The sequence below is a fragment of the Nelumbo lutea genome, chromosome 2 (genome assembly GCF_056320005.1).
Source record: "Nelumbo lutea isolate HS-2025 chromosome 2, American lotus-T2T, whole genome shotgun sequence".
Classification (NCBI taxonomy): domain Eukaryota; kingdom Viridiplantae; phylum Streptophyta; class Magnoliopsida; order Proteales; family Nelumbonaceae; genus Nelumbo; species Nelumbo lutea.
In genome coordinates, this window is record NC_142685.1 from 100,341,700 (window position 1) to 100,485,878 (window position 144,179).

General features: G+C 39.6%; 2 protein-coding genes and 2 long non-coding RNA genes across 10 annotated transcripts; 2 read left to right on the top strand and 2 right to left on the bottom strand.

Moving 5' to 3' along the window:
- Positions 1-24,985: 24,985 nt before the first annotated feature.
- Positions 24,986-98,016, top strand: PAS1 (FKBP-type peptidyl-prolyl cis-trans isomerase family protein). Of its 7 annotated transcripts, none has more exons than XM_088968926.1 (22): positions 24,996-25,476; positions 25,601-25,709; positions 25,858-25,942; positions 26,478-26,547; positions 33,078-33,175; positions 33,776-33,898; positions 34,831-34,863; positions 45,376-45,393; positions 56,939-56,997; positions 57,136-57,220; positions 57,615-57,773; positions 64,972-65,029; positions 72,500-72,648; positions 74,482-74,579; positions 74,661-74,730; positions 86,777-86,836; positions 86,926-86,982; positions 89,169-89,237; positions 89,397-89,474; positions 97,043-97,144; positions 97,242-97,313; positions 97,401-98,016. In XM_088968926.1, exons 2-22 carry the CDS (start codon positions 25,636-25,638, stop codon positions 97,671-97,673), a joined length of 1,890 nt encoding a protein of 629 aa, XP_088825052.1. In that variant the 5' UTR covers positions 24,996-25,476; positions 25,601-25,635; the 3' UTR covers positions 97,674-98,016. The 7 variants fall into 7 exon arrangements, with proteins under 7 accessions (XP_088825054.1, XP_088825057.1, XP_088825052.1 ...); XM_088968927.1 differs by having other exon boundaries at positions 25,025-25,476; positions 25,606-25,709; XM_088968928.1 differs by lacking the exon at positions 45,376-45,393 and having other exon boundaries at positions 24,986-25,476.
- Positions 98,017-100,928: 2,912 nt separating this feature from the next.
- LOC148872318 (uncharacterized) lies at positions 100,929-101,905 on the bottom strand. The gene is made up of 3 exons (XR_016106697.1): positions 101,807-101,905; positions 101,155-101,338; positions 100,929-101,064 (listed from the first exon to the last, which is right to left on the bottom strand). It is a non-coding gene; the product is annotated as an uncharacterized LOC148872318 (long non-coding RNA).
- A 22,040-nt stretch (positions 101,906-123,945) lies between these two features.
- LOC148872319 (putative disease resistance RPP13-like protein 1) lies at positions 123,946-128,898 on the bottom strand. The gene is made up of 2 exons (XM_088967888.1): positions 124,376-128,898; positions 123,946-124,268 (listed from the first exon to the last, which is right to left on the bottom strand). Exon 1 carries the CDS (start codon positions 128,529-128,531, stop codon positions 124,434-124,436), a length of 4,098 nt encoding a protein of 1,365 aa, XP_088824014.1. The 5' UTR covers positions 128,532-128,898; the 3' UTR covers positions 123,946-124,268; positions 124,376-124,433.
- Positions 128,731-129,456, top strand: LOC148872320 (uncharacterized). Its single transcript, XR_016106698.1, has 2 exons — positions 128,731-129,006; positions 129,155-129,456. It is a non-coding gene; the product is annotated as an uncharacterized LOC148872320 (long non-coding RNA).
- The last annotated feature ends 14,723 nt before the right edge of the window (positions 129,457-144,179 follow it).

Genomic DNA, 144,179 nt, shown 5'->3' on the forward strand with positions numbered 1-144,179 from the left:
ATAGTTAAAAAAAAATTCTTCTTCCACCGTCTCTTTCTTCTTTTGTCACATCCTCATTTCTCCACCACCTCATCGTTTATATTCCTGTGCTTGCTCTTTCCCCCTCCACAACCTCCTTCCTCTTTCTCTCTGTTCCATCTTTCACTAATAACATTTTTTCGATTTGTGCAAGTGTAGATACACCCATTGACAATTGGCTTCCTCATGGCTATGATTGATTGCGGGTTTGTGCCTGGTGGAGATATAGCTACATTACACTGTCTGGCTTGTTGGGGTTTGATTGCGATTCAGTGATGTGATTCATTCCATTTGATAATATGTTTTGTTAGGGTTTATTTGTGATTCCTTCACCATCTTACATGTGAATGATCGTTCCATTTTCACCATATGTTTTGTTAGGCTCTATTTGATTTATGAGAAAAATAGAATATTCCCCATGTTTGTTTTATGAGAAGCACGGAAGTGGAATGGGAAAATAGTTTGATCTACTTTCTCAGGTCGTACAAAAATAATGCGACCCTAGTGAGAAAAAAAGGGAAAACAATATTGGGATTGCCTATCAAAGTCTGCTGTCTTCTCCAATTCCTCAACCCACAATAGCAACATTCAAGCTTCTAGTGACTTTTTGGAGAAATGATTGTCTCTTTTAACATTTTTCAATTGTTTTTAGTTCCTTTTTATTTTTTGAGTTCCTAACCCAAATAGACATCTGATGCAACCACTGGTGGTCAATCTATGTACATTTTAACATCTCTCTCTCGTCAGGGTTAATTTGATTTCTATTTTTGGACATTGTTTGATTTCATGTTACCAATTTACTTTGATTAATAGATATTACCCGTTTTCCTAAAAAAAAATAGAGCTCCTTTCTTGTCTTTATCTTTCTATCTCTTACTCTTTGTTCTAACTAGTGAATGACCCCGTATTAAGTACAGGGAAGTTAATCATATATATGAAGAAACATTAATGATTTTTATTACCATTTTTTATTACTGTTTATAAACTGTCATTTTTGAGACATTCATATAATTTACGGGTCCACATAAATTGACCCTTATATGTCAAACCCGTAAAATTATACGGGTCATTAAATTCAACTTGAAATGTTTATTACTTTAATTTAACCATTATTGTTATTATTATTAATTTATTTTAGTATTTAATTTAAAATTTGTGTTATTTAGTAATAATATTAAATAAATTTGTAATTATTTAATATTTACTTAAAATATTTTTTCCAACCGAGTATAATTATTATATAATAGATTTGTTAATTCATATTTTCCATTTAAGAATAAACATTAATGATTTGGCTTAACAATTTTAATGACTATTAATAAATATTGATTCTTATTTAAGGTTTAATTACTGTATTTGGTAATTATTATGGGGCATGCTTTGAATAAACATTAATGATAATTGATGATTGTTATTTTATTTTTTATTATTTACTTAAATAAGTATGATGTAGCGTGATCCGGTCACTCCTAGCTGGCACTCACGTAGCTCCTGGAAGGTACCTGAGATGAAGAAGAAAAAGAAGAATCTCTGGGGAGTTTACCCGGTGGGGATACTTCGATGCTTAAGTTAGTACTCTGTAGGAGAGGCAAAAGGAAGACGAAGGCTAAGAGTGCAGATAACGCGTTCTCACTATACTCAAAAGATTAGAGGTTTTTTTTTTTAGAAGAAGTTTCTCTTCTGCCCTGAGGGCTTTTATAGGGACACTCACGTCAGGTCGGGCATAACCGCCACTGGGCTCTTGCCACAACCGTTACCTGATAAGGCTGCGCAGGTGGCCGTTGTGGCATACGTCTCGCCTGGGTGAGTGACACGTCTCCAAAGTGGCAGGCACACCTTTGCCTGCTGAGAGACGTGGACGTAGACTGCCGAAAGGATTGGGATTGTGCCGTTAGTAAGGCATATGGCACAGTCTGATCGGTACAACCTGTCAGTTGGAAGCTTCCTGAGGAGCACTCATGCAGCTCGTCCACAAGCTATTTCGTAGTGAGCTTGGAACACTCCAGGATTATCCTTAGTAGAATTGGTCCTTGTGATGACTTGTCTGCTTGGGAGCTCGGATGAGCTAACAACTTTAACTCGCGAGCTAAAGTTGTCTCGGAGTATCTCTTCAAAGGTAGCTCGGGGAACCCGGAGCTCGCGTTGCAGCGAGCTTCTCCTTTTGTGAGCTACAATGTAGCGAGCTGCTTTATGGGCCCGTCGCTTGGTCTCACCAGGCTACAACGCTGAGCTGTCGCTCGTGCTGAGTCAGTGTCCACATGTCATCGTTTCATAGGTTGGGTCAAATCGTCCTCCATCAATTGCCCCCCAATCCTCGGGCTAAGAGCACTGTCTTAGCACGGGGAGTTTATGAAGTGCGATGGACCGATTTGACCAAAATTCAAACTTGATTGACTACCCACATTAAATGCATTCATGGGAATCAAGAGATTTTCTGACTTTCCTAACTTTTCGAATTCCAAAAATGTGTTGAATTGGCTTTTAACTTTGAACGCCGTGCGACGCAATTACCTTAATTATGGAAGACATGCCGCCAATCACCTTTGGTTTCCAGAAGGCATGTGGTCAGGGCGCCTATGGGCCGTTGGATCTGCTTTGATCCGGACCGTCAATTTGGAAGGGTGGAGAATATAAATAGGGGAGCCTCCTGGGCCACACTTTCTCCCACGCCATCTTGTTGTCTTTGGATTCTGAGGTCGCGCACTTCATCTAGTCTACCTGAATTCCTCAGTTTGCTTCGTTCCGTCTCTTCTGGTGAGTCCCAACTGTTGTCAGCCATGTCTGGGTACCCATACCACACCTACCACCGGGGTGATGGCCAGGACGACGATGCTCCCTCGAGCTCGAGGGGAGCCTGGGAGCAGATCCCAGAGGCTCAGGAGGCCTCTTGTGATGTAGCATCTACTTCTAGGGGAGGGAGCCTGACACCTTTGGCCCTTCCTTGATGACAGCGGAGAGATTCAGGTCTCCAATCCGCTACTTTCGCCTCCCTGGGACCTGGTCTACTGCCTCCCTACTAGCAACTTCCCTTGGGAGCACGGTCCCAATGGCATAGTAATCTTCCAGGAACAGCTCGAGGCTGGCTTGCGTCTCCCCCTACACCCCCTGATAGTGGAGGTGCTAAATCACTTTAACGTCACCATTGACCAGCTTCATCCCAATGCCATCCAAACCATGGTTGGGACTATATCTTTGTGTTATGAGTATTGTCTTCCCTTGGACCTTGACATTTTTGCCTCTATTCTTTGTATAAAAATGTTGCTCCTAGGGTCCCTCCGGAGAGGCATTTTTACTACCTCTCTCCCTGCCGCGGCTATAAGCTCTTGCACGAGCTGCCGAATAAGATTCTCGCCTGGAAGCGGGATTACTTTGTGGTCCGCAACCCCGTGGGGTGGCCCTTCCCAACTTCTTGGAGGGGCACCATCTAGGACCCCGGGGTCGAGCTGGACCCCAAAACTCAAAAAATGATGTTGTCCTAGGCATCGGTAAGCCTCCTCTGCTCAGACTACCTGGCTGAGGAGAAGCTCGTGCAAGCCAGCCTGAGCCCGAGTAGGTTGTCCTTTTAGGTCGCGTGGTTTCTGTAACGACATCGTACTCACATTCGCATGCATATATTTCATTCTTACTGAACTAACACTGGTGTTCTTCTTGGCAGCCATCATGTCTAGTTCTGATTCGTGTCGCCTTCTCTTGTGCAACCAGAGGCGCCAAGCGAAGAGGACGTCCCCCGACTAGACTCCCCCCTCAGGAGGCACTGAGTTTGGGTCGGCCAAGCCGGTTTTATCCTCCCTTCTGCCTGAGATTCCGGCACCCCCGCCCGAGGGAACTAGTGGGGTTGGTTTCAGAAGGGACGAGCTCCCTCAGTAGGGGGAGGCTCCCTATAACCCCCTCCAGCCACGCCCTTAACCCCGGTTCCCGGTGGCAAACTAGGAAGGGGTGAACGATTACCTCGTGGCTCGCCGGAGGAGCCGGAAGGCGATTAGTAACGATGAGGTCGCTCACTAGGGGAATATGGAGCCCGGGGACCTCACCGCGTTCGCCTCCACCCACTACATGGTGGTAAGTGATTCTTTTCCTTTTTCTTCTCTCATTTCGCCCCCTCCCACTGTCCTCTGATCTTATCTTCTGTTGGTAGGTGAATTCTGTCATCCATGCCATGGCTCTCCAGACGCACGTCCACCACGGTGACGGCCTCGACCATTGACCTACTAATAAGAAGCACCAGGGTGAGCTCAACCGGATCTGAGGTGAGCTCCATCACACTCGCAAGGGGAGCGAGTCTCAAGAGTTGCTCGTCCATGACCAAGAGGCTCAAATTGTGACTTTTTTAAGAGAGCGTGCACTACAGGGAGGAGTCGTCGAGGAAGGTGGCGGAGAGGGAGCTCCTCTGGCAGCAGGTGCGAAACGTTGAGTCCACTCTTCTAGATCGGACTCGAAACGTTGATCAGATGGTGGAGGCTGAATGAGAGAAAGTGGTATGGGATTTTAAAGACTCCAAGGAATACCACGACCTCCTGGTGGAATATGGTTCGAGTTCGTACTGCTCTGGGTTTAAGCTCTGCCGATGGCTGGTTCGGAAAAAGTTCTTCGGGCTCAACCTCGACGGCATCACTACGAAGGGTATGTCTCCTAAGACGGCGGACCAAGCGGAGGAAGAGGAGCCTGACTCCCCAGAGGATGAGGATGAGGAGGCGGATCTCTGAGGCGGTGTTTCTCTGGACTTCTGGTGGCTTCCGGGTGTCATAAACCCGATCTTTCAAAGGTCTTCGGTAGGGTGGTTGTGCCTTGTGATAGTCAAACTTTCCCGAGCTGTTTATCTCGGTTATTGCATTGTCATTTCTCTTTTTTCTATTGTTTTTTTTTTTGAAATGATAATGAAAGTTCTCCATTTTTTCTTCCAATTATGATGTGCTCTCTTTATCTTTGCTAAGGAAATCTCAACATCCAAGGCATTAGAGCAACATACCCAAAGTAGGACTCCTCGATAATCGTTATCTCGAACTGTTCCTTAGATCATTTAGGGCATCTTTATGGTGCACGTTAGAGTGATTACCACGTGTGCCTGATCTATATGCTCGTCGGTTATTCTCTAGTTTGATCATCATACTAGAATAAGCTATGCTTGGTGGGGTTTAAGCCCAAGCTGCTTACACTCCTCACTTGAAGTTCGCCCATGTCATGGAGACGGCTGGGTCTAATTGTGCCGAGATCGTGTTGGCTCGGCATTTTGGCACTTATGCTCTGGAAGTGACTTATAGTCTACTTTTGAAGTTCGCCCGTGCCTCAAAGGCGACTGGGTCTTATTGCGCTGAGATCGTTTAGCTCGGCATTTCGGCTCTTAGGCTTTCGGCCTCAAAGGCGACCGGGTCTTCTAGTATACTTGTTTCCCTCCGAGGGTCTCGAGCTCGTACTTCCTTCCTTGAGTACTCATTTCACTTGGTAAGGTCCTTCCCAGTTAGACCCAAGCTTGCCAGCATCAGGCTCAGGTACCGTAACCTTTCGAAGAACCAAGTCGTCGATGCGGAGGTTCTGCTTCTTGACCCTGGCGTTGTAGTACCAAGCTGCTCTCTGCTGGTAGGCTACAGTCCTGATATATGCAAGGTCCCTTACTTTGTCGAGTAGATCGAGGTTGGTACGGAACTCATCTTCATTTATCTGATCACTGTATGCTTCTAGTCGTAGCATAGAGACTTCGATCTCTGCGGGGATAACTGCTTCGGTACCATAGGTGAGGTTGAAGGGTGTTTCTCTCGTAGCGGTCTTCTCTGTGGTCCGGTAGGCCCATAAGACGCTAGGTAACTCATCTGCCCACAACCCTTTAGCCCGTTTGCTTGAGGGTGTGTGACTGAAGTAAAATTCTATCAGATTCCCATATCATGGGACCATCCTTGAAATTTGATGTCCTCGAACTGCTTATCGTTGTCAGAAATCAATACCCGAGATAACCTGAATTGGCACACGATGTTCTTCCAAAAGAAGTTTTGAACGTTTCGGGCTGTGATTGTTACAAGGGGTTAGGCTTCTACCCACTTGGTGAAGTAGTCCACTGCTACTACTAAGAATTTCCTCCCACCCATTGCTGGCGGGAATGGCCTGAGTAGATCGATGCCCCATTGTGCGAAGGGCCACGGGCTGGTGAGATACTTGAGATCGGCGGCAAGTTGGTGGTGAATATTGGCGTGCTTCTGGCATTTGTCTCATTTTTTAACAAGCTCAATAGTATCTGCCTTCATTGTTGGCCAATAATACCCCTGTCGAAGTGCCTTCTGGGCAAGGGCTCTGTCCCCCAAGTGTCCGCCGCACAATCCCTCATGAGTGTCACGGAGTACGAGCTCGGCTTCGGTAGGTCGCAAGCAACACAGGTAAGGAAGTGTGTAAGATCTCTGGTATAGCCGTTCGTCTATCATGACATATTTGCTTGCCTGGCGCTGCACCCTTCAGGTTGCATTGCGATCTGAAGGGAGGGTCTCGTGTAGCAAGAAGCTCACGAGTGGGTCAATCCATCTCGGCTCTACATGAATGACGGAAGCGACCTCCTTTGCCCCCCCGATAATGCTAAGCCAAGGAAAGTTTTCTATGTACACGGTTCTCATGGTGATGTCGCTGGCACTGGCTAATCTGGACAGGTCATCAGCCTTAGCGTTCTTCGACCTTGGGATTTGCCTGATAAAGTGTGATTGGAAGTTGAGCAGGACCTCTTTGACTTTGGCTAAGTAGGCGATCATGGTCGGCTCGGGAGCTTCATACTCGTCGGTGACCTAGTTGACCATGAGCTAAGAGTCACTACAGATAACGATGTGCTTGGCTTTTACTTCTCTGGCTAGGGCTAGTCTACCTATCAACGCCTCGTACTCTGCTTCATTGTTAGATGCCGCGAACTCGAAGCGTAGCGTGTACTCCAGTTTCATGCCACTTGGGCCATGTAAAACTATCCCGGCTCCGCTGCCCTGTTGGTTCGAGGAGCCATCTACGTGAAGGATCCATGGCTCCTCATCCCAGCTCGTGCTTGGCCGAACTAGAAGAGATGCCACACTGGGTGCTACCTCGCGGGGTTCAGACTTGACCGGCCTGGGAGCTTCGGGCTCACCCGAGCTGGGAGCCTCGTGCTCAACTGGCCTGGGGGATTCGGAGCTGAATGTGCATTCGGCTATGAAATCTGCTAAGGCTTGGGCCTTAATAGCAGTTCGCGGCTTGTACTGGAAGTCGTACTCGTTGAGCTCGATGGCCCACTTCGTCAACTGGCCAGAGACCTCGGGCTTAAGTAAAACTTGCCTCAGAGGCTTGTCCATGAGAACGATAATAGTGTGAGCCTGGAAGTACAAGCGGAGCTTCTGAGCTGCAATTACCAGTGCGTACGGTAGCTTTTATATCTCTGGGTATCTCGTCTCTGCTCCCTACAATACTTTACTAACATAATAGATGGGTCACTGAACCTGATCTACTTCATTTATTAATATCGAACTAACCACTTCGTCGCTTGCCGAGAGGTACAGTTCTAAAATATTGCCCTCCCAGGGCCGGATTAAGATCGGCACACTAGCGAGGTATTTTTTGAGCTCGTCAAATGCGACCTGATAGTCTTGGGTCCATTCGAACCCTTTGCTCTTGATTGCCTTAAAGAACGGCAGACAACGGTCCACCGATTTGGACATGAAGCGGCTCAGGGCGGCTATGCGGCCATTCAACCTCTGAACCTCCTTCAACTTCTAGGGTGGTCTCATATCTAAGATGGCCTTAATTTTGTCTGGGTTGGCCTCAATGCCATGCTGGTTAACGATGTACCCTAGGAACTTGCCCGATGTCACACCGAATACACACTTGTTTGGGTTCAATCTCATATTAAACTTACGCAAAATTTCAGAAACAGACTTCAAGTCTTGTATTGATTCATGTGAAAATTGAGTTTTGACGACCATGTCGTCTACATAGCATTCTACTTTTTTGCCAATTGATGGCGCAAACAACTTATTTACAAGTCTTTGAAAGGTCGCCCCTGCGTTTTTCAACCCGAAGGGCATAACCGTGTAACAGTATAGACCGAACTCCATGATGAAGGCAGTCTTTTCTTCGTTCGCCGGGTCCATCTTGATTTGGTTATAGCCCAAATAGGCGTCCAAGAAACTTAGCAACTTGTGCCCTGAGGTCGCGTCCACCAAGCGGTCAATTCTGGGGAGTGGGAAGCAATCTTTTGGGCAAGCCCGGTATAGGTCGGTGTAGTCGATACACATGTGCAACTTGCCGTTGGCCTTTTTTACCAGGACGGGGTTGGCTACCCAACTAGGGTAATGGACTTCTCTTATGAAGTTAGCTGCGAGGAGCTTCTAGACCTCCTCGTCGACCACTTTCCACCGCTCCGGAGCTAGGTTGCGTTTCTTCTATCTAACTGGCCTAACTATAGGATCAGTATTCAGCTTGTGAGTCATAAGGTTGGGGTCTATACTGGGCATCTATGCCGCGGACCATGAAAAAATATGTAAATTTTGAAGTAAGAAGCTTACCAGTTCGGATTCTAGAGGTTTCTGGACGGAAGCACCGATCTGAAGCATTCGAGTTGGATCGGCTTCTAAGGTCGGGACTGTGACTATTTCTTCCATGGGCGCAGCTCGTTCTTAACCTTGCTCCGTAGGCCGCTCCAGTTCGAGGTCGTCGGCCACCTTGGTCTTTCTCTTCAGGGCGGCAACATAGCACTTGCAGGACTCAAGTTGGTCGCCCCGCACTACCCCCACACCAAAGTCTGTTGGGAACTTCATAGCCAAATGATAGGTGGAAACCACTGCCCGTAGGACATGGGTGATTGGCCAGCCTATTATGGCATTGTATGGAGAGGGGGTCGCAACCACCAGGAAGTTGTGTTTGAATCTAACTACGGAAGGCCATGTGTCGACTTCCACAGGTACTGTTATTTTCCTAAGGGGCCGGACTTCTTCTCCGCTGAATCCCCCCAAAGAAGTGTCTGCATACTTTAAGTCGCTTCTCTGCCCAAGTTAATGAGTACGCGCCTAACCTCGAAGTTCTTGATTCTCAGCTTTATTACGAGTGCGTCATCGTGGGGGTAGTGGACCCCTCGAGCATCATCTTCTATTAAAAAAATTGGCTCTTCTGTCCTCAACTGCTTTGGAGGGTTCTGCTCTTCCCGAGCGGCCTCACGAACTGACTTCCAAGCTGCTGCTGATGTACAACCCGCGACGATCAAACCTCCCACTATCATGTGGATGGTCCCCTGAACCGGCCTCTCTTCCAGAGGCTGCCTCTGTAGTTGTTTGGCCGGCCTGCTACTGGACTTGGGAACATCCTTACCATGCTCCCTTTGCCGACCTGCTTTATTATTACTATTATTATTTTGTACGAAGTTCCTCAAATATCCGCGACGGACAAGCTCCTTTATCTCGTCGCGGAGGTTTTTACAACTCTCGGTACTGTGACTGTGATCTCTGTGAAAACTACAGTATAGATTCCTATTTCTCTCATTGGGATTTCCCCTCAAACAGGGTGGCCACTTCACATACGGGGCGTCCTTGATCGCCATACAGATTTTGGCCCACTTCGCGTTTAGTGGGGTGTAATCAGTTCGGTCCGCTACAGGAGCTCGGGATGACTGACCCGACTTTGCCCCCCGAGCTGCATCCTTTTTCTTTCGTCTATCCCCTTGACTGGAAGGCTCTCCTTCTCTCTTCCGCTTTTCGGGCACGCCCTCGCCCTTCGGGTTCATTTCCTCTTTGGTGGCTACGAATTTGTTCGCGAGCTTAAGAAATTCGGTTATGGTCGTCGGTTGGTTGATGACCTTGTGCCATTTGAACTCTTTATGTGTCACGCCTTTCTTGGCTACTGTGAGGCACATGGTGGTGTCCAGGCACGGTATCTGCATGCACGCATCGTTGAACTGTTTGATATAACTTCGGATGGGTTTTCCCTCTCTTTGCACTATGTTGAGGAGGCTCTCTTCAGTTCGCGAACACCGCTTGCTGGGGACGAAAGGGGACGTGAAGGTTTGGGCAAACTGTGCCCAACTTTTTACCGATCCAAGTGCTAGGTTCTGGTACCATGTACGGACTGCTCTTCTAAAAGTGGTGGAGAAGGCCAAGCACATGCACGACTCACTGGCTCTTGCCAGGTGCATCTGCGATTGGAAGGCATCTATGTGATCATTTGGGTTGAACAACCCATCGTACTTGTCAAGAGGGGGGAGCTTAAAGTCTTTAGGCATTGGGACTGATAGGAGCTCGGGAGATAGAGGGATTGAACTGAAAGGATGCGAGCCTTGACTTCGCCCGAGCCTACTTCTTCTTTGCCTCCGAGCTCGGACGGGTCATGAGTAGCAGACCGGCGAGTTCGGCGGTGGCGTCTCTGCTTCTTGGCGGGCTTGGCATTTGTACTGCTCACCTCTGTGCTGTCTGGGATGGTGTGTGCAGGAAATAGCTCGAGTCGCTGGTGATGACTGTGGACAGAGGGATCCTACTTAGAGCCTGCGGCCAGAATCTCGAACAGGTTTTCTAAGAACAGGGCATCAGGCTTGGAGGGCTGAGACAATGTGGATTTGGCGAGATGGGGTCCTTCCGACCTGACCTCCCGTGGCGAGGCCGGAGTGGCTGGCCTTTCCTGTCTGCTGCGGGAGGAGGCCTGGCTCCTTTGAAGGTTCTAGGGGGCCCTTCCTTGGCGAGGAAGGTGCTCCTATTGACGATGGGACCTAGCCCGCTGTGAGGTTGGGTGCCGAGGAGGGGGCGACAGCATTAGACATGCAACCAACACATTCTTGTCTTCAGAGCTGAGATCATAAGAAGAGAGAATTCTACACCCTACGAATACTCTCTTGCCGCCTCCTTCCTGCAGCCGCCGCCTCCAGCAGTTTGATCTCCTATTCTCTACAGGAGTAATCAAGATTTGATCTTGATACCAATCTTTTGGAGAAAATATTGATTGGAGTTGTATTCACAAGCCATCCTATTGATTCTTGTGAAAGGTCAAGTTCTTTTGGAAGAACACTGTTGATTCTACTCCATCCTGCACTACACCATCTTCAACGAGAGATACTGTTTCTCCGTATCAGGTATAATCCCTTCCTACTCCTTTTGGTTCAGATCTAGTTCAGTTCATGGTTCAAGAATGATCCTTGAAAATATGATTTTCTAAATAGGGAATGTGATTCCCAGTTGAAGGGAGAGAAAAATTTTTGAAATTTGCCCCCTTATTCTGCATTCTTTGGGCATCCATGTGATGGATATCCTATCCCTTCAGTGGTATCAAAGCCAGGTTCAAATCTTGAACCTATATTTTTCAAATCTGAACCTGCGCAAATGGGCAGAAGGCGTTCTACCCGAACCTACGCAAACTGCCGAAAGTCCACTTCAAAGGTTAAAGCTATACGGGCCGAACTAGGTAACCCTAATTCAGCCCATATACCTAGATAATATTAATAGTTAATATTATGGATTTAAAACGGGCTTCCAATGGGCCTTACAGATGATTAATTAATTGGATCAATTTATCCCTGCATGAGATGTATGGATGTGTGATGTGCTGCGTACATGGGTCATAAGTGTTTGGCCCATGCTCAATCGGCAGTGGCTCTTGCACACACCATGGCTGAATGCACATCATTGCCATAGTGTTCCTTTTGGTCATTGGATGACCTCCCTCAGTGGTGGGCCCCACACCTCATCAAGAGGTTATGTGCGGAGCCCTATCTAATTTAGGCCCACCAAAATCTGACTTTATAAAAGTCAGTGGGAGCCACTTTGGTTTGACCTAAATCAAACTAGGGCGTAATTTTGTTTCCTCCAGCTAATATGAGTGCATGTGATAGGGAGATTCATATGATGAACTCTCTAAAGGCCTTCCATCATTAGCATGAGGATGGGTCCTTCAGTAATGAGGAAACACACCAAAAAATGGGCTATCCATTTGCTGTTGGACTTGTATGAGTGTTTCATAAGATGATAGGGGCGTCATAGACCGATTGGGAGGGGCTTCAACAGAAAATGGGAACTCTCTCACGGTACCTTGGCGTTCACGAATATGATGGGTAAGCACTCACTTGACAGAAAGGTTTACCTGAAAACGGCTCTGAACCTTGTTTGACAGAGGCCAAAGGGAAAACTCATATGATGAGTGGATATGATCCTTCACAAAAAGGTGGTGGGGTTATGCAGCTGAAACAGTTGGCTCCATGCACCCTATGTGATTTTCCACATTTCCAGAGACAACATGTAGTCTACGTCACTGAGAAATGAGGGAAATCTCAAAGATGAATAAATGGAAATGGATCATAGATTAAAATCCATATCTATGTAATGAACATGAATCAAATTAGGTTGTGGACTGATGTTTGCTCTTTTATCAGAAAATGGCAAACAGATCATTTGCAAAACTTCTTGACAACAACAAGCTTAAGGGCCCAAACTATGCCGACTGGTACAGGAATCTTATGTTGGTCCTAGCTTCTGAAAAGATAGACAAAGTGGCAAAGAATCCTACCCTGGAGCGTCTGGGCGACAGGGCTTCTGAGGCTCGAAGGAGAGACTATCAAGAATGGGAGGAGAAGAACTCCCTTGCCCGGTGTTACATCATTGCCTCCTTGGACAACCCAATACAGAGGCAGTTCGATCAGATCAAACTTGCCAAGGACATATTGGACAATCTTAGGATGATGTATGAAGAGCAGAATCGTTCTACTCGACAAAAGGTCTTGAAACAGTTCATGACCGCACAAATGACCAAGGGCCAACGAGTTCACGACCATTGTCTTCAAAAGATGGGATATATCAACGAACTGGAGGCTTTTGGATACGGGCTGGACCTTGCGACCCAGTTATGTGCTATCCCTAATTCTTTGCCTCCTTCCTTTAATCCGTTCATCATGAACTATAATATGAACAAGCTGAATGTTAGCTTGCAAGAGCTCGTCAATATATTGCAAAGAGCTAAAGAACTGATTAGAAAGGATGAGGTTGTAGCTATGCTTGTTGAAGCTAGCAAAATAGGCAAGAGAAAGAGAAGACAAAGAAGCCTTAGAAAAAAGCCACTAAGGGTAAGAAGCAAAAGAAAGATAAAGCATCGAATGCCTGTCACTTCTGCAAAAAGACCGGCCACTAGAAAATGAAGTGTCCTACCTACCTAGAATCCAAAAAAGGTAATTTCGAAACTTGTGTTATAGAAACCAATCTGTTGGTGGCTTCTGCATCCTGGTGTATTGACTCCGGGGCTTCAACTCATACGTGTAACTCACTGTAGGGGTTCAAAGTAAGGATAAGGTTGAGTGAAAGAGAAGTCACACTCTACTTGGGGACTACTACAACTGTTGCAGCCGCGGCCATAGGAACCGTGGAACTACTGTTTAGAGAAGGAACAATTATATTGAAAGATTGTCTTTATGTACAAAATTTAAGGAGAAATTTGATTTCTGTCTCAAAATGGTGTGCAGATGATTATTCTGGCTTCTTTAGTAATACAATTACTATTAAAAGAAATAACAGATTCATCGCATACGGGGAACTGGAGAACGGTCTCTATGTTCTACATCCTTCTCTAGAAACTAATATAACCGAAACTACGTCAGCTGAAATCCCCAAGAAGAGAGCCCGTGATACAGTTAATCCCACATTCTTGTGGCATTACTGACTTGGCCACATCAGTGTCGACCAAATCACAAGGTTGGTAAAGGATGGTCATTTGGATTTTCTAACTGTAGAAGATCTTCCCACTTGTGAGCCTTGCCTACAAGGCAAAATGACAAAACGGCCATTTAACGGTAAGTCTGAAAGATGTACAGGCACATTTGACCTAATACATACTGATGTATGTAGTCCCTTGAGTGTTAGGACACGAAATCAACACGTGTATTTCATCACCTTCACAGATGATTTTTCACAATATGGTTATGTGTACCTAATGTGACACAAGTCTGAATCCTTTGAAAAGTTCAAAGAGTTTAGACAAGAGGTCGAGAAACAGTTAGGGAGAGAAATTAAAGTTCTTTGATCAGATCAAGGTGGCGAGTATTTCTCTGACAAATTCAGGGCTACTTAAAGGACAATGGGATAGCATTACAATTAGCTCCTCCTGCTACACCACAACTTAACGGTGTTTCAGAGATGAGGAATAGGACCTTATTGGATATGGTCTGATCGCTTCTCATACATTCAGAGTTACCCACATCCTTTGGGGGTTATACATTAGAGACAGCGGCTTACGTGTTGAATCGGGTTCCAACCAAATTGGTTCCGAATACTCCATATAAACTTTGGACCGGAAAGAAACCAAGTGTCAGACACTTGAAAATTTGGGGTTGTCCAGCACACGTTAAAAGAAAGAGTGTAGACAAGTTGGAATCGAAGACCAGTCGTTGCCTATTTGTAGGCTACCCAAAAGGCCCTGTAGGTTACCTATTCTATTACCCAAGTGAGCAGAAAGTGTTCTGCAATTGAAATGCACAATTCTTGGAAATCGATTACATCCTGGACACCCACCGTCAGGAAGTTGTTCTTGATGAGGAGAGATCAAGAGCAGTGGGAGATGTCCCACAAGTTCCAGGTAGTGACCAACCTAGAAGATCCACTCGGGTATCCAGGCCACCGGTCCGTTATGGTTATGACCAGGATAGTTACTTGGTGGAAACCTTGACTAGTGATGAGGATCCCATGACTTACGTGAAAGCTATGTTGGACATAGATTCCTAGAATTGGGTGGAGGCCATGAGAGCAAAAATGGACTCAATGGAAACCAATGGACTCTAGACCCTAGTAGATCCACCCTCCGGGGTAAAAGCAATAGGTTGCAAATGGATTTACAAGAGGAAAAAGGGCCCCGATGGTAGGGTTGAGACCTTCAAAGCTCATCTGGTGGCGAAAGGATACACTCAGAAAGAGGGCATCGATTATGAGAAAACCTTTTCGCCTGTGGCCATGCTTAAATCCATTAAGATCCTCCTAGCTGTAGCAGCATACCATGATTATGAGATTTGGCAGATGGATGTCAAAACTACATTCCTGAATGGAGATCTTACTGGAAATATATTTATATGCAGCAGCCGCAAGGCTTTATTGCTGCAGGTCAGAAAAACATGGTATATAAACTTAATAGATCCATTTATGGACTTAAGCAAGCTTCTAAAAGTTGGAACATCCGTTTTGACTCTGCTGTCAAATCGTTTGGCTTCGAACAGAATCCAAATGAACCCTGTGTTTACAAGAAGTACAATGGAGATAAGGTTGTCTTATTGGTTCTGTATGTAGATAATATTCTACTCATTGGGAATGATGTAGGAATGTTGACTACGGTGAAAGTATGGCTTTCATAGCAATTCTCCATGAAAGATCTTGGAGAAGACTCCTATATGCTGGGTCTTCAACTCTATAGAGATAGATCAAAGCGGATAATGGGATTATCTCAATCTGCTTACATTAACAAAATAGTCAAAAGATACAACATGGAGAACTCCAAGAAAGGAAATGTTCCTTTCAGGCACGGAGTCACTCTCCCCAAGAAGACGTCTCCCAAGACCTCTGAGGAGATTGATGGCATGAAAGACATTCCCTATGCCTCTGTCGTAGGAAGCATCATGTATGCCATGCTGTGCACTCGTCTTGACATTGCTCAGGTAGTGAGTGTAGTAAGCAGATTTCAGGCCAACTCAGGGCAGGAGCACTGGACTGTTGTGAAAAACATACTTAAGTACCTTCGAATGAAAAAAGAGTTTTGTCTAGTATTCGATGGTAGTTCACTACAGATCCAAGAGTATACAGATGCTGATTTCCAGTCGGATCCAGATGATAGAAAGTCTACATCTGGATATGTTTTCACGATAAGATTGTGTGTTGTTTCCTGAATGTCAGCAAACAGGGGTCCTAAGTAGCAAATTAATAGTCCAAAACCCAAGCCGAACACATTGTTGTAAGTGAGGCTGCCATATGAATGAAGGTGTTCATTCCTGAATTTGGAATTCAGCACATCACCCATTCCACTATTGTATGACAACGCTGGACCTTCGGAAGGATGATGTTAAGAGGTAGCATCAGTGGAGAATGTGGTAAACCCATTGACAAAGCCACTATCACGAAAAGTGTTTGAGAAACAAGTGGAAAGCATGGGACTCCGACTTGTACCTGATTGAACCTAAGTGCAAGTGGGAGTTGTTTGATAGTTTTGTATGCCCTTAGCTTCAATCAAGATGATGTACTTTATGAGTTTATTATAAATGAATAAAAGTGCATATTTGATTCATGTTCCCTTGGTATGTTTCTGTGTAATACCCTTAAACTGGACATTTAATGAGACTCGTGTTAGTTTAGAATGTTCACAGCCAGTGGGTTGGTCTGGGGAGACTTACCTTGGCAAGGCTGACACTGTGGTGCCACCAAGTCGGTTGGGGTGGCCTGTCTCAGCTGCTAGGGTGAGACCCTAGGCATATACAGTGTAGGATTAATTGAATCTATGAACTGGACCAGATTTCTAGTATTGCCCTGGACCTTGGAGATTGATGGACTGTCTTTGATATACCATTTAGTGAGATCCTTAGCGAGGGTCAAAACCTGGGTATGTTGGGACAGTTTGAGAATTCATCTGAGTGGGTGATCATAGTGATAGGACCAGCCCCTTTGTCGGACAAAGGTAATGATCGGGGATGCACTGTCACTGATGGAAACCAAGATTGCCGGCAACCAATTTCAATCATTGAGATTTGTTTTGCAAAATATATTTTTTATGAGATATAAAAGTATATATATTATGGTTCCGAAATGATTTGCAAAAGGTTTTAATTCTCGGGATCCATATAAGCAGAGAGTGCAACATTGTTCCTTGCAGCCGAGGGAGAGGTCCTCTTTTGTCAGGCAGTATATGATCATTATGGGTTGAGAGGTTAAGTGTAAGGCCATTGAGGATAATACCTGATGGGCTAAACCCATGAGATGGGTTTCGGGGGTGCACTGTCAATAGTAGTGTATTCGGCCAGGCCTTGTAATAAAGGCTGGGCTGAACCCATGTGGCTGATGTGTAGATCACTGTTTGGGTCCCTCGCCATACAAGGAAGCCCAACTGGGCGGCAATTTGGAAGGCTAAGTGAGTACATAACCTTAAATGGGCTTTAAGCCCATTCGAACTGGGTTGATTTGATCAGTCAATTAAAAATGGTCGAATTCTGAGATGGATCAGCTGATAGGATTGGGCCCAGACCCTATCCACTTTAAGAGTCCAAGATCTAAATAAGATTTAGATCTGGAAGCCTCCTAATTAGATTAGGAGATGGTTGATCTGATCTGTAGATAAGATAAGGGTTATCCCGTATCACTTAAAGGGACTTCTAACCCAAATATTATTTGGATTAACAACTCCTAATGGGATTAGGAGCTGATCCCTTTGAGATTATAAAAGAAGGAGGGGGTGGCAGCCTTAGACATGCAACTAACACATTCTTGTCTTCAGAGCTGAGATCACAGAAAAGAGAATTTTGCACCTTGCGAATACTCTCTTGCCGCCTCCTTTTTGTAGTTGTTGCCTCCAACAGTTCGATCTCCTATTCTCTACAGGAGTAATCAAGATTTGATCTTGATACCAATCTTTTGTAGAAAAGATTGATTGGAGCTGTATTCACAAGCAATCCTATTGATTCTTGCGAAGGGTCAAGTTTTTTGGAAGAACACTGTTGATTCTACTCCATCTTGCACTGTGCCATCTTTAGTGGGAGCAGATTTTGGATCATTCCTTGGGCGTGAACACTTCCATTGGGAGATATTGTTTCTCCGTATCAGGTATAATCCCTTCCTACTCTTTTGGTTCAAGAATGATCATTGAAAATATGATTTTCTAAATAGGGAATGCGATTCCCAGTTGAAGGGAGAGAAAAATTTTTGAAATTCGCCCCCTTATTCCGCATTCTTTGGGCGTCCATGTGATGGATATCCTATCCCTTCATCAATAACTTTGAAATCATTAATCTATTTATAAAATAGTAAACTTAGATGGATGTTTACAACAATATCACCACTATTGCTTAATATTTAGGGACAGGTGAATGGATAAAAAGCATTTATGATATCATTTCAAAGAGACAAAGGAGGAAGAAAATCATTCAAAGAGCTGCTAAGAAAAATAATCCATGCCAAACAACATTTGCATATGCATCCATCCTCTAAAGTAAGAAATGATAAATATATGGCTACAATTAAATCATCATTATGTATGGCTACAAACTGATAATATAATTAGGACTCTGAAGCCCATCCAATAGAGGAAACATGAAAGAAAGGAGAATAATGGGACCATCCTAAGTATGGAAGTCACCTCCAAGTTACATGGCAACGCTTCTTTTGGTCGATCATGGTTATAGATTTTAAGTCTAAACTCCCTACAATGCACATAGACTGACTAGAATTTATCTTTAGGAAAATATAAGGAAACTTGTACATAACCTAATGGTATGTTTGAATTATGGGAATTGAGAGATAGAAATAGAAAATGTATGTTAAAATTATAATTTTGGGCATGTTGATGTGTCAAATTCAAATCAGTTAGAATACTCATAGATTTTTAGTTCATTCGTTTAGTGATAATTTGAATATTTTTTATTCCATGTCTTTATCGAGTAATATAGATTAACAATATATTAATAATTATGAAATCAGTAATAATAATATTATTACTACTATTATTTACTAATAATATATTCTTATTATGTGTGTATTGATTTTGAAATCAGCAATATTAAATTATTATTATTATTATTATTATTATTATTATTATTATGAAGTAATTAATTTGTTATAGTTATAATTTTTAGTTAATTCCTGAAATAATAATTGCTTTTATAATTTTTTTAGTTTAACAATAATGAATAATTGAAAGTTTATAATTTAACTTTCACTAAATGAAATATTTATTGGAGAATAGTAATAGTATTAATTATAATTACTTATAATAATAATAATGTAAATAATTAACACTAATTATATATTTATAAAAAAAATAATATGAATTAATATAAATATAAAATTATTATTTCCCAATTAATAATTAACATTATTAAAATACTTATTAATTATCATAATTAATTAACATTCCAAAGTAATAATTATCATTATTATAATTAAGGAATTAATTATTAGTAAGTAATTATAATCAGTAATTAATTTTTATCAGGAATCATTATTATTAGTAATAATTAATTATGATTATTGATGATAATAATAATATGATTAGATTAATTAATATAAGTATTAATTATAATTACTGATAATAATAATAATATAATTAATTATTTCATATAAATGTATGAATTATAATTTCTGATAATAATTCTAATATAAATAATTAACATTCAATATTTATTTTCAAAATAATTAATATGAGTTAATATAAATATAAAATTATTATTTCTGAATTATTAATTACCATTATGAAAACTGTTATTAATTATCATTCTCAATTAATAATGAGAAATATTATTAGTAATTAGTTAATATCAGTAGTTAAGTATTAGCAGTAATTATTATAAGAAATTATTATCAGTAATGAATTATTATTAGTAATTAATAGCTGAAATTAATTAATTAAAAGTCATTAATTATTATTAGTACCCCTCTCTTTCAAAAGGTTGACTCATCATCATTGTCATCATCAATGACAACAACTTGTTAAATACATTATTTGATAAAAATAGGTAAATGTCATTAATTTATTTTTTTATCTTTTAGAAAACTGAATAATGGAAAAATAAAATGGTTAGCATTGCAAATGAAAATTTATTTGGATTTTTGCAAAAAAAAAAATATTGAACATAAAAAACCAATCACTCAAAAATAAGGTCGCCAATGAAAGAGTAATTAAAATTATTCTGTAAATAATAATTTTAAGAAATTAATAATTAATAATTGTCTGAATTAAAATCGGTAATTTCAACAAATAATCAATATTATTAATAAATTAATAATATATTAATAATTATGAAATCAATAATAATAAAAATAATAATATAATAATAATATATTCTTATTATGTGTGTATTGATTTTGAAATCAGTAATATTAAAGTATTATTATTACTACTACTATTATTATTTTATTTTTATTTTTATTAAGTAATTAATTTGTTATAATTATGATTTTTAGTTAATTCATAAAATAATATTTTCTTTTATAATTCTTTAAATTTAACAATATTGAATAATTGAAAGTTTTATAATTTAACTTTCACTAAATGAAATGTTTATTGGAGAATAATAATAGTATTAATTATAATTACTTGTAATAATAATAATGTAAATAACTAACAGTAACTATATATTTATAAAATAATTAATATGAAATAATATTAATATAAAATGATTATATCCCAATTAATAATTAATATTATTAAAATACTTATTAATTATTATTAATTAATTAACATTCTGAAGTAATAATTATAATCATTAGTATTAGTAATAATTAATTATAATTATTGATAATAATAATAATATAATTATATTCATTAATATAATATTATTAATTATAATTACTTATAATAATATAATTAATTATTTCATATAATTGTATGAATTATAATTTCTGATAATAATTATAATATAAATAATTACCATTAAATATTTATTTTTAAAATAATTAATTTGATTTAATATAAATATAAAATTATTATTTCCTAATTATTAATTACCATTATGAAAATATTTATTAATTATCATTTTGAATTAATAATGAGCAATAGTCATTAATAAATTACCAGTAATTAAGTATTAGCAGTAATTATTATAAGAAATTATTTTTCCGAATTAATAATGAGCAATATTATCACTAATTAATTATTATCAGCAATTAAGTAATAGCAGTAATTATTATAAGAAATTGTTTTCAGTAATTAATTATTATTAGCGAGTAATTATTATTAGTAATTAATAGCTGGAATTAATTAATTAGTTTAGTAGTTAACGGTAATTAATAGCACAACTTCCTTTTTTTAGGAAATAATTGAAAGTGGGAACTTCCCACTTTTCACAACTCTGCATGGTGGTGGGCTCCACTCTGCATGTTAGTGGGTTGTTTTTCTTGAACTACCACTAATTAGAATTTGACACATGTATAGTGGGCTCTATTCTTAAACTACCACTATTCAGATTTTGACATGTGTCCATTTTGTTTAAATCTTTGAAATGACATGTGTCTGAATGTAAGTGAGGCACATATCTGACTGAGAGACTTTGGCCTGATTTCATTACTTTAATATATATGATGATTTTTGATGATTTCATTACTTTAATAGATATGATGGTTTTCATAATTACCATTAAATATCAGTCTTTGTAATAGAATGGCGATTTTTAGAATTAAAACCATTCACTATAAGTTCGACAAAATTCCCCTATCAAATACCTTTGGTTGTAACAATCCAAACCCACCTCACGAGTAGTGATCCTCTCGTCTAATATGGAGCTTGTTGGCACTTGAGACCACTGCAGAAAGGAAAATGGATTCATGAATCATGATATTATATGAAAAAAGTGGGTTAAATGCCATCTCACGGACAATAACGATTTTATTTTAATCTTAGATTTATGTGACATGTTTCAACATGTTTCCTTTCAATAATCTTCCCACAAACCAAACGGTGAAAATTGAAAATTTCACACTATCTCATCCCATCCCAACTTTTTCCATCCTATTTAAATCTTCTCACAAACCAAACAGAGCATTAGGGTTTTAGTGATGGGTTTTGTCAATTTTCGTATTGTTTAATTCTTATTGATCATTTGGTTGGGAAGTTCTTCTTACATAATCTTGATCGCAAGTTCTTCCTATGGTTTAATTCCTATTGTTCTCATTGTACTTGCTATTGATTTCTCATTAGATGCTTTAACTTGCATTGAAATATTTACTTTGGCTTTCTTATAGAACCTTAACCTTCATTGTATTGAACTCCAATAGAATGAAGTCTACCATGTGAAATTATCTTTCCTTTTGCCATGTGAAGAGACGGTTTGGCATTTTGGCTATATCCAGAGTCAAGAATATCAATCTGACCCCATGTAAATCATGACTGGTTTATCAGTTCCTTACTTTCTAAATTGATCTATTTCTTTCATGGTTCTCATCAAGACTGGTTTGTTGATCTGCATGACTGGTTTGTGGTGATGCATGCTGCAAGTTTTGTAGTTGGACACATCAAACTTACGTCAAGGTTCTACAACTTGTGAAATTCTGATTGCAAACTGGAATTTTACTATGTATACTTGTAGTTAATGATGCCCTGTAGATTGGTCTTGAATTGGCATATTTGTGACTTAACCTTATTCTGAACTGGAACAGGAGATGATGAGGAGTTTTAAAACTGTTTCTTTTAATTGGGGCCAATTAACAGAAAGGAATGTCTATTGAAAGGTTTAGAGATGAGAAGCCGAATATTATTAAGGTAGAATGGATAATCTCAAAGGTATTTTATTGTGAACATGCTGATTGATGTGGAGAGGTGCAGGGTGGAGTTATGGTTTGGTATTGACTTAATGTTGAATAAATGACTTTTCCCATGTATTTGGTGACTGTTAATTTTTGAATGGAGAAAACCCCATATGGGAACTGTATGGTGTTATTTATAATTAGGGCAGGATAATGGTAAATAAGATAAGGGAATTATTTTCTATCTAGTTTCCTTATTGGTTTAATGGACACTAGCGGAGGGGTCCGTGCTTCACAGGGGTTGGAATGGAATTGCAACATTGCTATTTGCTACATTAAAAAAGATAATGGTTTCTTAATAAGAAACTTGCAATTATAAGTACTCAAGTATTGAAATTCATATAAAGACTTAAAAGATATCATTATGTGTTCATTTTTTAAATATTGCTTCAGTAAAGCATTTCATATAAAAGAATACGATCATATAGTGATAGTTTTGAGCTCTACTTCATAGCTCTTCTTTGTTTTACATCGAGAACTCCTAGTTGACCCGGACAGTAGGACCATTTGGCCCAAGAACTGTCCAGGCAACTGATTCCATTTTTACTCCAAACCCGGTCCCTAGCAAAAAATCGTTGAATTAGTCAACGACTCGTTGACCCATTCAACAATTTTTGTCCATTTTTTATTTTTTAATTTTTGTTGTCATAATGAGCCATCCATTTGAACTAGAAGGTCAAACCGTCAACCTGGAAACCGGTGGCTAGAACAGTTCCATTTCCGGGTCATTTTTCTAGATGTCAATAATCAGACGAAATAACTTTGTAGTCTTAGTCATGGGAAGGGTGGGCATTACAAGGGATTCCAAAACCTTGAAAAAGATAAATCCAAAGTAAACTTAAACACAGAAAAAATTGGCGATAAATCCACCAAACTGGAAAAGCCAAGGAAAAAAAAAATAGAAAATCAAGTCCAAAGTTCTGCTTTGAGACGGAGCTAAACATACATGCAATTAAAGAAAGAGACAAAGTAGACCATCTTGTAAGAAAAAAAAAATTGCACAAGAAAACCCAAAGAAAAAACAAAAGGGACGAAGTAAAATGGTGGTAAACCTTAGACCGTACACACTTGAATAAAGCCAATAGTAGAAGAAACATTTGAATAGTGAAAATCCAAAAGCATAAAAAGCTATCATTTTTGAACCGCCATTGACTCGGACAGACGGACATTTTAACCTAGGAACCTTCCAAGCAATTGGTTTCGTTTTACCCCAATCCCGGTCCTTGACAAAAACCGTTGAATCGATCAACGACCCATTGACTCGAGTAGTCAAACTGTTGACCCATTGACCCATTCAATGGATTTGACCATTTTTTATTTTTTTTATTGGGAACCGTCTAGGCAACCGGTTTCGTTTTATCCAAATCTCGGTCATTGACCAATTCAGTGGTTTTTGGCCATTTTTTTGGTCATTGGCCAAAAACCACTGAATTGGTCAATGACCCATTCACCTGAGTGGTTGAACCATTGATTCATTGACCCATTCAATGGTTTTTTGGCCATTATTTATTTATTTTTTTATTTTTTGTTGTCAGAACGGGCTGTCTATTCAAATCGGATGATCAAACCATCGACCTGAAAACCGGTGGCCAAAATGGTTCCATTTTTGGACTATATGAGTCACACACTCGAATGACATAACACATTGATATTACTTAATGGATCTCACACACTTAATTTTTTGCTTGTAATTTTTGTTGTCATAATGGGCTGTCCATTCAAACCAAACGATCGAACCACCATTTTTTTTTATTTTATTTTTAATTGGGAACCATCTAGGCAACCGGTTCTGTTTTACCCCAATCCCAGTCCTTGGCCAAAAACCGTTGAATCGGTCAATGACCCATTGACTCTAGTGGTTGAACCATCAACCCGTTGACTCGTTCAATGGTTTTTGGCTATTTTTTTTTTATTTCTTTTAATTTTTGTTGTCAGAGCGGGTTGCTCGTTCAAACTGGTCAATCGAACCATTGACCCAAAAATCGATAGCCAGAACGATTCCGTTTTTTGGGTTGTATGAGTTATGCACTCGAATGACATAATACGTATGATACTGCTTAATAGACTTCACACACTCAATTTTTTCCCTGTAGTTTATGTTGTTAGAACGGGCCGTCCGTTTTAACCAGACGATCGAACCGTCAATCCAAAAATCGGTGGCTAGAATGATTCTGTAATTTTTTGCTTGTAATTTTTGTTGTCAGAATGGACCATTCATTCAAATCAGATGGTCGAACTATCGACGTAAAATTGATAGCATATATATATTAAAGGGCTGCCATTTGGCAAAAGGGGAGACCACCCCTATCCCTATCCCTTCAAAATAAAAAAAAAAACAAAAAAAAAACAGAAAATTAAGAAAAGGGTTTGAAGGAAAGAGAGGCCCTCTCGTGTGAACCACTTTGCTTTATATATATAATATAATATAATAAATAAAATATATTAAACCTGACATTGATCTCAACTGTCCTTTTACACCGTGCTAAATTTGATTTGATCTCAACTGTTTGAGTTACCAAATAAGCACATTTGGCAAAAGGAAGTAGAAAAGTTGGATCAATCCTGATCCCAACCCAAAACCTTCTAATTGAGTTAGGGTTAGGGTTGATTTTAGCCCCACCTAACCGGCCCCCATTTGCACCTCTGTATGAGACGGAGTGGAACTTGTGGTCGTGGAGCATATATTCCTGTGTACTGTTTATAACCTGTTCGGTCCCACTTGGCCCCAAGGCGGAGAAGACGAGGAGGCTGCTGTTGACCGTGTTCGCTAACAGCTGAAGTTGCCAAACTGAATTGACTGAACAAGCTCTTAACAATGGAGGCTCCGAGTCAGTGATCTTCGTAGTTGAAGCTAGGTTGACCACTATACCCTCGCTTATTTCATTATTTCGATTATTTGATCCACTAAAAGACACGAAGCAATAGTCATTCACTATAGCCACTTTAGCCGTTATCAAACGGCCAACAAAATCAAGTTCATTAGGATCGGTTCCATGTCCGAACGCCGTAGACGAACAAGATCCAGGTACTGATCAGCTCCATCGTTGATTTTCTAGGGTTTTATGTGGTTGACACGTATATCCTTTTTTTTTTTTTTTTTTTTCTTTAGTGGATTCTCTTCGCAGTCTTAACATCGGTTCTTCATTCAGTTCAGGCTCTGAGGTGTAAATCGGTTGCTGGTGAAATGACGGTTGGTTATGATGCAGAACAGGACTATGTACCCCCAAAGAAGAAACCTCCTAGCGAGGATGAAAAGAGGTGATTATATTTGAATTTTGCAATTTTTATCGGAAATTTGAATGTGGACATGATTGATTCGATTTTTTTTTTTATTTGACTTAAGAAACAAAGATATGGGTTCTTTTTTCTGGAATTTTGTTTATTTATTTTTGTTTCTAATAATCAGGAGAAAGAAAATTGTACCCGGAAGTCTTATGAAGGCTGAAATGAGGCCTGGAGGGGGTACTGCGATGCCTGCAGATGGTGATCAGGTCTATTCTTCAATCATTTCCAGTTGAATTATCACTTGTGTCTATCAGGTGTATGTGGATGCTCCCATCAAAGAGCATGGACAATTAAGACAGCAAAACCAATGGTGTTTTCCTTGATTCAATCAGAGATTTTCCTTAATGACAGTAAATGTAGCATGATTGCAATTCACTGACTTCCTGTAATTGTTAGAACTATAATAGCACTCTAATACAAAACCGTGAATTTTAATTAGTCTTGCATTAACATGGTGAAATTGCTGTAAGAAAACCTGAATGTTACACTCTGAGACAATGGTTGCCCATTCAAAAAGCAAAATGTGATTCTTAGGGATGACCTAAGTGTAGTAACTTATTTGGCAGTTTGAGTACTACCACATTTTTGGCTCAAACTCCTTAGTTAAAAAGCTAATAAAGAGAGCCTTCCTGTTAAAATGTGTTATATTTAAGTGTCCATCCACATCCCATGATTCTTTATATTCCAGAGGGAGGGAGAACACAGATTAGCAATTCTGAATTTGGAAATTGCTTTTTGCAGGTTATATTTCATTGCACAATACGGACACTAGATGGAGTTATTGTTGAATCCACAAAATCAGAATATGGAGGTAAGTTGACTCTTTTCTTTAAAGTTTGGGCTGAATACCCTTAAAAAACAAATTCATCAGACTATGGTTTTTCGCATTATTTTCTTGAAGATCTTGGATTCCAGTTATTGAGAGAATGGAGGGAAAATTGGCTTTTTGGAAAGCTAAACATCTCTCTTTTGGGGGCAGAGTGACACTGATTAAGAGCACTCTTTCTAATCTTCCTACCTATTTCCTCTCTCTATTCCCCATTCCAATCAAAATAGCAAATAGATTGGAGCAAATCCAGAGGAACTTCTTATGGAGGGGATGGGAGAAGGAAAAGAAGATCCACACTGTAAATTGGGAGCAAGTTTGTCTCCCAAAGGAAGTTGGTGGGCTGGGAATAAGGAATTTGAAGAAATTTAATTCTGCCCTTCTTAGTAAATGATTATGGAGGTTTGCTATTGAAAGAAATGCATGGTGGAGAAATCTTATTGTGGAAAAATATGGGGTGGAATGGGGTGATTGGAGATCCAAGTGCTCTCATTCAAGAGGGGTAAGGTCTATTTGGGTAGGCATTTTGAAGATCCTTCCTATTTTTTGTGGAAGGGATCAAATTTAAGGTGGGAAATGGGGAAAGAATTAAATTTTGGAAGGACTCTTGGTGCTCAGAGATGTGTTTGAAAGAAGCTTTCCCTCTTCTGTACCAAATCTCTGTAAATCAGGATTCTTCTATAGCTGAGAATTTTAATGTATCAGGTGATTCCATTATTTGGAATCCGCTTTGTAGGAGAAGTCTCTTTGATTGGGAGGTAGAAGAGTATGCGGCTCTGTTGGGTTTGCTTCAAAATCAGATGATTGATTTAAATCTGGAGGTTGAATGGAGCTGGAAATGGAAAGCAGATGGCTATTTCTCTGTTAAAATTATGTTTCTTAAGTTGGTCAGTCCCGCCAGGCATATTTGGAATTCAACTAGTCCCTCTAAGGTAAATTTTCTGGTTTGGACAATGGTTCTAGACAAGTGTCTGACCAGAGTTAATCTGGAGAGACGTGGCATTCAGATTCAGGATACTTCGTGTGGCTTGTGTGGTACTCCTGCAGAACCTACTGGGCACTTGTGTATCCATTGCCCAATTTCTTCTTATGTCTGGCGGCATTTCTTTAAGGCCTCGGAAATTAGTTGGGTAATGCCAAATTCAGTAAAGGAGCTGCTGAACTGTTGGAGAATTGAGGGTCTCAGCAAGAAAGGAAAATTGGTTTGGAACACCATTCCGGCAGCTGTACTTTGGGCTATTTGGACTGAGAGAAATAACAGAATTTTCCATGGTAAAACTAAAAGTCCAAATGAAATAGTGCAGAAAGCTGTGGGCAAGTTATTGTCTTGGGTGCCGGTGAAGGAGGAATTTAAACATCAGATTTTGTGTCTGTTGTTTTGTTCTCAGTCTTGGATGAGTCTGAGGTGGTCCTAGGCATCTTTTAATGGCCTGGGCTCTAGTGTAATGTTTCTTTGAATGAATAAATTACCTTACCTTTTACAAAAAAAAAAAAAAGATTTGTTTTATTTATTAATTCTTCTGCTGTTGATTTTCTTGAAGAATAAGAAAATGAGTCAAATGACAAATATGAATTAAGCAGAGAACACATGATACTTCATGGGTTTCCTTTACAGATTTTGGAGCTTTTGATGTAACCATCTGCATCATTTAAAATATCTTTTAACGATATAGGACAAACCAGAGAGTGTATGATCCTTCAATACCGAAAAGCTAAAAGAACTAGAGTTATCTAAATAGGAAGAAACTAAGGTAGAGGGTACATGCAGAAGAAAAGTTAAGGGATCAACTAATTAAAGGAGTAAAGAGGGAATGGAGAATTAGAAAAGAAATAGGGTTATCTAAACTTCTTGACCCTAGTTGTCTAGGCAACGACCTTGTAATCTAAATTATGTATTATATTATATTATGTAATAAGTTAATTGTATTTTTTTGGTAGAACTGGAAAGTTTACTACACAGCTTGAGGGGTAGATCTCCTCCAATAAGTTAATTGTATTGAATTGTTATAAATACACATTAAGATGTGATCCATATGCATGAGGGTTTGGCAAAAGTTTTAGTGCTGGCTGCCAAGCTGACACAACCCTCCTTTTTATCTGGGTTTGGGACTGGCAGTGTAAGATAAGCCACTGACAGAGTTAAAAAGGAAATGAAGAAATGCAAAGATTAGATGGGCTAATGTGGCTCTCTCCCCAACTATAAAAGCAATAGCCTTCACTCTGATGGTTGCTGCATTGGGAATCCAGGAAAATTAGTGGGATGGATCTTTAGAAATCATGTTGGAGTATTGATGGTTTTGTTTATTCAGGCCTAATAAGAGATGGAGATTCCATCAAAGCTTAACTGATGCCACTTGTTCAAGAGTTGCAGTTGAGTTCTTGTTAGGCTACTAATTTGGAGGTGGAAGGGGTTTTTCAAGTGATACTTGAGTGGATGTAGGGTGAAAAAGGACAGGTCTGGGATATTCTGCGGTTTAATTAGGGACTGATACCTCTATTCTCACGATCTAACACCCTGGTTAGATTGGTTACAAGATGACCTACCGATCTAGTAAACTTTCTTGCAAGGGAAGGGGTAAATTGGGTTACCTTGTATTGAGGGTCTGCCCTTGTTCAATAATGCACACTTTATGTGATTTTGGTGGTCGAAATCTTAGTTTTAACTCTTCTTCCTTGAGGGAATGTATTGAGATATTGTACCTTATTTTCTTTCACTTTTAGTATATGTTTTTTTTTTTTTTCTGATCTATTATTGACTAATAAAGAAAAGACAGAAAGAGAACAAATAGGATTTTTAAAGAAGAAAGATGGACTAGAAGGCGATCTGTGATGGAAAAGCATTCTCAAAGATGATCAAACCATGGGCCAAATAGAACACATGTAATGTATGAAAAAGTTCATATCTCTTAGGACTAGGTAGTGTGTAGGAGCAATGAGTTGGGAGGGTTAGGACTAGGTAATGTCGGGAAGAGGAAAACAGATTTATTGATTAAAAAAAACAGCTTTGTAAGGAAGTGGTTGTGGAGACGGCCAGTATTCATGGATCGATGGCTAATGGTTAGGATGTAGGGCTTTCTCCTTGGACAACTATGGCGTCACCACAGAAATAAATTCATGGTATCCTTCCTCTTTTTCTCAATTTTGTCAGGTATGATGTTTGTTTAGACTGTTCTATTTTGGGAGGATATTTGGGTGGGAGCTTCTCCTTTCAAGGATCTCTTTCTGGCTTTATACTCACTTTCCATATATAATAAGAAACTTATCTTAAATTTTCTCACCTCTCCATTGCTTCCTTTGGACTTGAATTGGGATTTCGGTTTTAGAAGAGGGGTAAGGGAAGATGAGTTTGATTTTGTTATTGAGCTTTTGCAAATCCTTGATAATGTTTGTCTCGACCCCTCTAGGCCTGATAGGCTTTGTGGACTCCTTTCTCCAAAGGTCATTTCTCTTGTGCTTCTTTTTTCAAGTCCCTTTATTCCTCTGGTAGCCCCTTGTCTTTTCCTTATAACGAAATTTAGTATCAGTTGTTGGGAAGCTGATCATGGAAGGTTAATAGTATGACTAATTTGCAAAACAGGCCTTTTCTTTGTATTCCCCAAAATTGGTTCATCCTGTATAAGGCTAATGGTGAGAGTTGATACACCTACTAATCTCTTGTTCATATGTTGCTGGTATTTTGGAATAATTTTTGTCCTTGTTTGGGTGCAGGTGTATTTTGCCTTTGGAGGTGGAGAAATTATTTGACCATTAACGTTCTCCAGGCCCAAGAAGAGGGGAAGAATTTTGTGCAAGTGCACAAGGGTGGCTTTATTGTGGACCATGTGGGAAGAAAGAAATGCAAGAATTTTTCTTGAGAAGGAAAGAAGTTGGGAGGCAATGAGGGAGTGTGTTATGAATAGAACAATACATCGGATAAGAACAATGGATACCTCTGCACATGTTTCTTGTGAGGATATTTGGAGAAATTGGGGTGAGGTAGCAATAAGCTCTTCTGAAAAGAAGGTGGTAAATATTACTTGGTCATCCCCTACTAAGATTTTGATTTGAGGGGTATTCTTAAATGTTTTCAATTGCTTTCAGGCTCGAAAACTAATCTCAGCAAAAGTGTGATGATAGGTGCTGGGGATATTCAGCAATCAGTTTTGGAGGAGTGTGCTGGTGCTTTGGTTTCTCTAATAGGAGATTTCCCTTTCTCCTACCTTGTTCTGCCCAATGGGGCTAGGGCAGTGTCTCCCTCCACTTGGCAACCTTTCTTATACCGAACTGAGCAGAGATAGGCAAGTATTTGTCTTTTGGTGGAGAAATCGCCCTGACAAAAAGTGTTCTCTCAAATCTGCTGACTTATTGTCTCTCCTAAAGGCTCCAGCTTTGGTCTTGGAAGGTATAGAATAATTACAAAGGGATATCTTATGGAATGTAAAAGTAGAAAAAAAAAAGAAAATTTATTTGGTTAAATGGGGTTTGGTATGTAGATCTAAAAAAATGTGGCGGTTTGGGAGTGAGAAGAGTGGGAATTTTCAATAAAGCCTTGTTGGGGAAATGGGTTTGGAAGTTTGGGAGGAAGAGGGAAGCACTTTGGAGAAAGGGTGGTAGCTTCTAAGTATGGGGTGCTAAATTTTGGGTAGGATGTGAGGGAGGTAAGATCATCCTATGGGGTAGTGTGTGGAAGGGGATTATGAGTTTTAACTCTTTGATGCAACCTTTTTTTTCTTGGAGAGTGGGGAATGGTTCTGGAATGCAATTTTGGGAAGATGAATGGCATGGAGTTGGAAATTATGTGAACTCTGCCCAAGGCTTTACAATTTAAGCAAGAAAGGGGTGACAACATCCCAATGCTACAAAGATAGAAATGGCTCAGTGGTTTGGGATTGGGAGGTGGAGTGTGTGGGGATGCTGTCGAAATTGCAAGAGGTGGTGGTTGATCCCTTGGTGTTAGATTTGAAATGATGGAAGGAATGCAAGAATGGAAGGGTCACAGTCAAATCTCTTTATATGCTTTGCTTAGGAATTAGGTTGAGCTTGATGCAATAAAGGTGTTTAGGGGAAACCGGTTTCTCCAAGAATGGGGGCATTTACTTGGATGGTTTCAATGGGCAGCATTCTCACTCAAGATAAGTTGAAAAAATAGGCCTTCATTCAGTTCCCAAACAGGTGTGTTATGTATGGCTGAGGAGGAGAATATTCTACACTTGTTATTCCAATGCAGTGTTCTTCTAATGCCACTTTGTAAGAGGAATTTGGGTTTACTTCAACTTTTCAACATGACTGGGTGGTCATCCAAAGGTTTTGCTGAGATCTTTGGAAGCCAACCAAGAGTGCTTGGGAATACCAAGGCAAAAATTATTTGGAGTTGCATCTCCTTTGCGTGCTGGAAGGTTCTAAAGGAAAGAAATAGACAAAGTTTTGAGGGGAAATTGAAAACCAATGAAGAATTAGGGGCATTAATCAGTTCGAAGATAATTGGACGGGTTCTAATACTTCTAGAATTAAAGGCCTCAGCAAAAACGACTTTGGAGCGGAATTATGAACTTGGAAATGTTTGAGATTTTTTTTTCCTGGAGTAAAGGTAATGTAACTTTCTTAAACTTTAGAAAGAGCAGAAATGCAACTCCCCTCCCCCCCAGAGAACCCATTGGGTAGGAATCAGTGGGCTAAGAGGTTAAGGCAAAAGACCATTACAGGGCTGGAATACCTGATGGGCTTAATCTCAAAGAAATAGACAAATTTTTGAGGGGAAATTGAAAACCAATGAAGAATTAGGGGCATTAATCAGTTCGAAGATAATTGGATGGGTTCTAATACTTCTAGAATTAAAGGCCTCAGCAAAAGCGACTTTGGAGTGGAATTATGAACTTGGAAATGTTTGGGATTTTTTTTTTCCTGAAGTAAAGGTAATGTAACTTTCTTAAACTTTAGAAAGAGCAGAAATGCAACTCCCCTCCCCCCAGAGAACCCATTGGGTAGGAATCAATGGGCTAAGAGGTTAAGGCAAAATACCATTACAGGGCTGGAATACCTGATGGGCTTAATCTCACATGAGTTCATCATCTTTGGGCTTCATAGGGTGGCTAAACCCAAGGATTACTTAAACATAAGTATTGGGCCCAAACTGAGCTCAATGTGTTTGGCTCAGGGGTTCACTACCCTTGTGTAGTGAATTCAACCTATCTCTTAAAAGAGAGGGGATGAACCCATGTATGGTTGTGTGAGACCTTTGTGGGTCCCACACCATACAATGATCAGGCCAATGTGGTCTTGCAATGCCTAAGTTAGTGAACATTAAAGAAAATGGGCCTCAAGGCTCAATTTAAGGCTTATGCCTGGAAGTACAAGACATATTCCTTACAACATGTGGTATATTATATGTGTCTATATGCATATCTATGCGTATTTAGTTGTGCATGTATTTATTCAACATATTTGAACATTGTTGTCTTTACATAACTTAAGTAACTCAAGGATTGTTCAATGCTTACCAAAAAGAGGATTGTTTGAATGATTAACTTATGTGGCAGGCAAGGGTATTCCAACAAGGCATGTTCTTGGGAAAAGCAAGATGATTCTGGGGTTGTTAGAAGGAATTCCCACCATGTTGAAGGGTGAAGTAGCAATGGTACTGTTTCCGAAGTTTCCTGACCGATTACATATTAGTTGGAAGTTGTACAATCAAAGTATATGTATCCATCTGTATACAATAGGATGAATATCTTTTGGTTGATATCTTGTCACCTTCTTCGTATTCCTTCTTTTTCTTTTAGTATATTTTATCTTACTTACAAAAAATAATATTATATTATAATTATATAGTTTCATAAAATCTCTTACATTTCATGGTGAATCAGTACCATACAGACTGAACAGTTTGGGGGGGGTGTTTGGTACTTTAGTGTGTTTTCATTTGGTTTCAGAACACACCATGGTAGTTTTGAATGTCTTGTCGGGGTGTTACAAGTAATGGTACCAGCAATTCATTGTTCTAAAACACAAAATCTCACATAAATTTGAATAGACTATTTTCTCATGTTCTGGAACACACCAAACCTTTGGGAGCCACAGTACTGAACTTTCTGTTGGTGTGCAAAGAAGATTTAGTTAATCTAGTCAAGTTTTACCTAGAAAGTTAAGATGTTTTATGAATTTGTTCTGATTAGTTTGATATATTACTAGGTTATTTCTTATAACCTTTTGTTTATTTTTTGATGCTTGTTTTTAGTTCAAGATGAAACCTGAACTACACTATGGCGAGGTTGATTGTCCAGTTGCAGTTCAAGAGAGCTTTCCCAAGCTTGAGGAACTTCATTTCCAGATTGAGTTGATAGACTTCTTTAAAGTGAAGGCAAGGATTTTTTTTTTCTTTTTTTTTTGTTACTCTACTATGATTTTCTCTATCTACATCTTTTTAACCACACAAATTTGATCTGCTAGAATTTTATCCTTTAACAAGTTTTTATTTACTGTGAATATTTCCTATGTTTAACCCTTACAGTTCTATTTGTGGTTCTTTCTCCTAGTTGTAGATCTGTAAGTTCTAGTGCTTGGTTCATGGGTGCTACTTATAGAAGTTATCTGGGTACTCTGTCTCATCATAAAGGATTTCTCTACTTTATGTTATCTTTCAACCTTGCTGGATTTTATTTTATGATTAAGACTCTAATAAGTCATAAAAAAAAGAGGAAGAAGAGTTCTAATGCAAAAAACTAGATATGTTGGAGTTCAGAACAGTGCAAAACATCCTAAAGACAATTGACCCAATATACAAAACTGACTTGTTCTCTGATGTATTCAGCAGGATAAACTTCACAGGAACTGAGAAGAAATTGTGAAAAATTAATGGATTTTTTTCTTTTAATATTCTACGTTATAGCTTTATGTCAATATGCAATGAAATTTCTCATTATTAATTAACCAGAAAAGGGAAAAGAAGCTAGCCACAAGACAAACTTGTGCAATTGGTGCATATGCTCCATCCCAACCTCAGCTTGGGTGTACTTATGTATAGGCATTTAGATTTTACACTTGAAACAGTTAATGCTTTATGAGCTTTAGGTAAGTGTTGTGATTGAGAGATACTTAATAATGGAAATGAATGGTGTAAGGATAAGCCAGACCATCACTTACAGCATTTTTGACATAACTTTTCTCAAGTTATCTTGAAATTGTTCATGACCAATGGCACCTTACATTTATGTTAAGATTCAGTTATTAGTCCAGCATTTCTATTATTATTATTATTATTTATTTTCATTTCTTTATGTGGTACTTTTCCAGGTCATCAGTGAGGATTTGGGAGTTCTTAAGAAGGTATTGCTGATCATGATCATTCATTATGTTCAAATTGTTTCTTTTCCACGAGGAAATGTATAATCTATTTGTTGATACTTTTCGGTTGTTCAGAATGCTTGTAATTTAGATTGGCATTTGTATGTGAAGAACATTCTGAATGGTTAGCTTTTTCTTTGCTATTAGATTTCATTGTTTATATTGTTTACTTGTATTTGTGAAGAAACTCCCTGATGTACCATTTTATTGTAGTCCTTATTGTATTGTTTCTCTTATTTTATTATTATTTTCCCTTCAACCTTGTAAGGGCCTCTTTGTAAATTCTCTAATTTCTGTTGCCCTACAAGGGCCTCTCTGTAATTTCTTTAATTTCGTTTTCTATATAAAGGACCCTTGGGGTAGGGTCGAATCATCCATTCTTCATCCCCAGAATTCTATATTCTGCTCTGGGTTTGTTGACATAGTATCAGAGCAGACTGCTCTATAATCTCTGCTTTTTCTTTGCTCATTCGTTGGGCATATTAGGGGTTTTTGTTCTCAGGGTGTTTTGACTGGTGTTAGGGCTGTTCTCTTCAATCCTAACTCTAGTTCCTCTTGGAGGCTTCTATCTGGAAGGATTTCTGATTGGCTGTGTTGCCCAAATCCTTTTTTTTTTTTTCACTCAGAATATCAATGGGAACTGACAAGTCTTGGAGGAGTTTTGGTTTTCTCTCCTGGGTGGTAGCAAACTTTTTCCTCTTTCTATGTACTGATTTCTCCAGGGCGGCAACAGCCTGGCTCCTTATGGTTCAGTTTTGAACAGCTACAAATTAAGGAATCTCAATAATCTAGCTTCTTCCTCCCTCAATAACAACAGTTTTGAACCTTTTTTTTTGGGTTGCTTCGACAGAGGAACTTCAATAGGCATCAAGTCCTCTCTTCAAGCTGATCTGGAAAACTTCTCATTTCAGGTTGGCGCATCTCACTATTGTCTTAATCGACTATTATCAGTCCTTGGAACCCTAGTTTTGTGCTGCCCTAGGGTATTTTTTGCTTTTGGTTATCAGTCCTTGGAACCTTAGTTTGATCTGCCCTAATTTTGTGTTGTTCTGGGTTGTTTATTGGAGGATTTTGATTCCTCTATAAAGTTTCTTGCTAAAGTTATAATGTCTCTTGTTGCTCATTATTCATGGCCTATATCAGATGGATATGAAGAATGCCTTCCTAAATGGAGATCTGCAGGAGGAGGTATACATGGATTTACCACCAGGGGTAATCTTACTTAATAGTGAGGGGAAGGTTTGTCATTTAAGAAAATCTCTTTATGGGCTTAAACAGTCCCCTAGAGATTGGTTTGATAGATTCAGGAAGGCTTTTCTTAGAATTGGGTTTACACAATCACAAGCGGACCATACTTTGTTTATAAGAAGGATTAATGGCCTACTCACCTTGTTGGTAGTGTAGGTGGATGATATTGTTGTCACTGGAGATGATCACTCTGGGATAAACCAACTAAAGTCATTTCTTGCTTCTAAATTTGAAATCAAAGATCTTGGGAATCTCAGATACTTTTTTGGAATCAAAGCGGCAAGTTAAAGGGAGGGGTATTCATTTCACAGAGGAAGCATGTCTTTGATCTCCTTCATAAACTGAGTGTTGATGATGGAGATATTCTTCCAGACAAGGGTGTCTACTAGAGGTTTGTTGGTCTGCTTCTTTACCTGTGCTTGACTCGACTTGATATATCCTATGTTGTTAGCATGGTGAGTCAGTATATGCAGTCCTATAACTTCACATATGCACGCTGTCAACTGGATTTTTGCCTACCTAAAGGGGTGTCCAGGTAAAGGAATGTTATACTCTAACCAAGGACATCTCAAGGTCGAGGCTTATGCTGATGCTGATTGGGCAAGTTCTATAGATGATAGAAGATCCACCTCTGGTTACTTCACATTGGGAGGAGGTAATGTTGTGTCTTGGAAAAGCAAAAAACAATTTGTTGTTGCTCGATCTGGTGTTGAAGCTGAACATAGAGCTATGGCTCATGGTGTATCAACGGGTGTCAATGGACTGGTTTTGGGTTGGACTCCGTCCAAATAAAAACCTATTTGGACGGATTGGACGGACCAATAAGGCATATTGAATTTGGACGGACTAGACGGACCAATACGCCATATTGGATTGGACCTGGTCCGTCCATAATGAATTTATATTGGATTGAGCCAATATCTGGTCCATTGATAGAAGATAAGAACATAGGTATCAATGGACCAGATTTGAGTTGAAACAAATCTAAATTAACAAGGATTTGAACAGATTGGACAGTTTTTGGACCAGTCCAAAATGGTCCAAAATATTCATTGGACAGGATTGGACCAAGTCCAATTGTAATGGACTCACATTGGACTGGACTGGATTGGACCAAATCTAGTCCAATTGACACCCCTAGGTGTATCAGAGTTGCTATGGTTGAAGTCTTTGTTATTAGAGATTGGGATCCAAGCCGAAACCCCAATGATTCTACACAGTGACAATCAAGCTACCATAAACATTACTCATAACCCTGTTTAACATGGTCGCACAAAGCATATTGAAGTTGACAAATACTTAATTATAGAAAAGATAGCTAATGGAGAAATATGTGTGCCTTTTGTTAAGTTAGAGAACCAACTTGCTGGTTACCTCACTAAGGGTCTGAACAAGCCAAAGCTTGATAGAAGCTTAAGCGAGCTGGGCATGATAGATATCTATGCTCGGCTTGAGGAGGAGTGTTGAGAATGCGCATTTGGTTAGGTAAGAGAACCAACTTGCTGATTGCCTCACTAAGGGTCTCAACAAGCCAAAACTTGATAGAAGCTTGAGCAAGTTGGGCATGATAGATATCTATGCTCAGCTTGAGGGGGAGTGTTGAGAATGTGCATTTGGCTTAGGCATGTTGTCTTTTCCTATTATTTGTATTTTGGGTGCCCTTATGGGGACATGATTGTAATTTTTGACTTAGTATATGTAGAGAACACTGATGTGGTCCCCACTATGTTTGTATGGTAGCATTATTTTAGTTAGTTATGACAGTGTTAGTTTGTAGTTATTTCAGTTAGTTGTTTCAGTTTTATTATTAGTTTTCTTTTATTTTTTTTGCCATGTAGGCATTAAGGGCAATTAAGCTCTTTTACAATTAGTCAACATTTATATAAATCTTAAGATTGGGTCGGTAGATGTTATGACCCTCCCCCCCTCTCTTTTTTTTGAAATTCTCTTCGTCTACCTCTTCTCTTCTTCTCCTCTTCAAATTTTGCATCTATTTCTTTTTAAATTCAAGACTTATTGTAGTCTTGATCGACTACTTGGTATCAGAGCCAACCTAGGAGCTCTTATTCTAGTCTAATTAGGCCGACTGCATGAAAACCTCCTAGGTTTGGAAGTTTTTCAATAGAGAAGGTGGATTGGCTGATTCTTGGAGGTTACTGGTAGTGTACGACTGCTAGAATCAAAAGAAGCTTCGAATCCTCAAGATTAGGGTTTTGCATCAGCTAGAAGCTGGCAGCCAGATATTTTTTCATAAAGCAAGCCTTTTTCTTGATATTGACTTTAGAAAAGATCATCTTGGTTTATTCTGAGAGGTGCGACTGGGAAATATTTGCTTTTTGCCTGTGTTTTCTTTAGGGTTTTGAGAGAAAACCCTAAAATTCAGAACTGTTGTTGGTTTCAGATAAGAATTTTTGAACTTGTTTCATTCAGAACTGTGTTTTTTGTTCTTTATAAGACCTAGGCCGACTGCTATCAGTTGTTTGGGTGCTGTTTCTCTTATTACAGTAGTTAAAAAAGGGTCTTTTTTTTTTATCAAGAATGGAGCTCAAGAATCAAGGGGAAGGTGTTTTGGGGACTAGCAATTCTAGTAACATGTCTGAGAATACCTTTCAGATTACAACTGTTAAGTTTGATGGATCAAACTACTTAGAATGGATTCAATTGGCCATGGTGACCATTGGGGGTAGAGGAAAACTGAGCTGCTTGTTGGGAGATGTGAAAGAACCAACTAAAGAAGACCAAACTTATACCAAATGGGTTCGGGAGAACTATTTGATTATGACATGGCTGTGCAACTCTATGTAGTCACATATCAATCATAACTATTTGTGGGCAAAAACAGATCAGGAAATCTGGGATGTCATGAAAGAGACCTACTCCCAACCCCTTTATGTGAGGTTAACAACCTAGAAAAACACTTGAGTGGGAAAGTCAGAAAGATGTACAAACTCATAGAAAGCAAGTTAAAACTAATAAGGTTTTGGAGTTCCTAGTTTGTTTGAGTCCTGAGTATGATATTGTGAGACAACAATTACTGACAAGAGACAGTGTGACCCTATCACAAGCCTACTACTTAGTGCATAGTAAAGAGACTAGGAGAAAGGTTATGATGTAGCATCAGTCTTTCCCACCAGCCTTGGTAGTAGTTAAACCCAAGTCTGGGAGTGATACAGAGAGGGATATAAAGAAGGAAGACAAGTGGGATCTAGTATGTGAACATTGCAAGAAACCTAAGCATACTAAAGACACCTATTGGAAGCTGCACCCTCATCTAGTTCTAGCAAAACTCAGGAATAAAAGGGGTAATGCTAATATGGCTGTTAATACTGATTGTGCACCCTCATCGGGCACAAAAGGCACACCTCTAGACACCCTAGTTGCTCTTCGGGCTGCCTTGACTCAGTTGGAAAAGGAAGTTGGTAATTCAGCTCAGTCATCTCAGGCGCCATCAGCTCCTCCCACGTCAACTTTTCTTGCTCATTCAGATACTCGGGCCTCAACTGATCATGCTTCAGCTCCAAGTAACACTGAACATTGTTGGTGTTTCAAATGTTGCTATAGTAACCCGAACTAGGAAGTGAAGGAAGAAGAAGAGGAAGAAGGAAATAAGGGTCTGTCGAAATCTGATGGACACCCCATCCAGTCGACTCCCTTAATCTTTATTAGAATCTAATAATCTTTTACAAAGACTAAATTGCCCATACTTAAGTGTGGGGCAGAGTACTCTAATAAAACTGCCACATAAGCAAACTACTTAACACACATAAGATGACTAAACTACCCCTATTCGGCTCACTTTAACACTCCCCCTCAAGCTGGAGAATATATGTCATATAATCCCAGCTTGTTACATAGGTAGTTCACTTTCCCTGAGCTTAGAGCTTTTGTAAACAAATTTGCCCACTGATCATTCGAGCCCACATGTTCTGTACTTATCTCTCCAACAAGAACCTTTTCCCTCACAAAGTGGCAATCAACCTCTATGTGCTTCGTTCTCTCATAAAAGACAGGGTTGGAAGAGATATGGAGTGCAGCTTGATTGTCACAGTACAATCTCATAGGTTTATCCATGTGAAACCCAATTTCTTTTAGGAGATTCCTCAACCACACTAATTCACAAGTAGTGTGAGCCATGGCCCTATACTCGGCTTCAACACTGCTTCTGGCCACAACCGTCTGCTTTTTACTCTTCCATGTCACAAGATTTCCTCCAAGAAATGTGCAATAGCTTGTAGTAGATCTTCTGTCATTCACTGAGCCTGCCCAGTCTGCATCTGTATACCCAACTACTTCAAGTTTTCCTCCTGGTTTATACAATAGCCCACGGCCTGGAGCTCCTTTCAAATACCTTACAATTCTAAGAACTGCATCCCAGTGAGGTATACGAGGGTTCTGCATGAATTGGCTCACCACACTGACTGCAAAGGAGATGTCGGGTTTCGTAATAGTCAGATAGTTCAGCTTTCCCACTAGTCGTTTATATCTTCCAAGATCTTCAAATACTTCTCCTGTATCACTGCTCAACTTAACATTTGGTTCCATAGGGTTCTTAGCCGGTTTTGCACCTAACAGTCCCGTTTCTTCCAATAGATCAAGAACATATTTCCTTTGGCACAGATTTACTCCTTGTTTTGACCTGGAAACTTCTATTCCCAAGAAATATTTTAATGTTCCAAGGTCTTTTGTTTGAAAATGATTTTGCAGAAATACCTTTAGTTTGTCAATCCCCAATTTATCACTGCCAGTGATGACAATATCATCCACATATACCACCAATAAGATGTTCCCAGCTTTTGAGTCATAGCTGAACACAGAGTGATCAACCTGGCATTGCTTCATTCCAAAACTCTTCACCACTTTGCTGAACTTCCCGAACCAAGCACGTGGTGATTGCTTCAACCCATAAATTGCCTTCTTCAGTCTGCATATCTTACCATCCTCCCCCTGAGCAATAAACCCAGGTGGTTGCTCCATATATACCTCCTCCACCAGATCACCATGGAGGAAGGCATTTTTTATGTCAAGTTGAAACAGAGGCCAATCATACATAATTGTCAGGGAAATTAGTACACAAACAGAACCAATCTTAGCCACCGGCGAGAATGTCTCCATGTAGTCCACTCCATACAACTGTGAGTAACCTTTAGCAACAAGTCTGGCCTTCAGACGCTCTACACTACCATTTGGCAAGTTTTTTATAGTATACACCCATTTACAGCCCACAACATGCTTACCGGGTGGGAGAGTTGTAAGTTTCCACGTTTGAGTATGTTGAAGAGCAGAAAGTTCCTCCTCCATTGCCCGCTGCCACCCAGGTGAACTAAGAGCTTCTTGAACATTATTAGGTATGAAAATAGAGGACAAAAATGAAACAAAGTGGCGATGTGAGGTAGAAAGACGAGATAAAGAATCAAAATTGGAAATGGGATGGAGGGTAGAACTGCGTTTACCTTTCCGTAAGGCAATGGGTAGGTTAAGGTCTGAAGGTTCAGCAATAGGAGCCATGAGAGGATCCACAGATGAGGTAGAAGCTAGAGGAGGGGCCGGTGTCGTTTGACGTGTATACACTTGTCGGATTGGTGGTCGTCCGGTGGTGATCGGCACTAGATGAGGTGATGAGTCGGCTCCAACAACAGCATCTGGAACAGGATCACTGACAGGAAGAGGAATAGGAAGTAAGGGTGGAGACAAGGGAGCTTCAGAACTCGAGAAGAAGGGTAGAAACTCAAAAAAGGTGACATCAGGGCAGACATAGCATTTTCGGGTAATGGGATTATAACATTTGTACCCTTTTTGAGTCCGAGAGTAGCCAAGGAAGACACATTTAATTGAGCGTGCATCTAGCTTGTCTATTCCAGGACTTAGATTGTGGACAAAGCACACACAACCAAAGACACAAGGAGTTAATGGAAATGGAGATAAAGTGGGAAACAAGATAGAGAAGGGGGATCGACCATGAAGAATGAAAGGGGGCATCCGATTAATGAGAAAACATGCAGTGAGTACAACATCACTCCAAAACCGTTTAGGAACAGTCATGTGGTGAAGAATAGACCGAGCAGTTTCAAGGAGCTGACGATTCTTCCGTTCAGCTACCCCATTTTGTTGAGGGGTGAATGCACATGAGGTCTGATGAATAATGCCACGCTATTTTAAATTGTTGAAATGAAGTAAGAAAGTATTCCCGACCATTATCTGAACGAAGAACTTTGATTGGAACACCAAGTTTTGTGCGTATTTCAGCATGGAATTTTTGAAAAATGGCAAAGAATTCACTTCTTTTTTTCATTAAGTAAATCCATATCATTCTTGAACAATCATCAATAAAGGAGACAAAATACTTGTACCCATTATAAGACTCTATTTTGATTGGACCCCAAACATCTAAAACCAAAGAAAAATGACTCAACATACGACTCTCAACTCTTGGATTGAAGGACACACGACGATGTTTCCCAAACTAACACGACTCACATTGCAAAATTGACAAATGACTCAATGACGGAACCAATATTTTGAGGGCCTTGAGAGATGGATGTCCTAGTCGGCAATGCCATTGTAGAGGAGTAAGTGAAGTCTGAAGAGCAATTGAAGATCCACCACCATCAAGATAATACAATCCACCAGCTTCATGCCCCCCACCAATCTTCTTCCCCGTCTTGAGATCCTGAAAAACACAAGTGCAAGGAAAGAAGGTAACAGAACAGTTAAGAGCTTTGGTTATTTTACTAACAAACATAAGATTGAATGGAAACTTAGGTACATATAAAACAGATGATAAGGGCATAGAAGCCATGTCAACATTACCAACACCACAGATGGGAGATGAGGACCCATTGGCAAGAGTAACATTTTGTGATGTGGAGGTTTCAGAAAGAGAAGAGAACACACTTGGAGTCCCGGTCATATGAACTGAGGCTCCAGAGTCAATAATCCAGGGAGAGGTTTTAGATGACATGCAAGCAATACCTGAGTGGGCAAGTGTGGTAGTGGTATGCTGTGAAGTAGTTTGAAGGAACCGTTCATACTCATCACCTGGTACACTCACCATCTCCCTCCCAAAAGTAGATGTAAATGTGAAAGGAGTTCGGTCTACTTGTTTACTGTCATTGATGTCAACTTCACCTGCTATAGCATGATTAGCCCATTTGGAGGGAGGGCCATGTAGGTCATAACAGAAATTCACTGTGTGTCATTCCCTACCACAATGAATACACTTCCTTGCAGAGTTATTCTTCCCTCTGTCACGACCTCCCCCAGAGTCACGACCACCCCGACCAATCATGGAACTGCCATGGCCACCCCGGGAGGCATGTCCTCCCCCTCTTGTACTGTGTCCACCTCCTCTAGCTGTCACAAGTGCTGATCTATCAGATTGTGTAGGATTCTCTGCCTGTCCCAAAGAGATTCTGCGAAGTCGTGAGAATACTTCCTCAAGTGTAGGAAGGGTGGAAATCCCTAATATTTGGGCTCTAACTGGTTCATACTCCGGTTTCAGCCCAACAAAAAATCTTGTAACATCTAGTTGTTCCCTTTGTTGTTGCTGAACTTTAATATCTGGAGTGAGGGGATGATAGACATTGAGTTCATTCCTTATATTCTTCATGCTGGCATAGTACTCTTCTAGTGTTTTGTTTCTTTGTTGCAAATCAAAGTACTCCTGATAAAGTTAATATACTCTCGTTGTATTATCTTGTCCAGAATACAACTTCTTAGCATGTTCCCATATGTCCTTAGCCGTATCAAGAAACATGAAGTTGGCACTAATTTTTGGTTCCATACTGTTCCATAGCCAAGTCATGATTTGAGCATCTTCTTGTTCCCAATCATCAAACCCTGGGGAGTCAGCCGCTGGTTTCTCATCTTTTATGTGCTTCACTTTCCTCTTTGCCTTGAGGAAAACTTCCACAGAATTAGCCCATGGAACATAGTTCTCCCCATTCAGTTTAATTGAGGTCATCTGTACAGCTAGGTAGTCAGGGGAAACCACCACACTACGTTTCTAATCATTACACCCATCTCCTATTGCTGCCATGGTACCTTTCACAGTTGCCTCTAACCTGAATTCTCAGCAACAAGCTGACTACTGTTATCCAGAAATTGATGTTCCAGCACTTATAGCAACCCCTAAACACAACAATGGATACACACGCCTTGTTCTTACTCACACTACTACTGATTTCACAACACCACGAACCACATAAGAATCGGTTTAACACTTTAGTAATCACATGTAAGCCCTCTTACAACCACTCAATAAGGATTGTGCCACACCACCACCACAACATAGTCAAACCTGTTATACCCAGTTCAGACTAGTTTAACACTTTTAAGAGGGCACAACACAGCCACAAAAGTTCGGCTAGGTCACAACATTACACCTTACACCACTCGGCCACTTACAACAGCCCTAACACCACTAAACAACTTACAGTAGCCCCTACACCATTCTACTACTGTACACACAACCCGTTCTAGGGCAACAGTGAACTAGTTCTCTAGGTTATGACCAGTACTAACAGCCTCTTGAAGGGTTTCTACCCAGAAATACCAGCAACACAAGAAGAAGAGATAACCGACCTTCCTTTGAGAGTCTCAACCAACCATTCACTGTTGAAGTCACTTTTCTTGATGAAGAGGAATATGCGCAGCAAAGAGAGACAAGCTGTGAGATTTTAGACCTAGGGCGAACTAGTTTTCTCCATTGATTGACCAGAAACGCAGGGAAGGAGAGCCACGAACACTATTGAGGTGCTTTACCAACTGAAGTAGGTCAGGAACATGGCTCTGATACCATGTTTCAAATGCTGCTACAGTAACCCGAACCAGGAAGTGAAGGAAGAAGAAGAGGAAGAAGAAGAAGGAAATAAGGGTCTGTCGAAATCTGATGGACACCCCATCCAGTCGACTCCCTTAATCTTTATTAGAATCTAATAATCTTTTACAAAGACTAAATTGCCCATACTTAAGTGTGGGCCAGAGTACTATAATAAAACTGCCACATAAGCAAACTACTTAACACACATAAGATGACTAAACTACCCCTATTCGGCTCACTTTAACAGTTGGGTAATAGACTTAGGTGCATCTGACCATATGATTGGCTTGTCATCACTATTCACTGCCTATCACTTATCTTCAGTTTTGCATGTTCCTAAGCTTAATACTAACTTGCTTTCAGTCAGTAGTATTACAAAATACCAGAATTGTTTAGTAACTTTTTTTCCTGACCGATGTGTTTTTCAGAACTTGGAGACAATGAAGGTGATTGGGACTGGTCGTGAAACGAATGAGATCTATCTACTTGGAGAGAGTTCTCATTTGGAAGATAGTGAAGATAAGAAGTCTTTTGTTTCTTAGTCTGTTAGTCAGGTTATGCTTTGGCATAATCGGTTGGGTCATTTATCTTTTCGGTCTTTGAAGAGTTTGTTTCATAATTTATTTGAGTCTGTTCAAATGTCCAGTTTGAGATGTGAGAGTTGTGAGCTTGCAAAGCATTGTAGAACATCTTTTTCATTAAGTAATAAAAGAAATCCTTTTGATATTGTGCATACCAATGCTTGGGGTCCTTATCACATCACTACTATGGGGGGATACAAATATTTCTTGTTATTTGTTGATGACTATACCTGTTTTTCTTGGGTTTATCTTATGCGTTCTTGAGATGAGGTTCCTTCTTTGACCTAGATCTTTCATCAAATGATTTTAACCCAATTTGGGGTCAAAATCAAAATCTTCAGGTTTGATAATACGAAAGAATACTTTGCCAACCCATTAACCTCTTATTTGCTTGATCATGGGATTATCCACTAGAGTACTTGTCCTCATACATCACGGCAGAATGGGGTTGCTAAGAGGAAGAATATGCACATATTGGAGGTGGGCAGAAGCATCATGTTTAACTCTAATGTGCCTTTTCGTTTCTGGGGAGATGCTATTCTTGCAGTAGTGTATGTCATCAATCGAGTTCCTTCACGGGTTCTTGACATGAAACCACCATTTACCCTTCTATATCCTGATAAAGAATTGTTTACTGCTCCCCTTAAAACCTTTGGTTGTACTTGCTTTGTTCAGATTCTTGGACCTCATTGTTCCAAATTTGATTATAAGGCCTCCAAATGTATTTTTCTTGGTTATGCACAAACTCAAAATGGATATTGCTACTATGAACCCACTTCTGGGAGGAGATTTGTCTCTATGGATGTTACCTTCTTTGAGGATGTACCCTATTATCCTAGGGTTTCTCCTCAGGGGGAGAGTAGTGAGTGTGGGGTTAACTCATCAGAAGTTCCTTTATCTGTTCCATTGAGTGATGGTGTATGTAATGGGGAGGGTTGTTAGAGGTGCCGGGATTTGAGAGTATCACAGGCGGTGAAGGTAGGTTGATTTCGATCATCAGCAGTCCAGGCCAGCCCTAGTTCCTTCTACTGATCCAGATCTAGGTTCCATTGAGATACCTTCCACTGTTGAGCCCTTACCTCCTTTGGATGACCTTGACCTCCCCATTGCAGTCCGTAAAGGCAAACGACGTTGCACCACATCCACAACCCACTGCATTTCTCAGTTCTTGTCCTATGATCACCTGCCCCCCTCTTACAGGTTCTTTCTCACATCCATTGCTGATATTCCTATCCCCAGAACAGTGTAGGAAGCCTTGTCAGTTCCTAAGTGGAAAGATGCAATGAAGGTTGAAATGGATGCTCTTTTGAGGAATAATATTTGGGAGCTAGTTGACTAGCCTAAAGGGAAGAAACCAGTTGGATGTAGATGGGTGTTTACTATGAAACATAATGCTGATGGTTCAATTGAAAGGTATAAGGCCCGGTTAGTTGTAAAAGGGTTTATTCAGACTTAAGGTATAGGCTACTTGGAGACTTTTGCTCCAGTAGCAAAGATGACCACTATTAGAGTTTTATTATCCCTTGCTGCCAGTTACTCTTGGCTCTTATTCTAGATGGATGTTAAAAATGCCTTCCTCAATGGAGACTTGTAGGAAGAAGTCTACATGCAGTTGCCTCCTGGATTTTATGATGCAGAAACAGGAAAGTAGGTTTGCCGGTTGAATAAAGCCTTGTATGGATTAAAACAGTCCCCTAGAGCTTGGTTTGATAGATTCAAATAAGCCATTGAAAAATTCGGCTATATTACAGGCCTAGTTAGACCATACATTGTTCATTAAGAGAGTGGACTCTTCCTTGACCTTGCTTGCTATATATGTGGATGATATTGTAGTGATAGGGAATGATAACAATGAGATTGCGTCTCTTAAACAATTCCTTCATCAAGAGTTTGAGGTGAAAGATATGGGAGAGCTACGATACTTCTTGGGTATTGAGGTAACTAGATCTAAACATGGGATTTTTGTTTCTCAAAGAAGGTATGTTCTAGATCTATTGGAAGAAACTAGAAAGTTGGGTGTTAAGCCCGTAGACACACCTATTGAATAAAATCACAAGATTAGTGTAGAGGGTGGAGAGCCACTTGAAGATAAAGCTATGTTCCAACGGTTAGTTGAAAAACTCCTCTATCTTTGTCTCATATGACCGGACATCAGTTATATAGTCAGTGTTGTCAGTTAGTATATGCACTCTCCTAGAACTACTCACCTACTTGCAGTTGAGAGGATATTAGCATATTTGAAGAGGTGTCCAGGTAGAGGTATATTATTCAAGAATAATGATCACATGAAGATAGAGGTTTACACAGATGTTGATTGGGTTGTGAGTGTTGATGATAGAAGGTCTACCTGAAGGGATGGGAGATCCATCATATGGATGGATGAACCATGCAGGGTGGCTGGGAGAATTACTCTTATTAAGGCCACGCTTGCTAATTTACCTATCTTTTTCCTGTCGGTGTTTAAAATCCTAGTGAAGGTTGCTAATAGATTGGAGAAGTTAATGAGAGATTTCCTGTGGGAACCGGGAGAGGAAAAGAGGGATCATAGAGTTAGTTGGGAGATAGTTTGTAGGAGTAAGACTTGTGGTGGTTTGGGGCTTGGGAATATTAGGAGAAGAAATATGACTCTGTTGGGAAAGTGGTTGTGGAGATTCCCCTTGGAGAAGGAGAAGCTATGGGCTAGAATAGTGGCAAGTATTCATGAGCTGGAGCATAATGGATGGGACGCTGGAATCAGAGTTAGGACCACAAGCAATTCTCCTTGGAAAGCCATTCATGACCTGCTACCAGTTTTCTCTCCTAATATCAGGTATGATTTGAATTCCGGTAACTCCATAAAATTCTGGGAATAAACCTAGGTGGGGAGTGCCCCTCTAAAGGATCGGTTTCCTTCTTTGTTTGCTCTTTCTGATATGAAAAATGAACCAATCTCGTCTTTTACCACCCTGTCCTCTTCCACTTCTGGGATTGGGTGAAACTTGGGTCTAACAAGGGATTTGAGGGACTTAGACTTTGACAATATTTTGAGCCTTATTGCAATTCTTGATAACGTTGTCTTAGACCCCACTAGGGCGGATTCTAGAATTTGGACACCTCCCGACGGCATTTTTTCTTGTGCTTCTTTCTTCAAAGTCTTAAGTCAGTCCACCAGTCCTACCTTCCCTCATTTTCTTGTTGATGAGGTTTGGTGCAGAGCAATACCTCCTAGGGTTGGTAGTTTTTGTTGGGAAGCCTATCTGGAAAGAATCAACACTGGTGATCTACTCCAAAAGAAGAGACCCAATACTTGTTTGTCACCTCAGTGGTGTGTTTTTTGTAAAGCGGATGGGGAGACTGGTTTTCACCTACTGGTCTTGCCATTTTGCGAGGTCAATTTGGGAATGGGCTTTGTCCCTATTTGGATGTAGTTGGAATACCCCATCAGACTTGCAAGGCCTTTTTGCCCCTTCTTTTTTCAGGTGGTGGATAAAAAGGGGAAGGACAATGTGGAGAGGACTAAGGGCTGCAGTATGTTGGACACTTTGGGAAGAAAGAAACTCCAGGATATTCTCAGAAGCTCAGAGAGGAGTAGCAGATTTGAGGGCTATCATTCATATTAGGGCGGTACAGTGGCTGAAATCTTTGGAGCTTTTCACAGATTACACTGTGGATGACATGTTGAGGAAGTGGGATGAAATTGCAAATTGCACACAAACTAAGTCAGTAATGAGTGTGGCTTGGACCCTCCACCTAGTGGATTCATGAAACTAAACTTTGATGGGTGTAGTAGGGGAAATCCGGGACAATTGGGGATTGGGGGTGTTTTTAGGGATGAAAATGGGGTTATTTCTGCTATGTTCTCAGGCCCAATTGGAATGGGTGAGTCCCTTAGAGTTGAGATCTTTGCAGTTACGGAAGGAGTACAGAAAGCTAAGGAGTTGAACATCAGGAAACTCTTAATTGAAGGGGATTTAGAGGTGGTGATAGGGTGGCTGATTAAAGATCACAATGACTTATGGAAGTACAATAATGGGAGGAGGAAATTCAAGTGGCTGGTGCGGGAGATGGAAGTTAAGATACTTTGGGTTAAAAGATCGGCTAATTCCCTAGCTGATGGTTTAGCTAAACAAGGGGCAGAAAGGGATTCACTTTTTTGGGCTAAGCTGTAACTATAGTGTGCTTTCTTTCTTTTCTTTTCTTTTCTTGAGGTTCTTTGTTGCTCTTGGAAGATTAGCGTGTTTGCCTTTCTATTGTAAATCTTCTTTTGCTGAGTTAATGAAAGTGTTATTGATAAAAAAAAATGCAGGGTGGTTGGGCGAAATTTCAAAAATTTCTTTCTCCCATCTAGGAATCCTATTCCCTAATTTAGAAAAATTGCATTTTTCAAGGTTCGTTCTTGAAACAAATCGGACAAATCTGAAACCAAAAGGAAATAAGTAGGGATATACCTGATACGGTATAGCAGTAACTCCCAAGGTAGGTGTTTACACCCAAAGAGGTTACCAAATCTGCCTCCACTGAAGATGACACAGCGAATGCTGAGGTAGGATCAGCAAGAAGGGTTCTTCAACAAGAACCTGTGATTCTTCACCAAGAATCGTGTAGGGCTGTGTGAGCACGACTTTAGATTGTTTCTTCACCAAGAAACAATATCAAGAACAATTCTTGATCACTCAAAGAGGTGGAGATCGAACTAGGTAGGGCAGCAAGAGCAGAGGGAGAACAGGATTGCAGAAAAGATTTCTTTCTGTAGAATTCGCCCCCTATTTATAACCTTCTTTGGATCAACTTCCTAATAACAGTTCTTGATCACTCAAAGAGGTGGAGATCGAACTGGGTAGGGCGGCAAGAGCAGAGGGAGAACAGGATTGCAGAAAATATTTCTTTCTGTAGAATTCGCCCCCTATTTATAACCTTCTTTGGATCAACTTCCTAATCCAATTAAGAATGAGTTTCTTGATCCAAATCTAATATTTGGATATGGACTCTCAAGTGGATAAGACTTATCTTATCCAACTGTTAATCCTAATCAGATCATAATCTCAATTTCGCCCATTTAATTAAAACACTTAAGCCTAGTTCGAAATGGGCCTTAGGTCCATTAAGTCACACTGCTCACTTTGCCCTTAAATGCTGGCTAGTTTGGCTCTCTTTGTATGGCGTGGGACCCTAGCATTGATCTACACATCAGCCACATGAATTCAGCCCAGCCTTTGTTACAAGGCCTGGCCGAATTCACTGCAGAACACAGTGAGCCCCTGAGTCCATCAGTATGGGCTCTCAAAGGGCCCAACTTTTACACTAAATAGTCCTTGGGTCCAGCCATCTTGTGAAGGCCCAAGGACTGTGTGCAGATGCAAGATTAGCCCATCAGGTATAACCCTCAATGGTCACCGAGGGAGAGGTCCTCTCTTGTCGGCAGATGTTATTACCCTCCCCCTTTCTTTTTTCTGAAATTCTCTTCGTCTACTTCTTCTCTTCTTCTCCTCTCTTCTCTTCAAATTTTGCATCTGTTTCTTTTTAAATTCAAGACTAATTGTAGTCTTGATTGGCTACTGTATATAATGAAATATTTTGGGTGTGAACAGTAGCACCCTATTCTCTCCCGTAACCCTTCTTCTTCTTCTTCTTCCTACACTTGACAGCTGTTAGCATCAAGGAGAAACTTGCTAATGTGTTTACAAAAGCTATGAATACCCTATGCTATAATGAATTATTTAACATGTTGGGAATGATTGACATTTATGATCCAACTTCAAGGGAAGTGTTGTAATTCTGTTAAGTATTAGCTGCAGGGGTATTTATGTTATTTTACCTATTATTAAGTCATTCTATTATAATAATAAAGTGGGCGATTGCCAGGCCCACTTATGATTCTCTCCAACTCGTCTCTTTTCTCTCATCTCCTTCTTCACCCCTCAAAAGTTTGCACTGATCAACTTTTCATTCAATACAAAATTTATCATCTTTAAATTATATTTACATTCATGAAATGTAAAATTATATTTATCATCTTCAAGGCCTAGTGCTGAATTCATTAAAAAATGTAGGGCTGAAAAGCGTGCCAAGTGAGAATGTAGTCTGCAAGTGGCCACAATGTAAAAATTGCCAATGATTTAGGTGCATATCCATAGGGGGTGTAAACTGAGCAAATTCGAATTGAATATGACTACATTCAAATTTGATTCTGAATAAACACATGGCTATTCAAATTTGATTTGATATTCGGTGGAGCTTTAAAACGATAAACCAAATTCGAGTTTGTCTTAACCATCGAATATTGAATTCAATTCGAATTCGGAAAACTATGATAAAGTCTAGGGTTTGGGATTCAAATCAGACTAAAACTTACCTCTATGTCATCAAGAGATTCTTCACTTCTCTCACTAGACACAAACTTTATGCTTCTCTTGTGAAAGGTTTAGAGCATGCTAACGTTAATGAAGCTCTCAGATGCGCAAGCAAGATTTGAAGTGGGTTAGAGAAAGGGAGAGAAAACTTAGTCCTTTGCTATCTCACTTTGTGGCATCACCAAGGATGGAAGACACGTTGGGATCAATAGGGAGATGAAAGCCACAAAAGATGTGACATCTAGCGAGAACAAATGTCATGACTTGGGATCAATGGAAAGGAATAATGCAGTTCCATCAAGCATTTAAAGCTTCAGTCAGCTTTAAGGTGGATGATGGGTCAAGGATAAGATTTTGGGAGGACGAGTGGTGTGAAGCAGGGAAGCTTTGTGAGGTGTGCCCGAAGCTTTACAAGTTGACTGAGCATCAAGTCAATGTTCACTAATGCTTTGAACTGAGGGGAGATCAGGTTGTTTGGTGCCCCAAGTTTAGAAGACCTTTGCTGGACCAGGAGATAGAAGAATGTGTTCAGTTGTTGGAAAAGCTTCAGAAAATTGAAGTCTCACCCTCTTTGAGGGATTTTATGTGTAAAGAGTGTTGGAATGGGGTGTTTTCTGTGAAGTCTTTCTACTTGGCGCTTGTGAAGGATCAGCTGAGCTCAGATCAAGTGGAGGGGGTATGGGGAATTTTGTTCCACCTAGAGTGGAAGCTTACACTTAGTTGCTTTGGACAGCATACTAACTGCTGACCATCTAAAAGGTAGAGGAATCTTGCATGGAAAATATGTGTATTATGATGTTCAGATGAAGAAACTGTTTCCCACCTGTTCTACACTTGCAAGATTGCAAATATTATCTGGAGATTCTACTCGTTTTTTGGAGAAAGAGTATTTCAGCCAAGTTCAACAGCAGAAATTTTTTCTTCCTGGCCAAGCTTTAGAGGGAGCCGGAAAGCAGGGTTAGTTTGGAGCTGCATTCCCTTTGCAGTATGCTGGGTTCCTATGGAATGAAAGAAACAGAAGACTTATTAAAGACAAATCATAAAACACTGAAACACTAGTGACTCTGGTTGGGAAACTAGTAGCGGATTGGGTTTGGGTGCTACCAGATTTTGATCAGTAAATCAGAGATGGGGGGGGGATTTTTGGAATGTTCTTGAAATTCAGTTGTGGTAATTTGGATCAGTTTTTGTTCATAATTAGTGTTTGTTTTGATGTTTTTAGTGAGGTGCTATCTTGTCACCTATTGGATTGTAACTCTCGTTTTTGATTAAATGAGTTTTCACTTACTCTTAAAAGAAAAATGACTTGGCTGAAATAGTTGATAGCAAACCGGGTTTAGACAAAGAAAACAGCAAGGAAAAAAAATAAAAGAGAAGAGAAGAATGAGAAAGAACATAGAAGAAAAAGAGAGAAAGGGAAGCAGTGTATATTGGATCTGCCGCCCCACTCATTACTATTTATATGATCAATTAAAAAAGTAAGACACAATGACTGTTATACCCCTGCCGCCTATAAGATAAAAGAAAATAACAAAACAACAATAAAGAACAAATAAGAACCACATGGGACCACACTCAAATAACAGATTTAAGACTGATCTACTGTATCTATTGTATTTATACACTCCCCCCACTAGTTGGGAATAGATATTGTGCATTCCCAACTAGTGTAAATCTGTTTCCAGATTGACTTTAGTGATTGCTTTGGTGAAGAGATCAGCTAGCTACATGTCAGAGGTAGTATATGGTAAACACACTTCCTGAGTGGCAACTCTCTCCCTAATAAAATGTTGAGCCACTTCAATATGTTTTGTTCTATCCTACTGTATTGGGTTGTGGGCAATGTTAATGGCAGCCTGGTTTTCACAATACAACATCAAGGGCTTTTTATACTCAACACTTAACTCTTCAAGAAGGGATCACAACCATAACACCTCAGCCACTTCATGAGCCATAGACCTATACTCTACTTCAGCATTGGAACGAGCAACAACGTTCTATTTCTTACTCCTCCAAGATACAAGGTTCCCACCAACAAAAGCATAATACCTTCAAGTGGATCTTCTATCATGAACACATCTGGCCCAATCAGCATCAGTGTACACTTCTATTTTAATATGACCGTTGTCCTTAAACAGTATATCTTGGCTTGGACATCTCTTCAAGTAGGCAATAATTCTCTTTTCTGCAAGAAGGTGGGTGGTTCGGGGAGAATGCATGTATTGACTAACAACATTGACTGTGTAGGAAATATCAAGGCGCAAAGATAGAGAATTTTCTAACAAGGCATTGATACATGGTCTTCTCTTCAAGAAGCTCACCACACTAATTTTTTGATTTAACTCAATTGGTGTATCTGTAGTTTTAACTCCAAGTTTTCTAGTTTCCTCTAGGAGATCAAGGACGTACTTTCTTTGGGAAATAAAAATGCCATGCTTGGATTGAGCCACCTCAATTCCCAGAAAATACCACAATTCACTCAAATCTTTCACCTCAAACTCCTTATTGAGGAGCTCCTTAAGGGAATCAGTCTCGCCAGTATTGTTGCCTATCACTACAATGCCATCTACGTATACAACAAGGAGAGTCAAAGAATACTCATTCTTAATAGATAGAGTGTGATTTGACAAGGCCTATACATAACCAAATCTGTCCAAGGTAAGTCTAAATCTATCAAACCATGCCTTGAGAGATTGTTTTAGACCATATAAGGTTTTCTTCAACTTGCAGACATTTCCTGTATTTGTATCATAAAATCTAGGTGGCAACTCCATATAAACCTCCTGCAGGTCACCATTAAGAAAAGCATTCTTGATGTCCATTTGAAATAATGACCATGAGAAGTTAGCGGCAAGGGGCAATAACACTATGATAGTATTCATCTTGGCATAGTTTTATTAAGGCATCGCCTAGGTGATCTTGGAGCCTTGCCTCACCTAATCGCCAAGCAGTTTTGTACATTGTGTTATAAAATATTTTTATATCTTAATTTTTTGAGATTAAAATTATAAAAAAGATTATTAAACTAAAATATTCATTTTGTGCGCTTATATACTAATTTCTTTTTATTATTTTTCTTATTTGTTATGATTTAATCAATACAAACATTGTTAAATGTTGTGTTTAACCCTCAAAGACTTCAAAAACATTTGAACTTCTTGATTTCATTTTTGGAGCACCAGTCAGCATTCTGGGGGTTATTCAGCCAGCCCACCACTACCTTGTAGTCCCCTTGAATAATCAAATGCTCCACCCCCATCTGGTTTTATAAAAGAATCCCTTGTACGGCGGCTAGTAATTCCCTTAGCTGTTTACCAAAAAGGTAATTACTGCTAATATGAGTGAGGCTGCGTGGAATTACACAACCCAGTCATCACTAAGTAATTCTCCTGAACCCATTTGGCATGTGAGGGATCTCCTTTGGCTGGTTTCATACTATCACCAGTCAATTACCCTGATTTTCCCCTTCCTCCAATGGCCATCATGGCCGACTGAGCTCACTCTAAATAGTTTGATCCATCAAATTTGACCATAGTAATCTGAAAAGGATTACCATCTACCACACTAACAGCCCATAAAGCTTTCTCCATGAGACTTAGACTCATTTCCAGTAGCTTCCATGCTGTACACAACTGCCAAACTTCAATAAGGGTCCAATTCTCTTCTTCCTCAGGTGGAACTGTCTTCCCCAGGAGCAGTGCACCAACTAACAGAGATGTAACAGCCCCCAACTTCTTAGATACTCAAAGAAAGGTCTAGCCTAGAAAAGACTGAATTGATTAACATTTAGTGACAGCACTGGAGAAAGCAGAGAAAAGTGAAGTGCTCCCTCCAGAGGCTTTCAAACACTTTCTTCTGCTGTCTATCTCTAAGAGAGGATAATAATTAGTCAAAAAGCCTTAAGCGCCACCTCCAACCTAAGTTTCAACCACAAGTCTTTAATCTGGTCTGCTGTCTCTGATTCTTCCTGGTCACTGGGCAATGTCCAAAGCTGAAACTTTGGGCAGCAGCTACAAACTCCAATAACCTCCAAGAAACTAGAACTTCCATCCCTAAGATTGTCCTATATAGGCAGCTGGATCAAGCCCACATGAGAGCACCGTTCAGTCCTAAACCGTGCTCTGATACCAACTTGGCTGAAATAGTTGATAGCAGACCAGGTTTGGACAAAAAATAAAAGAGAAGAGGAGGCAGAAGAGAAGAATGAGAGAGAATAGAAAAGAAAAAGAAAGGGAAGCAGAGTATATTGGACCTGCCTCCCCACTCATTACTATTTATATGTGCAATTAAAAAAGCAGGATACAATGATTTATGCCCCTGCTTCCTATAAGATAAAAGCAAATAACAAAATGGCAATAAAAAACAAATAAGAACCATCTAGGACCATACTCAAATAACAGATTGAAGACTGATTTACTGTATCTATTGTATCTCTGCATGATGAAATAGGAAGGAGGGGGGGGGGATCATTGACCAAGGGAGGAAAAAGGAGAGTACAGGGAGAGAGACCCACCCCTCTTTTGTCCAAAAGGTATAAGGGCCAACCATTGGATCATTATAGGAAAAGTTTCAGTATGAACAGTTATTATGGCAAATTAACATAAGAAACAGAGAAGGATGACAGCTTTTATGATGACAATATATTGTATTATGACAAATCAGCCGGTTGGATATCTAACGAGTCAAACCAAGTCATGTTTGAATTTAACTTGATTAGTTAATCAGTATGTTTTTTATATCCAAATTTTTGTGATCAAAATATTTGAATTATCTGAATTCGATTCCATTACGCCAAATCTTGAATTGGAATTCAGATTTTTGGATACCATTTACACCCATACATTGGGTAATGGCCCTTAGCAACATAAGACAATGGTCCTTTCAACATTCATGAAATGTAAAAAAAAAAAAGAACATGTAAAATTAAAGTATTAATTCTTGTTTATTTATTTTATTTATTTATTTTGGTTCATTTGACTGGGGTGTAACTTGTATTTGTCACTTTTATTTATTTTCTTTTCCTTATCTTTATTTCTCAGTGATGCATTGTAAAAGAACCATTTTTAAATTTATTTTGACAGGTTATAAATGAAGGACAGGGCTGGGAGTCACCAAGGGAACCTTACGAAGTAAAAGCTCGGTACATTGTTTCTCTGCCTTTCCCCTATTCCTTCCTGCTTTAGGTTGCTTAGAAAATACACACTGCAATAAAATTGTTATAGGATTTTTTCTAATATTTTTTTTTTTGAGATTCTATGCTTTGAATAATTATTTCCAGGATTTCTGCAAAAACACTTGACGGGAAATTGATTCTTTCATATATGGAAGGAGAACCATTTTCATTCACTTTTGGAAAAGCTGAGGTTGGTAAACCATGAATGCATACCTATGCATCTTTTCTGTTGTTGGTATATTTCACGTAACCATAAGAATGAAGTACTACTGGTGTATAATCTGCATTTTACTCTTTCTGTTCTTGCTGAGTTCATTGACATTGGTGATTTCCCAAAAACAAAGAGATTGTAGTTCCATTATTCTTTTCATTTATTCAACCTTTCTTTTCTTGATCTACTTTTTTTTTTTTTTTCTGTTTTCTGCTTTTACTTTCTGTATGGGCTGAAATGCTGACACACTTTGGCCTACCAATTTTTTTACAAGTCCTTAGAATTATCAATTTCAAATGTCTTAAATCTCTAGAATACTAGTTTTCTTTTTTTTTCCTGGTATGATGTTTGATATTTCCTAAATTTAACTTAGGTACCCAAAGGTCTTGAGATGGGAATAGGAACAATGGCTCGGGCAGAAAAGGCAATTTTATATGTTACAAAGCCATACTTAACTGAATCTTCTTTCATGCTGGAAGTAGATGGCCTTGAAGAAGTCGAATTTGAAGTGGAGTTAGTTTACTTTATTCAGGTACTCTTAGCGTTTTTCATGAATTGCCATTTTGTTCTACTAGTTTAGTTGTATCTACAGTATGTTGCTACCTGACAAAGTTGTCTGAAAGAGAAAGTTCCACTTGCATTTGTATTCCATGCAAACCCATAAAAAAGATAATGCAAGTTTTGTACTGAATTGTTATGCAAACATATCAATAATTGCTTACTGGCCTGTTCTCTCTCTGCTGTATAAGGACCATTACCCAATGTTGTGTCCAGCTATCTGGGGTCTTGGCATGGGTGGACTTGATACGGACCTAACTTCTGACATTTTTTTCCCAACAAAGTAGTTGCTATCAGATTCAAATCTGCGTTCTCATGCTCATCAGCCTGAGATTTTACAATTCCACCAAGCAATGGTTCCTTCTCTGGGTTAAAAATGAAGTTTATTATATTAGACGAGTATAAAACTGTACTACTAAATGTTGGACTTTCTTGGATCTGAGTCCCCAGGACCTATAGTTTCTGTTTTGGGTCTCCAAGACTTGCCTTGTGTTGGATATTAAGGACATCAGGACCTATCGTTGAAGCATATTACCAAAAATAGCATGATCTTTTGACTCTTAACTGTATGATACTTTCACATGATTTTTACAGCTTTTTATGATTTCTAACTTCTCTTGGATATCTAGATATTTGCAGAAAAAAAATCACACATTTAGTATCATATCTTTAGATAATTTTACCCCAACTAATGTCCATGGTTATAACCATTGAATGGTGGGTCTTGAACTCTTGATCATCCAAGTGTTGGACACATGGCATAGTAATTGGCCTTTAGAGCCTGTTATGAATCATTGTCTCCGGAGTCCAGACTCAAGCTTTTTCCTACTTATACATTATTGTTATCGATGTGGTGAGATGATGACTAGTCATTTTGGCCTCTCTATTAGTTTGTACAAACAATGTGCTCTAAATTTAAGACATAGAAGCAATCTTATAAATAAGTTAATATAGACTACTATATGCAATAAAAGAATAATATTCAACATTTAGCTTAGTGTATTTTCTCTGCAAACATAGCAAAGGAAGTTAGGCTGGATAGGCTAAGATAGGGAGTTAAAGTGTTTGTTTCTAAAGAAAGAGTGTAATCTTGACTATGTGATGAGCCCCTTGCTTCTAGAAACTGCATCCCTGCATACCACTGATTTGGAAAAAAAAATTAAGAACTTCTCCACTTAGCCGACTATGTTCAATCACAAATACTTAATGAAGCAGCATGCATATAACAAAATGAAAGCATGTACTATATTATACACAAATAAATGAAGTTTTAATTATAACTTTGTGGTTAATTATGTTGACTGCTCAACCTAGTTGTTGAGTCAATGCTTAGTCAGCACAAGCGACTGCATCATCATTATTGATCAACTAGTAAAGTGATAGAGTCAGTTTGGCTCTTAATAGTTGTGAAATCCCTATTCAATTTTAGGTTAAAGTAGAGAAGAAGAAGAAGAGAAACAAGAAGAGAAGAAGAAGGGTTCGACCAGATTAGGAAAAATCAGTCCACCTCTAGCCGACCCACTTGTATTTATCTCCAATAACATAGTTACAAGAAAGACCATATTGTCCCTCATAAGTGATGGGATACATAACTTAAACTTAAATAAAATAGACCTTTCACTCTCAAATAGATAAACCCAAATGACCAAAATACCCCTGATTTGTGTATTCTAACACTCCCCCTCAAGCTGGAGAGTATATGTCATATAGTCCCAGCTTGTCACAAATATAATCTACTCTGCCCTGAGACAATCCCTTTGTAAAGAGATCTGCCCACTGATTTCCTGAGCTCACATGAGATGTGGTTATCACTCCACTTATCACTTTTTGTCTCACAAAGTGGCAATCGACCTCAATATGTTTGGTTTTCTCATGGAAGACTGGGTTGGAAGAGATGTGAACAGCAGCTTGGTTATCACAGTATAGTCTCATGGGTTTGTCAATCGAGAACCCCATCTCTTGTAGTAAGTTCTTCAACCTTACTAGTTCACATGTGGTATGAGCCATAGCTCTGTACTCAGCTTTTGCACTACTCCTTGCCACCACTATTTGTTTCTTGCTCTTCCAAGTTACAAGATTGCCACCAAGGAAGGTACAATGCCTTGTAGTTGATCTCCTGTCTGATATAGAACCAACCCAATCAGCATCTGTATACCCTACTATTTCAAGAGTCCCTCCACTTTGGTATAGCAAACCACGACTTGGAGCACCCTTCAGGTACCTAACAATTCTTAGAACTGCTTCCCAATGAGGAATCCGAGGATGTTGCATAAACTGACTCACCATGCAACAAATGATATATTTGGTTGGGTAATAGTCAGATAATTCAACTTTCCCACCAACCTCCTATATCTTCCAGGATCATCAAACTCTTCACTTGCATCAACACTCAACTTGACATTAAGTTCCATAGGAGTCTCTGCTGGTTTAACACCTAACAGTCCTATTTCTTCAAGTAGGTCAAGAACATATTTTCTTTGACATAAGTTAATTCCATGCCTTGACCTTGCAACTTCTATTCCCAGGAAGTATTTCATCTTACCCAAATCTTTTGTATTGAAGTGGTCCTGTAGGAATTTCTTCAGCCTGTCAATCCCATTACCGTCACTCTCAGTTATGACAATATCATCCACATACACCACTAGCAAGATTTTCCCATCTTTTGAGTCATGGCTGAACACAGAATGGTCTACCTGACACTGTTTCATCACAAATTCTTTCACTACTTCACTGAATCTCCCAAACCATGTGCGTGGAGATTGTTTCAGTCCATAAATTGCCTTTTTGAGTCTACAAACCTTACCATCCTCCCCTGAGCAACAAACCCTGGCGGTTGCTCCATATACACTTCCTCAATGAGATCACCATGTAGGAAAGCATTTTTGATGTCCAGTTGCACAAGAGGCCAATCATACATAGCAGCTAATAAAATCAACACCCGAACTGAACCAGTTTTAGCCATAGGATAAAATGTCTCCATATAGTCCATACCATACAGCTGAGAATAGTCCTTGGCTACTAACCTGGCCTTCAATCGCTCCACACTGCCATGTGGAAGATACTTTACTGTGTAGACCCACTTACACCCAACAACATGCTTACCAGGAGGAAGAGTAGTAAGTTCCGACATGTGATTGTGTTGTAGAGCAGAGAGTTCCTCTTCCATGGCTTGCTGCCACCCTGGGGAGGTAAGGGCTTCCTGGACAGTCTTGGGAATGGAAACAGATGATAGCAATGATATAAAGTTGCGATGAGAAGTAGAAAGGTGAGCAACTGAAACATAGTGTGAAATAGGATGAGAAGTACAAGTGCGTTTACCTTTCCGCAGGGCAATAGGAAGATCAAGGTCTAAGGGAGAAGAAGCAATGACAGGATCTGTCGACGAGGGCTGAATTGTTGGAGGAGGGGCCGGTGCTCTTCTGTGAGTATACACGTGTTTGATTGGTGGCCTCTCAGTAGTAATTGGCATGGGAGGTGAATCTGCAACTGGAATGGAAACCACGGGAAGGGGATCCGCAACAGGGATAGGAAGAGGAACTACGAAGGAAGGAGAAGAAACCACAGTATCCGAGAAAAAAAGAACTGATTCAAAGAAGGTGACATCGGAGTACACAAATGACTTATGGAAGTTAGGGTTATTGCACTTATACCCTTTCTGAGTCCTTGAGTAGCCAAGGAAGATACACTTACTAACTCGTGCATCTAACTTGTCTAAACTAGGCCCAAGTTTTGAACAAAACAAACACATCCAAAGACTCTTGGGGTGAGAGGAAACGGAGACAAGGTGGGAAACAACACCGAGAAGGGGGATTGACTTCCAAGGATGGACATGGGCATCCGGTTGATGAGAAAACAAGATGTGAGGACAACATCACTCCAAAAATGCTTTGGGGCATTCATATTAAGCATCAAAGACCGAGTAGTTTCAAGGAGATGTCGATTTTTCCGTTTAGCTACACCATTCTGTTGTGGGGTGTAGGCACAAGAAGTTTGATGAATTATCCCATGGTGCTCTAAGTATTGCTGAAATGGTATTGAGGTGTACTCTTTGGCATTATCGGAGCGAAGAATTTTAATATGAAGACCAAATTGGGTACGTATTTCAGCATAAAATTTTTGAAAATTAGAAAACAATTCACTGCGATCTTGAATAAGATAAATCCATGTCATCCTTGAAAAGTTATCAACAAAAATTACAAAATACTTATAGCCATTGTATGACATCACTTTGATCGGACCCCAGACATCAGAATGAACTAAAGAAAAAGGACTTGAGACACGACTATCAACTCTTGGACTAAAAGAGACTCTATGATGTTTCCCAAGCTGACATGACTCACAATCCAAATATGAAAGATGACTCAAGGAAGGAACCGGCAACTTCAGAGCCTTGAGAGAAGGATGACCAAGTCTACAGTGCCATTGAAGAGGAGTAAGAGATGACTGAAAAGCTACTGGAGGGCCACCACCATCAAGGTAATACAATCCACCTGCCTCATGCCCTCCACCAATCTTCATCCCCGTCTTGAGATCCTGAAACACACAAGAAGAGGGATAAAAGGTTATGGAACAATTAAGTGATTTGATTAATCTACTAACAGACATAAGGTTAAAGGGGAATTTGGGAACATATAAAACAAATGATAAAGACAAGGAGGAGATATCAACATCACCAACACCACATATGGGAGATGTAGAACCATTAGCAAGAGTAACTGTTTGAGATGTGGAGGACCGAGAAAGAGAAGAAAATACATTAGGAGTCCCAGACATATGGTCCGAGGCTCCGGAGTCAATGATCCAGGGTGAAGGCTTGGAAGCCAAGCAAGCCATACCTGAATGGGCAAGGGTAGCTGTGTTCTGCTGAGATGTCTGAAGGAACTGCTCATATACTGCACGAGGTACACTCACCATCTCCTTCCTAGAAGCACTAGTAGATGTGGAGGGAATCGGGTTAGTTTGCTGACTTTCAGTAATTGTACCACTATCTTTAGTCACAGCATGGTTAGCCCAAGTGTTGGGTGGACTATGTAAATCATAGCAGAAATTAACCATGTGCCCCTCTAATCCACAGTGTGTACACTTCCTAGGGGCATTACTTCTTCCTTTACCACGACCTCCCCCTGAGTCCCGACCTCCACTCCGGCCACCAGCACGGTTAAACATGGGACCACCACCACCACCTCTATTTCCACGGCCTCCCCCTCTAGTCACCACAAAACCAGATCTGTCTGAGAGAGAAGAATGCTCTATAGACTCAATAGATGTCCTCCTGAGACGGGCAAAAACTTCTTCAAGTAAGGGAAGAGCAAACCCCCCCAGTATTTGTGCACGGACAGACTCATATTCAGCCTTCAAACCCACTAGAAACCTTGTCACATCAGATTAAAGTACTCTTGGTACAACTGATACACCCTAGTTGTATTGTCTTGTCCGGAGTACAGTTTCTTAGCATGATCCCAGATTTCTTTAGCTGTATCTAGGAACATAAAGTTCGCGCTAATTTTTTGTTCCATGCTATTCCACAGCCATGTCATTATTTGTGCATCTTCCTGTTCCCAGACACAACCCCGAAGAATCAAAGGAGGGTTTCTCCTCTCTCACATGTTTTACTTTTTTCTTGGCCTTTAAAAACACCTCCACAGATTTTGCCCACGACACATAATTCTCACCATTTAACTTAATAGACGTCATTTGAACATTTAGGTAATCTGGAGAAATCATAATGCCTATTTTATTGTCATTCCCATCTCCAATCAATGCCATCTTAATTAATTCACCTTCAAATATTCAGCACAACCTCATGCACTTCCACAAAACTTATCTCACTCTCAGCACCAACTTCTTCAAATACACATTGCACATCAAATACAAAAGTTGAAATCACTTAGTCATTAAATTAAACACCTGTACTGCACACTGCAGAACCATTCACACACCAAATACAAGGGCTGAAGTCACTCAGCCATTAAACCAAACACAGAAATCAGTATAAACACCACCACACGACACAAAGTTTCACTTTCAACCATTCAGAATCATCCACACACCATTCAACACAGTACAACCACCACCACACCACTGCTGTCGTGAATTTCAGCAGTCGAAAAACTCTACTTTCAGCACACATATGAAGTATAAACAGAGAAGAACAAGGCTGATATACATACTAATCACTTCAAACCTCCACAAAAAATATTTTGAACCAAAACAGCATTTACAGTCCACTATTTGGGCAAAAAACAGAACTGTTCATACCTGTCCACAAACAGCCCTCTTCGTATCACAGAATAGAGGGCACCTAGTACACAACCTCAACGGCCACCACCACAGTAATTGGAGGCATACTCACCTCCAAAACCACAAAACGACCACTCCTTTTTGGCCTCTTGTCGAGCTTCCACTCAGGCTAGAAGAAAATTGAAGAAAGCTGAAATTGTTGGCGGCGAACCCAGGAAGAAGACAAACAGTGAGGAAAGAAATAAAAAGGGAAAAGAGAACTAGGTTTTATTGCTCTGATACCATGTGAAATCCCTATTCGGTTCTAGGTTAAAGTAGAGAAGAAGAAGAAGAGAAAGAAGAAGAAGAAGAGAAAGAAGAAGAGAAGAAGGGTTTGGCCAGATTAGGAAAAATCAGTCCACCTCTAGCCGACCCCTTTGTATTTATCTCCAATAACATAGTTACAAGAAAAACCATATTGTCCCTCATAAGTGATGGGACACATAACTTAAACTTAAATAAAATAGACCTTTCACTCTCAAATAGATAAACCCAAATGACCAAAATACCCCTGATTTGTGTATTCTAACAATAGTTGACAAGCAACTCAGTCCACCTCTAGCCAACCCCCTTGTATTTATCTCCAATAACATAGTTACAAGAAAGACCATATTGTCCCTCATAAGTGATGGGACACAACTTAAACTTAAATAAAATAGGCCTTTCACTCTCAAATAGATAAACCCAAATGACCAAAATACCCCTGATTTGTGTATTCTAACAATAGTTGACAAGCAACTGATTCCATCACTTACTAGTTGACAAGCAACTGATTGCATCACTTACTAGTTGACAACTAGTAAGTTAATTTTGGCTTGAAAAAGACAAAGGTTCATCTACATATAGGCATAAAGTGATATTCATGTTCTAATTTCTATTTTATGTTTTGATAGGTGCGAGACATGCTTGGTGATGGCCGCCTTATAAAACGTCGGATTCGCGATGGGAGAGGTGCCATGTCTTATTTCAATTTAGTAGATAATTGAACACAATATTCATTATCTAGTACTTCAAACTATGCGAATAATAATTTGGATACTTTGAAAGGAAATGCAACTGTATATTATACCTATAATCTAAAAGATTAATATGCTGCTGCTGTATTCAATGTAAAAAAAAAAAAGATGAATAGAGAAGGGAGGAAGAGAAAGAAGGTCTCATAAGAGAAGAGAATCAACAGAGTCTATGGTCAGCCCTCTCTATATCTTATATACTTCAGCTTGAAAACATGTAGATTTACAACTCCTATAAAAGAAGGCCATACCAAGAGTAAAAGTCATTTTAACTTCTACACTCCCACTGTGGAGCATTGGGTGTTGTTGAGATTCTGCACTTATGATTTTCTTGTTTATAATCATTAAATAGTGTTATTGGGCCCAAGGCCCGTTAGTTTATGTTGTTTTTTTGGAGCTGTTTTTATATTATGAACAGTATCTGCCCTATTAAGTGCATATTAGTCTTTGTAAGCAATCTTTTTTATGAGTATATAAGATAATGAGTGGGGCAGCTAGATCTTTTTATTGGCTTATTCCCATCTCTTCTCTTTATCTTCTTCTCTTCTCACTAAGAATTCTCTCTTTTTCTCTTCTTTCTCACTGTTATCAAATCAGATTATTGTTTTTTTTCTTTTCTACTTGGTACCAGAGCAACTTTCTGGGCTTTTTTGAGTCTTCCATCATGCAGCCCTAGATCAGACGACTGTATGGTGAGTTAGATAGCTGATCGAGGGCTTTGAAAGTGCCCAATGGATTTTTGGTGTATCTAGAACCCTTTGTGTCAGATCTTGGGTTGACCATTGAAATCAAGAAGAACTGGAGGAGGAAGAGTCCTGATTGTAGTAGGATTCTTTAGTTTTGACCTAGGAAGGGACGCTCTGGATTTTTTGGATTTCATGGTGATTTCTGAAGAGGGTGGTTCAAATTCTGGAGTTTTCTGTTGTCTCTGGAGGGAGCAGCAGCCTTTTGTCTTGTTTCTACCTACTTCCATAGTGAAAGGAATCTTTGTGGATGAAGGGTTTTGGGTACCAGAAGGGTAGTTGAGGCCTGCAAAGGGGATAAATCTATTTTTCCTCATCTATAGTTGATTTCCTAATCTATTCTGGGAATTATTAAGGGAACTGGAGTTAAATATAAGTCCATAGGTGAAATGAGACTATGTAGAGGAGGTGCTAGTGACCCTTTTGGGGCAAAAACCATATCTAGAGTTAAGTTGGATGGTACAAACTACTTGGAATGGTCCCAATCAGAAAAAAATGGCTATTGGTGCTCGTGGAAAATTGGGGTATGGCACTAGTGAAGAAAAAAAGCCTAAGACTAACTCTTCCCAGTGGGTATAGGAGAATTTCATGGTGATGACTTGGTTGTGCAATTCTATCTTACCCCATATAAGCAAGAACATCTTATGAGCTAACACAACTAAGGAGATCTAAGATGGAGTTGCAGAGACTTACAGAATGAGAATGTTGCCAGGGCCTACTAGTTGAAAGGTGATTGCTACTTTCTAAGGAGATAAATCTATTGCAGTTTATTTTTCCACCTTCAAAACCTTATGGTAGGAGATAGATCATTTGGAGACAGTGGTTTAGGAGAGTAGTAAAGATGAAGCTACTTATCAAAAGCTGGTAGAGAAGAATAGAGTGTTTGAGTATCTAGAAAAATTCGACCCGGAGTATGACATTGCACGGTAGCATGTTCTCTCGTGATAGTGTAACTCTCTCTCAGGCATATGCCTTTGTGTCTAGAGAAGAGAATAGGAGGAATGTGATGGTGAGAAACTTAAACCTTGAGCAGTTGGCTATGATCAATGCAGTGAAACCTAAGCCAGGTGGGGATAAGGGTGGTAGTGATGCTAGGAAGGAAGATAAGAAGGACTTGATCTATGACTACTGTAAGAAGCCAAGTATACCAGAGATACCTTACTGGAAGTGACACCCACATGTTATACCAAGTGGGCTCAGAAACAAGAAAGGGAATACTAATATGGTAGTGATTGGTCCTTTATCTGGACCACCTACTACAACTTCTTTAGAGTCAGTTGTAGCAATTGCAATTAGGGCCAAGTTAGAGAGGTATGGACAATTTCTATGTCAAAGAGATGCAACTTGTTCTAATTCTTCATATGGTGGACAGCAAGGTGCAAGTGGCTGAGGAGCTAGTCATTCTACTTCGTTTGCACATATAGGTAGTTCATATGCCATTACCAATTATGCCTCCATTACAGGTAAGGGGGACCTCCCTAGATTATAGACTCAAGAGTCTCAAAACATAGGACTTATATTTCCACCATCTTCTCATACCACCTTTGCTTTGGTAGAAATAGAGTCTCCACAACTAACAACTCCCATGTTCCTATTGCTAGGAAGAGGTTTGCCCAAATAATTGATACCATTACCTTGCCTTCTGTACTCCATGTTCCTAGATTGAGTACTAACCTTTGTCTATGAGCAGTTTGACAAAAAATTTGAATTGTTCAGTAATTTTTTCTCTTGGTCAATGTGTTTTATAAGATCTAGAGTCAAAGAGGACGATCGGGAGTGGCCATGAGGTGAATGGAGTCTACCTTCTTGATGTTCTTCCTAGTCATTAGAGCCATCATATCAGCAACAGGAGAAATTAGTCAAAGCTAGTTGGTCAAATTATGCTTTGCCATAATCGATTAGGGCAATTGTCTTTTGGGTCTTTGTGTTTTTTGTTTCCAGAACTGTTTGAGTCTGTTAAGTTGTCCAGTTTAAAGTGTGAAGGTTGTCAGTGTGGAAAACATTGTTTTCATTTAAGGTAAGTAATAAAAAGATGTTCTTTAGTTTTTGACATTATTCATATTGATGTTTGGAGACCATATCATGTTCCTCCAGTGGGTGGCTATTGTTATTTTTCTTCTGTTTGTGGATGACTATTTGTGGTATTCTTTGCTATGCTTGATGAGATTTTGTGATGAGGTTCCTTCCTTGTGTATGAAGGAAATGAAAACAGGTATTGTTATTATGGTCCGTTAGGGAGCTTGTATGTCACCATGGATGTCACTTTATTTGAGTCCACACTTTTTCTTTTTAGGGAGTCATTCTCGGGGGGAGTGTTTTGGGGAGTGAATGAGACACCACTTCTTATTCCAGCTCCTTTACCTACTCTAGTGTCTGACCTACTTGTTCCACCTACTTTGTTTACTCCATTACATCTTGCTTCTCAGCTTTTTACATGACAAAACCTACAGTAGCATGGGGAGGTTGATTCCACAATGAAGGAACCCACGACACTTCCCATCACTTCATTTGAGATTCTAGGTTTGGCTGACACAAACCCAGGTGTGCCTTTTGCTCCATTGGTGTTTCAGTTCGTGTTCATACTTCCACCCCTTTTCCTAACACCATTGCAGATGATCTAGACCTTCCTATTGCACTACGGAAGGGAAAGAGAAAGTGTACAACCCATTATATCTCACATCATCTTTCCTACAATGGGTTATCTCCCTTTTAATGGGCCTTCCTTTCTTCTCTTGATTCTATCTATACCCAAGACTGTTAGTACAGGGCTGATGAAAGCATAGAAAGGTACAAGGCAAGGCTGGTTGAAAAAGGGTACACTCAGACTTATGGGATAGACTACTTGGAGACTTTTGCACTGGTAACCAAGATGAGTTAGTTTGAATCCTCTTATTTCTAGCAGTTGCTTAATCTTGGCCCTTCTTCCAACTTGATGTGAAGAATGCTTTTCTTAATGGAGATTCCAGGAGGTGTACATGGACCTTCCAACTGGTTTTTACAGTGATATAGCCAAAGGAAAGGTATGCAAATTGAAAAAATTATATGGTTTGAAACAATCACCCAAAGCTTGGTTTGATAGGTTTAGGCGTGCATTGATTATGTTTGATTATACTCAAACCTAGTTTGATCATACTTCGTTTGTGAAGAGAAGGGGATCATTGGTGTCAATGTTGATAATATATGTGGATGCCATTGTAGTCACAAAATATGACCTAAGTGAGATTGATGCATTCAAGAAAAACTTACACTTGGAGTTTGAGATTAAGGATCTTGGGGAGCTAAAGTATTTTCTAGGCATTGAGATGGCAAGGTCTAAACATGGGATCTTCATTTTCCAAAGGAAGTACGTGTTGGACCCATTACAGGAGACAAGAAAACTTGGGATTAAACCAGTTGATACACCCATTGACCAGAATCACAAAACTAATACTACAAATGGTGAGCTAGTAAAGGATGTTGGTATTAGAGATTTGTGGGCCAGTTGTTATACTTGTGTATGACAAGATGTCAAGACCAGATATCTCCTATGTAGTTAGTGTGGTGAGTCAGTACATGCATATCCCATGAGTTCAACACTAGGAAGCCATCAACAAGGTTCTTGCCTATCTAAAAGGACATCCAAGCAAAGGGAGATCGTTTGCTCATAGGGGTGGATTCGAGCCAAGGTGAGTCGAATATCTAGCAATTCAAGCTTGGCTTGCTCATAAACTATTAAGCTCGAGCTCGATTTGAACTAGAGACTTGAGCTCAAGCTCGGGTTAAGTCAAAAGCTTGGAAGTTCGAGCTCGACTGCTTTTGATTGCAGGTCTCCTTCAGCAGCCAAGGAGCCGAGCCGAGGTCTCCCTCAGTTGCTGAGGTGCCAAGCCGAGGTCTCCCTTAGTTGCTGAAGTGCCGAGCCGAGGTCTCCTTCAATAGTCGAGATGACACCTAATGTACATATATACTCAATTAGGCTCGTGAGCCTCACGAGCTGAGCTTAAGCTCGAGCTTGGCTTGATTAGCAAACGAGCCTATATACTAGGCTTGAGTTCGGCTCGAAGCTCGATTTAGACCAAGCTGAGCCAAGCTTAAATAGCTCGCTAACAGCTCGGCTCGTGGCCACCCCTTCTTACACAAATGCTGATTAGGCAGGGTGCCTAGATGATAGGAGATCTACATCCAGAATGTGCACTCTTATCGGAGGTAATTGGATTTCATGGAAATGTAGGAAGCAACAAGTTGTAGCCAGGTCAAGTGCACAATCTCAATATAGAGCTAAGGCACAGGGTGTGTTAGAGCTTCTCTAGGTCCGGTCTTTATTAGGAGAGATTGGAGTTTATGTAGAAGAACCTATGATGTACTATGATAATCAAGCAACAATTAACATTGCTCATAATCCAATTCAGCATGATACAACAAAGCAGATAGAGGTGGACAGACATTTCATAAGAGAAAGGGTGACATCTAGAGAAGTATGGCTACCATATGTTGCAACTGATTTACAGTTAGCTGATGTTCTCAGAAAAGGAGTTGCAAGAAATAAGCTTGAACATGATCTACGCAAGTTGGGAATGTGTGACATCTACTCCCAAGTTGAGGGGGAGTGTTGATATTTAGAAGTTTCTTATGATTTTCTTGTTTATAATCATTTGTTATTGGGTCATTAGTTAGTGTTATTGGGCCCAAGGCCCATTAGTTTATGTTGTTTTTCTGGAGCTGTTTTTATGTTATGAACAGTAGCTGCCCTATTGAGGTTATATTAGTTTTGTAATCAATCTTTTTCATGAGTATATAAGATAATGAGTGGGGCAGCTAGATCATTTTATTGGCTTCTCCCCATCTCTTCTTCTCTTCTCACTAACAACTCTCTTTCTCTCTTCTTTCTCACTGTTATCAAATCATCTTATAGATTTTTTTCTTTTCTATTGATGTTAAACATGCTCAACTTGCCAAGAATACTTCAAATTACTTCTTAACTAAACTCTTAGTTAAGAAATCTGCTAATTGATATTTTGTCTTGACATATGGGAGACAAACTTCTTACATATCAGCCTTTTCTTTGATAAAATATCTATCCACCTCCACATGCTTTGTGCGGTCAAGCTGAACAGGGTTGTGAGCAATATTATTATCACAATAGAGCCTCATAGGATCACAATGGACAATGCCAAGTTCCTTCAGTAACAACTTTGGACACATTAATTCTGATATACAATTCCCCATAGACCTGAATTCAGATTCAACACTCTATCTAGCTACTACATTTTGTTTTGTACTCCTCTAAGTTACCAAATTTCCACCTAGAAGAGTACAGTAACCATATGTAGAGCATCAGTCATCAATAGAATCCTGCTCAATCAACATTTGTATATGGTTAAAGCTGTAAATTTCCATGATTAGCAAAGAATAAGCCCTTACCAGGTAAAGCCTTCAAATACACAAGAATCCATGCAACTGCTTCTAAATGAGGAAAATGAGGAGCATGCATACATTGACTTGCTATCCTCAACAGTGTAAGCAATGGCTGGCCTTGTCAGTGGTAAATAAAGTAATTGTCTTACAAGTTTCCAGCATATCCCTTAATCTTCTAGCAATCCTCCATTTCTGAAATTTAGTTAATGATTAGGATCTATTGGGTGTATCTTCAAGTTTAGATCCTAGTTTTCCTATTTCTTCAAGCAAATCCTAAGTGTATTTTCTCTGTGAGTTGGAAATACCTTTGTTGGACTAAGCAACTTCTATACCAAGAATGTACTTGAGTTCCCCCAAATCTTTAATCTGATATTCTAAAGCTAAGAAAATCTGCTGCTGAATCTCCTTGTAGTGATTATCTATCATAATATTATATATCATAATGGTTGATGTAAGATACTGTCATACTTGGCAAAAAGAGTATGGTTGGTATGGCTCTGTGTATACCCAAGCCTCTTAATGGCTTTGTTGAATTGATTAGGCCAAGCTCTTGCTGATTGTTTCAGGTTATAAATGGATTTCTTTAACTGGCACGCCTTCCTTGGAATTACTTCAACCCTTGGAGGTGGGAGCATATACTCTTCCTTCAAATCTTGGTGTAAGAAGGCATTCCACATCCACTCCGTCCCTCTCAAGATCCCTGATAGCCAGGGCCAACATTGGGTAATAGCCCTTGTCTTGGAGGCAAAAAATGACTTGACTGAGTCATGAGTCACTACTCATATACTGAGTTTATATTGTAAAAAAATATTTTTTTTCTTTTTTTCTTTTTTGTTAGTTAATGTTAAAGAAAAGCAAAGAAAATGTAAGCTAAAGTGGTAAGAAATGATCTAAGGATTTACAATTCGACAGAAAACATAGCTCTTGATATAGCACAATGGTAGGATAGGATTCATGTGGCAACCCCTAATAATTGGGATTAAAGCCAAGTTCAGTTGACTTTAAGCTAGTGACAGAAAAGGTATTCATTCAGAAGGTTTTTTTTTTTTTTTTTTGTTTTTCCAAATAGTTGCTAAATGACTTTCAGTAAACATAGAACATCTAATATAACTGCTGTCTGGTATAGTGCTAGTTTTAAATAGTTCTGATTATTGCTTGCATAATCTGTGCTGCACTACCTTCCATATGTTGTTCCATGTGCCTCTGGTGTTGTTTTTCTCACATATATGTGAATTTAACACTTTATGGTTTTCTTAATTCTTGGTCATAATTAGGTGAGTTTCCTATGGATTGTCCTCTTCATGACAGTCTGCTGCATGTGCACTATAAGGGGATGCTTCTTAATGAGGAAAGGACTGTGTTCTATGATACAAGGATTGATAACAATGGTCAGCCTTTGGAGTTCAGTTCTGGAGAAGGGCTTGTAAGTTCATCATCTTTCAATCCTTGATTTTGTCTTTTCTGTGTTGTTATTTATTGCTACAACTGTTATCATATTCATATTTTAGGAAATGAAAATAGGCAAATGTCTTTAAAGGCATATTGATAATGCACAAGGATCTTCTTCTAGAAGATCTGTTGTTTCAGTTCTCATGCTTGTTTGAGGTTAACATATAGAAGGAAAAGAACATGACTTCTTTTTCGCTTCCAGTAGACCTGGTTAATATCATTTTAGAAAGAACTAATGTAACAATGGAACTCCATTTACTTTGAGGCTCTTTTGACATGCCACACTAGTTCTAGGTCTTTCAGTCTATTTCTATGTGGAAATTACATTTCTTTAGATTAGCTTCAAAGAAAGAGTTGCATTATCACTTTCTGCACCGTAGAAGTTTTCATACCAGGGACATGCTTGAAAAATGTTAAGGACTGCATACAAGCAATGTATTTAGTTTAGTTAAATCTTGAAAAATCCCAATTTGAACTGTTGAGAAATTTTGTCTTTTATCCAATACTTCAAGCAAAATATGGGAATTATTTTGGATTTTGACTGGGGCCATAATTGAGGCTTAAAACCTTTGGCAGAAAAGGCCTTATTTTCAACTGTATCAACCCTCTTTTCATGGATCTAGAGTTGTAGAAACATATGTTACCAAGAAGTTCTTGGTTTCTGTCCATAGTTGTCAAGGTGCCCGCCTAGGCGTCGCCTAGGTGACTAGGCGCCCTTGGCTGGGCGCCTCACCCAAACGCCTTGACTTTTAGCAACTAGGCACCCTTCTAAGCGACTAGGCACCCGCCTAGGCGACTAAGCACCTGCCTAGGCGACAAAAATGACAAGGCAGGCGCCTTTTATAATATCATTTATATTGCTGTATCTTATTAATGTATGTGTTAATACATTTTATTATATGCTATATATATCAATTATATTTTTTTTTAATGTTTTACTATTGAACTTTAAAAGATCAAAGGGTTTTGAGAAGAGAAAAAGAAAGAAAGGAAGAAAGAAAAGAAAGAATAGAATAATAAAGTTATTTTTTTCTATTCTCTCTCTCTCTAATTAAATAAAACAGAAACCTCATCCTTGTTTTTTTTTTTCTATTTTACTTTCCATCTTGAATATTTATCATATAAAATTAATAACCTTCTTTAGCTGCTAATTAATATGAATTTGCTCTTTTAAATACTTGTTATAGTAGTATTATTTTTGAAAGTAATGAAATTAATATATGTAAAAGATTTTTATCTTTTAGATGTGATGATTTGCCACATTTTTAGAGGAAATTTAATGTTCTTAATAAAGAGAATTGCTATTTTTTCAATTAAGATACATGCTGAATGGTATAACTAGGAAACTAGCCAAAAGTCAGTTTTTTATATTATAAAATTTTTATCGCCTAGGTGACTAGGCACCCCCATGTCGCCCAGAATCACCTGGACACCTTGAAAACTATGTTTCTATCTCATTAGATCGTTATAGATTGTTCTTAGTTGTGTCAGGAAGTTGAGTAATAAAGGTGAAGGTTAAATTGGCTAATCCTCTGGGGATATTTAGGGCTTGTTTTCAGAAAAGCATTGATTTACTGGGGAACAATTCTAATCTGAATACAATTAGGATAAATTTGGATTTTTGGAATATTGATCCAGCAATTTTTAAATTCCACACCCTATAAGGAAGATGCATCCCATAGAGGGTATTGCTAGAATTAGTTGGTATAGTTTTAAATTTACTGATCAGTAACTGTGTATTATTCTTGTGGGTGGTTATTTTTTTTAAATAGAATTACAGTGAATATAACTTTTTTCATGCATGTAGGTGCCTGAGGGGCTTGAAATGTGTGTTCGTCTAATGCTGCCTGGAGAGATAGCTCTTGTAACATGCCCTCCTGATTATGCATATGACAAGTTTCCAAGGTCTTCTCAGCAAGCTTTTAGTAGATGTGCATGAACTAGTAAAAGTGATAGAATTACTAATGATTGTTCTCCCTTAGACAGGCCCAATAATGTTCCTGAAGGTGCTCATATTCAATGGGAAATCGAGCTTCTTGATTTTGAGAAGCCAAAGGTAATTGTAAATAACTATATGTTCAATAATCTTTCAAGTGTAAATTGGAGAATTGCATGTTGGAAACCCTGAAATGTTGAGAACAGAAGAATACATCAAAATATATGTTTATGCTACATTATGCTAAAATCTGTTAAGTGAAATGCTGTTGGATGTTATAAATACTTTCACTGGAACATCAAAGTCACAAGAAGCATTAGTGCCTGGGGAATTTGTTAGCCAGTGCTGTCCAAGGGTCCTCTTACCAAACCTGTATCATCATTAAAGGCAAATTCATAATTCTGTAAACTTGAATTTCTGGTTACCCCTAGTTGGAATGATCATCACAACAACATTATGGGGTTTATCTTGGCTCTTGGGAAAGATCTTTGATAAGTAGCTATGAGGATACTTGTGCATACCTATCATACTGGTGTCAAAGACGTGTACCAGATACTGTGCATGGGCACTTCTAATGGATATACATATTGCTATAAAAAAATATATATTTATAAAAATTATATTTATATTGGGAGTTTAACTAAATCTGGTAAGATATACATGGACACTTCAAGTGGAATTTTCAAAATTCATCAAATTCAAGCCCAGAAACGGAGAAAGAGTGCTGTTTTGGAAGGACATGTGGTGTGGTTCCACCCCTTTGTGTCAATCTCACCCCAATATCTTTAACTTGGCAGAGCAGGAAAATGCTGTAGTCAAAAATTGCTTCCAACTGATTTCTGGTCAGGTGGTGTGGACACCAAAACTGAGGAGTGTGTTTGATTAGGAGGTGCAAGAATTGCTGTCTTAAATGGAGGTAATAAACAAGTCTCATTCTTCTGTGGTTTAAGAAGATAAGGTTGTTGGGGTGCAGAAAAATAAGGCCTCTTCTTGGTATTCTCTTTCTGCAAGCAGCTATTGGAGACTGCTGGAAATATGGTGGCGCGGAGGTGGATATGGAAATCCAAAGCCCCATTATTGTTAATTGTTGAAGATTAATTAGTTTTATGATGTTTTTCTGAGTAGATGTTTTATGTTAGTTGTTAGATAGGAGGTGGGGACCACAGTAGTTATGTGAGTCCAAATTTTATTATGTTTTTGTGTGTTATATATGGTGTTTTATGTTTTGCCGCCCTATAAGGGCATAGTTGTCTTTGTACTGTTCTATTATTTTAGTATAAATAATAAGTGAAGGGGGCGGCCAGATTATTTCTTTCTTTTCTTTCAAACTTCTTCTTCTCTTCTTCTCCTTCTCTCTTCCTTCTCTCTTCAAGAAACTTCTTTCTTTCATATTTTTTAATTCAGCAGATTCCTACTTGGTATCAAAGCATCGGCTAGGGTTTCTTGAAGCATTCTTATGCAGCCCTAGATCAGCCGACTGCATGAAGTAGTAAAGGGCTGATCGATCTGCTATGGATTGCACAGTTCTTGGAGTTTTTGGTGCGATCTAGACATCAGGAAGGTGATCTACTGTTCGACATCAAAATCAGGAAGAACTGGAGTGTAGGGAAGATTCTCAAAAAAGTTGGACTCTTTGTTTTTTATCTGGTCTTGGGTGCCCGGGTATTGTTAGTTTTCTTTTGATTTTCTGAAAAGGTCGGTTTGGTTTCTAGAATTTTCTAGGCCTCCCGGAGTGATCGATTCACTTTTCTCTCTATTGGGAGGTGTGGGGAGGAGAGGTTTCCCTCCATCTAGGGTTTTCTTCTTTCGGAAGGGTTGGTTTCTGTGTGTGTGATATTAAATTATTTTTTGAAGGTCTCCAATCTTATTTTTTCTTACTATTGAACTGTTTGAAGTAAAATGGAGAGTTGGAATACCAAGATGAAATCTACCGGTACTGTGGGACTGGGTGTTGGAGGTAGTAGTGATATTTTTGGGTTTGGGATCATTACTACTGTAAAACTTGATGGTACAAATTATTTGGAGTGGGCACAATCAGCTAAGATGGCTATTGGTGCCTGTGGAAAATTAGGGTATCTCACTGGGGAGGAGAAGAAACCTGATACAGACTCTTCTCGATGGGTGCAAGAGAATTACATGGTAATGTCCTGGCTGTGTAATTCTATGTTACCTCATATTGCAAAAAATTTCCTATGGTCTAATACTTCTAAGGAGAGATTTGGGATGGAGTGACCGAAACCTACTCTCAAAAGCAAAATGAAGCTAGAGCCTATCAGTCAAGAAATCAGGTGATAAGTATGAAACAGGGAGAAAAATCTCTTGTTGTGTATTTCTCTATGCTGAAAACCCTATGGCAGGAAATAGATCACTTAGAAACTGTGGTATGGGAAAGTGTAAATGATGCAACAACTTGTCACAAACTGGTAGAGAGGAATAGGGTTTTTGAGTTCTTGGCAAGGTTGAACCCTGAATTTGACATTGCTAGGTAGCATATTCTTTCTAAGGAGGGTGTGACACTCTCTCAGGCCTATGCTTTTGTCTTTGGAGAGGAGAGTAGGAGGAATGTAATGCTGAGACAGCCTGGGATTGACCAGTGGGCTATGGTTGGTACAACAAAACCTAAGCCGAATAGAGACAGAGGGAGTAGTGAGACTAGAAGGGAAGATAAGGACTTGGTGTGTGATTATTGCAAGAAGCCTAAGCATACTAGGGACACTTGTTGGAAGCTTCATCCAAATCTTATGCCTGCTTGGATAAGAAACAAGAAGGGAAATGCAAATGTAGCCACCACAGGAGACTCTTCAGCCCCTCTCTCCCAAACTGATTGGGAATCCATTGCAGTAGCAGCAGTGAGAACATAATTGGAGAGGTTTGGACAGCTTATGAGTAAGAAAGATTCACCTAGCTCTAGCCTTCCAGATGGACAGCAGAATGCAGGAGCCAACTACACCACTTCCTTTGCACATACAGGTAGTTAATATGCAATTGCAAATCTTGTATCCACTTCAGGTGAGGAGGGACCTCCTTGGATTATAGACTCAGGAGCATCTGAGCATATGAATAATGCCCCTACCTTTTTTAGTTCCTATCAGTTGTGCTCTGGTAGAGACAGAGTCTCTACAACAGATGGTTCACATATGCCCATTGCTGGGAAAGGGACAGTTAGAGTGACCAATGATATAACACTGTCTTCTGTTTTACATGTCCCTAGACTTCATACCAACCTAATGTTTGTTAGTTCTTTGACAAAAAATTTGAATTGTTCTATGACCTTTTTCCTGGTAATTGTGTTTTGTAGGATCTGGAGTCAAGGAAGATGATTGGAAGTGGTTGTGAAGTGAATGGAGTCTACCTTCTGGATGAGATTCCGAGACATTAGGGCCATCATGTTAGCAGCAACAGTAGTAGTGGGTCAGAGTTAGTGAACCAGATTATGCTTTGGCACAAGCGCTTGGGACATCTTTCTTTTAGTTCTTTGAAACGTCTTTTCCCAAAGTTGTTTGAGTCTGTTCAATTATCTACTTTGGAGTGTGAGTGTTGTCAATTTGGAAAGCATTGTAGACAGTCTTTTAAACCAAGTAATAAAAGAAGTACTGCTTTTAATATTGTTCACACTGATGTATGGGGGCCATATCAAATCCCTTCCATGGGAGGATTCCGTTACTTTCTCTTGTTTGTGGATGATTATACACGATATTCTTGGATATATTTGATGAGATCACGTGATGAGGTTCCTAACTTAGTACGACAATTCCACCAGATGGTTCTCACACAATTTGGAGTGAGAACTAAGGCTTTTAGATAAGATAATGCCAGAGAGTACTTTGAGGACATGGCCACATATCTCTTAGAACATGGTGTAGTTTGTCAGAGCAGTTGTGCATATACACCGCAATAGAATGGAGTTGTTGAGAGGAAAAAAAAACACATTGTAGAGGTGGCAAGGAGTCTTATGGTGTGTGCTTCAGTTTCTGTGCAGTTATAGGGAGATGTAGTTCTTATAGCTGTGCATTTGATTATCTGTGTTCCTTCACGGACTTTGGGGTTTAAGGTGCCATTTAGCATTCTTTTTTCAGATGGAGAGATATTTCATATACCTCTGAGGGTTTTTGGTTGTGTTTCTTTTGTTCACATTCTTGGCTCTCATCGCAAGAAATTGGATCCTAAGGCCAAGAAATGTGTTTTTCTTGGGTATGCTCAGAACCAAAAGGGGTATTGCTGTTATGACCTAGTGTCGAGGATCAGATTTGTCACTATGGATGTTATCTTTTTTGAATCCACATTCTTCTTCTTGAGTGGTTCTCCTTAGGGGGAGAGTTTTGGGGAGAATAACTCATAATCTGTTCCTTTTCCTGTTTCTATGGTGCCTCCATCAGTTCAGCCAGCACCTGCCCCTCCAGTTTCATTACTTGAGCCACTACGGGCAGCCTCACAGCAATATCAGCACCGATAGATGATGGTTGACTCTACACATCCTCAACCCACACCGCGCTTTATCAATCCTTCTGAAACTCCAGATTCGGAGGATACAGTTCCAGGTATTCCTCTTGAGCCTGAGCCTGCTATGTTTTCTGATGATAATGTTTCTGTCCCCAACACCATTGTTGCAGCTGATCCCACTGACCTTGGTCTTCCCATTGCACTTCGTAAGGGGAAGAGAAAGTGTACAACCCACTACATTTCACACCATCTTTGCTACAATGCCTTATCACCCTCCTACCGTGCTTTTCTTTCTTCCCTGGATTCTGTGTCTATACCTAGGAATGTCACTGAGGCTCTCTCCAAACCTGAGTGGAAAATAACCATGCAAGATGAGATGGATGCTTTGGTCAAAAACCAAACTTGGGAAATAGTTGATCTCCCTCTAGACAAGGAGATAGTCGGATGTCGATGGGTATTCACAGTGAAGTATAAGGCCGATGGCAAGATAGAGAGGTACAAGGCAAGGTTGGTAGCAAAAGGGTGTATACTCAGACCTATGGTGTTGATTATCTAGAAACCTTTGCACCAATAGCTAAGATGAGTTCAGTTCATATCCTTTTATCTCTAGCAGCCACCTATGCATGGCCCTTGTTCCAGCTTGATGTCAAAAATGCTTTCCTCAATGGTGACTTGCGAGAGGAGGTATATATGGACATTCCAACAGGCTTTTATGAAAATGTTGGTGAAGGAAAGGTGTGCAGACTCAGAAAATCTTTGTATGGACTGAAACAGTCACTTAGGGCTTGGTTTGACAAGTTCAGAGGGGCACTCATCCGTTTTGGATACACACACATAGTCTGATCACACCCTCTTTGTGAAGAGGAGAGATGCTCTGGTGTCAATTCTGATTGTGTATGTGGATGATATAGTGGTGATAGGAAATGATCTGGAGGAGATTGATAATCTAAAAAAATCATTGCAACAAGAATTTGAGATCAAAGATCTTGGTGAACTCAAATACTTCTTAGGGATTGAAGTTGCAAGATCCAAGCATGGGATCTTCATTTGACAGAGAAAGTGTGTACTTGACTTACTACGAGAGACTGGGAAGTTGGAGACCGAACCAGCAGACACTCCTATTGATCCAAATCACAGAATTAATGGTGTGGATGGTGAATTGGTAAAGGATGTGGGGAGATATCAAAGAATGGTAGGCCGATTACTGTATTTGTGGGGAGATATAAAAAAGGGGAAAGGGGATCTCCTTGTCTAATCCCTCTCAAAGATGGAAAGAAATCTACCATTGTCCCATTTACCAATATGGAGTAATGGCAGTTCCTGATGCAGCCCATCACCCACTTGCACGAATTGTCTCCGAACCCAAAGTTGCTTATCCCTTCCAGCAGGAAAGACCAATCCACCAAGTCGTAAGCCTTTTCCAAATCCAATTTGCAAGCCACCATTTTTCTTGGATCTCTTGAAATCCTCCAAACTCTCATTTGCTATAAGTATCTAATCTATTATTTGCCTCCCCTTCACGAAAGCTCCTTGGTTATTTGCTATGATTGCTGGGAGTACCTTCCTAATTCTAATGGACAACACCTTAGTGATGATCTTATAAAGGTTGTTAACTAGGTTGATCAGCTTGTAGCCCCTCGGGTGATTTGCATTTCTTTTCTTGGGAACCAAGGCAATGAATGTGGAATTTAGCCCAGGGTTAATCACTCCTCTAGAATGAAATTCATCAAACACTAGCCTTAGGTCCTCTTTTAATATCTTCCAACAATCTTGATAAAAAGCCATCGTAAAACCATCTAGGCTTGGTGCCTTTTATCTATCCATAGAAAACCTGCCTCCTTTATCTCTTCCAATTCAAATTTCCTTTCTAAACATTTCCTAGCCTCTAGTTGCAATGTTGGCCATTCCAACCCCTCAAGCCACACCCTATTGTTTAGGGGTCTTCTAAAAATAGACCTAAAATGATCTACAAAGGCCCCTGCAATTTCTCTTTGATTAGAGACTGTTGCCCCTTCAATCTCCAGACTTGAGATATAATTCCTTCTCCTTCTTCCACTTGCCATAGCATGAAAAAACTTGGTATTCCTATCCCCATATTTCAGCCACTTACACCTTGACTTTTGTCTCCAACTTATTTCCTCCTGAAGAAGATAGTCCTATAACTGTTTACGCAATTTCCATCTTTGCTCCTTATCCTCTTCTGTAAGACAACCCCTCCCTTCCTTGCTATCCAAGACCTCAATTTGTGCAGTCACCATTTGCTCCTTTCCTCCAATCTCCCAAACTCTAAAAGATTCCACTCCTTGATTATACCTTTCAGATATTGGAGCTCTTTATGAAACCACATTCCACTCCATTTCACTGTTGGATTGCTCTCTAACCACCATTCTTTGACTTTCTTCATGAATCCCGGGTGTCCTAACCACATGTTTTCAAACCTAAAAGGAGCAGGACCTGCATTTCTCACCTCCTTACAAATTACAATAGGCCAGTGGTCGGATGTCACCCTTGGAAGTGCTCTGGAGTTCAAATTTCCCCAATGTTCTTCCCAGTCATTCGAAAATAATAATCTGTCTAGCTTGGAGCATGTTGAGTTGGGCCTAGTTTTTTTTATTCTTATTTTAATTTATTTAGTTAGGAAGTTGTTGGGCTTTAGGCCCATTAGTTTATGTTTTTAAGTTGTGAATGTTCAACTACATTAGTAGCTGCCCTACTAAAGGCGTCCTTGTAATATCTCATCCTTTAAGTATAAATATAATGAGGGGTTGGCGGCTAGGGTTTATCTAAGAATCCTGGTTGACTTCTTACACTTTTCTCCTCTTTTCTTCTCTACTGCTGAAATCTTTATCTTCATCCTCTTTCCCTTCACAAGAAATTCAACTAAATCTGCAATCAGTGATTTCTACTTGGTATCAGAGCAAGCCGAAGGTTCCTTGAGTTGTTTTCTCATGCAGCCCTAGATCATCCGACTGCATGGTGATTTAAGAAGCTGATCGAAGATCTCAGATAAGCCCAATTTTTGGATTTTTTGGTGAATCTATTTGCCCTATAGATGGTCTAGGGTTTCTCATCAAAATCAGGAAAAATTGGAGAAAGGGGAAGAGTCTTGTTTCTGTTGGACTCTTCAATTTTGACATAGGAAGTGGCGCCCTAATTTTTTAGGGTTCCTTAGAGCTTTCTGTAAGGGGCGGTTCAAGTCTTGCCTGATTTGGAGGCTTCTAGAGAGAGTGGCTGCCTCTTCTCTCTCTTCTCTCATCCCCCAGAAAAGGAATCTTTTGTGGGAAGATAGTCTAGGACACCAGAAAGGTGTTGTTAGTTCCAAAAGTGTTTTGTTTGATTTTCTTGAATATTTCAATTATTTTCTTGACAATTTTTGAGAAGCATGGAGGGTCACGGAGTTGAAAATAAGCCCGGGAGTGAAATGAGACCAGTGGGAGGAGGTGCTGGAGACCTTTTCGGGACTGTGACCATTACTACAGTTAGGTTGGATGGTGCAAATTACTTAGAATGGTCACAATCTGCAAAGATGGCCATTGGTGCTCGTGGGAAATTAGGGTATATCACTGGTGAAAAAGTGAAACCCGAAACTAGCAAGTCCCGGTGGCTACAGGAGAATTATATGGTGATGACTTGGTTGTGTAATTCCATGTTTCCCCATATAAGTAAAATTTTTTATGGGCAAATACAGTTAAGGAAATATGGGATGGGGTTGCAGAAACCTATTCACAGAGGGAGAATGTTGCTAGGGCTTATCAGTTGAGAAATCAAATTATTTTTACAAGGCAGGGAGATAGACCTGTTGTAGCCTATTTTTCAGCCCTTGAAACCCTGTGGCAGGAGATTGACCATTTAGAGACATTTTCTTGGGAAACCACTAAGGATGCAACTACCTATCAAAACATCTAGAGAAGTATAGGGTGTTTGAATTTCTTGCTGGCCTTAATCCTAAGTATGATATTGCAAGACAACATCTTCTTTCCAGGGACAGTGTTACCCTCTCCCAGGCACATGCCTTTGTGTTAGGGGAGGTGAGCAGGAGAGATGTGATGATGAAAAATCCTGTTTCTGATCAGTCTGCCATGGTGAGTACTATGAAACCTAAACAAAGTGGAGATCGGGGTGGCAGTGAAATCAAGAAGGAAGATAAAAGAGATTTGATCTGTGACTATTGTAAGAAGCCTAAACACACAAGAGATACTTATTGGAAGCTTCACCACACCTTGTGCCGACTAGACTGAAAAATAAGAAGAGGAAATGGTCTCATGGCAGTTACTGGTGACACTCTGGTCCCTCCTACTATAGCTACTCTATAGTCTGTTGCAGCTACTGTAGTAAGGGCCGAACTTGAGAGGTATGGGTAACTTCTGAACCAGCAGGATACAACCAGTTCCAGTTCAGCAGCAAGCGGACAGCAAGGTACAGGTGGTACTGGTGGAGTCCACTCTACTTCCTTTGCTCACACAGGTAGTTCACACGTCACTGCAAATTATGTTTCTACTTCAGGTAAGGAGGGACCTCATTGGATTATAGATTTGGGAACCTTAGAGCACATGACCCATAGCTCTACAATTTTTTCTTCTTACAGCTCTGTTTTGGCAAAGATAGGGTCTCCACAGCTGATGGATCCCATGTTCCCATTGCTGGGAAGGGATCTGTCAAGATTAGTGATTCTATTTCTCTACCCTCTGTCCTTGATGTTCCTAGATTGAGCACTAATTTGTTATCTGTTAGTAGTTTGATTAAGAACCTGAACTACTCAGTAATTTTTTCTCCTATTCATTGTATTTTGTAGGATCTGGATTCAAAGAGGACGATTGGGAGTGGTCGTGAAGTGAATGGGATCTACCTCCTAGATGTGCTTCCTCCTCATCACAGTCATCATGTCAGTAGGGATAGTGAGTCAGGGTCTGTGGGTTAAATTATGCTTTGGCATAATCGTTTGGGCCATTTACCATTTTCTTCTTTGAGTCTTTTGTTTCCAAAACTTTTTTGAGTCTGTTAGTTTGTCATGTCTGGAGTGTGAAGGTTGTCAACTTGGAAAGCATTGTAGACATTCATTTAAACCCAGTAATAAAAGGTGTTCTTCTTTTGATGTTATTCATTCCGATGTGTGGGGACCTTACCATGTTCCTTCTATTGGAGGCTATCGATATTTTTTCTTATTTGTGGATGATTTCTCACGGTACTCTTGGATTTATCTGATGAGATCTTGCGATGAAGTACCATCCTTGGTGAGGCAATTTCATCAGATGGTGCTAACACAGTTTGGAACAAGAATAAAGGTGTTCAGAACAGACAATGCCAGGGAATATTTTGAAAAACGCCTTGCCTCATATCTGTTAGAATATGGTGTTGTCCATCAAAGCAATTGTCCTTATAGTCCACAGCAGAATGGTGTTGCAGAACGGAAGAACAAACACATTGTTGAGATTGCAAGAAGCATGATGATCACATCTATAGTTCTAGTTCGGTTTTGGGGTGATGCAGTTCTCACAACAGTATATCTGATTAGCAGGGTGCCCTCTCGTATACTTGGATTCAGCACCCCATTCAGTCTCCTTTTTCCTGAGGGGGAGATGTTTCATATTCTTCTCAGGGTGTTTTGGGTGTGTCTGCTTTGCACATATCCTTGGTCCTCACCGCTCGAAGCTTGATCCCAAGGCAAAGAAGTGTGTTTTCCTTGGATATGCAGAAAATAAAAAAGGGTACTGCTACTATGGTCCAGTCTCTGGGAGCCGGTATGTTACCATGAATGTCACCTTTTTTGAATCCACATACTTCTTCTCAAAGAATCCTTCTCAGGGGGAGTGTTTTGGGGAAGTGAGTCAGCAGTCTATTCCTCTCCTAGTTCTAGTCCCTGTGTCTACTCCTGTGCTTGACCCTCTTGTGTCACCTACCTTACCACCTCCTTTGCGTCCTGCTTCTTAGCATTACTTATGACAGAGACTTCACAAGGAGGTTGGTTCCACTACAGTAGAACTCACATCACTTCCTGTCGGTTCCTTGGAGACTCTAGATTCAGCTAACATGGATTCAGGTTTCCTCTTCGTCCCGCTACTATTTCAGTTCCCATTGGTTCTACTAACCCTGTTATAGATAACCTTGATCTTCCTATTGCTCTCAGAAAAGGGAAGAGAAAGTGTACTGCTCATTGTATTTCACAGTACTTATCCTACAATGGACTTTTTCCTTCCTACCGTGCGTTTTTTTCCTCTCTTGACTCTGTGTTTATACCCAAGTGTGTTAGTGAGGCTCTCTCCAAACCTGAGTGGAAGATAGCTATGCAGGAAGAGATGGCAGCTTTGGTTAAGAATTAACATGGGACATTGTGGATCTACCAGAAGGCAAGGAGACAGTTGGATGCAGATGGGTTTACACAGTAAAATATAAGGCAGATGGAAGTATAGAATGGTACAAGGCAAGACTTGTTGCAAAAGGGTACACACAGACCTATGGCATTGATTACTTAGAGACCTTTGCACCAGTTGCAAAGATGACCTCTGTTCAGACACTTCTTTCTCTTGCTGCCTCATACTCTTGGCCCTTGTTTCAACTTGATGTGAAGAATGCTTTCCTAAATGGGGATCTGCAAGAGGAAGTGTATATGGATCTTCCTACTGGCTTCTACCGTGATGCTGAAAAGGGAAAGGTATGGAAGCATAAGAAGTCACTTTATGGCTTGAAACAATCTCTCAGAGCATGGTTTGACAGATTCAGAAAGGCCTTGATTGCATTTGGCTACACTCAGATTCAATCCGATCATACCTTGTCTGTGAAGCGAAGGGGATCTTTGGTGTCAATCTGATCATACCCTACTAAGGGCATCCTTGTGATATATTATCCTTTAAGTTAAGTATAAATATAATGAGGGGTTGGTGGCTAGGGTTTATCTAAGGATCCTGGTTGACTTCCTACTCTTTTCTCCCCCTCTTTTCTTCTCTACTGCTGAAATCTTTATCTTCCTCCTCTTTCCCTTCACAAGAAATTCAACTAAATTTGCAATCAGTGATTTCTACTGAGCAAACCGGATTCACTTGGTGATTGTACCAAGTAAAACAGCTATGTGACAATAGGATCTCTTTAAGTTTGTAGGCATCCACAAATTGATTAAATTTCCTCATATTCGTGGTCGACCTCTACCTAGGACTATTTGTTTCTTCCAAGAATCTGATTACATTGAAATCACCTCCTAAACACCAAGGCCCTTCCCACAATCCCCTTGTATCAGCAGCCAGTTCTTCCCATAACTTCCTTCTCTCTCTATAATCATTCGGTCCATAGACATTGGTTAACACCCATTCAAATTCATCCTCCAGTTGTCTAAACTTCAAGGAGACTGAAAATTGGCCTATCAACTCTTTCCTACCTACAAGTACTTCATTCTTCCACATTGTCACAACACCCCTTGCAGATCCCCAGGATGGTAGAGCCGCCCAACTAATCCCCCTACCTCTCCATACAAATTTTAAATTTCAACTTTATGTATATTTTAAGCATATAGAATCAAATTAGTTAGACCATTATATGGAGCAATATATTTATACAAAGCTTGTCTCTCATAGTGTAGTTGTCTAAGAAGTGGTATTTGTAGGTGTAGATAACCTTGAAGGGTATTGGAAGAAAGAATAGGTGGACTTCAGTTTAATGATATAAAAAATTAAGGGATACTTTCTTCTTATTACATGAGTGTCTATTTGTAATAAATAACTGGAATCCATATTTGCAGGACTGGACTGGGTTAAGCTTCCAAAGAATAATGGATGAAGCAGAAAAGATAAAAAACACGGTATGACATCAAATTCATATTGTTTACTTCACTTCAACTTTTTGGTTAATTAGAAGCTGTTGGTTAGCAGAATGGTCTATTGCTTGCAGGGTAACAGGCTTTTCAAGGAAGGAAAATTTGAACTTGCCAAGGCAAAGTATGAGAAGGCATGTATTTTGTGTCTTGCATGGCATTGTGCACCCTGTACTTATGATGGAAACAGATTATTTAGATGTTAGCTGTTGTCATTTGTTGAAAATTGAACTCCACTTTGTTTTTTTGTTGGTTTGTTTGTTTGTTTGATTGATTCATCGAGCATGGTTTATTACCTATATAAATTGAAAAAGAAAAAAATATTTAAGGCCAGCTCCTTATGGATTTTTACTGATTGGGATGGAAATGGAAAAGCAGGGCAGATAAGAATATCCAAATCCACTGCTTTTTAGTGAAGCCTTTTTTATGATGCTTTGCAAAGGAGTCAATAGTGATGAAAATTAAAGGTGTTTGGGGCAACCCTGTCTTGCTTATGGTGGAAGCCTTTGCATGGCTCATGCCTTTGGACAGCATTCTTACACAAGATCACACCAAGAGCAGAGGCTTTCATTTGGCAAGAAGATGCTATTTTTGTTTTGGCTGTTGCTATGCAAAGATCATTTGGTGTTTCTTTTTCTCAGTCTTCAAAATGGATCTGTAGAACCCAAGATCCTCAAGTGAAAATTTTGCTTGATGACCAGCCTTGAACGGAAATAAGAAAGCAAAGATCATCTGGAGCTGTGTGCCTTTTGCAGTCTGTGGGGAACTCTGGAATGAAAGAAATAGAAGAATTTTTTAAGACAAGCAAAAATCTATTGACCATCTTGCTTCTAGGATCTGCAATAGGATTATGGAATGGGTCCTGATTCTTCCAGAGTTCAAGGGGGATAGTAAAGAGACCTCTGGGTCTGGTTTAAGAAAAGCTCTGCTGAAAAGGGAGCCCTGTGGACTATGGAAAATAGTGCTTTTTTTTTTTCTTTTGCAAATTTTTCCATTGATTTGATGGATCTTAAAATGATTTTTCTTTTTTTTCTTTTTTTCGGTTGGGGGAGGGGGAAGCTAGTTATTCTGGAATGCACTGAACTGGGGATTCCATCCTGTGTTTCAACTGCTCCCCAATCCAAACACAGCTTAATAGAACCCTCATGTTTTCCTGGTCTTAGGCACACAACACTATTATAGAGTTTAGGTGACTTCATGTGGATTCCATCGAGCATGTATTTTGATTAGTGTCTGTTCACATGATCATTTTGATTTCCTTGTCATTCTCTTATGGTGAATTTGGGATGGGCTTCTAATGTTAGCAATTCTAATATATGACTTGGGTATGGGATTTACAATGAAAACTTTGCTACTTTCAGTAGACTTAATATTTGTATACCAAACTGAGTAACTGTTGTAGGATAGGCTGTTCTTATACTAACTGGTGTAGGACTATCTACTTTGCGTCTCTGACACCACTAGTCTAGAACCAATAGCTCTAGATCAGTTTTAGTCCTTTGGTTTTTTTTTTTTTTTGATAGTAGTCCTTTTTGAAGTTGAATTAACACCTTTAATAAAGAACTTAAAGCTGTTGATGGCTGTAATGGCGTAGAACCAATTGCTCTAAATTTGTTAACTTTGCTAAATAATAGGTGTTCTCAACTTCTAGCACACTTAAATAATCGGTCAGTTTGTCCATTGAGAATTTTCCAATTATTTCATCAACTCTAACCTTAGGATTTCAAATTCCAAGTAGGACATTAGGAACTTTTCTTTCAATCTCTGACATAGGAATCATCATCTGAATGTGTTGAACTAGATATGACTCACTAACAAACCTTAGGACCAATTTCATCATTGATGCTGGTGAAATTTCTATCATAGGCTCAACTTGCAACCCTTGAATTGAGTTTCTAGTATAGGCTCAATAACAAATTTCTATCCCTTCAACTTTAGTCTAGTCCATGCTACATGACTTAGATTTCTAATTCCTTTTCTTACACATTAAAATTAGTTATGGTTGGCTGATCTTTAACCCCATATAATGTAATTCTCAATTCCCTATCCCATTGGTTAAACTTTCTCATGATGCGTTTATTCTTTCAAGAGAAATACTGTTATCTTTGAACCTAGGTGCCTACATTTGCTAATTTTCCTGCTGATGGTTAAACCAAGTTTGAAAGCCTCAAGTTAGGTTGTGTCCTGTAATAGTATTGGGAGAGGCATATGCACTGGGTGTCTAATAGGTGATTGTCTTTTATGTCTTCATCTTCTTTTCTTTGTTTTCATATTTAAAGAACTTGCTTGTTATTGATAAAGGAAAAGTAATTGCTTACAGGTGCTTCGGGAATTCAATCATGTTAACCCACAAGATGATGATGAAGGAAAAATATTTTTGAATTCAAGAGTAAGTGTGCCTTCAAACCAGAAACAGTGTCTTCCCTGATTTTAGTAGTCATCAGATGAAATGTTATTTGTTCTTGCTCTCTTGGTTTAGAAGACTAATAGAAGGGTTTTTCACCATGAGTTTTTAAGATTTATTTTATTCTGTTGTCTATTCTTGCAGAACTCATTGCACCTAAATGTTGCTGCCTGTTACCTGAAGATGGGAGAATGCAGAAAATCCATTGAGGCATGTGACAAGGTATTCTTCCTGAACTAAGACTGAAGCTTATCCATGAAATTGTAGACTGATTTGCAGTCTCGTGTTTTCTTCTTTCCTTTTTGGGGCTTAGGAGCACCTTATATGTTTTATCTTATGCACTATATTTTTCAGTAGTCTTTTTATCCTTTCATGTAAGAGAGGGACATAATGGTCCTTTTCCTCATTTTTGTATTGTAAACATTTATAAGACTTTTCTTTTGGGTGTGAGATCAAGCTAACACACCCTGTTCAGTCTTTTGGCTCTCTTAACCAAGTAGAAATCTGCAGAAACAAAAAACCTGTAGAAAAGATGAAGAAAGGAAGGTTCTTGAGAGAAGAAGAAGAAGAAGAAGAAGAATAGAGAAAAGAATGAGAGAGCAATCAATTCTGGCTGCCCCCTCTCATTATTATTTATACCAAGTAAAAATAGGTACAATGACAAGTATGCCCTTATATGGCGGCTGAATACAAAAACTCTGAAGAACTTAAAAAGGCACTCTAAAAGACTCCAAAGGGTCCCAGCAAGTGTGTTGTGGTCCCCACTACCTATCTAAACAAATAATCAATAAAATTAACTCATAAATCTACACAAAATCCTCAACAATTCAAATTGTGTTCACATTTGTATCGGAGCAAGTCCCTCAAGCCTGTCTTTGATTGCAATCTGTTGTTTTGGATCTGGTTAGGGAGGCTGTTCTAATCAGCACAAGTTCTCCTATGTCTTTCTGGAAAAACACAGTCAGCATTAGGTTTTCTCTTTTTTCTCTTGATCGGCTGCACCATTCAGCTTGAAGGTCAGTTTTAAGTATTCTTGCATCCTTTTTCTGGATCAGATTGGGATTGATGGGGCGCCTGCCTTTTTTAGACTATCACCTGTTAACACATTTTGTCTGGCTATTCTGTTGACTGATATTGATCTCTTTAGTTCTCTTTGATTAACCATATCACGGTTATCAAGCTTTGATCAGTGTTGGTGGGGTGGCTGCCTTGTTCTCTCATTTTCTTTGGCTTTTCTTGAAACTATCTTGCTGAAATGACTTTGGTAAAAGGAGATATTCTGCCAATGAAGTTTGGTGGGACTCGTTATGCCTTTTGGAAGTTCCATTTCTAGTTCTTTATTCAGGGAACTTGTCTTTGGGGGTGTGTTGATGGAAATGTTTTAAAACGTGGAGGCGTGACATGAGGCATTTCACTACCTAGAGGTGTGAGGTGTAGTTCAAAACGTAAGAGGCGTAAACCTCCCGAACACAAGGAGGTGTAAGCCTCCTTGAGAGGAGGGGGATAAAGAGGAAGGAGGAGGAAGGGGAAGAAGAAGGGGAAGAGGAAGAAGAGGAAGGAGGATCTCATTTTTCTTTATTTTTAATAAAAATCTATTATATTAAAAAGAATGAAGATGAATAAAACTAGTTGAAAGCATATGAGGCGAATGCCTTAGAGGTGTCAGCACCTCTGGCCTGCACCTCAGGGTGTTTTGGGGGTGCCTTGCCTGTAGGCATATGCCTCCCACGCCTGTTAACACACTGGTTGATGGTACAGCGAAGCAACCTGATGAATTTGACTCTAAGGGGCTAAAGCAATGGAAGATTGACAATGCCAAATTTGTTTCTTGGCTTCTTGGTTCAATTGTAACTGACATAGCCATTCTTATGAGAAGCTTTCAGACCGCTAATGAGATGTTTATTACCTATATGGAAAAGGTGTATCAATAGTTCAATGTGTCTCGTCAATACCGGATTGAGATGAAAATATCTTCCTATAGTCAGGGTGAAAAGGAAATACAAGAATATTTTGCTGGTTTTGTTAACTTGTGGACAAAGTATGAGCTGGTCCATAGATGAATCAACTTCTGCTTGTTGCATTAAAGCCATGAAATAACACTTTGACATGAGAAGGATAATGCATTTCTTAATACATCTGAGACCAGAGTATGAAGTTATAAGGTCAAATATCCTTAGTAGGGGTACTTCACCCACTCTTGACTTAGTCTTGGGAGAACTTCTTAGAGAGGAAACATGGTTGATTACTCAGTTACTCAGTCCACTATTGGTGTGAAATCAGATTCTAGAATAGAGGCAGCCTTTCTAACGAACAAGTCCTGAGTATAGTGCTATGGGTGTAAGGAGTATGGGCATGTTGTCTCATAGTGTCGAAAGAATAACTTTTGTACTTGTTGCAAGTAACAAGGACGTATAAAATAATTGAATGTTCTACTCGGCCAACTAAGGGGAATGGTCTAGGCCTTAAGAAGAATCAACATAAGGCTTACCAGACAACCATAAAAGGATTAGATAAGGGGACCACCACTTCTTTTGTAGGAAGGGATGAAGAGTTTTAGGTTTTTTTTTTTTTGATCAATAACAGCACTTTTATTGAAATAGATGTGTAAGTTACAACCAGATTGGAGGGGTAAAATGTCTTAACCCTCCCTTTCAAACCTGAGAACACATATTACAAGACAGCCCAAAAGAAATTAGTTCTTCCCACCCCCTGTTTAGCCATGGAGTTGGTACTCCTCTTAGCCCATTAAACCCTTATAATCATGTTCTGAGTTAGCTGCTTGATTTTCTTCCTTTCATTTGAGAACTTCCACAGGCTGGACTCTTCGTTCTGCAACCAACTAACAATCAGTTTAGAATCTCCTGCCACCAGCTGCTTACTAATATTCAACTGCTTAGCTCTTTTAACTCCTAGAACTGCCAGGATTTCAGCTCTCAGTGAGTCTCCCCAGCCTATAGGTCCTGAGAACATAGCCATAATTCGACCTTCTTCGTTCCTGAAAATACGACCTATGCCTGAAAGGCCTGGATTTCCTTCACTACTACCATCAAAGTTCAGTTTAATGAAACCCAAGTCTGATGGAGTCCAAACAGGTCTAATATCACTAGACATAGGAGCTGACCGAGCCACTTCTTCCCAGCTTCTAAGAGTTTTGGGTTTTTTATAGAAGAGAGAATGTGTCAGCTAGTATCTTTAGCCATTTCCTCTACGTTTTAACCACCGGTCTCTCTGGTGAGTCATCCTATTTTTGTTCCTCTCCCAATCACTTGTGGATCATTGATTTCAGTGCCTCTAACCATATGATAGGGGTATATGCTGGTTAGTGTTTTAAACCTTAGTCCTTGAATAAACACTTTATTACTGCTAATGGTGAAAAATTAGACATTGTTGGCTGTAATGATTTATCCTTGTCTAGTTCTACTAATTACCACGTTCACCTTCCTAAAACTTTATTTATTCCATCTTACAACAAACTTCAATTTTGTTGTTGGGACATAGGCTGAGTTGGCTATTTGCCTTGGAATTTGAAAAGGCACTAGTGCCTTCATCCATACCTTGTTGCTTACTACTACTCCTAGTTCTGAAGTTGTCTATAGGAATAATATGTGATATTTGTGGAATAGCCATCAAATTGGATATTTGTTCTAAAGTTATTTCTTCTACTAATGTTAATAAAGCTTGCATTTCTTGTCGCATGAGTAAAATTCATGTTCTACCTTTTCCTTCTTTTGTTGAGCATGTATCTATTCCTTTTAAATTGGTACATAGTGATGTTTGGTTGTCGCTTGTAATTTCAATGTTGATATAAATACTTCGTTATATTTACTGATGATTATACACAATACACCTGAATATATTTCTTGAGAGATAAGTTAATGTTTTTCCCACCATTAAATCTTTCTTGGCTAAGATAAAAAATTAGTTCAATACTAGTATTGGAGTTCTTCAAAACAAAACAGAGTGGCAAAGTGCAAGAACATATACATTTTGAGTATTGTAAGGACCCTGCTTCATGATTCACATGCTCCTACTTCCTTTGGGTTGGAGGCGGCCAACATTGTCGTGCACCTTATCAATTTGCTTCCTTCTTCTGCCTTGAACAATGTCTCTCCCTTGCAGTGCTTATTTCATCACTCATCAAACTTTCTTTGCTTCATGTCTTTGGTTGTGTGTGCTTCATTCATCTTCCTCCCCATGAGAGAACAAAACTTATTCCCCAATCAGCCACATGTGTTTTTGTTGGATATAGACATATGGTCATGACCATAAGAGTTTTCTCTATTGTGACTATCAATCCTGTTGGATTCATGTGTCTCGTAATGTTATTTTTCTTGAGAACATCTCATTCTATGTGCATATTGTTAAGCTTGCTATTATTTCCATTTTGGTGCTACATTCTTTTGACTCTTCAAGTTCTTTGGATACCACTCCCTCTATTCCAAAATTGTTGTGTGTCTTCTTCAGGAATAGGCTATCTACTCCAACACCTATAGCTCTGCCCCATTCCTCACTAGACATAGGTCCACCATCTATAGACAACGGTTCCTCCTATCATCTAGACTTTGTAAGTATACCTACACCTATTGTTGATCCTCCATCATTTTCTTCTCCTTTACGTCATACTACTCATATTTCTCACCCTCCTAACCGCTGTAGTTGTCCTTCAAAACATAGCTCCTTTTCCATTGTTTTGTCCATCACAAATTTTCCTAGATCGCACTGCCAAGCTATGGTTGATCCACACTAGAAGGAAGCTATGGATACTAATCTCAAATCCTTTATTGATAATCACACATGGGAAATGGTTCATGTCCCACTGGCTGTCTCGTAGTAGATGGGTGTATTTTGTGAAGCTTAATTATGATGGGAGCCTTAATAGATATAAGGCTCATTTGGTGGCACAACTGTACAAACACAACATTGATTATGAGGAGACATTTTCTCCCAAGATGACTACAATTTGTCTACTTTTTGCATCCAACATTGGGACATCCATCAGATGGATCTCAAAAATGCTTTCTTACATAGGGATCTTAAGGAAACAATCTATATGAAGGCCCCTCCAGGATATTATGATGGTTCTTCTTTGGTATGTTGTCTCAAGAAGTCCTTTTATGGTCTCAAACAAGCTCCTAGGGCATGATTTGAGAAATTTCATATAGTGATCACAGATGTTGGATTCATCCAAAGCTCTGTTGACTATTCCTTATTTATTTTGAGAAGATCTGAATGAATTAATCTATTGCTCTTGTATGTAGATGACATCCTTGTCACCAGAGATGATGGTGATGGTATTTCCTCTTTGAAACAGCTTCTCAATTAGTTCTTCAAGATGAAAGATCTTGTACATGTTCCTATATATTGGGTTTGAAAGTTACCCATTCATCGTGGATATTTTGTCAACCAACACAAATATGCCCTAGACTTTGTGAAATCTACTAATTTGAGTGATGATAAATATGTAGATACTCCTCTTTAGATAAATTTAAAGTTCTCTAAGAATGATGAGGAAATTCCTTCCAATGCCACACTTTACTAACAACTTGTCGGTAGTCTTGTCTATCTCACCATGACGTGGTCAGATATTTCCTATGTTGTTCAAGTGGTCAGTCAGTTTGTTTCTTCTCCTTGGAAACCTCACATGACTGTAGTTCTCCATATTATCCCATATTTTCGTGGTACTTTGTCACATGGCTTATTCTTTCCCTCCATCCTCATCTATTTAATCTATGAGATTATCCAGATGCTGATTGGGCAGGATGCCCAGACACTAGACACTCTACGATTGGTTGGTGTGTCTTCCTTGGAGAATCTCTCATATCTTAGAAATGTAAGAAGCAATAGATTGTCTCGAAATCTTCTACTGAGGCTAAATATAGAGCTACATCTTCTGTCTGTATTGAAATTATATGGCTTATGGCACTTCTTGATGATCTTGGATTTCCAGTGTCCTCTCCAATTCTGATTTGTACAGACAGTGTTGTGCCATCAAGATTGCCTCTAATCCTGTTTTTTATGAGAGAACCAAGCATATAGAGGTCGACTACCACTTTATTAGAGATTAGTTTACTACTAGACATATCTCACTATTACATTACAGCTTGCTGATCTCTTCACAAAAGCTATGACATGTGTTTCCACCAATTTCTAGTTAACAAACTGATGCTTGTTCCTCTGCATCAGTTTGAAAGTTGGGGGTGGGGGGTGGGTAGAGACTGATTTGCATTCTTGTGTTTTCTTTCCTTTTTGGGACTTGGGGAGCACCTTTATATGTTGTATCTTATGTACCATACTTTTCTGTATAGTCTTTATTCTTTCTTGTTAGAGAGGGACGCAATGGTCCTTTCCTCAGTTTTGTAGAGAAAACATATACAAGCTTTTCTCTTGGGTGTGTGATCAAGCTAACACACCCTACAGTCTTTTGGCTCTCTTATTCAAACTGTGTTGACAGAAATTTTGTACTAATCCAAATATACTTGTTACTCAGTAGTCTTTTTCGCATACAAGTCTTGGCTATTAAAAAATATTTAAAACCTGAATCCCAATTTTTTTTGTACCCTACTGGGATGCAGCTGATTGTACTAATACCCCCCTTTTTTGATCTTTCACAGTATTTTTTTATTGATGAAAAATGGTGTTTATTGTCTTTTCAAATCTTAGGAAAAGACTGATGCATTCCTTTATTTGTCAAAAACAAACAAATTAATAAATTATGGTAGTTAAGTATCCAAAGATTAGAGAAACCAAAATACAGATCACTGTCATTAGGGGTAAGCACCTCACTTTCCTAGGCTGCAACGTGAAACAAGAAGAAACTATAGCTCGTCAACCCCTCTTGCTTCAGACAAAGTACATAAAGTGGTTACCTCATACGCCTAAAAGAATGCCTCATGTAGGTTGTGAGGTGGTTGGGCCCTTTGCCTCGTATATATTACACTAACAGTTTTGTGATAAATTAATTATTTGCATCTTTGTTACTATGTTTTGGTGTATGTGGATTGCATACATAAGAAGCTAGGTGGAAAACCATTCATCACCCTAGCCCAAAATAAAATGAAGAATGTAAATCAATAGATTATTCATGTTAGTTCTTTGTTAATTTTATCTATTGTGTGTATTTTATAATGAAGATATGTAGTGCTTTGCTTGGTACAATAGTTAAATCTCATGCCTCAAAGTTTTTTTTGGTTTTGTAACCTCTCATAAGAAAAGTCATCCTTGACAACCCTGACATGTATAATAGTAGAAGAAACATGGAAGGAAAACCCACCAAGTGCTTGAGGTATTCCTCAGTGTACTTGGTCCTGTAATGACTAATGAGTTGCATACTTGCTTCTCTCTAGAGCTGCACTCAAAGAAGCTTAATACATCATAAGTCCAATCTGTTGTGTATCTAGTTCCAGTTTCAGAGCTTGCTGAGCCACCAAATGGGCAGCCTTGGAAGTGCATTTACGTAACAGAATTGTTGTAAAGTCACCATGGGAAATATGAAATACCTTTTCATTGTTGTTAAGCCACCATGGAAATCTGCTTTTTTTTTTTAGTACTGCACTATATTTTGCATATCAGACTAAAAATATTGGTTGATAATCCCTGCATAATGCAGTAGGAAAAAGTAAGAAGTTGTACTTACATATGTTTCTTCTTTAATGCATATTTTTATGTAATATGGCAAAGGCATGATGCATGCATCTTGTTATGTCATCTTTAATGTCTTTTTTTTTCATATAGTAACCTTTTAAGGTAGGATAATGAATCAGAGCTCATTCATTAGCATAACAATTGTGCAGGTATTAGATACAAACCCTGTACATGTTAAAGCTCTCTATCGTCGTGGTATGGCCTACATGTCAGCTGGAGATTTCAAGGAAGCAAGGGAAGATTTTGAGAAGGTATTTTTACACTATCATTTCCATTATCTAACAGTAGCATCACTCGTGCCTGTCAACCTGGTCTGAGAATTATATATATTTTTCTTGTTGCTCTTAGATGATAAGCATTGACAAGTCTTCAGAACCTGATGCAAAAGCTGCTCTTCTTAAGTTGAAGCAAACGGAGCAGGTATACTGGGAAGTATAAATTCTTCCAATCAAGGTTTTAATCAACATAAAGTGCAATTATCTATTGACTATATTACCTCTACAACAGGAAGTTGAGAGGAAGGCCCGTAAGCAATTTAAAGGGCTGTTTGACAAAAAACCAGGGGAGATTGCAGAAGCTGGAAGTGATTCAACAGCCCAAGAGCACCCAGAAGATGAGAACAAAAGAAGTGATGAAGGAACGGACTCAACTAAGGAAGAAGCAGAAGTAACCCATGAAACTGCACGTGCACTACCTTCAATGGGATTATTCTCCCAGCTTTGGCCTTTTGGTAGAAGACTCTTCACAGCATTGGGTCTAAATAAATGTTCCATTTTGTGATCTTATGCTAAATCATCATATCCTTATACTTTTTCTCTCTGGACTCAACATCTTGGGCCAAGGTCTTTGAACTAAAGATATAGCCTATAGGTGATCAAATAAAATAACAAAAACTAGTCATTATAGTCGGCCCAGCAGTCTAATCTTGCTCTCTGTTGCAGAAATTGTAAATTATAGAATTTTTCACTTGGATTTGGTAACAGGTATAACCTTGCCTTGTGACTCAGAATCTAAGGCTGAAACATAATTGTTGTCCTTTAATCAAGTTTTCTGTGTCCACCCACGATAAATGGGGTGAATCTCAAACAGGACATCTCAAATGGAAATTTATCCTACAGAACAAGTATTGTTGCCAGTAGTTAATAGTTTCTGCGGCTTTGGGTGGGATGAATCTCAAATGGAAATGCATGCCATGGCCTGTTCTTGTAATTAACGTTGTACTTGGTCTTTACCACCTGATTAACCTACGGGCTTTTTTCAAAAAAAAAAAAAGAAGAGGCTGAAATAGACATTTTCAAATATGGAAAAAAGTTAAATAGCGGATGATCTGTTGAAATTTGATACTGCTTCTTTATATATATATACCATGGTGTACAAAAGCGTAATGTGGTTAGATCTGCACCACCGCTGCGTGGATAAATCCATGCCATTTTAGTGTGGACGGTAATGACTCTTTATGGATTTAATAATAGGGTTAAATGGTTAATTATTTATATATATATCTTGTGGTTCAAACTTCAAAATACTTAGATATATCTTGTGGTTTGTAAAACTATTTTTGGATTTATCTTTTAGGGTAAATTTCTAAAACCCCCCTGAAGTTTCTGGCTGTTGCTGAAGTCTCATCTGAAGTTTGGTAATTGCAATCTCTTCCCCTGAATTTTCTGACATATTTGCAATTATCTCTAAAAAAACATGAAAATGTCCAAAATACCCATTTGGTTATTTTTATTAAAATATTTATTTTTCAAATTTTCTTTTCATATGAATGGCTAGCCCAAACACTTCCAATACCTTTTATGAAATTGATTTGTTTCCCAAATTTTTCCTACATATCAATCACTCGAAGGTCTTGCAACTTCGAATTCTTAATTTTTTTTTTTTTGTTATAAAGATGTATTGTTTTGTAATTAGAAACTAGCCTCAATGGTAGTTTCATTGGTATATTGGATGTTTTCACACTTAGAGGATTCTAACAGATGGGGTCTGTGTCAAAAAATTCAGGAAAGGTGATTGCAATTACCAAATTTCAAAGGACGTTTTAACAATTTATCCAAAATTTTTAAAAAGGAGAATGATGATTCAACCTAGGGTCTGAATTTTGAGGCCCAAAGTACAGGGTAGGTGTGGTTTTTGACATTTTGAATGTTTATAGGTCTGTAGTGGAATTCAGAAATCTGCATTGGGCCTGTCCTTATTTTTCTGTTTTTAAAATGGCTCCACATAATATGATTAGGCCATCTTTGTCATTAAGTTTTTGCTTATTTTCAATACTACCCCTTTTATATGTTTTATCTATTTTGGCTGAAAACCAATGCCCAATGGTCCCAATAGTATCTCACTTTGCAATGCGCATGCTGCATACAAACTCAAAACATAATAAATATCAAATTGAAAATTTGGAGAAAATGAAAAAATGAGATGATTGATGACACGTAGAACCATTTCCGTGGTGACTTTGGGTTGTATGAGAGATTTGAGGAAAAAGGCAAGACAGTAGCTGATAACAAGGATTGGTTAACTAATATAAAAAAAAACCAATAGTTAACCAAACTAATTGGTATACATATATTTATATATACTAGTAAACATGTACATGCATTTGCACGTGACAGTATCTCCAAGACAACTATTTACAATTCATGGACAGTTTTTGAACAATTATAAGTGAGCAGTTTCTTAACTGTTATAAGTTGACAGCTTTTAAACAATTATCAGTGGATAGTTTTTAACTGTTATGAGTGGACAGTTTTTAGAGTGAAAGTAAAGGACATGTACCCTTTTTTATGCCCGTTGTATGTTTGCTTAGATAAGGGGTAAAAATGTCTAATGAAAAGTCCAGAAAATGGGGTCACTTGCTCTTTTATTAGTATAGATTACATGTATATTATATATATTGTATATATTATTTATTTTTTTATATTATCTATATATTATAAATGAATATTAATGCATTGTATTTATATATATAATATATTGTTTTATATGTATTTTTAGTATTTTTATTATATATTTATATAGGGCTTTTAACACATAAATGATTAAATTTAATCATTTGGCAAGATCAGTTATCTTTCGAAAAAAAAATTGCAAAAAGAGAGAGTGGACAAGGTTTTGTTTTTTTTTTTTGTTTTTGTTTTTTGACGAAAATGCCATTTAATTAAATGACGTACACATAATACCCAACAATTAGTCTCTTTTTCTTCTCATCATGTGAGAGTGTTCCTTTTCTAAGAAAATGAAAAACAGTAGAGACCTTCAAAGAAAAAGAAGAGAGTGAAGAGCTGCTGCAGGGTTGCTCTCTTGGCTACGACTCTACATTCCCAAAATTTACATCGTCAAATCTATTAAAGGCATCTATATTTAAATGAAACTCCAATCTAGTTCTTGATTTGTTTTCTTTTTCCTAATTTTATTTTTATTATCCTCTCAAGTTTGATTGGTCTAGGTTCTGAATATTTCATTTTTCTTAAAATATAAAACTAAACTCTACAAAGCAAAGAGAGAAAAATGAAAAGAAAATAAAGGTCATAGAAAACCATGAGAAAGTCCCACACATAGACATAGGAATAAACAAACCAAAAATCGAAGTGCCCAAGCAGGATCTAAGGCTCAGTTTGGAAGGAATACAAATAAAATTATGTAGAGTGCAAAAGCTTGTATTTTGTATGTATTTGCACTGTACATATTTGTTTTTGTACTCTTTCCAAACTAAATTCCAAAACCAAATTTCCTTGTGACTACAATCAGCCTCTACTCCCAAGTACTTCGTCCTTAGACAACTCCAATGCTCACTAGATGAAAACCTGAACATTTGCATCCAGAACCCGATATGTAGATGGCTAAAATAAATTAAGAAGCGCATGAGATAGAATCAGATTACATGGAATTGAAATTTGGTTGCTAGCTACTTAGAATTGAGCTCTGTTTTGGGGATCCTTATTTTTCCTGCACCCAACCCCATATTCTCATCGTGATCCAAAATTGCCCACAATAGCAGAAAATGAACCAAAACAGTGTTTCCCCCCTTCTTCAGTCATCTGATTCTTTGCTTTCAAAACCAAATATTGCCTATGAGAAAAACATTTTGCTACCAATATTTTGAACCAGAGGATACCACCAAACCAGCATAAAAGTCAAATTTCCCCAGAAATGAAGATGAATGGGAACCCTGTAAAGAATTACAACAACAAATTATAACCTCTTAGTTATGAAAATAAAATTTTGTTACTAAGCTAGCCCTAGAGGTTCAGCAACGAACCTGTATATATCTTTGGCCAAAAGTTATTTGAGGAACAGGTAATGTGGTAGGATGCCTATACAATTAATGGTGAAGCATAGAGAGGATTTGGTAACTTCCGAATATTTCACTGCTCATACAAGTAACCACTGAATATTCTATGTTTCTTCAACTTGTCTTGGGTGATGGTTCACCAAAGCCCAACCTGGATGAAAGCCATGAAAATGGATTATCAAAGCTAAACAGTTCTCCAATCGAGTTCAGTGTTCACTTTGCTAACATGACCTTCACCTTCTTATGTCAGTTTAAAATTCATCTATGATGATTAAATTCTACAGGCGTATGTATCCAAAACCTGAAAAAGATGAGGATGTTTGGAATATTGAGAATGTACTAGATAAACGAAATAGATACCTAATGAAGGTCCACTAGAGGTCCTTACCAGAAAAAAATGAGGTCTACTAGAGAAAGAGAACGTTAAGAGGGTAAAGGCATACATTTGGGATTTCTTCTTTAGGCCCCAATTTTGTAGGTAAATTAATAAGGGATGAAAGCCTAAATCATGCAAGAGTTCTTAGTGAAATTATAAGGTGGTAACATTAAATTGAAAACCCTGAGCATAAATCTAATATCACAAAATGAAGCATCTAAATCTGTAGAATTATAGAACTACCTATGTTTACAGAAATTGCCAAGTTGACATTTTCCCAGTGTGAAATGCTGGCAACATATTTGCGTAAGTCCTACAATATGAGACTTGAGACAACCAAAACTGCAAGAAGAATGAATCAGTTGATTCCTTTATACAGAAAACCAAGGATGGTAACCAAAGTTTGACATGCCTATGACCTTGTCAAACAGGACAGCTCCTTGTGCAAGAGAAGCTATTCAGTAGTAAGCAGATAAAAGTAAATGATACACAATTACCTGATGAAGGACAATATAAGCTTTTTTGTTTGTAAACAATAGTTGTACAAGACTACAAATATCTCTTAGGTTTTGAACAGAAAATATAGAAAGGAAAAGAGAAGATGAGAAGAAAAAAAAAAGAGAGATGAAGAGGGAGAACTCGTGGAGAGGTATTAGAAAGAAGAGAGTGGTTGGGTGTTTTTTTATTTAAAACAGCTGCCCCACTCCTTAATTTATATACATAGTTTCCTAATTATAAAAGAACTTTAATGCTTACATGGCAATAAAAGATAAGATTAAAATAAAACTAATCCTAGATAAGATAGAATAAAACTAATCCTACTAGGAAAGCTGATCCTAATCAATTTAAATCTAAGTACATCTCTGGGTGTCACACGAATACACTTAATGTGGGGTCCACAGTTTCCTACACTCCACCTCAAGTTGGGTAGTAGATATTTGTCATTCCCAATTTACATAGATCTTCTTCTAACTTCTTTCTTGAAACAGCCTTGGTGAGTAGGTCTACAAGCTGCACGTCGGAGGTGATGTAGGGAAGGCATACTTCTTGAGATGTAACCCTTTCTCTGATAAAATGTCAGTCCACTTCAATATTCTTAGTTCTGTCATGCTATATTGGATTATGGGCTATATTGATGGCAGCCTAATTTTCATAGTACAACATTAGGAGTTTCTCATAAACAATACCCAATTCATAGTATAACATTATGGGCTATAATAATCTCAACCATAGGATCTCAGCCACACCATTTGCCATGGACCTATATTCAGCTTCAACACTTGAACAAGAAACAACACTTTGTTTCTTACTCTTCCAGGAGACTAGATTACCTTCTACAAAGGCACGATATCCAGAGGTAGATTTTGGGTCATCAACACACCTAGCCCAATCAGCATCTGTGTAGACTTTTATCTTCATGTGGTCATTTTTCTTAAACAAAACGCCTCTGCCTAGGGACCTCTTCAAATATGCTAATATCCTTTCAACCACAAGGAGGTGAGTAGTTCTGAGAGAGTGCATATACTAACTAACTACACTGACTGCATAACTGATGTCAGGTCGTGTGAAGCAAAGATAGAGAAGCTTTCCAACTAACCGTTGAAACATAGCTTTATCTTCAATAGGCTCTCCACCCTTTGCACTAATCCTGTGGTTCTGTTCAATAGGTGTGTCCGCAGGCTTAACTCCCAACTTTCCTATTTCTTCTAGTAGATCAAGAACATACTTTTGTTGAGAGACAAAAATCCCATTCTTGGATCTAGCTACCTCAATGCCCAAGAAGTATCGTAGTTCCCCTAGATCTTTTACCTCAAACTCTTGATGAAAGAGTTGCTTAAGAGACTCAATCTCACTAGTATCACTCCTGGTTACTACAATATTGTCCACATACACGGCAAGCAAAGTTGTGGAAGAACCCACTCTCTTAATAAACAAGGTGTGGTCTGACTAAGCTGCTTATATCTGAACCTATCAAGGGCTTGTTTGAATTTGTCAAACCATGCTCTGGGGGATTGTTTTAGTCCATATAGAGCTTTGTTCAACCAACAAACCTTTCCTGTCTCCGTACCATAAAGTCCTGGAGGCGATTGCATATAAACTTCTTCCTGCAAGTCTCCATTGAGAAAGGCATTTTTAACATCCATTTGATATAATGGCCAAGAGTAACTAGCTGTAAGAGATAATAGTACTCTGATAATGGTCATCTTTGCTACTGGTGCAAAAGTTTCTAAGTAATCAATACCATATGTCTGAGTAAATACTTTTGCAACTAATCGGGCCTTATACCTTTCAACAGAACCATCAGCATTATGTTTCACAGTGAATACCCATCTACATCCAACCGGTTTCTTTCCTTTAGGTTGATCAACTATCTCCCAGGTATTGTTTCTAATGAGGGCATCCATTTCTACTTTTATCGCATTTTTCCATTCTGGTACTTCCAATGCTTCTTGTATTGTTCTGGGAATGGCAATATCAGCAATGGATGCAAGAAAAGATTTGTAGGAGGGAGACAAATGATCATAGGATAAGAACTGAGAAATGCAGTGAGTTGTGGTGCAATGGTGTTTGCCTTTACGAAATGCTATGCGGAGATCCAAGTCATTGAATGAAGGTGAAGGCTCCATGGTTGGATGTCTCTCATCTGTAGTATCTGTGGTACCTGGATCTAGATCTGTATCTGCAGAAGGAATTGGGGCTACTGTGGTACCTAGATCTGAATCTGTAGAGGGGACTAGGACTGGCCTGCACTACTGATGTCCAAAATTGACCTGTCTCCATTGTCTGTGATAGACTCTCACATCCTTGCACCTTTGACATCCTTTCCCATTACATCCTTCTTCACTTAATGGGATTGGAAAAGGAAATTCTGATGAGCTACTCCCGCTTCACTATTCTCCCCTTGAGGAGAAACCCTAGAATAATAGGGTTTATCCTCAAAGAAGGTGACATCCATTAAGACAATTTTTTTTCTAGAAGTCGGTTCATAACAACAATATCCCTTTTGAGTTTGGGCATAACCAAGGAAAATGCATTTGGAGGCCTTAGGATCAAGTTTGGAACGATGAGGGCCAAGGATTTGAATGAAGCAAGTGCACCCAAAGGTTTTGAGGGGAATGGTAAACAATTCTTTATCAGGGTATAAAAGGACAAATGGAGTTTTCATGTCAAGAACCCGTGAGGGAATTCGATTGATAAGAAAAACTGTTGTAAGAATGGCATCCCCCCAGAAACGTACAGGCACATTTGAGGTAAACATAATACCTCTGGCTACCTCCAATATGTGTCTATTCTTTCCTTCAGTAACCCCATTCTGTTGTGGTGTATGTGGGCAGGTACTCTGATGGATAATCCCATGATCAAGCATGTAGGAGGCTAATGGGTTTGAAAAGTATTCTTTTGCATTGTCAGATCTAAAAATTTTAATTTTGACCCCAAATTGGGTTAAAATCATTTGATGAAAGATCCAGATTAATGCTGGAACCTCATCTCGAGAACGCATAAGGTAAACCCAAGAGAACCTAGTATAATCATCAACAAATAATAGGAAATATCTGTACCACCCCATAGCAGTGGTATGATAGGGTCCCCAAACATCAGTATGCACAATTTCAAAAGGAATATTGCTTCTGTTATTACTTAATGGATAAGTAGTCCTGCAATGTTTTGCAAGCTCACAACTTTACATTTCAAACTTGTCACCTGAATAGATTCAAATATACTAGGAAATAAGCTTTTCAAGGCCTGAAAGGATAAATGGCCCATCCTATTATGCCAAAGTATCACTTGATCAATGGATTGAGAAACAAAGGATTTCTTAGTTTCACTATCCTCCTAATGAGCACTTCTTCCAAGTAGGTAGATTCCATTTGTCTTACGGCCAGTCCCAATCACCTTCCTTGTTTTCAGATCCTGAAAAGTACATCGATTAGGAAAAAAAGTTACTGAACAATTATGTTCTTTTGTAATGCTACTAACTGAGAGCAAGTTAGTATTAAACTTAAGAACATGCAGGACAGAGGATAGGGAAATTGCATCAGACAACTTGATGTCTCCTTTGCTAAAAATAGGAACAAGGGACCCATCAGCAATGAATACTTTGTCTTTACCAGAAGATAAATTATAGGTAGAGAAAAGTGATGGCAAGCCAGTCATATGGTCAGATGCTCCTAAATCTATTATCCAAGAATTTTTTGTATTACCTGGAGCTGAAGCATGATAAGTTGAGGCTCGATTACTAATTGAGCAAAGGATGAGGTTGAAGGAGCTGGTGATGGCTGAGGAGATGATATTAAGTTACTGACTTCACTTTCCAATTATGTCAGAGCAGCTCAGACAGCGAGGGTGTCTAGAGGAGTGCCTCTCGAGGCCGTTGAGGCTATACTATCAGTGTTGACAGCCATATTGGCATTCCCCTTTTTGTTTATGAGTTTTGCTGGAACTAGATGTGTATGCAGCTTCCAACAAGTGTCTTTAGTGTGTTTAGGTTTCTTGCAATGTTGACGAACTAGGTCCTTTTCAGCCTCTTTCTTCATATCCCTTTCCTTTTCTCCCCCGGGCTTGGGTTTAACTGTTATAACATAACCTTTCTCCTGGTTTCTTCACTGTGCACTAAGGAATAAGCTTGAGATAGAGTCACACTTTCTCTTGTCAATAGCTGTTGTCTTACAATATCATACTCAGAATTTAGGCCAACCAGGAACTCAAATACCTTGTTAGTTTCTTTCAACTTGCTTTCTGTAAGTCTATGCATCTTTCTGACTTTCCCATTCAATTGTCTCAAGGTGATCAATCTCATGCCATAGAGATTTTAGGGTTGAAAAATAAACGGAGACCTATTTCTCTCCTTGTCTAAGATTTTTAACTTCACATTTCAACTCATAAGCCCTAGCAACATTAAGGGGCTGAGAGTAGGTTTCTTTCACAACATCCCATATTTCTTTAGCTGTTTTTGGCCATAAGTAATTTCGGCTGATACGTGGCTGCATGGAGTTGCACAGCCATGTCATCACCAAATAATTTTCTTGAATCCACTTAGCATAAGTGGAATCCTCCTTAGTTGGTGCCTTCACATCTCCCAACAAATAGTTCAGCTTTCCTCTTCCCCCAATGGCCATCATGGCTGATTGGGCCCACTCTAAGTAATTTGAACCATCAAACTTTACAGTTGTAATCTGGAAGGTGTTTTCAGTCATGCCACCTGAACCAGTCCCAAAAGCACCCTCTCCTTGGCCCTTAAACTCCATTCTTAGAAGTTAATTAAAGGGCACTTACTATACCAGTCAGCCTACTGGGTTTGTAGACTGATAGCAGTTAAAAAAAAAACTGATTTAATTGTAACAATCCTGCTAAAACAGCTATATTGGGTCTTCCAGAGAGTAAAGAGTAACTTTAAAACGAGGGAGACAAATCTGATTACCTTCCTAAAATAATAATTGTCCTGAATCTCGAGGGTTTTTCTCTTAAACCCCAAAAGAATATATAGAAAGGAGAAAATTTTCTGACCGTACCTCTTAGATCAAGTTATTCTTGTTGCCGATCATAAGAGAGATTGAAATCTCACCAAGGAAAGAACTTCTGAAATTCTGATTGTCTCTTCCAGTCTTGAAGGCTGATCTCGAACCAAAATTCCTCTGAAATTCTGATATTGAAACAAAATTCCTCTGAAATTCTGATAGCCGCCTCTAGTCTTGATCAAGAACTAATCTTGATCCTCTTATCCTTCTCTGATTCTTCCTGGTTATCAAGGATCGATCCAATCCTTGGACTTCTGCTACGGATAACCTCCAAGAATCATCCGAAGAACTGATCTTTCTATTTTTCCATCCCTAGGCAATTCTCATGTGGTCGGCTGGATCAAAACCACATGAGAAGCCCTAGATCTTGCTCTAATACCAAGTAGTCGTACAAGACTACAAATATCTCTTAGGTTTTGAATAGAAAATAAAGAAAGAAAGAGAGAAGATGAGAAGAAAAAAAAAGGGAGATGAAAAGGGAGAACTCGTGGAGAGGTACTCGAAAGAAGAGAGTGGTTGGGTGTTTTTTTTTAAACAGCTGCCCCACTCCTTTATTTATATACATAGTTTCCTAATTATAAAAGAACTTTAATGCTTACATGGAAATAAAAGATAAGATAGAATAAAACTAATCCTAGATAAGATAGAATAAAACTAATCCTACTAGGAAAGCTAATCATAATCAATTTAAATCTAAGTACATCTCTGGGTGTCATACGAATACACTTAATGTGGGGTCCATAGTTTCCTACATAAAGCATCTCGCCTCTGATCTTTCTTCAGATTACCTCTTGATCAATCATTATGTAAGGAATATGTGCCATTTTGCACCAAGCTTTCCTATTATCCTTGAGGCTAGTTAAGCAGCCCCACCTCTGACAAGGATGCAACATTGTGATACTCTATGATTGCCAATTTTTTATATTCTATGATTGCCAACAAGGATCGCAAGAGAGTTTTTCTCCTCCCGTTCTTGATATTCCCTCCTACGGGCCTTAGAAACCCTATCACCCGGATGATCCGGAGCATGGTTCTTAGCAACCTTGTCCAATTTCTCGGACGTCAGGACCAGCATAAGGTTACGATACCAGTCAGCGTAATTTGGGCCCTTAAGCTTATTGTCGTCCAACAGTTTGGTGAATTGTCCGTTTGCCATTTTTGATAAAGGCAAAGCAAATAATTAGTCCACAACCTGATTTGATTCATGTTTTCTACATAGATACGGCTTTTAATCTATGTTCCATTTCCATTTGTTCATCTCTGAGGTTTCCCTCCTAGGGTGCATAGAGCCAACTGTTTCAACTGCATAACCCCACCACCTTCTGTGAAAGATCGTATCCACTCATCTCATGAGCTTTCCCTTTGGCCTCTGTCAAACAAGGTTCATTGGCACTTTAGGTTAAACATTTCTGTCCAGTAAGTGCTTACCCATCATATTCGTGAATGCCAAGGTACCGTGAGAGAGTTCCATTTTAGGATAGGCCCCTCCCACATCGGTCTATGACGCCCCTATCATCTTATGAAACAATCCAACAGATCTAGTAGCAAATGGATAGCCCAATTTTATGGTGCATTTCCTCATTATTGAATGACCCATCTTCATGTTAATGATGGAAGGCATTTAGAGAGTTCATCATATGAATCTCCCTATCACATGCACTCATATTTCAGTGGAGGGAACAAAATATTACGCCCTAGTTTTATTTAGGTCAAACCAAAGTGGCTTCCACTGACTTTCTCAAAGTCAGATTTAAATAGGCCCTAAACGGCTAGGGTTCCGTACGGTTCCTCTTGGGGAGGAAGCTGATGTGGGGCCCACTAAAATGGGGAGATCATCCAATGATCTTATGGACACCATGGAAATGATGTGCATAAGAGCCACTATCGAAATAATCATGGACCAAGTACTTATGGTCCATGTATGAAGCACATCACACATCCATACATCATGCGCATGAAATAAATTGATCCAATCAATTAGAATATCTGTAAAAACCTTAATTAATTAGATTAAATCAGTATCAGCCCAACAGAGCCCATAATGTTATCATATAACATTATCTAGGTACATGGGTTGTACTAATTTAGGGCTGATTTAGTCATTATCATATTAAAATTAGGTTTTACAGAGGTGAGCCGAATTAAAGATTGAAGTGGGTCATCAACTCTCTGGCCTAAATCGAATTAGGGATAGAAAAGCCAACCCCATCGAACTAACAATTCGGTCCAATTAGTCTGGACCAAATCTGGTGTAAATCGGCCCAAGTTTTGGTGTCCAGTTCAAGATTTAATTCAAGAATAATGATATGTGTTAGAATGTTAGAATGAAGTTTCTTTGTATGAGTGTTCGGCTGATAAGAGTTCTTATTAGCCCATACTTAAGTTTAAGTTATCCTGTAACTAGGCATGTGTTAATGGGCCTAAGCCTGTTTAATGTTTTAAGTTACCTGGGTGTCCCATCACTAATCAGGGGCATTCCAGTAATTTCTTGTATCATTGTACTCATTCAAATATAAATAATAGCATGGTCGACTGGCCAGTACAGTTCGACATTCACAGCATATCAGTGGTGTTCTCCTCTCCTCTACTTCGAGTACAACTCTCAAGCTCACATGGTATTAGAGCACAAGCTTCTCTTTGGTTTCAGCAGGCGCACTAGCTTCTACTCTCTCTTCTCTTGCTGTTCTTTCCATCTTCTTCCTTCTTTTCTGGTTTGCTGAAAAAACTAGGGTTGTGAGAGAACAAAGCAGATTCGAACCTAAGGTTTCCCTTGCTTGTAGGGCTCAAGGGAGGTAAGGCCCAGAAGTGGATGTCCTACTAGGTTCTTTTTTCAGCAAATAGTAGCTATTTGGATACTAAGAGAGGTCTGTATAGGACAGACCTAGTTGAGGACTGATTTCAGCAGTCCTAGCCCTAGCCGAAAGGGGGAGAGATTGTCCACAACTGCAGCTTCGAAGCCCCAGCAAAATCAGCATAGCACAGTGGTAAACAGCTCCAAGTTCAGGTTGGTTATCAGTCTGGAACCTCTCACCACTGCTGTACCCGAACTGCTTCAGCTCAAGTGAAGATTACCTAGGGAGCTGCCTGCTCTAGATTGTCCAGCACTGTACCCAAACTACTCTAAGACTGAAGTCAGCATGTCCTCACTATCCGGAGAAGTTTCCTCCAGAGATAACAGACCTGCCGCAAGGTTCTCTAACCTGGAAAACCCTAATCTGCACAGTTTACAGATTACAAACATGTTGTTGGATGAATATAACTTCAGAGAGTGGTCCGTCTCAGCAAGGCTGTTCATTACTTCTCGTGATCTCACCGGCTATCTGGATGGAGACGAGAAAGAACCTGAAGTTGGCAGTCCTGAGCATGTCGTGTGGCGCAAGGAGAATGCCACAGTCATGTCTTGGTTGCTGGCCTCCATGACTCCTCGGGTGGCTAGAACTGTTCATCATTTCCCTACAGTTACAAAGATTTGGGAGAAAGTATCCAAGACCTATGGACAGAAAAAGAACAATGCTAGAATCTACAGATTGAACCAAGATATTGCAGCTCTAAGGCAAGGAGACATGTCTGTGGCAACATATTTTGCAACCCTGGAAGGCCTTTGGGAAGAGCTTGATCATCACTTGATATTGGATTGGGAAATGCCAGGGACAAGGAGAGACATGATAAGCAAATTGAAGAGAGCAGAGCCTTCAAGTTTCTGGCTAGCCTAGACCCAGTATATGAGGGTATAAGGTCACAAATTCTAGGGAGAGATGAATTACCGGAGCTTAACCATGTCTATTACCTGGTGAGGAATGAAGAAGTCAAGAGAAGGGAGATGCAAGTTGACTCCCAGACACAGTCAACTGGACTATCTGGAGAACATTCAGCCCTAGTCTTCACTAAGGAAATAGATATCCAGACAAGAAGTCCCTCAAGTGTACCCATTGTGGTGGTGAGAAACACACAAAGGAGAAATGTTGGGTCTTGTATCCTCATCTAAAGCCAGCCACTTTGAGAAAGGACAAAAGGCAACATAAGGGTCACACAGCAAGTGGGAATTTTGCCACCAACAATAGTAGTGACAACTCACAGAGTACTCCGATAGTGTTCTCTTCCTCCATAGGGCAGGCTGTCGACTCCTCTGGACCAAGTACTTTGGGCTTCACAACTAGTGAGGTAGAGGTTCTCAATCGAGCATTCGCTCGTCTGAAGAACAATTCTTTAGCTTCCACCTCTCTTGCCAAATTAGGTACAGTCTCTGCATTTAGTGCAACTAGTTCCATTAATTCTACCTCTTGGGTGATTGATTCCAGAGCCACTGACCATATGACACATATGTCCTTCTTATTCTCTTCATATCATTTGTTGTCTGGCCAGGATAAGATGAGAGTGACTGATGGGTCTCTCTCCACCATCTCTGGAAAGGGGGTGGTTGACCTAAGCAAGGATCTCTCTCTTAAATCAGCCCTACATGTTCCTAGTCTTACTTCAAATCTTTTGTCTGTTTCAAGGCTTACAAAAAATTTGAACTGCAGTATAACTTTTTTCTTTCTAATTGTGTCTTCCAGGACAGATTGACGAGGAGAACGATTGGGAGTGGTCGTGAGTATGGGGGCCTCTACTATTTTGATGCAGACATTGACTCAGCCCATCAAGCTTCTACTACTACTAGTCTGGAAAGAGTGGAGTCAATAGCTAGGTTGCACCTGTGGCATGCTAGGCTAGGTCATGTGTCTTTCTCTTCTTTAGCAATGTTGTTTCCTGAATTGTTTAAGGGAATTCCAAGTCAAAGTTTAATTTGTGATGTGTGTCAAATGTCAAAACAATGTAAAATAGTGTATCCAATTTCTAGTAATGAAATTCGAGCTCCTTTTGATTTGGTTCATTCTGAAGTTTGGGGACCTTCACCCATTGTTTCCATTGATGGCTTCCGTTACTTTATCAGTTTTATTGACCATTATTCTCAATGCACTTGGATTTATCTGTTAAAAGGACGTGTTGAAGTACCATGGATAACTATGGTTTTTTGCAAGATGATTGAAACACAATTTGATAAGAAGATTAAGCAATTCTGGTCAGACAATGCGGCTGAATACTTTGAAAGATCCTTGAAATCATTCATGGAAAATGCAAGCATGTTACACCAATCATCCTATGCTCACACCCCTCAGCAAAATGGGGTTGCTGAACGCAAAAACAGGCACCTATTGGAGACAGCTAGAGCCCTACTATTCCAGCACAAAGTGCCCAAGCAATATTGGTCTCAAGCTATACTCACAGCATCATACCTGATAAATCGGATGCCATCTAAGGTATTGGGTATGAAGACTGCTTTCTCTATTTTGTGTCCCACTCTTCCAGAATTTCCTCTTCCCCCACGAGTTTTTGGCTGTACATGCTTCATACATGTGAAGGATCCAAAGAAAACCAAGCTGGATCCCAAGGCTACGAAGGGAATATTTTTGGAGTACTCTCCTACACAAAAGGGGTACAAGTGTTATGATCTGGTCTCCAAGAAAAAGTATGTCACCATAGATGTAGTCTTTTTTGAGTCTCAACCCTATTTCCAGTCTTCTCAGAATCCTCTTCAGGGGGAGACTTGTGGGTTGGAAAAGGATTCTCATTCTCCCTTCTTTTTTGTTCCCCTTTCATCACCTTCCACTACTCCTAGCTGTGACATTCTGGGTCAACCTAGTGAGGCTCCCACTATGCCAGTTACTTCTCATGATACAGCAGATGCTCCTGAAGGTTCCAGTAGGCAAGAGAAATAGATACTTACATACAGCAGAAGGAAGAAGAGCCCTTAACCTCATGAATGCAACCAGTTGAACTCAGATCAACCTGTCTCTACATTCCAAGGTAATTCTGACTCACTCACTTCGGATTTGGATCTTCCTATTGCTCTCCGTAAGCCTGTTCGTTCTTGTACCACCTGGCATCCCATAGCTGATTTTGCTTCTTACTCACACTTATCTCCTGCCTATCACTCCTTTGTGTCTGCTCTTTCCTCTGTATGTGTCCCTTTCAAGTACTCAAAGGCGGCATCTGATCCAACGTGGGAATTGGTGGACCTGCAGTGGGTATTCACAGTAAAGCACCGGGAAGATGGGTCAATCAAGAGGTACAAGGCCAGACTTGTGGCAAAGGGATTTACACAAAAGGAAGGAATTGACTACAAAGAAACCTTTGCCCCAGTAGCAAAGCTCAACACAATCAAGGTTCTACTGTCACTAGCAGCAAATTTCTCTTGGGAACTCCATCAGCTGGATGTGAAGAATGCCTTCCTAAATGGTGATCTTCATGAAGAGATATTCATGGAACCTCCACCAGGCTATGATGTTGAAAAGAAGGTGTGTAAACTAAGGAAAGCATTATATGGTTTGAAGCAGTCTCCCCGAGCATGGTCGAGAGACTTTGTATGGCCATGAAGAAAGTGGGGTACACTCAAAGCAGTGCAGATCATACATTGTTTACAAGGAGATAGGATGACAAACTTACGGCACTCATTGTTTATGTGGATGATATGGTGATTACCAAAAATGACGTGAAAGAGATGAAGAGGCTGAAGGACTTTTTAGCTTCAGAGTTTGAGATCAAAGACCTGGGAAATCTAAGATATTTTCTTGGGATTGAAGTTGCTAGATCAAGAGAAGGAATCTACATATGTCAGCGGAAATATGTGCTAGATCTCCTAGAGGAAATAGGCATGATGGGGTGCAGGCCAGCAGACACTCCAATAGAACCGAGCCATGGACTACAAGAATCAATGGGTGAGGAATACTGTGATAAAGAGAGGTACCAAAAATCGGTAGGAAAGCTGATATACTTATCCCTTACTCGGCCAGACATTGCCTATGCAGTGCATGTTGTCAGTCAATTCATGCACTTACCAAAGATCCCTCATATGAGAGTAGTGGAAACAATTCTCAGGTACTTGAAGACTTGTTCAGGGAAAGGAATTCTATTCAGGAAAAACAGCAAACTTGAAATTGAAGCCTACATTGATGCAAATTGGGTTGGGTCTGTTGGAGACAGAAAATCAACCTCATGTTACTATACATTCTTGGGAGGAAACCTGGTCACATGGCGCAGTAAGAAGTAGAATGTTGTGGCTAGATCGAGTGCAGAAGCAGAATACCGAGCTATGGCACACGGGGTTGCTGAACTCTTATGGCTCAGAACTCTTCTTAATGAGCTTGGTATTAAGGCTGAGGGTCCTCTCAGGTTGTATTGTGATAATAAAGCTGCTATCAACATTGCCAACAATCCTGTGCAGCATGACAGGACAAAACATATTGAAATTGATCGACACTTTGTTAGAGAGAGAATCGTTTCAGGAGAACTATGTGTGCCTTATACTCCATCAGAGATGCAAACTACAGATGTATTGACTAAAGGGCTGGCAGCAACAAAGTTTAGGGACATAATGGGGTTAATGGGCCTAAGCCTGTTTAATGTTTTAAGTTATCTGGGTGTCCCATCACTAGTCAGGGGCATTCCAATAATTTCTTGTATCATTGTACTCATTCAAATATAAATAATAGCACGGTCGACTGGCTAGTACAGTTCGACATTCACAGCATATCAGTGGTGTTCTCCTCTCCTCTACTTCGAGTACAGCTCTCAAGCTCACATATGAAAATAAATTAATTCAAGATAATCAAATTATCAAGAAACTAAAATCAGAGGGTTGCATTGTGATTTTCTTGGATATCCTGCAGACCTGCAAAGAACAGTTAATCGCAGATTGCAGAATCGATATTTGCAAAATTGCAGATCATAGAACTTGTTTCTGCGAAAATTTCTTCTTACTTGTTGCGCGCTCCAGCAATCTCCAGATGGAATTAAAATAGAACAACCTAATTTTTTCTATTAGTGAGCATTGCTTCTAGATTGTTTCTTCTGGCAAGAAACAATATCAAGATCCAATCTTGATCCAATCCAAGAACTGGAGATCGAACAGGGTGGGGCGGCAAGAGCAGGAAGAAAAAGAGCAGAAGGCAAGAGTAGTCTAATTGTGTTGTCTTCTCTTTGTATTCAGCGAATGTGTCATTGGAGGTTTGCCCTGCTCTCTTATTTATAGCCTTAAAGAGAAAATTTCCTAATCCCATTAGGAGTTTCCTAGTTCAAATCTTTTATTTGGATCTGGACTCTTTAAGTGATAAGGATAATCCCTTATCTTATCTGCAGATAAAGATCAACCTTCCTAAAGAGTTCCTTTGATCCAAATCTTTATTTGGACCTGGACTCTTTAAGTGGACAAGGATAATCCCTTATCTTATCTGCTAATCCAAATCCCAGATCCGCCCCTATTTAATTAATCTAATTAACCTAGTTCGAAATGGGCTTTTAGGCTCATTGAGCTTTCATGCCCACTTCCTCTTCGATGCTCGTTAGCTTGGCTCTCTTTGTATAACGTGGGACCCTATCATTGATCTACATGTCAACCACATGGGTTCAGCCTAGCCTCTGTTACAAGGACTGTGGGCAGATGTAAGATTAGCCCATTAGGTATAATCCTCAATGGTCTGACACTTAACCTCTCAGCCTATAATGATCAAACACTGCCCGACAAGAGAGGACCTCTCCCTCGGTTGCAAGGTACAGTGTTGCACTCTCTACTCACATGGATCTTGGGGATTAAAACCTTTTGCAAACATTTTGAAACCATAATATATATATATATATATATATATATATATATATATATATGCATATCTCTATATAAACATATTTTGCAAAACAAGTTTCAACGGTTGAAATCAACTGTCGGCAATTTAGGTTTTCATCAGAGAGAGTGCATCTCCAATCATTCACTTTGTCCGACAAAGGGGTTGATCCTGTCACTATGCTCACCCACTCAGATGAATTCTCGGACTGTCCCAACATACCTAGGTTTTGACCCCCTCTAAGGATCTCACTGATTGGCATATCAAAGACAATCCAATCCAACACCTAGTGCAGTATCATAATCGAGTCTAGGGGTCAGGTGTAACATTCCAGTTTTGCTCATCTACCTCCAAGGTCCAAGGCAATACTGGAATTTTGGTCAGGTTCAAGGTTTCAAGAAAACCCACACTGCATGTACCTCAGGTCTCACCTTGGCAGATGAGACAAGCCACCCCAACCAACTTGGCAGTACACCAGTGTTAGCCTTGGTAGGATAAATCTCTCTAGTCTATCCAACGGCTGTGAAGATTCTAAACTAACACGAGTCTCATGTGTCCAGTTTAAGGGTATTACACAGAAACACACCATAATAACATGAATCAAATATGTACTTTATTCATTTACAATAAATGTCATAATGTACATCATGCTAATTGGAGCTAAGGGCATACACTATCTAACATGAGTCACAGTATGAATGGGGGGTTGATTCTCCTAAGTAGCCATGTTTGCCATAGTGTGTTTTCTTGTACCTTGCTATCCTAACTTTTTATTCATATTTGAACATTGCTTCTTATTCAGATCTTGAGCCCATTTCGTCTTCCCATGAAGATCCTAGCATGTGTCTCGGGTGTGTCGGGGTTTCTGGCAATGAGTACACCACAATTTGTCCTTGTCATCCATCTTTTTCTGAAGATCCCCCTTCTTAGAAGTATTTCCCCCACCGGTAGTAACACTCCCTTTCGCTGCCAACACAACTGCATCTCCTCCAGAACTGTTCATCAAATTCCTTCTGCTTTCTTCTGATTATACAAGAATATAAACTTTCTGAACTGATGGAAGATCCTTGCTACCTAGGATCTGGACTCTGATAGATTCATATCTAGGATTCAAACCATGTAAGAAAGCAAACACTCTCTGTTGGGAGACAAGTTTTTTGTACAGTTTTGCATCTTCATCACACTTCCAGTCCACACTCTGATAATGATCTAACTCCTTCCAGACAAAGGTCAAGTCTAAGTAGTACACAGATAGACACCTCTCCCCCTGTAACTGGTAGATTTTTGCATAGTGTCGCAGTTCCGAATATGTTGATTTTGCTTGTTCCCAGATCTCATTTGCCATTTCAGCCCACATGAAATTCCTTCTTATTTGAGGTTGCATAGAAACCAAAAGCCAAGACATGACCATGCTGTTTTCCTGGATCCATCTGTCATATTCAGCACTCCCAAAATGTGGTTCTTTGATTCTTCTATTAATATAACCTATCTTTCCCCTTGCAGTGATGCACAGCTTGATCCCTCTTGACCACTCTAAATAATTTAAACCATCAAGAGGAATAACAACCATGGGAAAGGATAGGTCCACGCCCCCACTCATTCCATTCAGCATTGAGGAAACACCGGATGTAGCAGAATCTTCACCACTCATGATTTCAGATTCAAAAACAACTCTTAAATGGGGTACACAGCCTTAAAGAAATTCAACACTGAGGGAGAATGAAAAAAAAAATTCTTCAGAAACACACCTCCTTTTGTAAAAATACAGGTGCTGTTACAGCACTAACAGGTCATCCCTTGACTTACAAGCTCAACACAAGTGTTGCCACAGTGCATACAGGTCATCTCTTGACCTACGCATCAACAGGACTGTTGTTACAGCAAGTACTGGTCACTTTTTGACCTTCAGTTCACCATAAAAGCTGTTGTTGCAGCACACAAGAGGTATCGGTCACTTTCTGACCCTCAGTTCACCATAAAAGCTGCTGTTGCAGCACACAAAAAGGTCCTCACGACCTACAGTTTCACAGGGATCAGTCAACCCCACAAAAAAGGAAAGAAAGAGGTGCTGATCACCTCACATCCAATCGGCAGAATCGGCAGACCTAGTACAGGTTCTGCCCTAGCACACGACCAGAAAAAAAAAGGTAAGAGAGAGAGAAAAGTTACTTCAGTGTGTGAGATCTTCAATCAGCCGAACAGCAGGTGAGGGTGGCAGATCTGGAAATCTGGTGCGAAGAAGAAAAAAACTGTTCACTCGACTTCTCCTTTCAGATCTGATAGTCCTGCTCTGATACCATGTTATGCAGGAGAGAAGAATGGAAGAAGAGAGAAAAGAGAGAGAGAAGAAGAGAGAAGAGAGAACTGAGAGCAAAAGATACTGCCGGCGGCGCAGCTTTTTTAATATATATAATAGGGCGACAGCCACTAAAATAAAAAAAGAGTAAAAGTACAAATAGTACCCCTGCGGTACTATACATAGGAAAAATAACAGCTGTTAACAGTGACCTCCATGCGGGTCACATCTCTCTCCTACATGTTTCGTCAGGTCTACAGCTTGCGGATCTCTTCACCAAAGCCATGACCAAAGCCCGACACAATTTCCTTGTTAACAAACAGGTGCTTCTACCTCAGCATCAGTTTGAGGGGGAGTGTAGAAGAACTAATGAAGGGTAGTTTTGTAATTTTACTTTATATTTTCTTTCTTGTACTATAATAGGTGTGTACTTTAGTGTACTGAAAATGAAATTTCCAAAGAGCATAGTTTCTCCCATCAAACTTGATAGGAAATAAGTAAAGACAGATCTAGTCGAACAGCAAGGAAGTAATAAAGCTATAAGAATCAAAGAAACTGATAAATAGAAGCCTCTTATAGTCAACAGAAATCATCCAAGTTTCAGTAGAAGACAAAAACTTGAAACACAGTCCAGAAAAGGAAAGTCTGGGTGCAGCCACCCAGAAGAGATGTATAGATCTCTCTCAAATCTTCTCGGATCTCGATGAGATTTTCAGAATATGATGAGATGGCCTAGGCGACACTTCCTTTCAAATCTCACTGCAAACTGAAGTCATATGAGAGAGATCTAATAAAATCTCTCTCCTTGGATGCGCAAAACAGAGAAAACTGATCTCTGGATAGATTAAAACAATCCACATTGAATCGACAGTAACAACAGATGTCACACTGATCAAAGAGAGGAGAAAAGGATCAAATAGTAGCCTGTTCTAGTACCATGTCAGCTCGAGAAAGAGAGAGAGAGCAGAGAGAAAGACAAAAGTCCAGATCTGTTAGGGTTGATCAATCTGATTGAACCAACCCAGAAAAGATGTTTATATATTGAACTTATGTGAATGGACAAGATTGTCCTTACAAAGAGAATAAAAAGAATCTATACACTAAAGTACACACCTATTATAGTACAAGAAAGAAAAAATAAAATAGAATTACAAAACTACCCTTCAGTAGTTCTTCTACAGTTGTAACCCCCTCCACAATTGCACTAAAACTCATTTCTTTATTCTGAAATATCCTTTGATTCCTTTCCTCCCAGACTGTCCAGCATATAGCAGCTCTAGTGCATCTCAATAGAATTCTGCCCCTTCTCTTCATCCCACTATCTACCAAGGAACTGAACAAACTTAGTAAGTCTAGAGGAGAAGTTCACCTGCAACCAAACAAAGAGGCAAACCAGATCCAAATAGAGATAGCACAAAAGGACAAGAGATTAACAAGTGATAGAAGTTATCACCATTGGCTTTACAAAGAATACACTAGTTAGGGGACAGGCACCAAGAAAGTCCTTTTCTTTGAAGTATGCCACAGGTATTGATCTTCCCCAAAGTGGCTTCCCAACAGAAAGCCCCTACTCTCGGAGGGATTGGCCTTCCCCACACTTCTTTGGCCGGAAAATTTGATCCCAGTTTTGCCAAAGGCTGAGACGAGGCTCTCCTAAAAGTGGCACAGGAAAAAGAACCAGAAGGGGCAGGGGTCCATATTCTACTATTTGACTTAGAGGAGTCCAAAAAGATTCCTTGTAACATTTTGATCAATTCCAACAAAGAGATCAATTCAGAATCTCTTATCCCTTGTCTAAAACCCAAATCCCAATCAAACCCAGAGGCTGCATCAGAAGGGATCAAGAGAGAAGAGATTGTGTCATTCTTACGATTGGAAATAGAGAACAACATGGGAAACTGGACTCTTAGTGGTGTCTCCCCCACCCAAATATGTTCCCAGAATTTAACAACGTCTCCAGAACAAAGGTTATACCTAAAAAAGGGACAAAATAGAGGAATTAAGGCGTGAATAGCCTTCCAGGGAGAAGCATTTGTAGCCCGATTCATCACTCCAGCATCCCTACCATCAGTTGACAACCCATGAATACTGATAATTACTTTAGCCCACAACTTATCCTTCTCTATAGGTAGCCTCCACAACCACTTCCCTAAAAGATCTTGATTTCTCATTTGGACATTCCCCAACCCTAAACCCCCATCCTTTCTGTTTCTGCAAACTATCTCCCAATTAACTCTATGGTCCTTCTCCTCCCCTAATCCCACAAAAAATCTCTCATCAATTTTTCTAATCTTCTACCCACTCCCACTGGAATCTTAAACACAGAGAGATAATACACCGGTAAGTTTGCCAGTGTAGACCTAATCAATGTGATTCTCCCTCCTAAGGAAAGATTGTTTTTCTTCCATGTTTCTAGAATTATCACCCAAGGGGAGTCCCAAATACTTCATTGGCCACTGGGAAACCTCACAGCCCAACATAGAAGCACATTCTTGTATCTCTCTCTCATCCATGTTGACCCCCACCACACAACTCTTGCTGAAGTTTATTTTGAGATTTGACACCCTCTCAAATACTTCATTGGCCACTGGGAAACCTCACAGCCCAACATAGAAGCACATTCTTGTATCTCTCTCTCATCCATGTTGACCCCCACCACACAACTCTTGCTGAAGTTTATTTTGAGATTTGACACCCTCTCAAATAGATTTACCACCAACTTCAGATTCCTAATCCTGCTTATGTCATCCCCTTTCACAAAACAAAATGGTATTATCAGCAAACTGGTGGTGTGTCACTGAGACTCTATCCTTCCCAACTCTTAAACCCCTCACCAATCCTCTAACATCAGCTCTGTCAATTAGCTTCCCAAGTACCTCCGCAATCATAGTAAACAGGAAAGGGGAGAGAGGGTCACCTTGTCTAATACCTCTGATGGCAGGGAAATGATCCATTACTATTCCATTCACCAGGACTGAATAATGACATGACTCAAGGCAACCCTTAATCCATTTACAGTGATTTGTGGATCTGAGCCTATCGTGATTCAGATTGGGCTGGATGCCTGTTTATGCACCGGTCAACCACAGGCTACTCTACTACACTTGGAAGCTCTCCATTATCATGGAAAACCAAAAAATAATCAACAGTTTCCCATTCTTCAGCAAAAGCTGAATACCAGGCCATGGCAACTGCTACAACTCATATGGCTCTGAGGACTCTTCAGTGACTTAGACCTTGTTCACTTGCAAACTATGGAGCTCTACTGTGACAACAAAGCGGCACTCCACATAGCTGCTAACCCCATATTTCATGCGCGCATTAAACATATCAAGATTTATTGTCACTTCATCCAAGACCATCTTCAGTCGGGACTTATCATTGCCTCTCATCTCCCGACCAGACTTCAGTCTACAGACATCAGAAATCTTCACCAAAGCACTTGGGCATGATCAATTCACATCCCTATTCTCCAAGTTGGGCATTATTCAAAACAATGCTCCAACTTGAGGGGGCATATTACAGCACGTGGAGATTAGCTTAGTTGTAGTTAGTTACCCAGGTTCCTGATCTTGATTCTTGAATCCATTACACCCAAATGCACCGACCTCAGAAGCTTTGAGAGTATTCCCTTGTATCTATAAATATTGCAGTGAAATAAATGATTTAGTGTGTGATTCACACATTTTTAGATAAACAACTAGATGACCTCTTGTGCCATCCAACAGAACTCTGTACAGCAAGAGCTTCCTTTAGCCTTTCCAAAACCTTTGGTTCCGACTCTTGCATAGTTGTCAAGGCGACGCCTAGACTAGGCGGTTTTCCATGGTCTCCTCGCCCAAATGCCCCAGATTTTGTATACTAGGCGCCTGCCCAGAGACTTAAATGGCCGCCTACATACATCTAAGAATCTTTTTTTAATTTATTATTTTGATATTTTATTAGATGTTTTATTCTTTTAAAATAAAACCAGTTACATGCTATCATTTTATTATTAAGAAAACAATACAAAGCCTATTTCTTTTATTTGTGCATAACATAAGGGTTTTTTCAGTTCGATTGGAGAGGGAGGAGAACCAAAGACTTCATGCCCCAGCCCAACTCCATTGCACCTCAACTTCAGCAGGTAAGTTCTTCTGCTTCATCCAGCCCAGCTTCAGTCATTTTTTGCTTTTTTTTTTTCGAAAAAACAGGGGCTCTGCCCTTATACTCCTCCCTTCCTCCACAGCTTCACTCATTCTTCTTTTGCCCCTGATTGTTCTCAGTCGCTAGTCCTAGTATCAGTCCCTTTTTTGTTTTTTGAAAAAACAGGGGCTCTGCCCCTATACTCCTCTCCGCCTCTGACTGTTCTCAGTCGATAGTCTCTGTCCCTTTTTTTTTGAAAAAACAGGGGCCTATACTCCTCCCTGCCCCCTAATCCCCTATACTTCTTATTCCTCTTCTTCTTCCACCTCTATACTCCTCTCCTCCCTTCATATTTCCTGCACTTATTTTTTTTCTTCAGTTAATAGTTAGTGTACATGCTTGCTAGTTAGTGTATAGTTAGTGTACATGCTTGCTAGTTATATGAAATTTATACTCATTTGAACGATTTATAGAGTTAATAGTTAGTGTACATGCTTGCTAGTTAGCACACAAAACCAATAAAATAGCTTAGAAAATCATAGATAAAGTAAAAACTCAAGAAAATTTAACATTTTAAAATTCCACGCCTAGGCGCCTAGGCGCCTGGGTGCCCTGTTGTCGCCTAGCCTCGCCTTGGCGCCTTGAAAACTATGGTCTCTTGACATTTTTCAGTTTGTTTCTTTTTCATCTAAGATTCAATCAGTGGAGGTAGAGGCAAAGAAAGAGAACCAGGTGGAAAATCTTGAGGATGAAAGCATTGAAGACAAATCCGCAATATGAAGAAAATTTTGCAAATAATAATATCACTGCAGGTTTTGAAGTTTCTGGTAATGGTGTCGTCGGTTCAAAAGCAATTGATAATGCAATAAAGGACTCTAGAACTTCAAAATGGAAATATTGGATCAGTGGTGGTAGTCGAGAAGGAAAGGGATATGAGTGTGGTGAATGCTCCCCATGTGTTCGACATTGTGAATGGCGCCACAAATTTGCTTTGCCTAAAGCATCAACTCTTATTGTATAAAATCAAATTTGTAACAAAGGAATCGAATATGCTAGAAAAAACTCAGAATCAGAGATTTCAACCAAAGTAAAAGGACGAGTAGAGCGTAGGCTGGATAACAGTGGAAAACAAGAATGTTGGTCAAAAAAAAAATGTGAAAAAGAAAAAGACATGCAAGTCCGATGTGGAACCAGCATCGTTGCCTCCTACAATGCAAGTTCTGAGGTCATCAAGACCAATCAAAGGTTTCAACCCTCAGTATAATTAGTATATTTTGACCATTTTTTAAGATTTTTTTCTCTAGTGTATAATACGAGGTGTCAGGTCATATCTCACCCTCCCAGTGATTATTAATAAGATTTTTTTCTTTAAAACAAAAACACACACAAAAGCCAAGTTTCCCAAGAAATGAAAATGAAAGGGGAAGTCCCTGTAACAAAAAGAATTACAAGAACAGACTGTAAGCTCCTAGTTATGAAAATAAAACACTGTTCCTGAGCTAGCTCCGGAGGTTCACAAACGGAACCTGAATACCTTTGGCCAAAAGTTATTTGATTCTTTGCACTAATTTCAGGACGTGTGATAGTCAAGTGTAGAGAGGATTTGATAACATCTTGAGCTCATACAAGTAACGTACCAGAGGACGTTACTTGTGTTGCTTCAACTTGTCTTTGGTGACAGTTCACCGAAGCCCAACCTGGACAAAAGCCATGAAAATGGACTGTCAAAACTTCAAAGCTATGCAGTTCTCCAATCTGCTCAGCCTTCACTTTGCTAACATGACCTTCACCTTTTTACTTCTTCAGTTTAAAATTCTTTTATGATGATTTAATTATACAGGTATCCAAAACCAGAAAAAGATAAGGATATGGTTAATATTGAGAATGTGTTAGATAAATGAAACAGATCACTAATGGTACGTATATGGACATGATGCAGAGGTCTACTAGAGAAAGAAAATGTAAGAAGGAAAAGACGTGCTTTGGGATTGCTTTCTTAAGCATCGACTTTGCAGGGAACCTCTGCCATGATGTTATGACCTTGTCAAGCAGGAAATTTCCTTGTGCAAGAGAGGTATCCATGTTGATAATAGCTCAAGCATCCTATCCTCCATCTATGTACATAGAAAACATCATTAGTAAGTAGTAACACCGTCATGCAAAATAAACCAGGTGGTAGTGAGTAATAACAAGATAAAAGTAAATGATATAGAATAAGTACCTGAAGAAAGGGCTGATAAGCTATTTTTGTTTGTAAATATCTCTCATCTGATCTTTCTTCAGAATACCATATTATCAATCTTTATGTAAGGAATATGTGCCATTTTGGACCAAGTTTTCCTTTTATTCTTAAGGTGCAGTTTCTTCAACAACAAAGAGCCCTGTATTTCTAGATGAGAAAGCTGGTTGAGCAGATGTACCCCTGACAAGGATGTGAGTTTGTAACAATTTATGATTACCAATTTTTCAAGCAATGTAAGGTTTGGCAGCCAATTGCGAAGGGATATTAATTTGTTACACTGTTCCAGGCAAAGAGACGTAAGGGTAGTGGGCAGTTGCAACGATTCCCAAGAAGAAAATGGATCATCACATCCTGCAATTGTTAGGTTCCTAAGACATGTGAGCTTGCATAGTCCCAAGTTGGCCAAGAGGCCAATCATAATGCAGTCCTTGATTTCCAGTTCTTGAAGACATGTCAACTTGTGCAAATGATCGGGAAGGGATGCAAGATTTTTGCAGTCCTTGATGGAAAGGGATTGTAGATTGTTGGGTAACCCCTCCTCAGGAAACAAACTGAGTTTAGGACATTTCCAAATTCGCAGCTCTTGAATTGACGTAAGATTGTGCATGTAATTTGGGAAGCACTCAAGATTCTTACACTCAGAGATCCAAACTGAGCGCAGAGTGATTGTGGTGGGTAGAGCTCCTTCTGGAAAAGATCTGCATGGACAGCCTTCGATTTCTAAATGCTCAAGTGAAGCAAGATTCTGTAAATCCTCAGGTAGGGATATCAGCTCCTGACAAGATTTGATCTGAATGGCTTTTAACGGAGTTTCCAAACCAAATCTTGGGATGAAATTAAGGTGATCACACCCCTCAATAATCAAATATTTAAGAGATGGGTGGTTGTACAGCATCCCTGCTGGTAGGAAACTAATAGCCTTGCAACATTTGACCTCAAGGCGTTCAAGCCTAATGGGTAATCCTGTCTCGGGAAAGTTCATAAATTTACTACAAGATTCAATCTTCAAATCATGAAGAGATACGAGGTTGCACAAATCCTCAGGCAACAAACAGATCTCATTGCAGTTGACGATAGAGAGACTTCGTAAGCCAGTTAGCAAACCCAAGTAGTGCAAGTATTCCAGTTTATAACAATTTGAGAGACGCAAAAATTGAAGTCCAGATGGTAGCTCATTCATTGGCAAGGATACGAGTTCAGGGCATTTCTCAACTTCTAACCGGCAAAGAGAAGAAAGACATGGGAATCCCAGATTGTCCCTCAGATCACTAAGCATGCCACAATCAGAAAACTCCAAATCTTGAAGCAGCAATAAACCCTGCAAAAGTCCCTTTGGTAAACGTTCCAGCCTTGAAAAATGGGAGATACGCAATGAATGAAGTGAGTTGATGCCAGCAATGCTTGTTAGTATATTGCTCTCATCGTCACATGGCCCTGCCAAGTCCAATTCTCTGAGTGATGGAAGCATTGGAAGTGTAATCAATCTCTGGCATCCCAGCATTTTAAGATTTGTCAAGGCAAGCAGGGAATATGGTAGCTCTATCAACTTGGGACAATTACGAATGACAAGTTCTTGCAGGCCATGTTGTTCACCAAATGCTTTGGGTGATGCTTGAGCACTTTTCTTGCCCCTTTGGCTAACTTGAAGCAAATGAGCATCAGATGGAATAATTTCTGGAAGAGAAGTCAACTGCTCACAGTCTCTTATTTCTAATCTAACCAAGTTGGGGAAACAATGAGGCAATTTATCAGCCACGGTTAGGTTAGAGCAACTATGTAAGGTAAGTTTTCTGAGATGAGAAAATGTCCCTGTCCACTGTGGAAAATAGCAATTGATTGTGAGCTCCTCTAGGTTTGTATGAGGCTCTAACAAGTTGAATAAAGAGCAGACATTCTCATGAAACAATGATGTGAGATCATAGGAAGAAATCCAATGTAATTCTAGCCCACGAAGGTGTTCCTTATCCTTCAGAATGAACTGTTCCTTATCTTTGGAGTGATAAATACTTACAAACATTATGGAAATGCAAATGTTTCCTCGGAGTGATGACAAATTCCTTAACTCATTAAAAGAGTCATGCAGAACAAAATTAGACAAAGTTCTCAGATTCGTTAATCTGCCTATTCCTTGTGCTGCTAATCCCATTAAATGGAGGCATTCGTTTGTTTTCAGATGTCGGAGGTTAATCAAGCACCCAATATTTCGAGGCAACATAGTGAGTTCTCGGCAGCCAACAAGTAACAGAGTCTGTAAATTGTGGAGTGAACATATTGATTCAGGTAAACATCTAATTGGAGTTTGAGAGAGATCAAGAAGCCTCAGATGGATCAAATTGCTTATGGAATCTGGCAACTCAGTAATGTAATAATAACTCAAACATAACACACGCAAGCATCTTAGTTTGGTAAGCAGATGATGGATGACCTGTTTAGGTAGGTATGAGTGCTCATGCTCATATTGAAAATATTGTTGTTTTAAGGGTAAGAAGGTGCGCAGATTCTCAACTTCATCAAAGATCTTAAACCTTGTTAACCCTTCATATTGTCTACGATAATATGAGCAGAACCGAGCCTTTCTAAAATCATACCTCGATATGTTACCAGCATTGGCTCCACCCTCCAACCTTAGGCATGCTTCCCCTGAGATAAATCGTGCTAAGTCATTCATAAGGTCATGCATCACATACCTGGATTTATTGAGTCTTGATTGTTGAAAGAATGTTGCCTGAAGTAGATGGTTAAAATATTCATCACCAATGTCTTCCATTTCTTTCCCATGTTCTGGTTGCAGCAGACCTTCTGCCATCCAGAGAAAGACTAACTTCTCCCTGTCAAATTCAAAACCTTTTGGAAATATGGAGCTATAAGCAAAGCACCGCTTCAAATGTCCAGGGAGATGATAGTAGCTTAATCTCAGGGCAGGAATAATTGGATCATTCGGTAAATTCCATATTTCACTGTTCAAGATTTTATTCCACTTATCTTCCTCTGTTTCTCCAAACAAAAGACTTCCAAGTGCTTTTGCTGCTAAAGGCAAACCTTCACATTTCTTGACAATTTCCTTGCCAATCAATTCCAAGTTTGTAGAAGCCAAGGTTTCATCTTTCAATGCATGGCGTTTAAACAGTGACCAGCAATGGTCATCTGATAGGAGTTTAAGCTTATAAGCATGAGCAGAGCGAGTAGCTTTTGAAGAAACAACTTCATTTCGTGTGGTCACTAGAATTTTACTTCCTCCTGTCCCAACTGGAATTTTTAGGGAATCCCAGGCAATATAGTTCTCAACCCAAACATCATCTAAAACAAGCAAAAACTTCTTCCCACTTAATATCTCCTGAAGTTTAGCTTGAAGTGGAGCTAGCTCATTAAGATTACAATTCTCTCCAGTGGCAGACTCGATAATTGCTTTCGTTAACTTCACCACGTTGAACTCTTCTGAGACATAAACCCACAATCTTAGATCAAAATCATTCTCTACACGCATATCATTGTATACCAATTGAGCAAGGGTGGTCTTGCCAACTCCACCCATTCCAATTATGGAAATTACAGGTAGCTCATTTTGGTTTGGTTCAAGTGACATCAGCAAATTAATTATCTTCTCCCTATCTTTCTCTCTACCGTAGACCAAAGATTCATTAATCAAGAAACCTGTCGGTCGATCCTGTCTTATTACAACTCCTCCAGTTCCCTCCTGCAAATGGAGAAGATCCCTTTCTCGTGCAATTTGCTCTAGCTTTTTATTGATTTTATCTATCTTAGAACCTAGCTTGAATTTAAAAGAAACAGCATGTGGGCTTAAATTATGAGGGACGTGTTTCTTCCATACCTTTCTTGCTTCGACTTCTGTTTCTACTCTCTGACGCAGAGCTTCAGTTGCGACCTCGTCCAGTACGTCCTCAATGTTGTAAGCTAAATGTTTGAGATCATCTAGCCACTTCTCCACCTTCTTGTCTTTCAATTGCTTACTCTCTGCATCATTGAGCACGACCTGAATTTTTGATATTATACTCTCCAGTTTCTGCAGTTTCTTGTTGATTCTCCAGCGAAGTGCGACCTTTCTCACCTCACTAGAGCCCAACTGCCTGACTATGAATGTGAAGAACGCGCCAAGGAAAACTTCCCCAATGGCCATTTTGATCTCTGCTCCCTACTCTGGTACTCTATGGAGAAAGGAAATGGAACCAGAAAAGACGCTCGGTCGATCCGGATGGGCTAGAGACAACTTGTTACAATGCAAGCTAGGCAACCAACTGCGTTGTAACACGTCGCACATTTTGTATTTATGTGAAACAGTGAAGGGTATTATACTATTATCCTCTGTTCTAGTTTACAGGTTTTACCTTTTGCAAAAAGAAGATACGACTGATGAGAGGAACTCGGTGGAAGAAGAGAAGGGAATGTCTCAGCTCAGAATCGGTCGTTTCAGATTTGTGTTTAAAGAGAAATCGTCGGAGCTTAACATGAAGCGAGAATCAATTTCCATGGTGGTCAATGGTGATCTGGAAGCCAAACCAAGTAGCGTTATTAAATGGTTAGAACTAGAATTTGCAGGAGGAAAGAGTTCGTTTTATCCCTTTTGCCAACTTCTTCTGCAAAAAACTAACTTAGTAATGCGTTGTTCTATGTTTCTTTTTTGAGAGGTTTTTAAGATTGAGAAAAAGCATTCAGAGTCTAGGGTTCTAACCCTTTTATTTTGCAGCATTTTTTTCCAGTTGATGGTCTCAAACTGACCCAGATGATGCTTTCGAAATGCAGAATTTAAATAAGAACCTCAAAGACGCTTTTGAAATGCTTTCGGGTTAAGGTTGCTTTTGAGTTTTGATATTTAATCTGATGAAGGTGTGAAGCTTTTTTTCTCGCCCACTGGTCGGGTGATCTTTGCTGCGTGTGGAAGCTATCTAAAACTTAATGACGTAAAAATTTACGGATGGAGTTGTTTACATTTTGTCGGCATTTTGATTTTGATGGAGTGGAATTTTATATCGTAAATTGATGTAAAATATTATTTATTAAAAGTAAAGTATCGATAAAATTATCGATATGAATAATACATCGATAAAATCAATGTAAAAGTTCAACACTTTTGGAAACTCAATGATAACATTTTTATCCTTTGTTGCTAAACAATCCACCGATCTACTTTAGGTTCATGACATTTTATATCATTTCCAGACGCAATTCAGTATGAACGTCTCCTCGTGTTTGCTTTGTTTGTGGTTGGGTGGGTCATGGTTACAAAAAATATACTTTTATTTGTATTCATAATGTTATAATGTTGAGGGCCTTGAGCATTACTATACCCTACATTCTATGAACCATTTTGGTACTTGGTTGAAGGTGCAGACGTGGATGTAGTTACATCGTTAGTGTCGTCGATTAGACATTTTGGCGTGTATTTGAAATTGTGGGTGTGCAAAAATAGGCTTTGGTTTATATGCACATTTATTATTGGGGAAGTTTTGTTTAAACCCTTTCCCGAATGAATAGGTATTTATTCACTGTTTTGCTGATGTAATGTTTAATAATGTTTAATAGCATTTAAGTCTCAATAAAGAGATTTATCATTATTTTTCTTGGGTTTTCAAACAAATCAAATACAAAACATTTAGTCAATAAACATCCATGATTTCAAACAGATACTTGATCAGTTTGTGGGACCTGCAATAAGGAGGGATGATCCAGAAACTTTTCACTCTTTCCCGAATTCTATATTAGTGCGTGGGTTGAGTGGTTGTGATACAAATCTAGAGGTTTTTTAGAGAGAGCTTCCATTGTTTCTTACTTGTTACTATTCTTTTCATTTATTAAAAAAAAAAAGAATAATCTGGATTTACAGTTGGATCGTTTGAAAAAAGAGTCTATCAGAATGGATTTTCATATGTGAGACATCTGGATGTTTCTGCTTTAGGTATATTCGGATTATGGAAATAGGTCCGGGTTTAGGTCATTATGAGGATTCGGATTCGGATACTTTGGTTTTTTTTTTTATGATGAAGATCTTGGCTTTGTTAGTTACATGTTATTAGTTCTTTTTTTAGATTTTTTTGTTATTATTTTACCTTTGCTTATATTGGCTTTGTAAAGTATTTTTTTTCTGTTTCTATGTTTTTTCTCTCTTTTAGCTAATGTGGGGGGAGTTTTAGAGATGCAATATATGGAATCTTCACTTTCTCTTTCCGTGTGAAATGAAAGTTGCTTATGATAAGGCCGTTCACTTGGCAAATTCCTTACCTTCCCTAAGATCATGTTACTGTTCCCTATAATGGTTTTTATCTCTTTTTTTTAGTTTTGATGATGCGCATTTTGGCAACACCTCGTTTACCGATAACTCGGATGCTGACTAATGGTGTGCAATCTGACTACTCTCTTGCCATTTGGTTACTTTCTGATGGTTGATGACTTTGAAGCCAAATTATATGATTTCTACTAGATGAAGGCTCGGATGCCGAGCTGACTTGGCAGAGCTAGGGGGTTGATCAAGTACCAAGCTAGATTGATTTCCAAGCTATGTAGCCTTTTCAGAGAGACCTACAAGGAATCAACGTCAGAGGACCCAAGGTGGCTAACCCGGCGAGGTCGCTCCGATGCTTAAGTTAGTACTCTTGTAGTGATTGCGAGATAGAAATTAAACGCCCGTACCTTCCCCCCTATGTCACTGGACTTGGTGCCTTTATATAGGCATTTCTTGACGTGAGCTTCACGCACCACATTCGTGATTTCCGGGGGCCATTCCTAACTTGTCTGAAATCCTCGGAGGTAACCGCCACACACATTGACTATCCTCTGGAACACTCGGTACGTCGGCCAACTTTTGAAAAGCTTGGGAGTGTTAGGATATACATATCGAATTTTTCGAAGAGCACAACTCGTAGGTCACCTCCTAAACCTCAGTCAGGCGGGCAAGCCCTCGAGGGAGGTCGCTCCTCGCATCAAGGTCACTTCGACCAATCACAAGGTGCTACAAGTCGGCCCTAGATGAGGTGTTGCAAGCCAACCTAAGTTGTGGTTGAGGTCGCCAGGTCGGCGGTAAAGGCAGGTCGCTAGGTCAAGGCAAAGATGAACTACGATCTGGGACTCCAAATCATCGCTTAGGTGGCATCTGGGTGTCGTATAGCTGTTTCGGGATGGCATGTGCCAAGAGGTTATTGGAGGGCCAAATCCGCCCTCACCAATTGCCCCCCACTCCTGAGCTGATGGTAGCTCAGCGAAGGGAGTAGATTGTTCCTTTGGCCTGGAATGACTGTTTGATGAGCTCGTAGTCGTTGACATCAATCCAATTTGTTCCTCAGGTCGGAAGAGTTCAAGTGTTTTGCAGCCTTACGTAGGACCTCACCATCTTGATTTTCGGGGTATGAGAGCAGACTCATCCGCTCGAGGAGAGGTGAAGCAAGTACCCCGAGGACATCTACTTATTAGGGATACAACCATCAAGGGGTTCTGCAATCTGAACTATTACCTCAAGAGAGGAGATCCTCATGCCATTATCAAGAAGGGGTTCTAACCGTGTGACTGCTTTATCAGGTCGCTCCACCTAGGTAGACTTCGACGCAGTGTTACTCGAACTAGTTCTCAAAAGAGTAGCTAACGATTTCAACGCGGAGCCTGAAACCGAAGTGAAGAGATCGGCCAAGTTTGCATCCATCATGGTGTTGAGAGTGAACTACTTTTTATTTTGCCCATGCAAAAAAAGTGATTGGGTCTTATGTGGCGCCAATGTCTTTTATTAGCTTAGCACCTTATCCCTTAGGCTCTAGGAGCGACTCGTGGTTCACTCTCCTTATCCTTGATCTTTGCACATGTCGAAGAGGCGATTGGGTCTCATGTGGTGCCAAGGTCTTTTATCAGCTTGGCACTTTATCCCTTAGGCTCTGGGAGCAACTTGCAGTCCACTCTCCTTATCCTTGATCTTTGCCCATGCCAAAGAGGCGACTAGGTCTCATGTGGTGCTGAGGTCTTTTATCAACTCGACACCTTAGCCTTTAGGCTCTGGGAGCGACTCACGATCCACTCTCCTTATCCTTGATCTTTGCCCATGTCAAAGAGGTGACTGGGTCTCATGTGGCACCAAGGTCTTTTATCAGCTCGACACCTTACCCCTTAGGCTCTGGGAGTGACTCGTGGTCCACTCTCCTTATCCTTATTTATCTGATGTGTGGCCTGACCTTTCCCCCTAAGCGGGTGGTCATTCTATAGTAACTTCTCATATGGCTGCTTTTACATCATCCCATGGGATTATCCTCTTGGGTGAGTGCTTTCCAGACCACAACGTACATTTTTTGTCCCCCCTCCCCCCCTTTGTGAGGGTTGCTGATACATAAAGTTGTTGTCGGTGTGAGTTGGTAACTCAAGGCCATGGCTACATTGCATCAGCCTTGTAGTGACGTCAATCATCCACTCCTATAAGAACCCACTGGGAGCTTGACCTACAAGGGCAACACTACTGACTTTAGGTTGCCATCTTGCACAAGAGCCTTGGAAGGCTCAACCTGCAAAAGCGTCCATGTAGTCTGTTGGCCACCGACTCCCGCAGAAGCCACAAAGAGCTCAACTTGTAGAGGCGACCTTGCGAGACGAGGTTGATGAGGCCCTGTCCTGGATGGTTGTTGTTGATGATGAGTTGAGGACATTTTGATGCTGTCTACATTGGGCTTCTCCCCTACTCAGATATGGAAATTCATGCTTCATCTCATAGAACTGCCACGCTTCAATCTCAACGAGAACCATTGATGGCTCTACCGCGGGGTGTATTTATCTGGGGCACTAGGAATGCTGGGTTCAACTTGAAGGCCCTGAACTTATCTGATTGTCACAGAGGAGTTCTTAAGGTTCATCGCATATGTTCTTGCCCCTCAGTAATTGATATTCGCTCTGCAGGTTGGTGCTGCTCAAAAATACCTTTGAGTTCATAAAAAATGGAAATTAGAATGAGGACTTAAATTTTTAACAAGTGAGATCTTCACTTTTCTGGAAGATAAGGACTTAGCCTTTCAGAATGTGAGAACTTAGCTTCTTGAAGCATATCCCATAGACTGCGCCAGTTGATGATGTGCATTTTGGCAGCACCTCGTTTAGCGGTGACTTGGATGCTAACTAATGGTGCACAATCTGACTGCTCTCTGGTCATTTGGCTACTTCTTGATGGCTGATGACTCTGAAGCCGAGTTGTATGATTTCTACTAGATGAACGCTTGGATGCTGAGCTAACTTGGCAGAGCTAGGGGGTTGATCAAGTATCGAGCGAGATTGATTGCCGAGCTATTTAGCCTTTTCAGAGAAACTTGCAAGGAATCAACATCAGAGGCCCAAAGTTGCTAACCTGGCAAAGTCGCTCCAATGCTTAAGTTAGTACTCTTATAGTGATTGCGAACTAGAAATTAGAAAGTGCGAGAGCAAGAATGTACTTAATCGCATGTACCTTCCCCTCGTGTCACTAGAGTTGGTGCCTTTATTTAGGCATTGCTTGACATGGCTTCGCGCACCACATCCGTGATTTCCGGGAGGTCATGCCTAACTACTCTGAAATACTCGGAGGTAACCGCTACGCATGTTGACCATTCTCCGGAACACTCGGTATGTGGGCCAACTTTTGAGAAGCTTGGGAGTGTCGGGATATGCATACCGAATTTGTCGGTGAGCACAACTCGTAGTTCGCCTCCTGGACCTCAGTCAGGCCGACAAGCCCTCGAGGGAGGTTGCTCCTCGCGTCGATGTCACTTCGGCCAATGACGAGGTGCTACAGGTCGACCCTAGACGAGGTGTTGCAAGCCAACATAAGTTGTGGTCGAGGTCGCTAAGTTGGCGGTAAAGACAAATCGCCAGGTCAGGGCGAAGACAAACTAAGATCCGGGACTCCAAATCATCGCTTAGGTGGCATCTGGGTGTCATCCAACTGTTTCGGGATGCCATGTGTCATGAGGTTATTGGAGGGCCAAATCCGCCCTCATAAAGTTCTAATTAAAATTTCATTGCTTTGAAAATTCTTAATTCTCCATATTTTGTGCCTTGGGTTAGAGCCCAGATTTCCTACTCACTTTTGCTACCCACTCTTTATCCGTTGTGAATTCACACATCTCTCAATTCATAATAGAGATGTGTGATTCCAATTCATGGCGGGTAGAAAGTGGGTAGGAAAAGTGAGTAGGAAATCCCGAGTGCTTGGGTTATTGTTTTCTTGTATGGTTAACCCGTTAGAAGTAAGAGGAATTGTTTTGGGGATAATTTTTCTTTATGGTTAAATAATATTCCTGATCCTATCATTATTGTAGGGGATTTTAATAAAGTTGGTGTAGTTGAGCAACATGGTCTTTTCTTTTCCTTTTGCTAAAAATAGTAGCTAGTGTTATGTTTCTAGGGATTTTGTCAATCTAGTTCAAACATTTGAGCTACAGGAGATCTTTCCTCAGGGTTAGGTTTGTTAGGGGTTGGGTAATCTTTAATGCTTCAGTCTTGATGGACCGTTCGGCCCAAGAACCACCTAGGCAACTGGTTCCATTTTACTTCAAACCCGGTCTTTGGCCAAAAACCGTTGAATTAATCAATGATCCATTGATTCAAGCGGTCAAACCGTCAATCCGTTTAACAGTTTTTTACTGTTTTTTATTTTTAATTAATTTTTTATTTTTTTTAAAACGAATCATCTGTTTGAATCGGATGGTCGAACCATCAACCCAGAAACCGGTGGTCAAAACGATTCCATTTTCAGGTCATTTTTTAAAACCATGGTTTTACTTCTTATAAATTGCCATTAAAATAAAATAGATGATATTAAGAAAGATATTTAGTATTGGAATGAGCATACTTTTAGTAATACAAATGTGTGGTTGAAGGCTACTGAGAAAGAAATTTAAAAAATGGAAGGGATGGAAAATGGAATTTGATATGAGGGAGCAGCTTTTGTATTTGGAAAATAAGAGGAATACTCTTCTACCCTATCAAGAACGTTATTGGAAACAAAATTCTAGCAATTATATATGGTTAGAGGAGGGTGATAAAAATACCCGGTATTTCCATCGCGTTGCTTCTATTAGACAACATAAAGATAAGATAGATTGGATTCGTTTAAGAAATGGTAACTGGACAAGTAATAGTTTGAATCTTATTTCTGATCTTATTACTCCTACCTAGTATGCTAAGCCATGTGTGCTTCTTAAGTAAGGCTGAAAACTGTGATGTCATGGTGAGGAGACACTAGAGCACCTATCTCTTTCCTACCTCACACTGAAAATGACATGGTTCGGTTTGGACTTCTGCTTGAGGGTTGATACCTATCCCTGTCGCGCACCTTTTGGATTTCAATTTACAAGAGTTGTCGAGACATTGATCGCTCAAATGTTGGAAAATTTATCAGCATTGCGTGCCAATTATGATTGGGCAGGAACATTACAATCTTTCAACACCAATCCTAGTTAGGATATGAAGTATTTATATCTATTTATTAAAATGAAATTTGCCACACTCACATTTTCTTGCTTTCTGGATTTTTTTGAAAGGCACATATCTTTTTTTTTCTATTTTTTAAATTTTCTAATTTTAAAATTAAGCAAAATCATGAGGCCAATTGCTTTTAAGACTTTTATCTCTCCTCATTAACTCTCTCACACCTATCTTAATAACTCTGTTGCTGCCAAAAATGGGGCCGAGGGCAACAAGGTAACTTTGTTTCTGTCCGAGGCCGATAAGTCCAACCTAAGAGTAAGAGAATAGCACACATCAGATGCCCAGGGTGTAATCCCATGGTGGAGACTCCGGCAGTCAAGTTCTTGCAAAGCGGTCGGACTAGGCTTGAGACAAAGTCTCTTGAGAGTAGGAATACAAGAAAACAAGAGTGAGCAAGATACTCTTACTTTGAGCTGGGCACCCCCTTTTATACTTGACCTTGCCATGAAGTGGTTGGAGGCAGTTAGAGGTGGATGGCCAGTATCGCATCCGGCCGATGCCATGTGGCACGATCCTAGGCCTTGCCATGTGCGACTACATCAAACTCGTTTAATCATCCCTCCTTACTGATTATGCCATTTACTTTCTCCTTCACTAATTCTCTTCCTCTCCATTACTCTACTCTAAATTCAATTCTATGGCCTTGCACATGGTAAACATGGTTGATGCATACAATACTTCAGTGATTTAAGGGCTTCCCCATGATGAATGCCTTCTGATTGACTAACTTCTAGGAGACTTTTTGCCAAAATGGCATGCCGCTATTTATTCCTAGTAGCCTCTCCCAAACGACCATGTAGGTTGGTTCACACAAAAAATGGTCGCATATTGAGAAAGTAAAAGATCAATGAAACATATAAACAATGAGCTCCGTCAACTGTTTGTCATTATATGGTATCAGAGCTAAAGGTCGTAGAGTCACCATGAGCTCCATCAACAGATCATCATCCTCATCTGCTACCAGCAATGATTCAGTTATACAATCCCCTATGGCCTCTTCATTTCAGTTCCCAAACATAATCCATTGCATCCCGGTGAAACTAATGGGCGAGAATTTTCTAGCTTGGAAAGCACAAATTACACCAATTCTCAAGATCCAGAAATTAATGGGGATCATTGAAGGAACAGAAAAGGCTCCACCACAAGAAATTGATGATGAGAACAACCCAGGTGCAAAGATACCAAACCCAGCATATAAAAACTGGGAGCAGCGTGATCAAATTGTGTTAAGTTGGCTTATTTCTTCACTCACGGAGACTATTCTTAATCAAGTAGTTGGTCTCAAGACAGCAGCGGATATGTGGAGTGCTCTCAACAAGTCCTTCTCCAGTCAGTCTCGTGCCAGAATGCTTCAACTTTGTCATCAGTTACATACCATACGCAAAGGATCTCTATCTGTTACTATGTGCAAAAAAAGCTCGGGCCATTGCAGACAAGCTCTCTGCCATCTCTGATCCAGTTTCTCAACATGATCTCATTTTACGTATCCTTGCAGGATTAACTAGTGACTATGAATCACTAGTTATAGCAGTGGCAAATTGCCCAGACATTGGTTCCTTAACTACTGATGGTCTTATTGGTTTTCTGCTTAATCATGAATCTTGGTTGGAACAGCATATACAGCCTTGCGATACTACTGATCCTAGTGCTAACATCACTCATGCAGGTTCCAAATTTTCTCACAACAACAATCAGTCCCAAAGAAATCCACAACCTGGCTACATAGGTCGTGGACAGGGAAGAGGGGACCCTCTCCATCTGATCGTGCTGGACGGACTCATTCACCCAACAGCAGCATACCATATTGGAACTAATACAAACAATGGTACTTCTACTGTTGACCTGAATTGGTATCCAGATTCAGGTGCAACACCATCAGTTTGCTTATGATCCAGCAAACTTTCATCAGAAGACAGAGAATATGGGCACTGACCAAGTTAGAGTTGGCAATGGTAACTCCCTGTCTATTCATCATGTTGGTTCATCATCTTTATCATACAAAAATCATTCATTCTCTTTGAACAATATATATCATGTTCAACATATTTCCAAGAACTTGCTATCAGTGAGTCAATTCACCAAAGATAATGATGTTACTTTTGAGTTTCATAAAGATTGTTTATTGATTAAGGATCGGTCGAGGATGGTACTGCTTTGCGGGCCTCTTAATAATGGACTCTATCAGATTCCAGTAGGTGCTTCAGTAGGAAGAAATAAATTGAACCGGCTGTCAACTTGTGTTGGTGAGAAGAAAGATGTACGTGGGTGATATTCACGTCTCGGTCATGCAGCTCTCCGCACTATTCGTCAAGTTATCACACGATTTGGCCATTGGCGTGAGGCTATGGTGCAAGAATACAAGGGCTTAGGGCTTAGTTCGTAATGGTACGTTGTCCTTGGTGTCGTACCATGAATCCATGAATGCAATTGGATCAAAATGGATTTTCAAACTCAAGCGTAAGGCTGATGATTCCTTGGAACGCTATAAAGCGAGGTTGGTTGCTCAGGGATTTGCTTAACTTCCCGGTATAGATTTTACTGAAACATTCAGTCCAATAATTAAACCAGTCACCATTCGTACTGTTCGAAGCATCGCAGTCACAAATAATTGGGCCATTCCTCAATTGGATATTCACAACACCTTTTTACATGGCTATGTTAACGAAGAAATATATATGATGCAGCCTAAGGGGTTTGAAACTGATGAGTTTCCTCATCATGTGTGCGCCTCCACAAAGCTTCGTATGGACTACGACAGACCCCGCGTGCTTGGTTTGCACGCCTTAGCTCTTATCTACTTCAAATGGGCTTTTATGGATCCAAATCAGACCCATCTTTGTTTATAATCAAACGAGACATGGCTGTCTTATTCACCTTAATTTACGTTGATGATATTATCACCACCGGAAATTCTCCCTTTCATCAATTCTGTCATAGCCCGTTTGAATAGTGAATTTGCACTTAAAGATCTTGGGCCCATCCATTTCTTCTTGGGCCTTGAGACCCATAGAGATATTTCAGGTCTCCTGTTGACACAGCAGCGTTATATCACAGATCTACTCATTCGGACTGGTTTGGATGGTGCAAAACCAGCTTCCTCTCCCATGGCTGCCTCAACTAAGTTGTCTCGCCTTCAAGGTAACCCACTACCTAATCCGAATGAGTATCGTAGTGTGGTAGGGGTACCAAAATAAGCACCATAATACATCTCACTCTCACAAGGCCTGAAGTCTCATTTGCTGTGAATAAGTATGTCAATTCTTACACTGCCCCACCACTGAGCATTGGGCAGCAGTGAAGCGCATACTTCGGTACCTCAAAGGTACCCTCACCACCGGTTTATGCTTTGCACACTCTAATTCTACTACTCTAGCAGCCTACTTGGACGCCGACTAGGCTGGTTGCCCAGACGACCGCAAGTCTAGGGGGGGATATTGTCTCTATCTTGGCTCTCACTAATTAGCCTGGAGTTCCAAGAAACAGAACACCATAGCCAGATCTAGCACTGAGGCTGAGTTTCAGGCTTTAGCTACTGTTGGTACAGAAGTATTGTGGATACAGGCACTACTACGTGATCTTGGACTCTTCCTTCAAACTCCACCCACACTCTACTGTGACAACGTGAGTTTTATATATCTCACCTCCCATCCTATATTTCATGCTCGCACCCTCCATGTAGAAGTTGACTTCCATTTCTTGCGGGATCTCATCAGTCGTAACCAGCTCCAAGTATGTTATCTCAGCTCAGCTGATCAAATTGCAGATTTGCTTACAAAACCGGTTTCTACTCAACGGTTTCAAACCTTGCTTTCCAAGCTGCCTGTCTACTCTACCCAGTTCAGCTCGCAGGGGGCGTGATAAGGACTCTACAGCCACGTCACAAGGGCAGAGTCCACCTCAAGAGCACTAATTGATAAGCATTTACACCCCAAGATAACTCTGTTTCATTCAAACTCCGTATTTGTATTTCATTCAAACTCTGTCTTTGTACTCAGCATGTATAAATACTTTAACCGTAATCAATACAAGCAAGGTCTTTCTCATTCAATTGTTTGTCATTATATGCCAGAATTCTTACTAAAACCAGAAGGTGATTACAATAAATTGGAGGCACTGAATCTAAACCTACAAATATAAAATGAAACATTTAAATCTACAGAGCAATAGAAACTTCATCCGGGTGTGGAATGCTGGCATCATCATTTCATATATAAGTCTTACAATATGAGACTTACGACAATCAGAACTGCAAAAGAAGAAAGGATCAGATATACGTACTTCCTACAAATTTTCAAATGTGAGCCCTTTTTATAGAAAACCGAAGATGGTAAGCAAAGATTATTGGCACCCCTTCCATTTTGATGTTATGACTGACAAGCAAAAAAAAAAAAAAACAATTCCTGCACAAAGGAAGATGTTTCCTATTGATTATTGGTTAGGCATCCTATCCTCCACGTACAAAGAAAATACAAAAACTACATTTCATACAAATCAGGTGGTATTAAGTAGATAAAAGTGAATGACACAAAATAAGTACCTGAGTGAAGGGCATTACAAGCTTCTCTGTTTGTAAAGAGAACCCAAGTCATCTCTCATGTGATCTTTATTCAAATGACCTTATGGGTTAATCTTCACATAAGGAATATAATTAGACCAAGATTTCCTCTTATCCACCATGTTCTGTCCATTAACCAAGGGGCAGTCCTGTATTTCTAAGTGAAAAAGCTTGCTAAGGTTACTCGGCAACCCATCCTGGGGAAGGATGGGAGTTTAGGACACTCACAGATTTCTAGTCCTTTGAAGACATTCCAACTTATGCAAATGGTCTCGGGCAGGAATGCAAGATTTTTCTGGTACTTTATGGAAAGGATTTGTAGATTAATTGTTAGAAAACCCCTCCTCAGGAACTGAAACAAGCTTAGGTCAATTCCATATTCATATCTCTTGAATTAATTGACGCAAGAGTGTTCATGTAATTTGGCAGATGCTCGAGATTCTCGCATTTGGAGACCTAAACTGAACGTAGGGTGATTTTTAATTTCTAAGAAAAGATCCTTCTGGAAAGGATCTAAGACATAGACAATCTTGGATTTCTAATTGCTTGAGTGAAACAAGATTCAATAAATCCTCAGGCTTAGTTTGAAAAGAGAGCAAATACAAATATGTACAGTGCAATTACAAGGTTTACAATACAGAATACAAGGCTGTAATCTTCCCAAACTGAGACTAAGGAAAAAGAAAAGAAAAGAAAAGAAAAGCATACATTTGGGAATATTGCTTTCTTGAGCCTCAACTTTGCAGGGAAATCGAAGGATGGATTAAAGCCTGATGATTCCTGCCAGAATTCATCAAAATGACAAAGTGACAAAAAATTGGAAGCATGGGGTATAAAGCTAAGAACACAGTGAAGTATTTAAATATGCAGAGCTGTAGAACTCTAGCTAGAACATACCCATGTTTACAGAACTTGACAACGAATGTGTTGAGTATGGATTATTGACAATATTCATTCATACACAAGTCCTACAATACAAGAGTAATTAAGGCAGTCAGAAATGCAAGAAGAACACAGAAACCGAAGATTGTAACTAAAGATTGGCACCCCTACCATGTTTATGTTCTGAGGCTGAGCTTGTCAAGTAGGAAAGATCCTTGTACAAGAGAAGATAATATTCCTGTTGATGATAATGGTGCATCTTATCAACCGTCTACATAGAAAATACCAAGGGAAATGCCATGCAAATATATTAATTCAACCAGGTAGCTAGTAGAGAAAACAGATAAAGTGAATATACAATGGAATAAGTACCCGAATGAAGGGCGGGCTTTATCTTCTTTTCTTTGTATGAAAGAGAAACCAAGTTGACACTCATCTTATTAGATTATCCTGCCATTAATCTTTATGCAAGGAATTGCCATCTTGGACCAAGCTTTCTTGTTATAAGTTGCATACACATTGCCTAGCAACAAACAGCCCTCTATTTCTATGTAAGAAAGCTTGTTGAGCAGCCTCACCTCCAACAAGGATGCAAGATTATTACATTCTATGACTACCAATTTTTCAAGCAGTGTAAGGTTTGGCAGCCAATTGAGTGTTAGACAATGTATGCCCTTACCTCCAATCAGAATGATGTACCTTATGACATTTAATATAAATGAATAAAGTACATATTTGATTCATGTTATTGTGGTGTGTTTCTATGTAATACCCTTAAACTGGACAGATATGAGACTCGTGTCAGTTTAGAATCTTCACAGCCATTGTATAAATCTGAGGAGATCTATCCTGCCAAGGCTAACACTGATGTGCCGCCAAGTGGGTTGGGGTGGCATGTCTCAGCTGCCAGGGTGAAACCCAAGGTACATGTAGTGTGGGTTTACTTGAAACCTTGAACCAGACCAGAATTCCAATATTGCCCTGGACCTTGGAGACTGGTGGGCAAAACTGGAATGCTACACCTGACCCCTAAACTCGATTATGATACTGCACTAGGTGACGGATTGGGCTATCTTTGATATGTCAATTAGTGAGATCCTTAGAGGGGTCAAAACCTAGGTATGTTGGGACAGTCTGAGAATTCATCTAAGTGAGTGATCATAGTGACAGGATTGGCCCCTTTGTCAGACAAAGTGAATGATCGGGGATGCACTCTCTCTGATGGAAACCAAAACTATCAGCAGTTGATTTTAATCATTGAAATTTGTTTTGCAAAATATATTTATATACGGATATACATATATATATCTTATAGTTTCAAAATGTTTGCAAAAGGTTTTAATTCCCGGGTTCCATGTGAGTAGAGAGTGCAGCACTGTACCTTCTAGTCGAGGGAGAGGTCCTCTCTTGTCAGGCAGTGTTTGATCATTATGGGCTGAGAGGTTAAGTGTAAGACCATTGAGGATAATACCTGATGAGCTAATCTTGCATCTACACAGTCCTTGGGTTTTTATATGGTGGCTTGACCTAGGGACCATTTAGTGTAAATGTTGGGCCCATTAAGAGCCCATGGTGATGGACTCAGGGGTTCAATGTTTCCTACATTGAATTCGGCCAGGCCTTGTAACAGAGGCAGGGCTGAACCCATGTGGCTGATGTGTAGGTCAATGTTTGGGTCCCACGCCATACAAGGATACCCAACTAGGTAGCAGTTTCGAGAATAAGATAGCACATGGACTTAATGGGCCTTACGCCCAATTCAAACTGATTTAATTTGATTAATTAAAAGAGGGGTGGATCTGGGATTTAGATCAGAAAATAAGATAAGAGATTGTCCCTATCCACTTAGAGAGTCCAGATCCAAATAGAGATTTGGATCAAGAAACTCCTAATCAGATTAGGAGGGCTAATCTTTATCTGCAAATAAGATAAGGGACTATCCTTATCTCTTAAAGAGAGTCTAGATCCAAATAAAGATTTGGATTAAGGAAACTCCTAATAGGATTAGGAGAGCTCTATTTAAGGCTATAAAAGGAGTAGGGTGAACCTCAGTTCACCTATTCTGATTACAGACACAAGAGAGAAGACCACTCCAATGAGACTAACGCCATCTTCTGCTCTTGTCTTCTCCTCCTGCTGCTGCCATTGCTAGCTCGTTCTCTACCTGTAGGAGAGATCAATAAATGTTCTTGATATCAGTTTTTAGTGAAAAGTACCAAAAACTGATATGAAGTCGTGCTCACTCACACTCCATCGAATTCTTGCTGAAGAGTTAGGTTCTTGCTGAAGAACCATCTGTTGATTCTGCTCCACCCTATGCTGTGTCATCTTCAGTGAGAGCAGTCTTTGACATTTTCCTTGTACATAAACACCTTCGTTGGGTGTTACTGTTACTCCGTATCAGGTACATCCCTCTCCTACTTATTAGTTTCAGATCTGGACTGATTTAGGGTTCAAGATTGATCCTTGAAAATGCAGTTTTCTAAAACAGGGAATGTGATTTTTAGATGGGAGAGAGAAAAATTTTTGAAATTCCGCCCTACCTACCTGTAGGGTTTGGCTATCCATATGATGGATCTCATCCCTTCAGTGGTATCAGAGCCAGGTTCAAATCTTGAGCCATAATTGATCAGATCTAAAACTACACAAATGGGTAGAAGGCATTCTACCCGATTTGCGGAGATTATTGATTTTCTAGGAAATCGGTTCCCAGATTAAGGGCGATTGATCTGAAATTAAATGTTTATAAATCTGGATTATATTTAGAATGGTTCTTTATATTTTTCTTGATTTATGGGTTGTTCGTACGGTGGAGATCACATTCTTTATTAGCGCAAGAAAACTGCAATTTGTAGTTATTTTATATTCTAATCTGTAATTAATTTTTTTCTTTATTTTTAGACTAAA

What these genes read in the sequence shown, in the direction of transcription:
- LOC148872319 (XM_088967888.1), bottom strand. Translation starts at nt 128,531, where the DNA reads ATGGCCATTGGGGAAGTTTTCCTTGGCGCGTTCTTCACATTCATAGTC.
- PAS1 (XM_088968926.1), top strand. Translation starts at nt 25,636, where the DNA reads ATGACGGTTGGTTATGATGCAGAACAGGACTATGTACCCCCAAAGAAG. An exon ending in TCGGATTCGCGATGGGAGAG is followed by an intron (nt 65,030 to 72,499) that starts GTGCCATGTCTT and finishes GGTCATAATTAG; the next exon opens with GTGAGTTTCCTATGGATTGT. An exon ending in CCAAGGCAAAGTATGAGAAG is followed by an intron (nt 86,983 to 89,168) that starts GCATGTATTTTG and finishes AATTGCTTACAG; the next exon opens with GTGCTTCGGGAATTCAATCA.